General features: G+C 40.7%; 7 protein-coding genes and 1 long non-coding RNA gene across 13 annotated transcripts; 5 read left to right on the top strand and 3 right to left on the bottom strand.

The window, feature by feature from the left end:
* Positions 1–7,818: 7,818 nt before the first annotated feature.
* Positions 7,819–38,732, bottom strand: LOC113167486. Of its 2 annotated transcripts, XR_003299290.1 has the most exons (5): positions 38,483–38,732; positions 37,529–37,606; positions 26,940–27,073; positions 9,949–10,046; positions 7,819–8,205 (listed from the first exon to the last, which is right to left on the bottom strand). It is a non-coding gene; the product is annotated as an uncharacterized LOC113167486 (long non-coding RNA). The 2 variants fall into 2 exon arrangements; XR_003299289.1 differs by lacking the exon at positions 38,483–38,732 and having other exon boundaries at positions 37,529–37,737.
* On the top strand, positions 34,138–46,527 carry calcoco1a (calcium binding and coiled-coil domain 1a). Of its 2 annotated transcripts, none has more exons than XM_026368126.1 (15): positions 34,138–34,301; positions 36,466–36,619; positions 36,717–36,819; positions 38,866–39,068; positions 39,243–39,455; positions 39,731–39,879; positions 39,978–40,047; positions 40,153–40,308; positions 40,821–41,075; positions 41,182–41,307; positions 41,537–41,632; positions 42,395–42,476; positions 42,657–42,904; positions 43,180–43,271; positions 44,476–46,527. In XM_026368126.1, exons 2-15 carry the CDS (start codon positions 36,488–36,490, stop codon positions 44,501–44,503), a joined length of 1,953 nt encoding a protein of 650 aa, XP_026223911.1. In that variant the 5' UTR covers positions 34,138–34,301; positions 36,466–36,487; the 3' UTR covers positions 44,504–46,527. The 2 variants fall into 2 exon arrangements, with proteins under 2 accessions (XP_026223911.1, XP_026223910.1); XM_026368125.1 differs by having other exon boundaries at positions 34,139–34,301; positions 42,654–42,904.
* A 3,772-nt stretch (positions 46,528–50,299) lies between these two features.
* rarga (retinoic acid receptor gamma a) lies at positions 50,300–91,651 on the bottom strand. 3 transcript variants are annotated; one of them, XM_026368103.2, is made up of 11 exons: positions 91,530–91,651; positions 91,300–91,409; positions 85,943–86,009; positions 78,681–79,051; positions 56,114–56,262; positions 55,788–55,929; positions 54,542–54,705; positions 53,824–54,000; positions 53,316–53,520; positions 52,966–53,124; positions 50,300–52,856 (listed from the first exon to the last, which is right to left on the bottom strand). In XM_026368103.2, exons 4-11 carry the CDS (start codon positions 78,847–78,849, stop codon positions 52,489–52,491), a joined length of 1,533 nt encoding a protein of 510 aa, XP_026223888.1. In that variant the 5' UTR covers positions 78,850–79,051; positions 85,943–86,009; positions 91,300–91,409; positions 91,530–91,651; the 3' UTR covers positions 50,300–52,488. The 3 variants fall into 3 exon arrangements, with proteins under 3 accessions (XP_026223888.1, XP_026223889.1, XP_026223890.1); XM_026368104.2 differs by lacking the exon at positions 85,943–86,009 and having other exon boundaries at positions 91,300–91,641; XM_026368105.1 differs by lacking the exons at positions 78,681–79,051; positions 85,943–86,009; positions 91,300–91,409; positions 91,530–91,651 and adding an exon at positions 68,514–69,041.
* Positions 91,652–92,176: 525 nt separating this feature from the next.
* nr1d4a (nuclear receptor subfamily 1, group D, member 4a) lies at positions 92,177–104,984 on the top strand. Its single transcript, XM_026368102.1, has 8 exons — positions 92,177–93,167; positions 99,429–99,737; positions 99,833–99,921; positions 100,029–100,173; positions 102,264–102,844; positions 102,944–103,129; positions 103,239–103,449; positions 103,580–104,984. The coding sequence occupies exons 1-8, from the start codon at positions 93,146–93,148 to the stop codon at positions 103,774–103,776; spliced, it is 1,740 nt and encodes a 579-aa protein (XP_026223887.1). The 5' UTR covers positions 92,177–93,145; the 3' UTR covers positions 103,777–104,984.
* Positions 104,985–105,873: 889 nt separating this feature from the next.
* On the top strand, positions 105,874–108,725 carry mfsd5 (major facilitator superfamily domain containing 5). Its single transcript, XM_026369037.1, has 2 exons — positions 105,874–106,012; positions 106,521–108,725. Exon 2 carries the CDS (start codon positions 106,602–106,604, stop codon positions 108,048–108,050), a length of 1,449 nt encoding a protein of 482 aa, XP_026224822.1. The 5' UTR covers positions 105,874–106,012; positions 106,521–106,601; the 3' UTR covers positions 108,051–108,725.
* Positions 108,726–109,286: 561 nt separating this feature from the next.
* On the top strand, positions 109,287–114,446 carry LOC113167683 (protein lifeguard 2-like). The gene is made up of 12 exons (XM_026368478.1): positions 109,287–109,444; positions 110,976–111,066; positions 111,187–111,275; positions 111,413–111,477; positions 111,570–111,623; positions 111,721–111,771; positions 111,875–111,914; positions 112,129–112,166; positions 112,423–112,510; positions 112,656–112,751; positions 112,966–113,019; positions 113,176–114,446. Exons 1-12 carry the CDS (start codon positions 109,430–109,432, stop codon positions 113,323–113,325), a joined length of 831 nt encoding a protein of 276 aa, XP_026224263.1. The 5' UTR covers positions 109,287–109,429; the 3' UTR covers positions 113,326–114,446.
* An 845-nt stretch (positions 114,447–115,291) lies between these two features.
* Positions 115,292–121,877, top strand: si:dkey-21c19.3 (sentrin-specific protease 1). The gene is made up of 18 exons (XM_026367877.1): positions 115,292–115,889; positions 116,153–116,211; positions 116,333–116,520; positions 116,605–116,680; positions 116,801–116,993; positions 117,121–117,265; positions 117,360–117,478; positions 117,970–118,250; positions 118,362–118,425; positions 118,579–118,617; positions 118,710–118,794; positions 118,907–119,047; positions 119,169–119,300; positions 119,463–119,666; positions 119,745–119,824; positions 119,944–120,028; positions 120,440–120,535; positions 120,612–121,877. The coding sequence occupies exons 1-18, from the start codon at positions 115,756–115,758 to the stop codon at positions 120,672–120,674; spliced, it is 2,184 nt and encodes a 727-aa protein (XP_026223662.1). The 5' UTR covers positions 115,292–115,755; the 3' UTR covers positions 120,675–121,877.
* Positions 121,878–124,526: 2,649 nt separating this feature from the next.
* LOC113167345 (RNA-binding motif, single-stranded-interacting protein 2-like) lies at positions 124,527–142,895 on the bottom strand. 2 transcript variants are annotated; one of them, XM_026367878.1, is made up of 14 exons: positions 142,765–142,895; positions 133,269–133,456; positions 129,991–130,049; positions 129,482–129,573; positions 127,293–127,450; positions 126,943–127,022; positions 126,723–126,832; positions 126,548–126,594; positions 126,363–126,456; positions 126,081–126,131; positions 125,801–125,911; positions 125,096–125,176; positions 124,907–124,997; positions 124,527–124,755 (listed from the first exon to the last, which is right to left on the bottom strand). In XM_026367878.1, the coding sequence occupies exons 1-13, from the start codon at positions 142,834–142,836 to the stop codon at positions 124,920–124,922; spliced, it is 1,221 nt and encodes a 406-aa protein (XP_026223663.1). In that variant the 5' UTR covers positions 142,837–142,895; the 3' UTR covers positions 124,527–124,755; positions 124,907–124,919. The 2 variants fall into 2 exon arrangements, with proteins under 2 accessions (XP_026223663.1, XP_026223664.1); XM_026367879.1 differs by lacking the exon at positions 142,765–142,895 and adding an exon at positions 141,109–141,422.
* Between the last annotated feature and the right edge of the window lie 1,284 nt (positions 142,896–144,179).

Raw genomic sequence — 144,179 nt, 5'->3', positions numbered from 1 at the left:
CCGTGTGTTTGTATTTAAAGTACCTGAAATTTTACAGCTTTTGCGCTGCAGGGAACGAATCACTCCAAAATAGGCTTTTTCCATTTTTCCATTACCCTCAGAGAGAGATGAATGAGAATAATTTGCTTCTTTGCGATTTGTGAGTGAGAATGTTTTTATTAGTGTGGTGCAATTTTTGATCTGTATCTTAGCCCAACTTCGACATGATCTCCAAATATTTGAAGGTTTAGGTAATAGTTTCAGCCTGAGGGATACACGGATGGTTTAGTGTTGTCGAAGTCTCACACACAGACATTTTAAGTATATTACTGTCTCCTACATATTAATGTTTCAGGATAACGCACAATAGCATGGGAATATAAAACCTCTAGAAAGAGAAGAAAACTGAGTTCATATATATCTTTTTTATTTCAGGATCAAACACAATTGTTATGTAGCTCTAGTTACTGTCAGAGCAAATAAGTGATTCACCTGACTTTACTATTCTATATTTTTTAAACGTCCGACACAACCAAACGCGCTCAGTGTGTTCATCTACCTGTTAAGAAACAACGCGTATGTCACACACCCTGCAAAAGAAGTACAATATACAATGACTTTCAAAAGACAGAAACTTTGTAAAAGTATGAGTTAACTTTGGTTTTAACAATGTGCAGATACAGGTGGATTATCAAAGCATGCAAATTCGTTTTAAACTCCGGCATGCACAGGTTTCACACTGCTATTTAATCCTGCTATCCAAACTCCCATAGCAATTAAAAAAAAAAAATGTACCAACTAATGTACACTATTAAAACTGCTAAGTGAGGTAAAATGTAATGCTTTCTAGCCTATAATACACGCTAAGGTTTTGCTTCATGCGCAGAGATGGTTAACTTGGATAATGTCTGTGTATGGCAATTATGGCACAAAGAGCAAACTGCAATTAATGAGCTGGATTCTAGTTCTTATTTACTTATCATGCCTGTACTACAAGTCGAAGCAGAGATAAGTGTCAATATAGGTTGAACTGTAAATCAACCGTCACCCTGTGGCTACCAATCTCATGTAAGTGAATTCTGAAACCAAATTCAATTTCAATAGGGTAAAACTGTAAGAATGGGGAGAAACAAACAAAACACATTTTCAGTATAGACTTAAAAATCAACATTAACTTAAAGTAAGACTTGATGATTTCTTAGTTTTAGTAAATCTGAAGTGTTTTAAACCACGTTCAATCTGTTTATGATAAACCTTTACTTCACTTTTACAAATATGTAAATTTAGAAATTTTAAAAATCCTTCAAAACGCAAAACTTTTGTCCAAGATGAAGAAAAATATTCACTGCGGGCTATCATGTTTCAGGAACTGTTAACAGAAACTATCAATATCTTGACAACCGGCCACGATGTGTTGCTGTAAATAACTTGACAACCAGACCTCATGTCCTCCCAGACAGGCCCTGTCAGACGAAGAGTCCGTCTGATGCGGAGGTTTGTGGGGGAGGGGGAAGCATCCATTCACTTCCCCATTCCCTAAGAAATGCTGCCTACCTGCGACTTCCTCCGACAGCATGCAGGCTACATGGTTGAGCCAATTCATCATGCATAATATGCTCCAACATGCACACACTATGTGCATAGCATATTGTTTTTTAGTCCTGCAGTATCTTATGCTATGCTATAAGGTGACCTATTTCAAAATGGAGGGTTAGAGGCCATCTCTCATTCTATTAATGATCAAATAATCAAAATGCTAATAATTAGCCCAATGACAGTTTTCTTTGCCTTCATTCAATGAAACGCTATTGGTCGCCTCTGCAGTGCAGCTCCACAATCAAAATGACTTTACAGAAATCACCATGTCTATTTTCAATAGCACATGTATACAAGTGAAACGTCCACACAATCCAAACAGATAATAATTATTAGTTCTCAAACATCGTCTCACCTGTCTTGGGAGTGATGCAAATCTGTGCGCATAATGTCTCTGAAGAGACGCTGCAGCGATTCAAGAATATGTTGACAGCTTGCAGGTAGAGTCTGCGCCATGCGTGCTTATATCAGGTTGGCTTTAGCTTTATGAGTTTCCAGCCAGCTTCGAGTTTAGCTTTAAAATCTAACCATTTCATAATCAAAGCTCACCAACTGGCAATTTCACTTAACAATCTACCAAAACAACCAAACGGATCTGCGCTGTTTAACATTATAAAAGCCAGGGCTACTGGTGTATTTTCATTATGAGTAAATGAACATGTCAAACTCAGTGGAATAAACATTTGGCTGTTTGAACTAATTTAACGGACCGAAATCAGACTGCAGAGCATGCATAAATCTCACAATAAATCAAGGATGATGTTCTTTTGCAAGTTGCACTGAGTCACCACGTGTTACGTGTATTTTGCATAAAGACCCGTGTTAACACGTTATGTCCAAAACAAGAACATTTCGCTTCATTTTAGTCATTTACTTTGCTTTATGCTGCTAGTGCGCATATCACTTGAGCTGTGTGCGTGCGCGCGCGCGCGTGCGTGTGTGTGTGTGTGTGTGTGCGCTTGTGCAAGAGAGCAGAGCAGGATCACGAACACATTCCTACGAGACTAAAACAGCATCTCAATCTGGCGTTTTCCCGCTCGAGCTGGCTTTAATTTGCGATCAAAAATGTTCATAATCGTAAAGTCCAACACCACCGAGCTTCTGTGCCAAAAGTCAGGGCTCTTGAGGACATGTGATTTGATTCTGTCAAGAAAAACGCATCAAAAATACAGAACTAGGGCAGTGCACTGTTGTTGCGTGATAAACAACCATATCTTACTTAATATGGGAGAGACTTAAATACAACTGTTAACATGCATAAATAGATTACTATGAGTAGTTAGTTTCCTGCTCCTATTGCATATATGTAAGCATGTTGAAAAAGTTCTGTCGCTAGACAACATTTGTGACTTGTCAAACATAAACTAGGCAGCAGCAGACATCTCATTTCCCCAAATCTACAACAGTGTAAAGTGGCGTTATTAGTGAGGTGTCGTGATTGTCAAGTTAATCGAAATTAGCTGAAGTATTCGTGAAACGACAAACAGTGAACAGAAGACACAAGTGTGGAGTTTAGGCCATACCCCACCTTAGACACTTCACCCACCGACCTCTTCTATACGTGAAATACACATCTGTAAAAGTAGAGCATTAAAGTCAGATTGTTTCTCTCCAACATTTCAGTAGATTTCTGTTCATGCTGTTGGATGGTATTATAATAACCAAGAGGTTTGTCCATCTTTTTATTTACCACTGATACAAACAGTAATATGCTGGAGTAGTTGTGCTTGGGCAATGCAAATGCGACATCAAAATAGAAATACCTACACTGCACTTGAGGACCGTTTCACTTCTTATTTCACTCGTTTAACCTGATCCAGAGCAGGCAGATAGGAGACGGCTGTAGGTTAACCGCAAAATGAAGCAGGTCAGGCGGAGCCGCACCCGAGGACAGAGGGCAGGCTGGCAGACCATCGCTAGTCAGAGCGGATACACAAAATACGTGCTGTACAACTGTTTTATTTTTATTCTAGCCTGCCACTGTTAAATTTGAGAGTAAGATACCTCTAAGCTTCAATTATTTAGGTTAACGCAAAGTAGCACTTTCACTTTTTGAACATTGCTTAAGAATCCAACATTGGTGTAATGACGAGCATTTGACTCTCATACATTTACAGAAAATCCCACTCCTTTAATAACATACTACATTAAATCATAAATAGATCTGAATGACTTTGCCTGCAGATAAGAATATAATAATAATAATAATATCATCTTCATGTAGCCAAAGTACGGGGCTGTTTTTGCATCTTAATATGTACATGCGCGGTGCATCAAGACAACAAGCAGCTTTTACGCACAGTGCCCCAACGGGTGTGCTTACTAGACAATATGCGTTTTGAATGAAAGTAAAAAACATCTATGTAGGTTACTATTATTAGAATACTGACGAGATGTGAATTCTTGTCAATACTATGGACCAAAAGCGGCCTTCATCTTACTATCATTTAACAAACGGGTTAGTTTCCACTGCTCAGAGCGTTTCTGTCTTAAATAAATTATTTGGAAGTTAATTCCTAATTTTCCTGCTGCCGTCCAGAAGAACCTGGTGAAAAAGCACAGCGACTAAATCCACAGTTGGACGCGTCTCGTCAGAAGTCCAAGTTCAAGTTAAGAGAGGCGGTCGCTCCGTCTGTCCAGACAGCAAAACAAAAGACACACACGTTCATCATTAATCATCTCGGTACTCCTTTCAAAGTGCGTCCAACTTTCTGGGCATATTTCAGACAACTTCAATGGATCAGTTATATGTACAAAAGCATTTACAATATATTTATGCTCTGATGTTCTGTCCTCAATAGAAATCATTGTGAAACTACAAATGACTTAATTCTTAAACTTGGTTTCAAAAAGGAAAATGTTCTAAGGAGTTACAACTATAGCCTTTTTAAAATATAATTTCCAGGAGTAAATTCATCAAATCTAGAAAATGTACACAGCGTCTTGGTTTGTAAAAGCACAAGTAACGATTAGGCAAATGTTTTGTCCTGCAATGCCGGAGGAAACTGAAAGCCATGGAAACTGTATTAAAATTGTTTCCTTCAAGTGGAGCTTCTCAAATCTTGACCTATGCGTTATAGGCCAGTATTTCCACAGTACTCGGATTCGTGCTATGCAGCCTGTTCATATTCAGAAAATGTGTCAAAATGCTGACAGAAATCCGACGACACACGCTATGAATGCTTGTAGCTTAACGCGCCACTACAGAAACAACTGAGAAAATGTTTCGCAAGGTGTGTTAAGACTTTATCTGAATGCAAGCAACAGTCCAGTATAATAAGGCAAACTATACTATGTTTAATGTTTGCTGATCGTGCAAATTAAATATTAGTTTATTCCCCAAATCATCTTATACACCCATAGGATGTTTTTTCCATCAGCATTATCAATTCATTCTTAAGGTTACACACCATCTTTAATAGTACAACTTGCAGATTATGTTATTAGTGCAAACACACACACACACACTGTTTGCTATAAGCAAATCGTTTATTTTTAAAACATGGGTTTTGAAGGCCACTTTGCTTTAGGACACCAAATAAAATCCTGAAAATTTAAGGGAAGCGACATCGTCCTCATACAGTAAGTAGAAATCCATCAGTGACTGCATGGGGAGCCTAAAGTAAACATGATTTGTTGCTTTGAGAGCGCTGCGGATTGAGAAATGTTGTCCGCACATGCTTGGTCATCTTAAAGCGATATCAACAAGGTCATAGTAAAGGGCAGCATACTGACCAAATCGTTAAAGGGCAGCTCATTTTGGGTTTAAACTCCATGAAGCGTGAGGCTGCGGGATTCCTCTACTACAATGGCTGAGCCAGCACGACAGAGGATAGTCAGAGGAGTCATTTTATGGAAATGTGAAGTTTTCTTCTAAACTTCTAAATTTTGATATTGATGCTGAACCCGCTGAAAATAAATCTTAAATCAGTCCAATCTGGACAGGTCGACCAAACCAAAAACATACTTATACCGTACCATGTGTTTGTGTGCAACGCGAACTTTCTTGCTGTGCACGTACCTGCAATCACACGCACATACTGTCTGTATGTTGCATTCATGCATCACATTGTTGTCGTCCTCAGTTGATGTTTTCATCAGAGGAGTGTGTGAGTTTATATGGTATGGTACAATAAGATGTTACATATCATGCATTTTTTGAAGTCGCTAATAAAAGGCGAAGACCAAAAACCGTTCTTCACTAGGAGATTTAAAAACGTTAGAAATGTAACAAAAATAACTTTTTTAAAAAATCTGTAAACGTGTACAAACGTTTTTGACTATTTAACAACATTTAAATACAGTTAGCAGTCTTGAAGCCTTTTTGGGGTTAAATGGCCTTGAAATGGTCCAAGGGCAAACATCAGTTCAAAAAGCGTTTTGATTTGCCAAATGTTTCGTTTAAGACTTGCTTCAGGCCACTCTCATTTTCTGTACCAGAAAAAGAAAGTATCAAGAGCAAGGCAAAGTGACCGAAGCTTAAATTAGAGGCAGATTAGAGAACCAAGAGAAATTATGGTGGAGTTATACTGCGGAGTTTGTACTGTCGTGAGCACAAATGTGAATCCCAGTTCATCCTGCTCTTCACTTCTTCTTTCGCACTCGTTCAATGAGATAAAAAGGCTGGTAAATGATTCGACTGGCCAAAATTAGAGCAGGTTCACCTGTGCTACCATACTGCACCAATATGATGATGAGCAACATGAAGTTCAAGTTCAAAGTCACAGTGCTCAGACAGCCTTCACCCTCTCTCGTAAACCAAAACAGTAGCCGCTTGCATTAGCAGACTCCAAATCCGATCCTGCCGAGAAAACAGCCGAGATCTGCATTCAGCGTGTGATGCAAGAAATAAAAAGGTGTGAATTATCTTATCAACCTCTTCAGAGTAAATCCCAGTGACGACATGTTAAAGCAAATGGCTGTAGACATATAACGCTATCAGAATAAAGGAGCATCATCAATTTCAAATCCGATTCTAGTTCATATTCAATGTTTTTCGTTCTTATATCGTTAAAACCAAACATATATATTGTCATGCTTTGTTTACCCTAAGAAAAGGATGTGAAACAGCCTCTGAATTAGCCTATTCAGTCATTATTAATGTGTATTAAACTGAAATTAAGATGTGGATTTTGGAATAAGGGCAAATTGCAGTTCTTTGTAGCATTAATGCGTAAAAGCAAATAATAAAAATAAGAATGTCACAGCTAAACATCACATTTGCCCTGGCCGTTGTACGATGTGTATTTGTTTAGTAGAGATTTAAAACAAAAAGTGGTTCGTGCGCATGCCACGTAACCGTAAACGTCCCCAGTTCGAAACCGGCTGGGGACCTTGGTTGCACATTATTATCACTTCATGCTTGATGTCTGCCTCTCTAACATCAAATCTATCAAACAGAGGCTAAAATGCCCTCTCCTCCGCTCTGAATCATTTCATAAAGAACACTTAAATACAAGAAAACGAAAGAAATTGCATAGCTTTCATTAACATGTGCAGAGCAGACAGGGATTTAATGCCAACAAAACTGTTTCACCAGAAAAATGCATCGGTGCTTCAACGCATTTAATATTCTTTTTATTTAATTGCATAATTAACGATCGAAGACGCTGTAAAATAACGCGCATCTTATTAAATGCACCAGAGGGTTTTACATGAAGATACATGGTAATAATTTATGACTGAGATACAGGGTGCAAATTAATGTGCGACAATAGGGCATCTGACTAATTTTAACCTGTTGGCTAATAATACATAGAGCAATGCAAAACATGAAACTCGTTTCTAATGTAATAATGGGACATACTCTGTCAGTGACAGATATCTCGCATATCTGTCAAAACTTATTTCTCCATAAAAAAAAATAAAAAAAATCAGAAATATTAATTATCATTTAATCTCAGCTTTACACAGACAACAGTGTAATATCAATAAAAGGCATCATTAAGGAATGACACACATGCTCACTGTTTTGAGAACCCCCCCCCCTTACCCCTTTGTTTCAAAATCAGAGCAAAGAAATGTTTCACATGACTTGCAGCCATTTTAACTAAGGAAACTTTACAGACACACAGTGTTGGCTTTGTCAGATCAAACTGTAGATTCATCTGAAGCTGTATTATTTCTATAGCAAAGAAAAATCTAACAAAGCAACTAAACATTCAGGAATTTAAGTTACATTCATTAAAAAAAAAAAAAAAAAACTGATTGAACATGATTACAAAGTCAAGCGAAGAAGCCCGTAATATTCTAAGTTCACAGGATTTGTTAGAAACACTGGTGTTCTGCAAGTATAAAAAAGACATGTCTGCATAAAAGAGATGTGTAAATGGATGTTAAACTTGCTGAGGAATCTTGGAAGTAACCTGAAGTAGAAATATTTGTACACTCGTTGCTTAAGGTGAGAGTAAACTCAAAAAGACCATTTATTTGGGCTGAATTTGTCCAGGAATCTGAGGCAGTCCATGCCAAGAACTGGTAGAGATGTACATTATACTACAAGCAATAGAAACTGCAATTAAATGATGTGCCTAAAACAGCAGATTGAACTGACTGTGAGGCACTGTCCCTTGAAGCTCAGAAAATTATTGGGCAGTCACTTTTAAGCTGGTGCCAGATGTGACCTGCAGGCTGCAAAAAAAGAGCATCACTGTTTACATTGATTACAAATGTTTGCAGGACATTGCAGTCTGTTACACCTCATCCTTAAAAAAAATAAAAAAAATAGAAATACAAACTTTTGGGCAACCTGTAGGATACTTTGTAATGTAAAATATAAATTGTTCTTTCAATTTAAAAACACAACAAAAAGTCCAAGGGCTGCCTTAACATTTTATGTCAACTCAACAACTGCAATTTGTTCCAACACAACTAAATGTGAGCTTAATTAAATATTGCATGCTGTGTAAACATGTGTCTTATGTCACCCAATAAAATCTTCCAAGTTATATTCAAATAAATAACTTAAGTAATAAGTCAAAGGGCCATGGTACTACAGCCAACATAATGAACTAACATCTATTAGAGCCCAAATGTAACAAAATAAGTACAAAACATTAATGTTACACTACTCCCAGTGAGTCTAATAAATTTAATATGTGCTAGGTAAGGACTGAATTCAACACCAACCATTATCATGGTTCACATAGTTGATACTGGTGTGAAAATAAACAACTGATCAAATATTTTGAGAGCATTAACTCAACCAGTGTAAGTATCTTCAGGCTTAGTTGAAGTTAACGAACAAACAATATACAGATATGTGAGGGCATTTTTTTTCCTATTGTTTATGCTGTGGAAATTTTATAATTGAGTGTGAATCATTCAGTTTAAAAACTTAAACAGAACTATTCATGATGAAAATACATAATAATTCTATTTTAATTATATATATTATAAGAAAAAGAGGATATCATAGTTAACCTAATTTGATAAATGATGTTACACAAATAAGACTAACTGCTGATCATAAATAAACAAATAATTACAACAATATGAGATCCACATAAATTCTCGCAGCCAACTTTTTCTACAGAGTCTGATGCATGCACACAAAGTGACTTAAGTCCGAGTAGTTTGAAGGAGGGTAATGGCTACTCTTGGATGGACATACTTTTTGGGTGTTTCCTTATGCACATGCAGTCAACAAAATGAGCAAAATGTTTTCACAACTCGTCCCAATACTGACTGTTGGTATAAAAGACACAATAGAGACATTTTCCCAAGCATGAAGGGAAAACACCTGATGGAAAAGATTACCAAAAAAAACCCCAAAAAAAACAAAAAAAAACAAAACATTTTATGTGCAAGCAGTTCTATTTTGACAAAGTCTGCAACTGTAACATTTAATTGGGTCAGAATTTTAAAATCGACCAATACCTTAGCACTAAGCATAAAGAAATACTGATCACATGTACAGTGTAAAACTGCAAGCCAGCATACTTTGTGTACATATGGTAGTAGTTGACAACCCAAATAAATCAAATTTCTGTCCCATCATATACAATTAACTCAGACATGAAATGCTCTTATTTTGCATGTGATCTTTTTAAGTCCTGCTTTTCCATTGTCTTAAATTGTGCCACAGTAATACATTAAAGTATTATTTCTTTTTCCTAAATGTTTGTGAAATTTGCCGTTATGTTTACATACGTTGTTAGATCTTCTGTTATTTGGAGATGTATAAATGTATTTATAGTTTGTGAAAGTTCGGCTTCACTAAACAACTTACTGTACATCAAACTAAGGTACTCCAACTGAGCCGAGTCAGACTCGCCAACGATAACTTCTAAGTGGCTACGAGAGGTTTTACGTCAATTTTATGGCTTAAAGGCAAATAAATCCTGACTGGTTTGCTCCCCCTCTTCCACTTACCTTTTAATACTTACTCCTGTGCTATGGGTTCAAATTTGCAAGTTTGCGCTCTTCATGGTGTCTTGGACAGTGAGTTGGAGTAAAACTCTTCAAAATAACTGTTGAAAAAAACAAACAAACAAAAACTTTAAGACAATTCTCTAAGTCTCTAAAAAGAATAATCTGAGAATTCTAGGTTTACATTCAGAATCACAGAAATCTGTAACCATACAGTACATCTTAAGCAGGTAAAATGAAAATGTAGTTTAATGCATGAAATAAGTCCAATACATTGAGGGTGTTGAAACAAAGCAGACTATACTCTTCCTACGAGAGAGATGTTAACATCTAGAAAACAATACCAAACACCATTAGATTGTGAAAATAACACCCATTAAAAAGACATAAACAAGAAACCTACTTTGCTAATCATTTCCATTTGTCATGTTTTGTAACTGTAATGTAACTGTATCTAGTTTATCGACTGGAAGCACAAGCACTGAAAAAAATGTAGACGTCTTACCAAATATGAAAATAGGATGTCTACATAAGTGAAAAAATTAGAAGATCTGGTGGCTGTTTAAAAATATGCCAGCCCAGCAGCTACCCATTACCAGCCCGGGCCTTGAGCTATAAACTTTGAGCAGCTACACAACAAAATCAGACAAACCTTGGAGGAGTATGTATTCTACACTGTAGTCTAGATGTACTGTTACAATACAGTTTTTTTAAATCAGTGGTGATGCAGAAGGTAAAACAAGGACATGATGCACAATGTAAAATACTAATTAATAGGTTGGTTAGGTTCCACAGACACCACAAAACAAGCTAGACAACAGGAGCACAATATCTAAATACATCAGTAGATTAGGTGATAATACCAACAAAACCCTGGGACATAATTTTCTAAAAGCACAACATTACAAACAGTAAATGGTTATCAATACAAAAGTCACCTAAATGCCTAAATTAGAAGCATCTTAATTAGCAATAATGAGTCACTATCTTTAAACTCGCTCAGTACAGAGCGTGACATGGCATGCATGTGCATTTCAACTGTTCCCTTCCAGTAAAGGAACAACCATGGTCACGTAATCTTATAAAGTCTGCTAGACAGCATAACTGAAGTCTGGGTTCAAGGTTACAATGAACAAAGTTACGCATGAAACATGGCTCCTCATTAAAAGTAGGAATCTTTGGCATACTGATCTGATTATTGACTATTGGTGTCACAATTGAATTTACAATCAACTTTCATTATAAAGCACTACATTTTCCCCTGAGTGCAGTATCCTGTGTGCTAAGCCACTGAGCTCTGCCCCAAAAGGAAGATAATTAAGATACCTGGTTGGGAGTGACAATGGTCAACAAACAAAAAATAAGTAGAAAAAGGTATGTGTGAGCAGCCATTAAATTTAAGATAATTTTTAGCTATTTAGAAGTTAACTGCACAACTACATTACTTTAATGCATTTTAGAGAAGAAACCGAAAGAATATAGATGTAATTTATGTCATGTCATGTAAACATTTCAGGAGCATATTTGAGGTTTTGTTAAAAACAGAAATTGGCATGCGTTTGATTTGTTTTCATTTTTTAAATTTAAATGTATTTTTTCAATTCATAATCATTTTCACTCAGCCTTGCTCTACATGGTTAGAAAATGCCTAAAAAATAACTATAATGTGAGAGTCCATAAAAATATCAAAGGATACAAGAACATGTTCAATAGCAGACATAAGTCAAAACGTTAGGCAGTATAGAAAGACATGATACCAATACCAGTGCTTATTCACAATTCACGACATACACTATCCACCATTTAGTCAACCTTACACATGCATGTAAATGTTTCTGACTTAGCACAACAATTATCTGTGGAAATTGGTGTTTAAGTGGTCAGAATTATGAATATATACATTGCATAAAGTCAAAGAATGAGAAGAAAACAATTTACAAAAAACGATTACAATTTTTCAAATAACTTGAAAAGAAGCTTGTTACTGCATTAGTTAGATGAAACTAAAACAAATCAGTTTGGTTTAGATGGTGTCCAGAATGTTTGGTGTAAACCTGGTCAGAACTACAACAGTGGCTAAAAAGTGCTGATTATGAAACAAGAAGAAGGGGTTATACTACTATGGGGCTGCATGAAAGCAAAATGTGTAGAGGAGATGACATTTATAGATGTACTATAAATAATAAATAAAGTTTAAAGTTTATATACACAAAAAAAGACTAAAAAGATGGCTTTCAATCTCAAGAAACTCAGCCGAAAAGGTAATGGCCAATATGACAATGATAGTAAACAAATAATCAAACCATCTATTCTGTAAACAAATACAACATTGGTGTCTTCCAGACAGTGATTCCAAGTGGCTTTGGTGATTCCCTGCTGTTGCTGTGCTCTTGTGCCACCATGGGGCTCACAATTATGACAGAGAAATTTAACACAAAATATCCCTGATCCCAGGATAAATTGTAAGAACGTTAGTTAATCCATACATTTTGATATTGTGTCACTGTCTGATAAAAATCTCAGTTTGCCTAGTACTTGCAATTTAATAACATTCCCAAGCCTCAGCATTTCATGTCTGGTGCTACTTGGCACTAAGCGGCAGGGAAGAACTGGGGTGGGATTTTTGTTGTTTTTTGTTTAAAGTTGTGCACACTGTAAGTTGTGGAAAAGTTTCATCTTCACCTAAATATTTAATCGTAGGTGTGACAATGCTGAACTTGCTGTGTTGGGCAGCTCGACCACTGATCTAAAGAGCTTTGCTTGGGGGGCAAGAAAAATTAGTATCCAGTAGATCTGCATAAGTGTATTCAGATAGAAAGGTGCTGTTGAATACTCTACTTGGTAGAGAGGTCATGAGAGCTAAATATTTGCCTCTGTGAGATACCTTAAAGGACTGCCAAATTAGGAAACACCTCAGCCATGAATTGTGCCAGAGATACCCAGCTCAGGGAGTATATGCATTCATATTTGTGTGCTAGTTACACTGTGTGATAGGTTTGCTTAGGTAAACATATCCTTATACTGTGATTACACATTATAGGGACAGCTGTCCTATAACAAACTAAAAATTTAATAAATTCCTTAGGTCAATGTTTGAGCTACCATCCATTAAACAAAGTTTTATGGACTTTTTTAAAATTCTATTAGTGCAAATAAGATATTAAGTACTTTCCATAAAAAGATACTCTACCTAATAGTGTTAAACAAGTAATACAAGTTACAAAAAAGCTGTGTAAAGAACAAAAACTTGGAAAGCCAATTAAATGTTTAAAACAAGAAAATCTAGGGAATCCATTTGAGGAAAAAAAACAGGTAATTTTGAAATTGATGGTAGCAACATGTGTCAAAAAGGTTTTAAAGGGACAAAGACAACAAAAGATAGGAAAAAGAGTGGTCCATTACACCATTGGTCTGACCATTGCCTGTGTGCATTGTTCTTGTGGCACATGCTCATCTCTTTTTACAGCATGTTGCACAGGTGAAAAGATTCCAAGAAATCTCTGTGCAGAAGGAAAAAGGCCAAAAAGCAATACCGTTTGTCCATGGTCTGTAGCAAAGCGTAAAACTGTTCTGTGGTCAGACAAATTGAAATTTGACACTTTTTTGGAAACCATTGGCACCCCATCTACTGGACTAAAGAAGAAAGGGACCGGCTTGTTATCAGTGCTTTCGTCAAAAGCCTGCATCTCTGATGGTATGAAGGTGTGTTAATGTTTTTTTATTGGCTAGCTTGCAGATCTGGAAAGGCACTATCAGTGCTGAAAGATATAACCATCTAGTGAAAGATTTGCATATTTCAGCAGGACAATGCTAAACCAGCACCAATCTATAAAAACAGCAGTGTTTCATAGTAGAACAACGTGGGTGCTGAACTGGTCTGCCTGCAGTTCAGATCCTTCACCAAATTAAAATAATAAAGAAGACAGAGGACTGATGAGCAGTTAGAATCCTGTATCAGAAAAGAATGGGATAACATTCCTCTCACAAAACTTCAGCAACTGGTCTCCAGATGTTTACAGACTGTTAAATGAACAGGTGATGCTACACCATGGTAAACATGTCGTTGTCCCAACGTTGAGATATTTCAAAACAACCTTGTTTTGTTTCCTAAACTACTGTTCTATTGTGACCAAATGTGGATTTAGGAGATTTACAAATCATTGCATATCCACATCTATTTTAAAACAGCATTTCCTTTAAGTGACAGTCAGTTTTTGAAAATATAGTGTATAGGATAAGGGTATATTTAATTTGCAAATATGGTCTACATGGTCATGCAGCTATATTTATAATCTATTAATAATTTCAGTATTTTTTTTTCTGAAAAAAAATTGCCAAATTGATTCCAATTTCACAAATGTGACTACTTTTCTTCCTTAAACGTGGTATTAATTCAGCTGCACTGCCTCATGTTCCCAGCAAACATGCTTTTGTATCCAATTCTACAGGAAAGGCGAGAGCTCCACTGAAGTAATACTTTGTAATGGTATTAGGAGGGCTATAAAAGTGTCAGAGCCCTGTAAACAGGCAATCAGATATTGAGCCATGGTTTGTTTTTTGTTTTTTTGTTTTTTGCTTTTGCAGGCATCAATCAGGTAATATATGTGAAGTCTGAAACCACTGCTAGGCATTTGATATAAAGTGATAGATCTACCCGTTTGGTATTCCAGGCGATTTAAATGCATTTTATCATGAATGAACAGCTCTGTAAAAACCTGTATATTAAAGGAAAAAAACTGAGCAACATCTACAATATCTTTGCATTTTCTTTGCCTACCTTCCTTTCATGAAATGACAGCAGTGGAAAGCATGTCACTGGTTAACATCATATTGCACACAGCCAACAGCCATTGTCAGATTTTTTTTTTCGGGCTGTCCATCTGTTCAATTATGTTAAGTATGATATCACAAGAACACCATGAGGGAATTTCTTAAAATTTCCTCAAATGTCTACTTGAACTAGTTAGATTTTTGCAGTCAGTGACCGATTATCAGTTTATGTGAACACCTTGAAGGAATTTCTTTAAATTTTGCACAACAGTCCATTTGGACTTAAGGATGAACTGATTAGCTTTTGGTGGTCAAAAGTCAAGGTCACTGTGACCTTCTGTTGTTCTGTTCATTCCTTTCTTGCACAATATCACAGGTATGCCATGAGGAAACTTCCAAAATCCAGTCCACATGAACTCAAGCATGAATGAATAAAATCTCAGTAGTCTAAGGTCAAGGTCACTGTGGCCTGATTCATGTTCCATCTAATAAACATTACCTTAGAAACGCTTGGAGGAAATTTCCTCATGTCAATAATTTCAAGACAGCATGCCCATTAGGTCTTTTTTACATCACTAAAGAGTGAGGTAATAGATATTCCCATAAAGTATCCTTCAAACACATTATATAATTTAGCTACCCAACAAACTAACACGGGGTCATAATTTATTTTTTTCCTGTTACTCAGCTGAAAATATATCATGTTAATAACAATATTAGTATATTATAATTTAAATAATATGTTAACACTTTAAATTAAGATGGTAATATTAGCAAGTTAGTATTGTCATTGGGAGCCTGTTAGCATGTTGTTGTGAGCCTATAGCCAAATCACTTGTATATCAAGCAGGCTAGCATTGAAGAGTCTTAGTTAGTGAATAAGGTAAAATATGACCACTTGAGGATATTCCACTATTTTGCGGCAGGAGGTCTACCACCAGTTGTATAAAGGATCTGTGTGCTTCCTGATCCTCTGACTTAATGTTCTTTGCCCCTTCCTCTCTTTGTCTCCCTGAGCTTGCAAGAGCAGGATTATCTGACTTAGTTTCAGAGAGGTATGCCAGACAAACCAGTTATTAAACATTTCAGACCACGTAAAATTTCGGGTAGTAATTGTTTAATTTCTGCACCACATTACAGCTCCACCAGATAATGTCTAGAGAAGTTTAGCTCAACACAACTAATGTTACTAAATATTTCCTCCAAATTCTACATGATTTGCAACTTTAAATTACTACTGCAGTCTCAAAATTATTTAGCCACTTCATGACAGCACCTTTTTGCTGTAAATGTGATGAATAATCAGACACAGGCTTCTGGCAGCATTCACAAGGAATCTTAGCCCATCGTTTATGGGCAGTGACCTTTAGTTCACCAATATTGTGGGGTTTACATGTTGCAACTGCCTTTCTACAAATCCCATCAGACTGGATTCTTAAATGAATCCATCTCACTTGCAGGTTTCCAGTGCCAGAGAGAGCAAAGCAGCCCCAGAGCATCACTGAGCCACCACTATGCTTCACTGTAGAAGGGTGTTCTTTTCAGCTAATACTGAATTCCCCTTCACCTAGATGCTATTACATAGGCCTGAAATGTTACAGTTCTGAATCATCCTTCCACAGAACAGAATCCATATTGGAGCAGTCTTTTTTGTGCTTTTGGGTCAGTAGTACTGTACATTTTGGAGCTCTCAAATAAAAAAACTCAGTATGTACCTTAATGTGCAATCTGAAAGTCCTGTCTTACTACCTTGAGGGTTTTTCCCCACCTGCCCTGTGAAATCTGGTTACAACTCTTTATAGGTTCCTTTCTCTACCAAGTCCATGTAGTGTAGCCACTGTTTACATAACTTTGAACTTATGAACAATGCTTCAAATTGTGTCTCTTGAAACATTCAGTGTCTTCTCCATCTTTTAATATAATTTTCCTTTCCAAGGAGTGAAAGGCAATGATCTCTTTACTCCTTTTAAAGTAGCCATATTTCTAACATACAATCAAAACGACACAAACCACTGTAGCCAATTGAGTTATTTGATGTATTCCGTCTGTTCTTGCACACCTGGTGCAACTAATCAAGCACTTAATTAGTCAAATCAGGTGTTTGTTGATATGGGGAAGGGCTAATTGGGAATTTCATCTATTTCAAATTTTAACTACAGCCAAGTGTGCAAAAAAGTGAAGAGGTCTGAGTACATTCTAAAGCCAATGTTACGGGTGGGTGACACACCTCATCATGTTTAATAATTTTTGTGTGCAGCACATTTGGTTGAATTAGCAGCGCACATAGCATATATAAGTCATGACACATTACCTAAAGTCTAATAGGCTGGTGCTGTGCATTGCAAGCTTCACTAACAACTTTTGGCAACTAAGGGCCATGGCACACCAAGCCAACATCAAAGAATGAGAGGCAACAAGACCGACTGTTGCCTTGCCTCATGACACCTTTGCATGATCTAAAAAGTGGCACTAGAAAATAATGCTTTATTAAACGGGTGTGTGTTTAATTGGCCATTGGTGAGTGTGTCAGGCACTGGTGGCCAACTCACATTGGTGGACAGCCTTAAGAATGGTGTTTCTCCAGTAGCTGAATTCTTAAGTGACATGTAAACAAGAAACCCAGATACTATAATCAGAGTAAGGCTTTAATAAACTATGATTTCCCAGGTAGCTTTCTTTGGAGAGTTCCTCATGTAAAATAAATCTGCCAAATATCAGATGTTTCCACTGTGTATTTGTTAAGTATAAATGTACTGTGAATAGGATTTCTGTTTTGTCTGAAAGTCTGCCTTTATTATTGAGCTGTGAGTCCCTTCTGACACAGAACATAGGATGATATCACAAAGCAGCATCTTTTGTCACTATAAAGTTAAATTGAATGCTTGAAGGAGAAATCTGATTACTGATCTGCAGCAAAAATTAGTAAATGTACATTCACAGTAAACAAATTACAACAGTGCATATAATCTGTTAAACTTGTCGCCTAGAAAAAGTAGAAAGTGAATCAAAGAGTACAGCAACAGTGTTAATGCCTACAACAAAAACAAGAAGGTTGAGAGATGTTACATAAGCTGTTGCCTTCTACATTACAAAATGTCAAAATGTTGAGGTATGATATACTTAAGAAAAAAAAAAAAAGCATATGTATATACATAAAGCATTGATTGTTGTTATTATTGAGATTATATATATTATATATTTATTTATTAACTAAGCTTCCATTTTAAGGATTCCATTTTAGGATCCTCAAGTAGAGCAATGTTTGATACATACATGGAGTATAACAGGGTATGCGTTTTAGTATGTTTCAAGTTAGGTGAATTTAAAACTATTATACAAAGCCTGAAATTCAGGTTCCTGCCTACGTTATGTAGATTTATAGCTTTCATAAGCCATAGCTTTTCAGTTTTTTTCATCACATCGTAACTCAAAAATAAAGTTCTACTAGACTTTTTACAATCAAACAGTTTTTTTTATCTTATTTAACAGTTACTTACTGTCCTTTTTTCTATAAAGGACTCAGGCAATAAATTTAGAAATAACTGCTTGTTTAAACTTTTAGTGGGAGGTTGTCTGTTTATTTATGATTGGAGTTGGCACAGGTCCTTGAAGTTATCCAAAACTGCAAAAGTCATGATTCAGAATCACTTTCTGTGGTGCATCACATTTGACTACTCCTGCTGTACTTCTACAGCGTTAACCACTAACAGTTATTTGACAAAGTCTTTAATTTCCTTCATCTAAGCAGTTCTCCATTGACTTCAGTGGGTTTTCCATGTCTGCCCGAGCACACACCCATGTCTGGAGTATTAATGTGCCCTCGTGAATAATTACAAAAATATATGCATATAAATATATGTATGTACCATTATTGAGAAATTACTGAAAAAGCGAAAGAGTATAATTTTAAACAGATCACTAACCCTTTTGGTTTGTTTCAAGGAAAGGTGGAGTATATCATGGTTCTATGGATGGCCATGTGGCTGGAGTTCAAACTGCAAAACAAAAAGGAATCTCTCTTCTAGTCCTCACCAAATGGAAGAAATATACTACTATGCCACATCCCGACTCCAAGACCTTTCCAGACATTTTTTACAAATGTTCCATATTAATTATTCAGAAATGTTTCCTGACTGTTTTGACACCTGTGAAGAATTTCATTACAGGAAAGCCGGATACTACATAAGTACACTTCATATGTTTCGAGTTGCATATACTGATGTCACTCCTGCCTTCCAAGTCTGCCTCCACCACTACTAACAATTTCAGCGCTACATGGAAGCCATTAGGTAGCATCTATTAAATAGCCAGAAAGCTTTGTCGCTGGCATACAGGTTTCCACAAAAAGTAACAGAACATTTGGAATGAACCATCAGCCTCTGTGGGAGGAGCAGAGCATTTTGTATCCTATCAATGTAAAGCTGAAAAAAAAGGTGACGGTTTAATTCATACGATAAACAATTACTAAGAGATAAATGTTTGGTTATGTGTTATTGAAGATTCGGATTGTGTTAACATTTTTGCTCATGTCAAACTTTGCTTAGGTACTGCCATCTGGGTATTTATAGAGCTGGCAAGTAATGGCTACTGGCTGAGGATTAGCATACTTCAAGCCATACCTTAGACGGCTAGGCAGGAATTTGTTCAAATGGATGAGTATTGCAGCTCTAATTTAAACGAAATCCCAAGACAAAAGTTTTCCAATATGGACGGAGTTGGCTGGAAAAATAACAGTACAGTTATTGTTCATAGATTTGTTTTTACAGATTTTTGAAGTGTAAGAAGACAGTGAATTAGCAGGTATACCTTGTACTTCAATCTGTCCAACCTGTCTGTTTTACTGGCCTGATTAATATTGTAAGGTGTAGTCAACAGATTAAAAATAAAATATGCTAGTAGTTAGCTCTTCTCAAACACAAATAGTAAATGTAAGAGGCTGTGCCAACTCCTCTGTGACACACCAAAAGCTATATTTCTACTAAAGTTACGCAATGGCAGTCATTTTACAACCATTTGCTTTATAGCATACAAGTGTGGCTTTTGTTATGTTCAGTTTTTGTAAGCCATCTGAATGAAGAAATAAAGGCTAAATGTTAAATAAAAGTTAATGTTTGATAATACAGGCAAGACCATAACTGTTGTGCAAGTGTAAAATTGTTCTTAATAGAATGAAAAGTCTTACCCAGTCCATGTCCTCTTTTCTACATAGTGGTGTCAATCCTGAACCATCCCCTCAAGTGTATAATGTAACAATAAACATGTTTATGGCAAGACATAACATTTGACTGTAAATATGTCTTAGCCAACACACAAATAAATGGGTATGCCTGTTGAGCACCATATGCAACTAATTATGAACTCTTTTTGTGTGTTTTAACAAGAAAGTGAGGCAGGCGAGGAGAGACAGACACACTGCAGTTAATCTTCTGGCGTAATTTTAGCAGTACGTACAAGCAGTACTTCTGTATTACTCAGGCATACATTTATAATAGAAATGATTATGCAAAGAGACAGAATCAAGTATGTTTTGTCATACATGTGTTGCATCTATTAAACAGTTTAGCATGCAGCAAACTAAGGACAACATAAATAACTTTCTGAGCAGGTACTGTTTCAGATTTACTCAGTCAACATTCCAAATTTCACTCCACCTCAATGAGAACACTTTGTTCTTGTGTTTAATCACTGGTGTTGGCAGGGAGACTGCTGTGGTTATGAAATGCAGCCAATCATTTCAGGGAATGCACCAATAAGGTATTAAGGTTTAGCACACTAGTACTATTTTTTGTTTGTTTCTATGGGACTGAGATTCCAATGTGCAACAACTATCCAGTCAAACAACGATATTACAAACACCCTTTTGAGACTTCTTTGGTGGCTGATTAAGTTGTCCTTGGTCCTAACAAACAAAAGAGTTAAGGGTGAGTAATAAATCAATGCAGACCTCGTTTCCCCTGGGCTATTCAGCCACTTGGGGTGTAAAACGCTCAAAGGCAATGAGCACTTGAAAGTGTGGAGCTGCAGACAGATTCGGCCCAGCAATTATCCTGTCTGCGTGCCTCCTAAACACTGCATACCAGATATGTTTGGGCCTCTTCAGCAACAGTCCCAGTTATAGAGACACAGATGCTCATGACACCGTGTTTTCAGGGCTGTAGAGACAGAGGGCCCCTGGCCATCTTTTCTAAAACACATGCCACACAGCCTGCACCACCCACACCACACAGACCTGTTATTGATGACCACTGACAGTTCTCTTCACTCAAATCAGGGTGGCCAGCTATAGGCAACAAAGCAGTAAATACAAAGTGTCAAGGTGACAACTTACTCATAACTACTTACCAGTAGCCATACTTATCAGTTACCTACACTTGTCTTGTTAGTGAGGACATATCCTATAAAGATGTGTTCACATATTGGCACATTTTATCATCCCCTGGTAGAGTTGTGCTGTCTAAGACTTTGTGTTTCCTTTTTGGGCTGCTGCCCAGTAAGGAGCAGACTGACAAGCACCCATCACATGGATTGATGTGTCCAGCTGGCAGTGCAAAAGGGGGACTAACAGACAGAGGAGCAAGAGCATCGCACATTAAATCTGATGGCTAAGATAAGAGGAGTGTGGTTGAGACCCAAGTAGAAGGACTGAATGTGATTTAAGGGTGAGGTAAGATGAAGGAGTGGAAGGGAGGGAGGGGTGGATCATTGAGTGAGAAGGTGACAGGAAGTGACTATACCTTGGATACCTTCAAGGTGACTCAGTGTGACAGAACATTCCCAAGGGTTTACTACTGCAAAGAGTGGTAGACAAAGACAGAAAGAGAGAGAGAGAGACGGAGAGAACGAGAGAGAGGGAGAGCAAGAGAGAGAGGATTTCAAGGTGCAAAAGCTCTTTGCAGATGTCCAAATATGCAGTAAATCACTCTGAGGACCTGAGGGTGCTCAAATACTTTTTGACTGAATCCGTCTCTGGGCCCAGAGGCTCCAGAATGGCTAAAACATTACCAGAAGTCTTCAGGGTAGCTGTAGCAGCCCACCCATCCCCCCACTAGTGCCTGCAGTATCCCAGGACTGTGCAAGCATCAGGCCAAACCAAAATGGCCACCATTCAGATGTTGTCCAAGTGCCTGTTTTGTTTGAGAAACCAAGAGAATGTGCAACTAGAAGATAGACTGGTACACAAACTATCTATTTAGCTGTGTGTCCCCATTCCCATGAGTCATAAAGTTGCCCGTGGCATTTGAGTAGAGAGGTCTGTGTGTCGAGTTACAGGTGTTCTTTTTAACACGATTGCTTGGAGAGAAAAAAGGTTTATGACTTCTCTTCTATGGAGGGTTGAAGAAACAGAAGTGACATTGGACTTAAACAAGTTTAAACCTAGGATATAATCACCTTTATAGCACAATAACAAACAAGCCTGCTTGCTATGCAACCATACTTCTGCAATCAAACAAATTTTGCAATCACAAAGTAAGAGCAGCAAACCTTTACACCAACAAAGTGCTGAAAGGGAGGAAACAAATTATGTGTGAATGAAAACAAATAGAACATAATCAAATTGAATATTGCTATTATAAACAAATAAAAAAGCACTGCAACAAATCTAAATAATAAAAAATATAACATGCTTCAAAATCTTCATTAGGAGCCTGGAATCATAACTTTACTTTATTTGGTTTAAAATCAAAGCAAAAACGAAGCCATTTGCCGAATGTTGAGTAAGAGGGTTAGTGCGACGATTATTCAGATGTGTAATAACATTAATGTATCTATTTCTTATTGCTCATAAATGGTACAAGTTGTGAAATGAGTAGTAGTGAAATGAATGAAATTCTTTCAACAGTTTTATGGGTACAGAATTACAACTCCACATTTTGAATTCATTGAACTATAACTGGCAAGCTTACTTTGGAGAGTGAATAAATGTTCTTTTAATGTGTGCCATTTAAACTTTTTGAATGCTTTTACATTAATGTATTATCTGAACATTGCATTTTTTCCAGATATTGTCTTTAGAAAATATCTTACCTTCATCCCTGAATTTGCCTCCTTTGACCTCCAAATGAGAATGACTGACAAGATTTAATGCTAATGAAGAGAATATTAATAGATGATATAACTCAGTGAGCGCTTGTAATTACAGCAGAGCTTCACGGAATTAAATCCACAACTTAAAATGATTTACACATTTAGCAGCCCTAGTCTTAACAATTTTCCATCTAATATCACAGATATGTTTAATATGTAACTTACTTTACCTAAAGTACTGAAAGCACAGTATGGACACAAAGAAAGAAAAGGAGGTGTGCAGAGTTGCGACTGTCTGTTGCTCTCTACAGCCTTGATGTGTGAGCTTGGCTGCCCCCTGGCAGATGCAGCTGTCACTGCATTAACATTTTATCAGAAAGGAAAACCACTCCCTGAAAGGAAAAAAAACGACCCATGTCTTACACAGTCTGTTTGGGGATAATGTAAATAAGATTAATTGAAATTATCTGAGGATCCAGGATAGATGTAACAAAACACATTTTTTTCAAAATATGTCAAAAACAAGATCCCTATATATAAATAGAAAATGCATAATGCTATTCAGGACCTTACTTTTCTGACTATCAAAGTGCATGTTTAGGTGAAACCCAGGTCTCAGTAACCTATATGTTAAGAACATAAAATTCACAGCAACTTTAACAAAATTGCTGGTCTATGCATTACAACATAAAGGAATGACAATGCCATCCAGTTAAAACTGGAGCCTTTCCTTTTATTCATTTTTAGCAACATATTAAAGTAAAAAATTACCAGTTTCTGTTTAGTGTGCAGATACAAAGATTGCATGTGTGTAAAGAACTCTATGTACGTGTGTAGGGGCAGCATAAAACAAAGAATATATGGTAAGGGAGACATGACTGAGTAAACATATAGCAAAGTCTGATATGTATGGGAAGATATCAAATGATCGGACAGTTAATGCATGGTTATTTTTAAACATTAACCACACTTAGAGAGAAAAGCTTAAAAACAGTTGGACAGTATATCTCTGTGACGGTCCATTTTACATAAAACCTGCACCATCACTGCTACACTAGCTGTAATGCAGTAAGGTTAGATGTGTTGTTAAACTACCCTCTGTCACAAACACATGCTGTGTGACTGAACTGCAGAGTAGCCCAACAACACTGATGCTGGGGGAATAGCTGCTGCATTACAGTACCTCAGTTTAACTAAAGGTGGCAGCACAGCCCCTGACACAAGGCAAACTGTGATCACTACAAGAGAGCATCTTTAATGTCTCAACATGAACCACCAGAACCACAGACATCCTCTGGTAGTTAACCAGTAACTTTAGAGACTTTTACCCAGTAAACCCAAACTCACTCTGTATAGTTATTATACAGTCTATCCATATGAACATTTTAAAAAACATACCAATGCCATATTTAACTCTTTGAGGAGTGCTCAGTAACACATTTTCCAAATAAGCCTGCAGGCCCAAAAATACTAGAGGGGAACTGCAGATGAACATGCTTTACTGCATCCATTTTGCAGTGCTTTAGGTCTGCTCACTGCAGAATGACATCACTCAGCCATGGCTGCTAGAGCAGAACCAGATTCTGTAAGGCTGTTCAAATTAATTAACAAATGACCTTAGATTAAAGGCTATGTCACAGATCAGACAATAAAGGCATTTATAATTTCAGTGAGCAAGATTATTCTCACATGATGCCTTTATATCACTTATCTTTTCTGCTACAAGCCCATATAAGACACAGCTTGTATTGTATAGAAGTTAGTGGTCAACAGAATGATTGGTCGACCAATTAATCAGGCAGATCTTTGACATTCCTAATTTCACATCCGCAGATGTCTGTGCTCACACTGCTCATTTTAAAAATGTCTGCAGATACATCTGCACCCTACACTGGAAGCATTTTACCTGCATATATACCAGTGAAAAGTTAAAATATGCATGTGAAAAATTAGTTGGGTGCACAAGGGAGAGTGATTTACTGGGATGCATTTTATTAGCACCTGAAAATAACAGTAAGTTAGATTATGAAATCTCAAATACAATTACAGTGTTTCCTCTGCAGTCTTTCCTCTCTGTGACTGTGGGCGGGGCACAGCTCCACAACACACAGGGGATGACAGGCAGGAGAGCAGAAGAAGCACAGGTGAAGTGATATCATTATACTTGACTTTTTACTGTACACAAAAGCAAGTTAAAAAGCCAATAAAATAGTTTAATAAAACACTTGTTGCACAAACTCTCAGAACAAAAGAATGTCCCAGGAGTCTACTACATTTTAAAAGTAGCTCCCGACTTACTTAAATTCTAAAAAAATCTCATATATATTTTCTCTACTGTGTACATGAGGGCGTCCACAGATGTGCCACATAACACAAATGACCATTCCTCATAGCAACAGCACTGAAGAGGTGTTTAGGGCCAGCATAGAGTGTAGGTCATCCATGGTTCCAAAACATTTTTTAAACACTTAAAATTATTTCAGTATTTTTATAATTCACTAAATTCTAATGAAGGTTCTGCATATTTGTGTTATCTCATTTGGATTGATTAAATTGTGTATTTTATCTGATGCAAAAACAGAAAAACAACAGAGGTAAAGATCAGCATTGGCAACTGAAAAAACAATACTGGTCACCCACTAACATTGGTTATCACATAACTCAACTGAAACTTTGATTAGATGCATTTGGATATAAAACCCTCTGGCTGCGTTTTCATTTTGGGCAAAACATTTCCAGAGTAAAAAAACTGTCTGATAAAGTGCTAAAGTGTGAAGTAACTACAGATAGTATTTCCTTTTATTTCAAGAACAAATATACTGAAGCATCACAGAAAGACAAAGTCAATCTCAGGGTTTGCTAATACAGTCCCATGGACAGGGTATAAATCCTTTGTAGGCAACAAAAAGCAGATCAATAAAGAAAGCATATAAACAAACCACAGTGGAAATGAAGTTGCAATGGATTAAGAGGGAGATGGTGGGGTTGACCAGCAGTGCTTCAAATTAAGCACGTGGCCAGGGAAAAAGAATAAAGGCCAGAAAGCCAGGGGGACTGTCAGGGTGAGAAGCAGGAAGAGTGCAAATGAGGAGAGAAAGATGCATGGCCATGAAGGAGAGAAAGGACCAAAGAAAGAGCGAGCACATGCGTGAGAGAGATGGGGGGAAGCAAGAAATTGAGGAAGAGAGAAAAACGGTAGTGTAGAAGTGATTTATGTCAGTTGTATAATTTTCTACCACACTGCGCCCTCCGCGCCCCCCCTCCCTCCACAGCTCTCCTTTACTCCTCTATATCCCACCCTCCCACCAGGGTGTGCGTCTTGTCACACCAAGAAACAGTCCCTGGCCACACCATCCAGTCATTAAGATTCTGCTGTGATTCGACTGCAGCACTTCGCAAATGGAAGACTGGACATAATTTCCCTAAAATGCTGTTTTTTATCACCTATTTCCCCTTCATCAGCTTGCCGCACACGATTGATAGCTGATGGCACCTCTGACAACTTAACGTTTTTATGGCTAGATTTATGGGCTATCTGCTCCTCTCCTTTTACAGCTGAAACTCTGTAAAAATGCTTATTTCTCAGATAAGGAGAGGGAGTGTGGAATGGTATCACACCCAGCTAAATGTATGTATGTATGGGAGAGAAGGGCCCACCTCACTGCATTGCAGTTCAGATCTGTGCTAGGCTTCCATGGCTTTATGGCTACTCTGAGACTGAAATTACCTCTGCATGGATTAAATAATACTTCTCACTTCTTAGAAAGCATACCACCCAAGTCTCATCGCCTCCTTAACAGTAAAATTATGCTGCATCGTCTTTCTAGGAAATAAACGCATCAAAACATCAATGTAAAAGAGACAACACTGTAAAGGAGCAACAATAAAACACCCTCACTAGATTCCATATGAGAAGTTATTTAAGATATGTCTTTTTCTCATGCCCTCTTAGCAAGTAGATGCAGACTGGTTGATTATTTGAAAAATGTGGTAGACAAACCGCATGATAGCTTTTTGCGGTTTTCAGGTTAAGACAAGTTTGGTTAATTGCAGTTAAGTTAAAATGAGTAAGCTCTGATGGCAGTAAAAACTTGAACCCATGACTGCAAACTAATTGTTGGGTATTTGTGTGCACGTATGTGTCTGCATGTTGATACAAGCAAGATGTTTTCAATGTGCTGGAAGCCTGCTGGACTTACTAGGCTGCAGTAGAAGTGTGGCCACTGCAGGTTCCCCTCCCTTCTCAGATTTACAGCCAGTACAGGCTCCCAGTTAGCCTTCTCCTCTCTTCCAATGATGAGCCTGGCAGATCCTCCACAGACACCCTGGGGGACTGGAGTGTGACAGGGAATGGGGGAAGGGAGCAACGATAAGAGAGAAAGAAAAGGAGAGAGATGTGAGGAGTAGGGAGGAGAGAAATAGAAGGAACCTGTCTGATGAGATCAATGATTCATAGACACCCAGGAGGACACACCCTGGAATGGGGTAATACCATATGTTTTAACTGCACTGCCCCATGATTCATTAGGAGTACCAAGGCTACAAGGAGCACCTTAGAAGAGAGACCTAGAAATCATATCTGCATGTTGTTAGATGCAGCCCATGTAGGGAGGGAATTTAATATTCAAGGCTACAGGATGCTTCCCCTTAGTGGAGAGGGTCAATCTGTTGAGTAGAGAAAGGAGAATAAATGAATGAATGTAGCAACATCGCTGGCCTCCATGCAGGAGACTGGGGTTCAAATCCCGGCTGTGGCCTACCTCCAGTAGGGGTCCTTGGGCAAGACCTTATGCTTACCCCTGGCTTTGTCTGTATCTTGTAAGTCACTTTGGTTAAAGGCGCATGAATTTTCCGCTTTTTTGTCTAGGTACTCTCTCTGCATCTGTGGGTCACTGTAGAAAGTTTATGGCATCAAATATGTAACTGGAAAAAGTGCCGCTCTAATGGCTTAAATATGGTCACATTCCCACTGAAGTAATCTAAGCATAGTGTTAACCCCTTTAAAGATTAAGCAAAAACTTTAATATCGCAAATGCAATAGTGTACTATGCTTATCTTATGCTTCATTACAGCAAATACACAGTAATTATTTTAAGTAGACTAGCAACAAAAGAATTTCACATTATCACTGAACCACTATAACCTCAATTATGTCCACAACACTGACCTTTTACAAAATTAATTTGAAACCTTTTCTCATGGAGCCCAAAGACGTCTTCGCCTCAGTCTAAACTAGAGAGCTTCCCAGTATATCCTGCCTTAATATAGGGGTGCAATGAACAGGTATGGCTCTGGTTTTGGAAAGCTGCCACACCTCATAGTATTCTAGCTTAATTTAGGCAATTTCTGTAGCAAACATTGGTTGACTACATCAGACATTTTCCAACAGCAAGGCTGAATAATGCACACGAGAATAGAGGGCCACGATAGTGACTCAGCACCTGAGAAGTCTTGATTGGCAATATAGCACTGAGGTTTATCATCACCTTATTTCCTAAAATATTTCCACATCACTGACTTGTTGACATCATACTGTGAAATTCTCAACATGTGAAGTATTGCAACAAATAAAGAACAAATAGAAAGCTACCAGGTAACAACATGACTTCACTGTAGTAAAAAAAAAACCATCATCTAAATACATTTTAATAGAATCCTATTAATCACATAATGTGAAATGTGGTCTCTTCTAAAAGGCCACAAACTGGCTTATCCATTGAAAAATGGTCTCTTTCTGATTAAGCAATCACATTGCAACTATAGGCTGCCCACTGTTCATAAATCACTTCAAACATACATGGCATTTGATTAGAAGCCATTAGTAATGAGCAACAGTGTGTGTATGACGTGCATGTGGGGAAGCATGTGCATGTATCTCATCTCACATTTTCCATGGTCTGCTCTTTAGGATGTTCCTCATTAGTGTGAATATTAATGCAACCAGAAAAGGGGGAAGGGGAAAGAAAAATGTAAAAGGAATTTGGAAGAGCATTTTAAAAGGGGCCATTTCATCAGAATCGTTATTTTTTTGCGGTTCTCTGAAGGCTCGTAACCGGCGGTCTATGAAGAGAGACATGCCGCAGTGGGGCTTAATTTAAAACCAGAAAGGTCACTGCACTAAGAAAGGTCCTCTGCTCCGCCAAAAATATAAAATGAGGAGGAGAAAAAGAAAGCAGTGGGGGAGAAGGAGTGGGCCAAGAAAGAGCGCAGATCAGAGGATGCCGATTGACAAGGGGAAACCCAGGCGGTACGAAACACATTCAAGTAATTTGGATAGACAGTGTTATGGAAGGGAGAACAAAAATGAAAAAATACTGAGGAAAGAGAAAAACAGAGGATAATGAACTGAGCTGCAATTGAACTGGAACAAGCCTGGCTTCAAAACAGATGCAGGACTTTTTTGTTTACTTTAATGGTGTTTTTGCAAGTAATTTGTTATAATGGCCTACAATTTCAGCAAAAAAACACAGCATTCATACAAAGTGAAGGATTGCCAATCTGTCCAGCAATCTGTGTTGGCAGAAACACAACCCTCCCCGAGCCTTTACTGAATTAGGCTTCACGTGCTTGATACTGGACCAGAGAACTAATGGTCAGATGGGAAATTACTTTTGCCATATGCAAGTCAGCACAAAATAGGTACAACTTTGAAAACTTAATTTCTCCCCAAAAATCTGCCCATCAGTGATGATCAGCTTTGGGTAAGAAATTGATGTCATGTGCTGGAAAAGGCCATGTTAACAACAGCAAACTTGCCCTCTTCTAATTCTACCTTATATTTTGCAAACTAACCCCATCTTCAATCACCGGTTTATTTATCAGCTCACTTTAATTGTCCACTGTTTTGTTTTGTTTTTTAGACTGAACCACATTACATAAAAGCACACAAGAGCCTCATGGCAGCAGCACGACAGCCGCTGATGTAAAGCCTCACGCTTTGCACAGATAAGACGGGTTCAATTTTAATGTTGCTAGCACACCGAGACGCACCAGGCTCACTTGTAAAACAGAATGCCCCCTTTGCTTGTAAACGCAGCAGCCCAAGAGAAGGAAAAAGAAGGGGGGGATGGGCAGGCTTAGGTGGGACTGAATGAAAAGGAGGAGAGGAATTCCACTTGTCCAACTCCTGCAATCCATCCAGTGGATCAATTTCTTCTCTCAAATTCCCAATCCATTCCCCATCTCTTTTAAAAACTAATACCAAATTCCAATCACAACTGCAGTAAAGCAGATCTTGTAAAAGGTCATAGTGTGACCTCTGAGTTCTCTAAACTGGCTGCTGGTTGGCCCACTTTCCTTTGAAATACTGCCCAGCCTGATATAAAACTCCCCTGTGCACAAACACATCACCAGTGAGACCTGAGACCATCCAGCCTATCAGTAGGTGACACAGTACAGAGTATAACAAAATATTGGTTGTCTGTGTTAACTGAAACAGGAACCAGAACCCTAACAAACAAGTGTATGGGGGACCAGAAATAAATTAAGGATAGGTGTATCTGTGTATACATGTGTGCTTGCCATAGGCAGCATGCTTTCATATAGTGGAGTATTTCTCCTGCAGCCAACCAAGAGAACTGATCAGATGGACGATCAAACACTAATCATTCCCTCACGGCCCATATCGAGTAAAGCTGTCATTAATTTTGCGGAATTACATCAAATCTGAGACATTCTTTATGTGGCCCACGGCCCGCAGACAGTTATACGACAGGGACTGCTGCGCTAAGCAGATGGGGCAGCTTGGCCTTGCATACTAAATACCACCGTCCCCCATTTCTCCATCTCCACCCACCCAACACTCTGCCCTCCTTCCAGGCACTCTGGCTCCTGAGCCCTCCATTCTTTGTTTTCTACCCTTCTAATGTATTCGTTAATATGGGATCACTGATTGTATCACTAATCCCACATTATTGAGCATTATTTACCTCAAAAAATAATCTAATGCAAATATTATAATATATTATTAGTAAAAACTGGCATTGATATGTATTTTTTTAAGTTCTACTCACATTAGTAACCTAAAACATGAATCTAGGATGATGAGGAAATAAATAGTGACTGACATAAACCTTTAGTGTTATTTCTTTGATTGTTGACAACAGTTTCCCTGCCTAAACACAACAGAAGGTCATAATCTCATTTGAGGTTTCCTTGGTAACTGATTACTGCTGAAGGCAAGTTGCAATTTATGACTAGTGACACATACCTGCCATTCTCTTTGAATGAGACATGTGGTACGCTATATTCAGACACCTCAGGCAATAAAACTGCAGTAGCACTCAGGGGCTATACCATTTTCTTATATTGAGAGGAATTCCAAGCCAGGCTGCTAGAAATCAGCAGATGACAGGGATTACATTTGTGTAGAATAGTACTACAACGAATAAACAAACAGCATGCCAACACTTTTGTGCCAGAAGAGTTGATAGCATTTTTTCCACTTAATGCTCAAGTGTTGATTTTAGTCCATTTTACACTTTCCAGAGGAAAAAAGTACCACATCTAATGGTGTGTGTGTGTATGTATGTGTGTGTGTACACGTACACGTGTGTGAATGTGCTAGGGTGGGGGTGTTATGACAGAGGAGCCATAACAGCAGACAGCCAGGTCAAGATCAAGCAGTTTCATGGACAATCCACTTTTAGTCTAGTCTCTATCAGGGTAAAGCCTCACATTCCTACTGTATAGCTATCTTCTAATTTCCCACAACAGCAGCACTTCAAAGTCAAGGCTATCTGAGGACTGTCATAATGCTTTCTAGAGGAAAAAACTGTGCCAAAAAATTAGCAAAACAGGTACAATGCCAGCATATGATGAATTCATAGAGGTATTGTATATTCATCCATCGGGCTTTGATACTGAGTAACTGAAATCATTTATCATTTAAAAAAAAATCAAAATTGAATGTTTGGGAGCTATGATTCAACAAAATTTAGTTAGGAATCTGAACCTGTTTTATATTGTTATTTCCTAATATTCTAGTCGAAAACATGCATGTAAACTATGGCTACTAAATAAGCTAGTCATTGCAGTGCAATTTATTTAATTATCACACTGCATAGAGAGCCACTACTCCCAGCACTACTTTGCTCAGACAGACTCAGCACACTATTAATCCACTTAAACACAATTTATAGGGTCTCAGCATTGACTGTCCATCGGCATAAAATTACATGAAGCGTCCTTATAGTGTCTTCAACAGACTAAATTAGCCTAACTGGACTTACTAATTGAGGAGGAGTAAAGAACTGTGTGACCGGATTGACTCGTCAATTAGCACAGATAAATAAGCAGGCTAGGCAGTATAAGAACATCCATAACTATAATAATAGGATGGACATTATTTAAGCTGTAGTTGCTCAGACATGATGACCTTTATCTTAAATACTAACTTCAGTTTCCACTTCTGTGATCTGGGTTTTTGTGGCTGCCTTTTGCTGAATGTACTGCAATGGAGATTCTCTTATCAATTGTAAACTGTTTCAAACTGAGATTCATAGGACAAATTACTGGCATGCACTTAATCCCATTCAACAGTTGCATCAGTTTTACAGTGATATAGAGAACTGCCATCTATCTAATTACAAAGGACTAATAATGATGTATAGTTGAGGGGTTGTTGGTCTTTTAATTTTTTGGATCTCATGCTGTAGCTTAATCATACTGTATATTGTTTTAATCTGATGTTTCTCCCACATTATGTTAATAGGTCAATAGCCTAAAATTACCTCACAAAGCTGTGGGACAGTGAGCAGTTGCTAGAGAACCTGTACTGTGTATTTTATATGTTTGAGGGATATGGTTTGCATGTGACAACCTCAAAGCAAAGCAATGGGCTTTCAAGATGGTATACTGCCATCTCCTGTCTGGAGTCATAACATCATCATGCAGGTTGGCAGTTTCATTTGTTTCCCTACATATAACAAGATATAGAAGATGTTAGGTATCTCTCAAACCTGTTAGGACTGGGATTACTGGGTTTTCTAAGAGACGTTCTGGAATAAAACCTAAGGTCCCTATTAAAAATATGGAACATGCACTTACCAAGCTCCAGAATGGAAAATGATGTATAATAAAAATGTTGACAACAACAGAGCAGTAACTTGGCAAACATCTGCTTAAAGATTTAGCAGGCTAATGTAAATAAATTGCAGCAATAAACAGAAACTGTCTTTACGGAGGAGAATCTCAAAGGACCACTGGCCAAAGGCTGGCTCAGGCAACTAGACGGGGTCACAGAAGGGAGACACAGAAGCCTTAATAAATTAGTTAATTATTCTCACTTTCACTTAGCTTGTTGAATTATAGCATTAGAGTATAGATCAGCACAGATTTGACTCAGTGTGATGACCCTTTACTAAACTAAAGATAGAAATGTGTCATGGAAATGAAATAATGGAAAACTTCTGCCTGTGCATTTTTAAAGAATGTTTGTGTGGTCTGCCAAAAACATGACACAAAGTGGATGACAAGTATTTACAAATGATATAATTTAAAATGAAAATACATTTATTAAAATGAATTAGAGAAAGTAGGCTAATGTATTTGTATAACATATCTTACTACACCTTTAAAATTGGTATAGGCATATATATGTGGTGTCTTCGTAAAACAGTTGTAATTATAAATACACTGCGTGAAATGTAAAACTCATTATGAAGCTGGATTTTTTTTGTTTTAAATACTTGATCTGTGAGCACATTTTGTTAAAAATACTATCAAGGCTCATTTGCAGTTTTGTTCTCGCATTTTATTGCAACACCAAAGTGAAGTCCAGCTAGTGGGGTTAGATTTAATGAGAATATGAAATAGATATTGAAATCAATTTCTAGTTAGATACTTTACTAATGCCAAAGGAAAATTCTAGTTTTGTAGTAGGCATTAAACAAAAACCTAAGTCTGCAAACACATAGAAGACAGTAGAACACCTGTAACACACAGATGTGAAATCTGGATTTATTTTTAGTGGCTAAATTTAATTAAGACCATTTATCAGACAAATGTCTATGTTTTGACTTAATTCATACCATCTTAGTGCGCAACTAGTTTAAATGAAATAGATTGATGATCACAAATACTTAGATGCGTGTTTGTATCACGTGTTCAACAGCTTTCCTGCACGTCCTAGTGAACCACTCAAGAAATACTTATTTCCATTGGTCCACCTTCACAGCGCTGTCCTACAACCAATGTGCCACTCTGTGATTTGGCATCGCTGAGAAAAACAACACCGGCCGATGACAGGCGTCATATTACGTCCAGTGCGACCTCTGCTTTTCTGCTTTGAGCTTGGGGATTGTAGTTTAAAATGATGCGTTACAGCGTCGTTTCAGCGACATGGTGAACAACAGTTCCCAAAATTCCGCGGCGGAAGTGAAGCTGTCATGCTTATGTTTTGCTTTGGTTTTTTGTTATTGTTTCGGGTTAGTGGAGCAACTGAGTGCGAGAAGGAAACACTTTAACGCTCACGTTTTTGTTTTTCTAGCGGACTGTCACAACAGTATCCGATAAAGAGAATACTAGTTTAACTCTTTACAGTGAAGTGAGGGCGATAAAAGGTAAGAGAGACATCAAAGACTGTCGAGATAATGTGCGCAGATGTCTTTTGTAGTTAACAAAGCCTTTTTACTGTCTCGTCTGACGCGATCACATGAACTACTTCAAGAATCATAATTAGCAGCTGCAGATTCACGTCTATAATGGCTCCGATTACACGATTGTCCTGCTAAGCTTGCATCAACGTGCATGGCACATTGTTTTCTCGACATGTGCTACTGTTGGGCCTCCAGCCTCATGCTGTGTAATGCGAACCCTCTGAATGCTCCTGTGGATTTTCGTTTATACTTTTCGGTGACTTCTGTAAAATATTCATCATTTGAATTGAGTGTGTACATTAGGGAAGCCTCCCAGGAAGCTTTACTCAAACAGCAAACTCTAAACCTATTAAACAGTAGATAAATATAAAGTACATAAAAGTCACAGTTAATCTAAGTTTGTAACACATGTACACTTTAAACTCTAAGAGTTTTCTGTGAGTGTTTTCCCTTCCACTTGTTATCGTATTAGACTGCTGATCAATTCTGCACCATTATGTGCTCTGGGTTGCTGAAATGTGCATTTCTGTTATGACAAAGTACTTTCAACATTTGTTTACATATGTAACACTGAAATCAATAACCCACACAATCCTGAATTAATAAAAAAAATGATTTGTTTAGGTTAATTGTGATATTAAGCGGTGTGTTTAACTGCAGGCAGAAATTCCTTAAAATTCATGGAGAGTATTTTAAGGTGCAACTTGAGCCCCATACATGCCATCTGTATATACACCACATGTACACGTGATGGTGTACAATAGCAATTTTGAAGATGACTGAAATAGCCCCAGGGCCATCATGTCATATGTCATGTTGCTCAAAGGTCGTCCTGTCACTGATGTTTAGCTTTGGGGCCCCTACCACAAAGCGAGATTAGAGGGCTATCTACCAATTCTAGTTCTAGCACTAGTACTTTTGTATTCTTCTACTAATTCTAGCAGATAACTAGTTATAGTAATCAGTAACAATCTGATCACTGGTCATTATATATACAGTACAGGACACACACAGAGAAAAAAGATTTTAATAATTTCATAAATATTAAAATAAATAATTTTTATGGATCAGTCAAATTGTCTTGCTGTTCTGGGCTTTTCTTGTGTGCTATTAAGATAAAGCTTTAACATTGGGATAGTTTACCACACAGAGTTACTTAGTGAATTACACTGATTATAGCTTTCTTTTAATTGTATAAGATTGTTTAATTTCCAACAGGATTAAAGATGTTGTTGATGCTTTTACACTAAATGTGCACATCAGAAAAACAGAAGGAAAAGATAATTGAAAACAAAAACTTTACTCTCTTTGTGGTTCTGATGATGCAACGTCTAATTAACAGTAGGGCTTTCCCAAATACCACCTTTTGGGTTCCAACGTCTCGGTTCTTTTGTTCAGCAAATACGCAGAACTTTGGTCTGGGCCAGAGAGTTAGCGCAGCAACCACCTTTTCATAAATAAGCAATTTCTTGCCACATCTTTAAATTAAGTTAATACCACCTAAATAAAACCATAATCATATAGCTAGCTCACTAAGCCTAAACTCACCCTCTACACTGTTCCTGTAGTGTCCATTAGTCAGTTCATATTATCTGTAAAAAGCCTGTTCATTGTAGCACCCTAAAATGCCCCAATGTATATGTATCTATGTATTTCAGCATTTTAACTGTGTAATTACAGTATAAAGTATTCATTATTCTAAATATCTGAATATCAAAATGAAAACTAAATACCTGTCTAAAAAACAAATATCTGGATATTCGAGTACAGCCCTAAATAACAGCTCCATGTCTTTCATATGAACATGCTTATAGGTACCTTAGTGTTACCAGTTATCCAAGGCACTCAGTGTTAGCTTTAGTGAAGATAGATAACCCTGGACTCTAATGAACTCACTTTGTGGCACAGGCCCCTGGTGTCTCTTCGCCAGGTCTACACTCAGTCAGGATATCTTCTTACAGTGAATAACTACTTGAAGGCTCTTTGTTTTCCAGCCATCACCCCTTCCTAATTCATTAATGGTAATTTTAATCATGCATGTCAGTTTCTAATTCGAGCTTGTAAATAACTAAAAACAATTATCAACTCAAGGTTTAAACATTGTGTTTTTCCTGTTGGTGCAAAACAGCCTGCCTTTGTTTTGCGTTGCCATGGACAAGGCTTGTGGGGTGGAGTTTAGGAACGTGGGCTGCACTTACTTCCCTCAGAGCAGAGTTGATTGCCACTACACATTGAGCTCACAGCACAACTGGGCCAGCAATGACTGGATAGGGCTCTTCAAGGTATTGTTAACTTAACGACTGTTACAAAAATAAAGTGAATAAAGACTTTATTTATGTTGAAGAAAAACTAATAGTGTGTGCATGTTTTCTTCCTCAGGTTGGATGGTCATCAGTGAAAGACTACCATACATTTGTCTGGGCACTGGCTCCAGCAGACTATCAAGAAGGCACAGAAGTCAACTGCTGTGTTCATTTTCAGGGTACTCATGCCATTCTAGTTTTGTTTTATTCCCCATAGTTTGCCAAAATCTATATAACACAGTTCTACAAATGCACATAAAACCTTCAGCAGGGGATTGACATTTGTGTAAACTGAATAGGTCTGTAGTATAAAAAGTACACAACATCCTGTGTATAAGACAAACGCCCCTCTTGGCTTGGTCTAACACAGACACACTTTGTCAAAGGTTGAATTTATTTAGTAAGCACATGGTTGAGTAATGATGAGAAAGACAGTGGCTCAAAGCCTGGTCTGACTTCCACTTCACACTAGCAAATACAGTGTTCATTTTGTCAGTGGTAGCTGATAAGCTTGATTCAGCATGAGGGGCACATGTGCAGCAGGTGTGGCACTGACCCCTGGTAGAGTGAATTATCGCCAACTTAAGCTTGGTGTCAGTGTCATTCTTTATTGGAAGAAGAGCACTGGAAAAACCGTCGACAGAAACTGCTGATGGTTCCTTATCTCTAGCAATGCAGTGATTTAATAAGAAGGTTGTCTGCACTGTGACCTAAGATGGTGCTGTAAGTTACAATACAGCTCATAAACCTTGCTGTATGTGATTCTTCTTGTCTGTTTTCCATTTCACCCCTTTACTGCACGTGTTGTGAAACAGAAATTCAAAGTAAATCATTCTAAACATGAAGCCATGATCTGTGTAAGATACGAATAATACTAGATTCGCTTACTTTATGGGCTTGAAATCATGGGACTGCGGCTGGATGGTCTCTGGTAAGAACAGGAAGCAGCAAGCATAACATCAGTTCCTGGATAGTCGATTAAAGTAGGAAACATAAGTTGGTTACAAGATTGTACAGATAGCAAAACTAGCAAAGAAATCAATTCCTTGGTACCATGATTAGTGCTGCTGAAGTTTCAGTGAGGGACAATTAACAGGATGTTGTTTCCTTTCAATGTTTGTTGTTACAAACATCATTTAGATTAGCTTAACTAACTTTTATCTATGTGGTTTCTAAAGTAGTTAGTTGGCTTTGCAATACTGCATATTACCCAGGTTGTGCACAAACACTAGAAGCAACTGCAGAAATGTTGTCAGGTGTAAAAATACTAAGTGATGAATGTAAAATATTACCAAACCGTGGTTATCTCTAACTCCAGTGCTGAACCTCACGTTAGCTTCTCACTGACCCCAGCTAGGTCCTGTTTGTGCAGACAATTGTCTTCACTGGTGTTGGTGGCTTTACTAACTTTCTGCCCTCTTACCCAAACGTAATTTTTTGCTCATTTTAATTGTACTGGTGACCAACTAGCAATGTAACGTTAAAGCGCAATTTACGAGTTTTGAATAACGTTACATATTTTCACCTAACACGCTAATGATAATGCTAACACTACAACATGCTAATCATTTCCTTAGATAGCTGTTAGCTAATCATTCTACTGAACTGAAGTCAACTATTCTCAACTAACCCCAGTAATCTAAAACAAGCCTATCTTATAAAATGTGCAAATTGATGTTAGCTTCACGGAAGCTCATAAAACTTGTTGTACTTTAAGAAACATCCCCAAAGTGTAGCAACAACAACTTGGCGTTAGCTTGCCTTGATACAGCACCACAGAAGTCTCCCATCTTTTGTGCACATTGACAAATTTAACATAATAATGACGAAACGATGACTCACCTGGTGCAAACTGGGCTAATTGTGACCAAAATCTAATCCAAGATTGCGCATCACTTTAGTCTCTCTCACCTGGACAGAAACATTTGACTGCTGCCGACAGGTGGCCGGAAGCTGACGTCATGGCGGCCACTTTGTTAGGTTCACCTGGACATTTTATCCTTTGCACATGTCTCTTTATGTATCACAATAACAAATCCATATAATATAAACTTTGTGTTTTATAGGCACCTGTTGTATAAATACCACTCATCATAAAAGTTTTATAGTGACCTTAAGTGGTGATTAGTGTCTCAACATTGAAATTAGACTACGAGCTCTAAATTAAGATATGCCAAACTTGAACTAAGGTCATTTTATTCTTTTTTTTTCCCCATCATCTTTAGCCTCCTATCTGCCCAAGCCCAGCTCACAGGAATATGAGTTTGTATATATCGATGCTAAGGGGAAAGTGTGCTCCCACAGCTCCAAATTCACTTTCTGTGCCCCGAAGCCACTTGAGGATCTGGTGACACTTGAGGAAGAGCCCCATGGAGAGGAAGCAGGCACAGACATGCTGCTGGTAGTGCCCAGAGCTGAACTGCTGCAGGTGAGAGCATCAATTACAGGACAGACTCAGAAGATAATGCTGCAAGGAAGAATGTTTTTCAAATGCTGATAAACACATACAAGGGGAAATTAATGCCGTGGCTGGCTATTTCCTACCAAGATTAGAGCACAATAATAATTCAACTGCTGCCTGCTTCCTCCTATCTCTTGTCAGAGTCGACTGCAGGAATGTCTGCAGGAGCGGGCTGAGCTGTTGCAGGTGCAGGAGGCAGTAAACAGACAAAGGGCAAAAGAGAAAGAGGAGTACAAGAGGGCGAGGGAGGCCTGGGACAGACGACGCAAAGAGCTGGAAAGCGATATCACCAGGCTGCAGGATGAGCTCAAGCTGAGTCAAGAGAAGAGCAGGGAGATGGAGGATATGCAGAAGGTGGTTATAGACCTAGACAAATAAACAAAAGCCATTCAGTTAGGCTCAATTTGTTTTTACCATTTCCAGACTGTTCTTTTTATCTGTGCTCATACTCTCTGATGAAAAGCACAAGGCTCTGCTTAAACAACATCCACCCAGGTTTAATGGAACCTTTTAAATAACAGCTATTTAGTCAAGTGTCTCAGTTATTATATTAAATAGCTTATTATTAAAGCTTTATCCATAGCATGATACATTAAGATTCCTCATAAAAATTCCCTCTGGTCCATAAGGAGGAGCAGGCATTGGGAAAATCACTAGCCCAGGAGAAATGGGCTTTATTGGAAGCCAAAGAGGCAAGTGAAGTGCGAATCAGAGAACTGGAGGAGGACATCAAAACCTTAACTCAAAGAACTGTGGAGAGGGAGACCGCATTGGAAAGGTCTGGCATTTTACTTTTTTCTCTTCTACTCTTTCTTTGTGCTGTACAATCATCTAATGCAATTATTTGTTTGTCATTAACAAAATCTGTGTGTGCAGGTTGAAGGACAGAGCAAAGAGGGCAGGAGCTCAGAGGAAAGAGGAGGAGAGTGAGAGAAAGAGCTTGCAGGTCCCACTACTGAGAATGCTGGATATCATAACAAAACATGTCCCTGTTGCTCTTTTTTTTTTTTATCCCTATCTCTTTTCCCATCTGTTCATTTTTGTCTCATAGACCAAGTTGGAACAGACAGAGGGTGAACTCAGAAGTCTGTCAAAGGAGTTCCAGGGCCTGAGGAACTCCTTAGCTCAGAGAGACACCAGTGTCCTGCAGCTCCAAAACACCATCACCACCCTCACTCAGAAACTCACCATCGCCCACAGGAAAGAGGTCAGTTATTTTTTTGGAAATCAGAGGGGGCAAGATTGAAAGAAGCATTGGAAATTGATATATGGATTTTATAGATAAAGCTGGACTAGTCAAATTTGAATGCTGGAGGCTTCAATGATCTAACCATCTGCACACTTGTGTTTACCAAGTGAGTTTTGTAAGTGGAATTTGCACCTGACACCAGAATTAGTTTGGGGCAAACACATGTTATCAGTTACTAGAGATAGAATGTTGTTTTCTATTGCTTAGCTTTAAACAAAAGTTGGAAGCCAGCTTTTGCCCCTCTGGCAGATGTTTCAGAGTTCCACAGCTAAGAAAGAGCAGGCGGAAGAACGCTTTTGTTTATCCATCTGTTCTGTTGCTGAGCTCAATTGTTATGATAATAGTTTTATCTCATTGTCAGAACATCTTACAACTTGACTTTCACATTTCAAATTCAGTCTATGCAGGAAAATCCTCTATAGATACAGATATTTATCCAACATAAGCTTTCTTTGTTTATTTATGGCCAGGCTGAGTGTGAGGCAACGTTAAAGGAGATGCGGAGCCTGCGGGAGCGTCTCAATGCAAGTGAGCGAGCTGCAGAGAGCTTGAAGAGCGATCTAAGTGCCATGATAGCCCAGAGGGATCAAGGACAGGCTGAACTGCATCAGGCTCGCCTGCAGGCCGCCCAACTCACACTTCAACTTGCAGATTCCAGTCTGGCCCTTAGAGAGGGAAGAGCCCAGTGGGTGCAGGAGAGGCAGAATCTGCAGCGCATTTCTGAGGTACTGCACTGCTGCAGAACATGGAACACATAGTGCATAAGTTAGACAATTTTGAGATGGTATTAGAGTTAAAGATACTGTCTGATCATGTGTGCTACTCTAACAGAACGAACATGAGAAGCTAGAGAAACTCAACACAGAGATGCAGAGGATGGAGGAGAGACTGCAGGAGGAGAGGATGGAGAGAGTGAAGCTGGAGGTTGAGCTTGGAAGAGAAAAGGATTGCAACCGGGTGAGAAAGACTAGATTTTACATCCATCTGGCCAGCAGAGACGTTTGTCTGAAGTGATTTGTAAAATAAGAACTCAAATCCAGTAGAAACAACAGTTACATTTCAGATACAGTACAATGCCAAAGTATCTGTACTGGTTCTGACATGCCATACTGATGTTAGATGATTTTGATAGATAGTAGTAGTAGAAACAACTGTACACTGCTACTTCATAATATCTTGCCTGCAGGTTCAGCTGAGTGAAACCCGCAGGGAGCTTCAGGAACTAAAGGCCAGCCTGAGGGTCGCTCAAAAAGAGAAGGAGCAGCTACTTGCAGAGAAGCAGGTCAGAAAAACTGATTAACAGGGGACAACTTGAATCTGTGCTGGCAGAGATTTGTTGAAAAAGGGGGAAGATCTGTGCTAGTATGTGGCCAAAGATACTGACTTTTCTTTAAATTTAGTGTTAAGTATATGTAAAGGTTGTATTACTATATAAAACTGTATTTGTATTACTATCAAGCTCAATTTCACCCATGAATTGTTGTTTTTCTAAAAGCAATGTACTGCTATATATTATGTTGAATAGCAATATATTCATGTCCTAAACATCACAGATGTAATTTGTAGTATACTCAAGTATGGTCCCAATTGTTGTGAGTCTTCTTGCCATTGTTGTCTTCTTAGTTGTTATTGTGCAGTATAAATTGTTTATAGTGCAATATAAATCAGTGGTTTTCAGGAGAGTCAGTGCTTCTGCTGTTGAAGTGCCTGCATATTTTTTGTTGGCTACTCACCCTCACATTTGTTCTTTACTGGCAGAGTAGATGGTCAATGTTTTTAAAATCAGTGTCCAGCTGAATTTTCACATTTTATTTCGGAGAATAGCAGCCAATCCATGGCACATAATAAATCAAACAAATGTTTATAGTACAGTGATAATAATATTTATTTAATAGAATGTTTGTGTATTTACTGTGTAACCATTTTATTTGGGTTTGGCTTGAAGAAGTCAGACATCGTGTGGGTTACGAGGGTGACGGCAGCGGAAACCATGATGAAAATCCTGCCCCGGTGTGTGATACGATGGTTGTATTTTCTTCTACAGGAATTGATAGAGTATATCTGTCAGCTGGAGCAGAAGATGGGAACCAGTGCCAAGTGGAGTGCTGCCCCGATTGCCTCTACAGGTGAATGGAGCCGCACATTAATCTACTGTATGCCCTGCAGATGTGAACAATAAAAAAGTTAACTATCGTTCAACAGCAGCACTAAATATTGTTCCGAATGTCCCGAGTCCGTAGCTGACAGGAGCAGTTTTTTAAGAGAAATGTGACCACTTTTTCTTTGCCAATGTTTCTATCTAGCGGGGCATCCCGACAGCACATTATCTGACTCTGAGGACGAGAACCCAGAAGCCCTGCAGCCTCTCCGTCCACCAAGACCACTCGGACACTACAGTCTGTGTGAGCAGGGCCAGCCTGACTCCTTGCTCCTTGCCACCCCTCCTGCCTCCCCCAGGGAGATGGAGAGGACAACAGTGGTCATCAACCAGCCAGCCCCGCTCTCCTCACCACACCAGGCTGGAACTGACACTCTGCCGCACAGTTCTGATTCGGTGGGGCACATTATCTGAGCCATTCAGTGTCGCCATAGCATACTTATATGTGATACTGAAAATGAGTTATGTCTTCAAGCTGATAGCTGTGCACACCAGTTAAACATGGGCAGTGGATTGTTTGATATAGACACTATCTCCTGAAAGCAATTAGGCTGTTAGTCTGCAAGTTATTAGACTCTAATAGCTGCTGGACAGATATGTGTTAAGTGTGTGTGTGTGTGTGTGTGTGTGTGTGTGTGCGTGTGTGTCTGTGTTTTCTGTCTGGTCTTTAGGAGGAAGATTCAGATCCACTTGAATGTGGAAGGCGCAGCTCTGGTGAGGAAACAGCACTTTTGCTCCCTGAGCACATGGACACTGTTCTCAGGTATAACCCCAATCCTCACACCAATGATAACCACATACCACAAAATGTCATAAATAGTAAAGTTTATCAATGTAAAAGGATGTACTGTAAATATTTAGAGTAAACTGTACTGAAATGTCAGGAACATTTCACACTTCACACTTGAGTATTTCCAGTGTATGCTACTAATGCTGCATTTCAGAAAGAAAATAATATGCTTCTTACTCCCTGAACACGAATACAATACATTACTTAGATACTAAACTTGCTGTTCAGACCTTATTTGGATTGGATTTGCATTTAGATATATTTTTTTATTAGTTCCACCTTGAACTACTGTACACTTTAACTGTAAATGCTACTTATGCATTGTTGCATCAGTATTAACATCTAATATATCAGTCGCATGGACCATTTTTGGAACAAGTACTTTAACTTTTTAAGGGCAGAACTGCAGGTAACATAGCATTTCTACATTTTATATTGGCATGTTTACTTAAGTAAACAGAGTACTTGAAAAGACAGTATTATGAATGAACACAAATTTCTCCCTGTCACACTGGCTGGTTTTAAACTCCAGCAATACTTAATATTTTATGAGCTCCTTGAGTTGTGTACAACCTTACTCTGCAAAGTAATTAGTGAACACAGTTGCCACATGAAATCAGTGGAGTAAGAAGTATCATATTTCTCCCCCAAATGCAGAAAAGTAAAAGCATAAAGTATCGCAAAAGGGAAGTATAATACACTTAGACATTAAATTTAAACTGGGGCACAATACCTCAGCAAATATACTCTGTCGCATTCCCTCCTCTGGTCTCACACAGTCATGGTTTTGTGAATTCAAAGCTTGCTAGTGCACACAGACACATGCACCCTAGTTATTTATGGTGACAGGGTGAGTATGGCTTGAAGATGGAAGTTTTGAATATGTGGTCGTAAAAGAAGTTGAGTTAGGGTGAGGCGGGGGAGACTGTGTGAGACAGAGCCGGGCCGTGGGAGGAGCGAGATGGGAGGACAAGGGGACAGATAAGTTGACAGCAAGCTGTAGCAATGATTTACCTGAGGGGTGTACCACAGCCACGGGCCAATTTTCAGCATCATTAAAGCGTTCGCTCTCGCACTCACCCACTTCTTCAGTCTAACCTGCTCTTTCAACCAGAATGTGTGTTTCTTTCAAGTTTTTTCACACACGCACACTCTGCTTTGTGTCTTCTTCCTCCAGCGATCTGGCTGACACCTCACTATGGTAACCAGTGGGCACCCAGCCACAGCCGCAACAAGTCAGTGTGGTTCCACTTTGCGTCCACTAACAATCATATATTCCAGTACATCTCACTCACTACACAGACAAAATGTTAATATGCAATTTACATCGTATTTGCCGTTAACCTATCCTAGACTGTTGTTTTACCATCTTCACTATTTCACTATTAGCACTGACATAATGCTGGTGGTGATGGGTCAACACCGTGTTTATGACTGACAGAAGACTTGCATAGTTTGAAATGGTGGGATTTTAAGGACGAGCCCAGGCATTTGAGAGTTCACAGGCTGTAGCAGAATGATAACTGTTGAATCATTGCTATGTCAAGAGCTTTACGACGGATGTTATGTCGTGTTTTTATGACATTTGTGATTAGGAGTCACGACAGGCGCTGTAATTATGATGTTTTTGTGCAGGCCCAGGTCTGCTGAAAATCATGGCAAAACTCTCTTCCCACATTAAATTCTCCACAGTAGCTTTGAACACTATTCGCGGCAACATAAAGTAACAATACAGCATCATGCTAGAGTTATACTGCAGTAATGTAGGGCTACGACATGATATTACTCCTCCATTTACTCAGAACTAAGATTTGATATGCACTTTTTTGTACTCATTAGCAGTTCATCGTTGGCATGCAGATACAGCAAAGGAGATTTACTGTAGTGATGAGGAGGCTTTCAGAGATGGACAGTGTTTGAAATGAAGAGCTTTTTGAACAGATTGTGTTTAAAGTCTATTAAGATAGATGACAGATGCAACTTTCTACTTTAGCAGCTTAATATCATCATTATTATGGAATTAATGCTCATAAGCTTTTCACTGGAGATTCAGCTGCAGATTTTACTTGTTAATTATCCTAGATTTTACATTTCATAGTTATCAACATGAAAGGCTAATTTACTATGTGGCCATTTGGCTATTTAGCATCAATCTTTATTACAGTTTATTATAGCTTATATTGCACACAAGTTTACATCACATTCATGCAGTTCTAAATTTGTGCCTAAAATAATCAAAAATATTCAAAGTATCTTTATAGATCCTTCTATCATGACATTGTGTTGTATTTTCCCCTATAGCCCTATGGCAATATACTGCCTAATAAAAATTGCTGCCTACCTTTTAATCAATACTGTTAGCATTTTTTATGATTTTCTATTTATAATTAACTTGAGTTATGCTGCAATTAAACTATATTCAGGTTTAGTCAGAAATAGGTGAGATTTCATACAACTGTTTGTGTAATGTGTGACGATATTTTCCATGCCTGGCTACAAAAATTTGTTAGACACTTTGATGCTTGATTTTATCTGCCGCATTTGCACCCAGTTTTTACTAGAGATTTTTAGATGAAAAGTTGATATGTGGATACTTTGCAATATGTAGGATGTGTCCTTTCATCTATATCTTAATCATTACCATTGTGTGTTGTTTATCCATGCTTAATCTACATTTAGTTTTTATTTTCTGCTTTCAAATGCTCACTTCAAGTCTATTAAGAGTTAATATTTGAGGTGTTTTGTTGAACGATGTTGGTGCTAATGAAAGGAAATGATACCAGCATGTTGAGTGAAGGTGATGAAAATATGTTTAAGAAATTTATTTTAATGTTTAATGTAGCCACAAAAAGGAGTAAATGTCTATCTAGGTATTTTAGCTTTGTAGTCATGTTGATTCACATATAGAGCGTTTTGAGGACTCTGGTATTCTTTGCCAGAAAACAGCACACTACACTATGTATATTCTCCATGGTCTTTGTTTGTGGTTGTAATCTAACTTTATGTCTATATCTTAGGGAAGTTTTTTTGTTATTCCACTGAGAGCTCCAGTACGAGTGCTACTTGTTAGGACACTGTCTCACATTGCAATAAAGCTCCAGTGGTTATGGTTTGATTTGGAGTTTTGTTTGTGAGGGTTTTCCCACATGTACACCACCGCATATTTTTCCGTCATGTAACAGGCTTTTGGGTGGGGCTCTGTATAATAAAATGGTGTGTGTATCCATTATTGGGTCTAATGTGTCTTTTTCTGGCCAAAGATCACAGCAATATTTTGATCCTCACATGACATTTCACTGGTAATTAACTATGCCATTTCTTTTCGTACAGCTATATAGCCTATATTCCCTTTTGGCTCATTGCCTGTTTCAGATGGTTTCTCATCTGGACTTTCTCTCCACTCACCTTTGGCTCTCCCACAGTCCACCCTCAGGGCTGACCTCCTCATCATCTGCCTCCCCATTCTTCCAGCAGTCTCCTGCTTCCTCTTTTAAGCTCCCCGCTGGCCCCCTACCACACTCCCTCCATCTTAAGTCTGGGGTGACGATAGCTAATTATAAAATCAATGATGCCGGGCTGCCTAGTTTACAGCCTCCTCTAAAACCTTAACTGGGAAATCACTGTGGGATTGATGACTCCCTCACTCTTTATCTCTTTTAATTAGAAATGTAAAAGATATGAAGACCCAGAGGCCAGAACACATCTCCTAGTTTTTTTATGGCTCTGACGCCAGCCTTCCCCAGCCCTTGCTCCCTTTCTCCAAATCACTGCTTCCTCTACCTGGTCTTGTTTATTTCCTCTGCCTTGCTCTTGCACGCCTTCCATTGTGACTCTTGTCACAGATACCTTCACTGTTTCATCACTTTCTCCATTACCCTTTCTCTAAGCTCGCCTGCCTGCTTCTCTGCTCATACAGGGGAAGGTGTTAAATTTATGTTCTTTGCACTTAAGGTTTCTCACCTTCTCCTCACCTCTCCTCTCTTCCCTTGACTGATTCCCAACCCTGGAGGGAGTCACTGCACATGTAACAAATGATGAACATGTCCTTTTTGTCTGTTTCAACCCAAGCAGGAAGCAAACTGTAAATGATGTGGTATTTCACATTATGACCCTGATCCCAACACAATGCATTCAGCATATGACATACACACCTTTCTGACCTGTATATAGCTTTATCAAACCCAGATCACATACACCTCCACCCTCTGTCTTTATCACACTCTGAGCCCAGGCTCTTCCTCCCTAACTGCTGCCAGGAGCACTTAGGTTCACTGAGCTTTATCCTCCCGATCACTCTCTGAGGAGCTGCAGCTTCTGCTGCATTATCTTTCCTGTGTGTTTAGGTACCACTGCAGTTTGTTCATGTTCAGAGCAAACTCAGCAGATGTGCAGCATGGTCTCTCTTTGGGTTTTAAAATTCAAATGAATTTCTGTGGTATGCTGCAGTCATGACCTACTTTTATGGATTCTTTACTATTTTCTCTGAATAATTGATGTCCTACGGCTGCAAGAATATTACAAGGATGATTTTTTTCCCTACCTTTTATTGATTCCTTGTACAGTTATACCATTTTTCTAGAGGTCTTTCTTTACACATTTTCATCATCTATCACATCATCTTTTAATTTTCAGTAAAGACTTCCTACTTCAGGTAATTAGATAATCAAATATCACTGATATGGAAGGCTGAGTATATAGAAATCTTGCCTGGCTCCTTTAAATTACCTCAAGCACACCCAAACCCTCCCTTGGGTTACCATGGCAACACGTTCCAGGGGCTCAATATATGAGCCCATTTGATTGTTCCTTGTAAAATAGTGCATAATGTATGGACCTTATTTTAATTCCAGTCTGGCATTATTGATCTGTCTTTAATGATAGTTAATTAAAGTAATCATATAATTGATAGAATCTCATCTCTGTTTATCACCCTCCTCTGATTCTCTGTCTCTGTGTCTATTGATAAAATCAAGTCGAGGCGTTAGTATCCCACACTGGTGCACTAGAAAAAAAAACATCAGCCCTTTATCAGGATATCAACAGAAGGTGATCGCATCGGTGAAAGTGGTGTAGCCAAGGTAGGTGTTAGCCTATGCAATATACAGTGGAAAGAAAAGTTATGTGAACATGTTGGAATTTCATATTTTTATGCATTAATTTTTCAGAATATATGATCTGATCTTATCTAAGTCATGTATTTATTAAGAACAACCATAAAAACCCTTTGAATAATGACCTCAACAAAGTTAATTGGAGTCAGGTGTTAGCATAAGTCAGAAAAATTTGTTTGGAGGTTTGGACTAGAGCTACTTCGACTGACAAAAAACACTCTAGCTTTTTGAGTTTGCTCCGCACAAGAAGAATACGCTTTACAAAGTGATGTCAAAGACTTAAGTCCACAGTTAGGCAAACAATCTACAAATGGAGACACTTGGGACTGTGGCTACTCTATCAAGAAGTCAGTCAAAATTACCCTAGGAGCACAACAACACTCATTAATGAGATAAAGAAGCAACCCAGAGAGACAGATAAAGATTTGAAGGCATCATTGGACCTCGCTAACATTTGTGTTTATGAGTCTACAGTACGTAAAACATTGAACAAGCAGGGTGTATATGACTGGATACCACAGAGGAACCTGCAGCATTATTAAAAAAAACATTGCTGCCTGCCTGAAGTTTTCCAGCACATTGACAGTGGTTTTGGCACTGTGGACTGATGAAACTATGATTTAACTATTTGGAACACACAGCACTACATTTGGCATTAAAAGAGCAGTGCATATCACCATGAAAACATCATCCCAATTGTAAAAAGTATGGTAGAGGAAACGTCATGATTTGGGCCTGCTTTGCTGCATCAGGGCCTGGCCAGCATGCAGTGAAGATGAATTTGTCAGGTTCAACTCTGTAGAAGTTGGGTGGTGCTACAGGAAAATTACCCAAAACACATAATAGAATGGCTTCAGAAAAACAAAATACTTATGGAATGGCCAAGTCAGATCCCAGATCTCAACCTAGAAGAGATGCTATGGAACATCTTGAAGAGAGCCACAAATATGAGATGTTATTTATGGTTGTTCAAAATAAAGACACGAAAAATCAGAATGTTTTTGTGTTATTATTTTAGGGACATTATATTTGTTAATACTCTTGACTTAGAAGAAGATCAGACCCCTTCTAATGACAAATCGACGCAGAAAACCGTTAAAATTCCAAAAGCTTCACATATATTTTCTTGCCACTGTATATATAACGCTTGATTGAAAATGTTCAAAGTCTATACAAGGTTTTCTGCTTGTATTAATTTGATTGTTAGAAATGTGGTTCGCACAACTGTGTTAGTTTGACAAATGTGTGTAAAGCTCTGACATCTGTTATGGTTTCACAAGTCATTACCAGAACAAATTCAATTTTTAATTCAAGATGCCAAGATGCCCCTTTGTATGCAATCAAATATCACATAAATCCAATATCATGTTTGATCATCTACTGACTCTTCACTTTAATTATCTTTTTAATTTTCCCTGGTAGACCTCTAATGTGGTTTCCATTTCATGTCTAATTTGCACTTTTTTCATTTGTTTTTGTTGTGATTTACATGCTTCCCATGTGTACTCTTTTTACTGTTACACATGATCCACCTAAAATTCAGTCATAGCAGATTTACTTTTTAACTTCTAGACCAACCTATCTGTAAAATCTAACTACCAGAAACAACAACTGTGATCAATTTTTATGCTACCAAGTGCACAGAACAGATCTTAAGAACAGACCTTTATCTGATGTCCTTGTTCAGCAGGAGATTGTGATTTATTAGCCTCTGCACCCACAGCTCTCATGACCCAACACACCCTAAATGTAGGGTAAATGCTGCATGCAGCAGTCTGCAGTCATAGTGCAAGAGCTCCCTCTACTGATGCATACAGGTAATCATTTACAGTCATATTTCAGGCAAAACATGTCTGCATAAGAGAGAAAAATGTAACAAAAAAACTCCAGTAATCTCACAAAATTAGTTTATTGTGCCTCTTACTGTTTATATGGCTTTTTGTATGACAAGAGTTGACATAAACAGAGGGGAGACAACACCTTGGCCACATTGAAAAACAAAAACTAAACAACGTATTCTCAATTTTCTGCCTGCATTACTATCATTAACATCATGACAGCCTGGCAGAGAGAGAGCGAGGATGAGGTCATCACACAGATTTTTGTGTGACAGCACCGTAATGAGGACATTCACCCAATGACTGAAAAAGCATTCACATAGTCACGCGCGCACACACACACACACACACACACACACAACTCAAAATGAGACGACCTGCCCGTATTTAAAGGATGGGACGTCTCACAGCTACAGAAAGAACGTTCATATTGCTTCAAAGATAGACAGAAAAAAAACCCTCTGTATTGTAGATCAGCTGTGCTCTCTCAGCTGATCGCCTGCTGAGACATTTTGGCAATAAAGAAATGATACATGAGAGCACTTAATCCTCCACAGTCCCTTAAAAGTGAAGTGAGGATATACACAAGAAGACAAGATGATATAATGGCTTTTGGGATGAGAAGGCATGTTTGCTGCATGTATGCCAGCTTCAGCACAGGCAGGGCAGTAAGGATGATGATGATTCGCCCACCTTATGGGTGAGTCAGACTGGCATCCATGATGTTTTTCAGACTTGTCATCTTCTATGTACACGCAGAGGGGTTGAGCTGATCAAAAAAACTGAGTCAAGAATACACACATAAATATTGCCTGTTTCTAGCATGCCTGAAGGCAGCTAGGGTTTGGTCCTTACTGAAAAGCCCTGAGTCTGATTCCAAAACGTCTTCCATAAGGATTCCTGCTTTTGACTTGCATATGTCTTTGATCGTTGTGTTGATGCATAATGTTGCTACCAATGTGTGGATGTTTCTGTCCATGCTGAGAGTGTGTATTTGTCTACTGACATCATCAGGGAGTGCTCTAAGTTTGATTGTATTCAATATATTGATGTGTTCATCAGTCTGGACATGCTAATGGCGATATATAGACTCAATAATAACTCTCAGCAGAAGAGATGTGTCCTGCTTGAACAGAGGATCACAAAAGTGCTACATATTATGGTCAAGTGTACATCTCTGTTTGGGCACTTTATGCCAAGTCAGCGCATCTACTACAGCTAAGGGTAGAGTGAAAGATGTGGATGTGTTCGATGCGGTTGTGTGTGTGTATACTATGTATGAAAACTGCTGTGAGGATCACAGGGTTGTGGCTGTAGTCAAACACATGCTCCAAAAATGACTTTTCCTAACTTTGGCACAAAAATACTTACTTTCCACAATAACAGCATATGTTGACTGCACTGAGAGCTTAATAGAATAATGCCAATTCCCTGATGACAGAAACCGATGAAGTCCCTGCAACATAACAAAAGTCCTCTGGGTTGATTATCATTGACATCCACAGTGAGCCAAAGTGCCCAAAAAAGCCCCAGCTAAGTAGCTGATAAGGAAGACCTAGCCAGTTCTGATTACCCTTCTTTCCCTCTGAATATCTTCTCAGGAAAGCTCTTCAAAGAGAAAACTCATCTAAATGATTCATATATAAAACCAGAATAACAAATGAAGACAAAAATATAATGGTATATAGATATGTATGACTTATTCATAAATTGGAAAAAAAAAATGAAAACAATATTCAAAAGCAATAACCACAACAACAAAAGATTACGTGATTTGGTTTTGCCCTGTACTCTTGTTTTCTTTTGAGAAATGTGCTTGTTTTAATCCACTGGACTCAACTGCTCAATTCTGGTGTGTGGTTCTGTCATTCCCCCTATTTAGATACAAACAACAATAGTGGAAATAAGAGGCATTTAGCTTTTTCAAAGAGGTTATGTTCTTTTTGTCGCATTAACTTCCCTCTTGGCTATGCCAGGAGTTCATCTCTCCTTTATTTTTCTGTAGTTCACTTGTCATGGACCATGCGGCCTGAGTTAGAAGTGTCTGTACGCATAAGGCTCTGCTGTGCTCCACTGCGGAGGAAACGCTGTGCAGTAAGGAGAGAGAAAGGGGAAGGGGAGGCCAGCATTTTGTTGAGGTGGGTGAGTTAGGTTGCACTGTATGCATTTCTGTCTGTGTGTTTGTGTGTGTTTGAACCAGTATATGCACGAGTGTATGTATGTATGTATGAAATGCTCTGTTCACTGCGCCCGCCCAACAAGGCCTTTCCTCGACCCATCCACGCCATCCAGAACCCCCCAGGGCTCCCCGTCACTGTCCGAGCCCCTGTCTCGCTCTTCATCTCCCACGTCGTCATCGTCATCCTCGTCCTCCTCCTCTGGTGACGGCTCACTGCCGTTCTCCGTTGCCCAGCTGTCGTCCTCATCCTCAGCTTCCTGCTTTAATACTAGGGCTGGTGGTGGAGGCGGCGGTGGTGGTGGTGGAGGCGGTGGGCTGTCGTTGCTCTCGGTTTGATCGTCAAACGCCTCTGGATTCTCCAGCATCTCCCTGATCAAAGGAGGCATTGGCCCTGGGATCTCCATCTTCAGAGTAATGGCCCTCTCTGCACCTGAATTTAAAAACCACAGTGATGGTAGAAAATTAGCATCTCATATATATCGTGTTTAAAAAAAAACCTTGCTTCCCTGTCTCATAGAGAACACAAACGGTGTCTATACCCTTGGTGCTGATGCCCCTGAGGTCAGTGATCTTCATCAGCATGCGGGGGAACATGTGCGGCTTGTTGGGGCGCCGGCGGCGGGCGTAGATTTTCAGAGCCTCAAGAAGAGGCTCTTGTAGCTTATCCACTTTCTGGGGCTCCTCCAGATCCATGCGGTCTGAGGAGGAAAGCAACATGATTTATTGTATTATTTGCCAAATTGTGTTGTGTGTGAATTCATTTTACATAGTAAAACAAAGGGCAGTTTTTCTTTGCCATTTCTTATCTTATCAAAACACCATCAGTATTGCTGACACAGATTTAGTAAAGACATTTTTTCTTTACAATGGGTAGTGTATGTTGCAGTACCTCCACAGATGAGGCAGATGGCACTGAGGAGGCCTGTTTCTGTGTCGTCCATCTCCAGGGGTAGAAGCTGACCAGCAAAGGCAAACACCAGATCTGTGAGCGGTCCGAAGCCAGCATTGTGCATCTGAGTGCGGTTCAGAGTGAGGCCATCCGAGAAAGTCATAGTATCCTGTTCTGGGGTGTAACGTGTGCAGATCCTCAGCATCTGTGAGCAGAGGAAGGTGAAAACCTTAACGTAAAAGTGACATAAACTTTTTACAGCACCAAAATATCTGCAGTAACTATAAAAAGAGGCATTAGCTTGGAGTTTTGTGATGTTTAACTTATGTGCAACTACTGTCACACTATTTCAGCAAAACTTCTGTTACTACCCTACTTCACCACCAGATGCCAGTATTTCCTTATCTCAGACCGTACTGTTTGTCCTGCCATTTATTATATTAATCAAAGTAAATAAGTGAAAAGAAAAAATAAACAATAATAAATAAAAATAATAATTAATTCTCACCAGAATGTCCAGGCAGGCTGACTTAAGTAAAGTGATCTGGTCAGCGATGGTGAGGGTGGTAAAACCTGGGAGCCGCTTGGCGAATTCCACAATCTTGATGATGCATTTGGTCGAGAGCTCACTGAACTTGTCCCACAGCCCCAGATCCAATTGCACACGGTGGTCAGAGCTGGAATTCTGAACACAACCACGCAAGCACACACACACACACACACACGCACAGTTCAGCATGATGTAACAGAGGTGGTGTGCAACGCTGTTTGCATCAAGGGCAAGTGTGTCTGAGAACATTTACATTTTACATCAATCAAGCGGGGGAAAAAAATCCATTTACATGTTACATCAATCATTCAGAGGCCACACAGATGGCTTAATGGGGAACTGAATAGGTTAAGCCACCACTATGTTGGGAAAGCTACGGTGAATTTACGTCTTTGCATGCAATTTAGGAGCCCTCTATGACAGCATCGCTTGAACAATGTTGCCACACAAAGTATGAGTGTGTGTTTGGACAATTCCTGTTTATATACCATTGTTGTGGGGACATATTTTGGTCTTGTGAGGAAATTTTTGCTGGTCCTCACAACTTCAAAAAGTGTTTTGGGGGCTAAGACCTGGTTTTAAGGTTAGGTTGTGGTTAGAATTAGGTTTTGGTGTAGGGTTAGGATAAAGTTTAGGGTGAGTTAGGGTGAGTGTCTTCACAAGTATAGCGACTTACGGTGGTGTATTTGCCTAACTGGCAAAGTGATGGGAAGGTTTCTTGGTGAGCTTTGCTGACTTTATTGACCAACTCTTCTAATTCTCCACTTAGCTCATAGCTTTCTGGAAGCACCACCTCCTCCTTCACATCCTTCTTCTTCTTGTTTCTGTCATTACGCACCGCTGTGTGAAGAAAAAAAATAACATCGCAAAAGAGTTAGAAGAGAGATGTGCTACTATTGCATTCAAAGTTTTGACCTTGTGCAATTTTAAAGATCATCTACAAAGTGTTTCTCTTCTCTATCCTCTCTATGCCTCTGTTACATGTGAAAACATCCACAGCACTCGGCTCAGTGTCTTTCACTACTGCCAAGGACATTTTGTACCAGTGTAAATCCGATCTCAGCAGCAACTAAGGTTGCGCTTAACAGTACTGACATATTTCCTTTAGCACAGAACGGACACTGGCTATCTCTTTCTTATCATCTGCTCTCTTCCTTGTCCATCTATCTATCTACTTGACCGGTGCACATGAGCCAGTCCTGCACTCTCCCTCTCTGCCTGCTCTCCCTCCTCCTCCTCCCATACTTTCCTTCCTCTCAGGATATCCAGTAATAGCAGAGGCACAATGTGATCCCGGTCTTAACACACATCCCACACAAACATTACACCCACATACATGTCCCACGGGCTCTGTAGCGGGCAAGAAACTGCCACTTCAACATAGTCGTCCACACGCAAGGTCAAATTGAACAGAGCGACCAAAACTCAAAATATAGTTTTATGCTCTTCTGCCTTTATGAAAGAGAACAGTGTTCGATAGCCAGAGGGGTATGGTTTTGTGGTGAAACAGGAAGTCAGAATCATTTCATGAAATGATTAGTCATATGATTGGTACTGTGCCGAGCCTCGCCCTGATCACCACCTCTAGCAGGCTCATCATCTGCTTCAGTCTATGAGAGCAATCAAAGATCAATCTAGATCACAAGTCACATTGTGTAAATCAGGTCATTTGATAGTAAAACAAAAATCAGATCTGAGCCAAGAATTAAAATGTTAACTGCTGGCTAATGTCTCCAGGGTAGTAAGGTATAATAGTCTTGATCTATGTCTAAAATATGTGAAGGCCCAATCTTAAGTCCTGTGTTTATCTCTATATTCACTCACTTACACATGCAAAACGATCTTGTTTAAGTTAGAGTTAAAATGCCTGTTTGGGAAGTGGGTCTCAACATCTCTTGGGACTCTGGCCCTGGAGGGCTCACCTTCCTTGGACATGCCGACCTCAAAGCACTTCTGCAGCCTGCAGTACTGGCAGCGGTTGCGTGTGACCTTGTTAATCTGACAGTTCTTGTCTCGGTGGCAGGTGTACACCATGTTCTTCTGGATACTGCGGCGGAAGAAACCCTGAAGCATCAGGAAGCAAGAGACAAAAGGGGAGAGGGTGAGAGAGAGAGAGAGAGATTGCATATTTTAGTCAAGTCATCAAATCAAGGATGTGACACTTAACCGTTTCTGTTTCATACTGGCCATATCATCCAATAAATTCAGACAGAGCAGAGCTCATAAGGCTCTGGCTGGTGCGTCTCACCTTGCAGCCCTCACATGAGCTAACCCCGTAGTGGTACCCTGAGGACTTGTCCTGGCACACAAAGCAGGGCTTGTAGACACGAGGTGGGGGAGGTGGAGACGGAGAACTGGGTACCATCTCCTCTGAGCTGGTGCTCTGGGTTTCAACCGCTGTTAAAAAAAAAAAAAAGGACAGCAGAGCACATGAGCACAATCATAAATGTTTGTGCTACAGCTACTTTACCCTGCAACTGTCGCATTTGCACTTATCAAATGCACATTGCAGATGTGTACAGTCAAGTGTGAATAACTTAATTTGAAGATAGGACAGCTGACAACATTTTATTTTCCATTTGATTTGAGAAGTCAGTTAGAGATGCTGAGTAGCAGGTTGCTAATCATACATATCACATTTTTAGATGGCCTTTCCATGGAAGAAGATAAGAGTGAGAAAATAAAATAGAGAACGAACTACAGACAACAGTTTTTATTTAAAGGCACCAATTACCACCCTCAAGTCCATATATAGGGAGATTATTGGTTTGTGTGAACACAGGGAATCAGGGAGTGTCTGAGACAAAACAGTGTTTTAACATTAATAAACTCTAATGATTGACAGATTCTCTGATAACACCAGGTAACTGAGTGAGCAGCCAGAAGACAAAACTGGCTCTTCTTCATTCCACAGACTGACAACAGCTCATGACGACACTTTGCTTGCATAAATTAGACACGTCAAACATGCGGACAAAGCTTGTGTAAAGTTCTCCCTCTACTTCTCAAACTGGGGCACAACTGTGACATCAGAACTACCTTGAGTCACATACTTGCTATGGTCCATTAAGCTTCACTATATTGTAAAGTGGAACCAATACAGGATCTTTTGGAAGTTCAAGAGTGCAGCAAATGGATTTAAGCTGCTGCACACACATAGGAGCAGACCCTCGTCACACATGCTAGTCTGTACAAACTCATAGACACACATGTGCCACCCCCCACCCCAGCTCACCAGCACTTCTTTCAACTTTCACCCTTAGTCACCCTCAAACTTCAACCCCCCAACTCTGTATCCCACCACCCCATGACACACAGACCCTATTTTTCTCTTGTTTCCTGGCCCTAAATTCCTCAGTGCAGCCCTGCCAGGTTTTAATAGAGGCATAGGCTCGTAAGGCGGCCTATAAAGGCAGTCCCATGGCTGGACTGGAGGCCCCAGCCCGGCTGGCCTACACTTTATTGGGACTCGGTCACCTTGGGCAGCTATTCACACCACCAGCTGTAGCTCCCAGCCTGTAAAAAGAGCCAATCATAAAATAAAAAAACAGGGAGGCTCTAAAATTCTAACTTTTACTACCCCCACCTCCCCCCAACACCTTCAATGGAAAGCACAGAGGGCTAGCCTAAACTTAACCTACAACCCTCCCACCCCCACCCTCCAAACACCCAAGGATGAAGCAAAACCACCAGCTTGGCTTTTTTTACAAGAGAGGGGAGACTTCAAAAAGAAGAAAAAGGGGCATAAAAAGAGGAATTTGATAAAAAACAGAAAGGAACAGAGGGGGAGGAGAGGACACAGTTACCCCTGAGGGGAAGTCTTGTTCAAGACCAAACTGACCATTAATACCACTTCTTCTCCAGCTGCTGTGACTGGCCAGCTACTACCTCATTAATGATAGTAACAGAAATATGTCAGACATTTTTCATTTGTTGCCTGCTGCTTAAACATCTGTTTTTCATATGTATTTTTATATTTGACTATTCAGAATCCACATTCAAATTCCTCCTTTGAAAGGCGTACTTTGCTGGAGGCAAATATGTTTTCCATTAGTTTTAAGAGCAATCCCAAAGCCAAATGTGCAAATCAATCTAAAACCTGAAGTTTACACCCTCTGAATGTTTCTGCAGCAGTTCTCATATCTCTATGGCCAGAATGTAACAAAGCAGCAGGGTCAGTGGAAGAGCAGAAACCCTCTGAACGTGCCATGAACCTCTGTGTTTATGCAACAATAACAGCAGCAAATGAGGCTCCAGACCAAGCGCTGACAACCCCGTAGAAAAGGACAAACCATATGTGGCGTCAAGTAACGAACACTGACTGACACTGCCTAAATGGAGAAAGAAAGCGAGCCAAAGAGCAAAGAGCCATCCTGGAGAAAACTCGGACAGCAGTGAGAGAGAAAATACATCAGGCTCCGTCAACACATTGAACCTGGTTCCTGCCAGAGAACATGACTCCTGTTCCCGCCTCCCAGACTTCGCCTCATTCAGCCCGCTCCATCCAAATCCCCCGCACCACTTACCCCAGGGCGCCACAGTGAGAGGGCCCATTCAGACAGCCCCTTTCCCCAGTCTCCTCAACTCAGCTCATCACTGTTTAGAAAACAAAGCCCTGTGAAATGAGAGGCCCTCCTTATCAGCGCTCCGATGCCTGGGGCACCATTTGCATGACAATCCACCGGCTGAGGCCTGTGAGCCGATGATGGACGGATGAGATGAGAGGAGCGGGATAGGTGGGTGGCTGCTGTTGTTGGGGGTGGAGAAGAGGATAAAAGTGGCAAGACAGAAGGATAGTTGAGTTATCACTAGCCACTGTTCATTTCCTGCTAAGCATTAGTTTACTCCCTAATCCCTTCTCTCATTGCTCATTGCAAGTGTCCCAGGTGCAATGACCAGTACTGATCCCCTGGGCACATACACACACTGATAGTGTTCAATACACTACACACTACACAGAAGGACTACATTCACACCCCCACCCATACTAAAGTGCTCCAGCCAGAGTGGGATATGCAGTGCATCACTCTCCATAACCTCATTACATGTGAAATGTAACTGCAAATGACAGAAATAGCTGTTTAGCTGAAGGTGACTTCAACTGGGTCAATTATGTTAAATTCTAGGTCAGGTCAACGGGGCCAATCAATGTCCCTTTAGGTTTGACAAATAGAATATGAGAAAAACTGAGAAAAGGAAGGGATATTATGGAAAAATAAGGGACTTTTCTGGTATCACTGAGGCTGCCTGTTGTTCACTCGAGTGGAACGAGGAGTGTTTCTAATGTATGTGAGCAAAGGCATGACTCCGCAGCTCGTGTTTTGTGTTGCAACACACTCCTTTTAACTGAGCAGCATATGACATTCTGGCAGCGTAACAAGTTTTCTTTCACAATAGGCCTGCAGAATTTGTCTACGTGACTTGTTGGTGTGATTGAATCTTCAGTGGGACCTTGTTCCAGAAGTCTAGTCTTGGCATGTGAAAGCAAATGCACAGGCTGTTTCTGTGCATACAGTGTAGTACACACGTAAATGGCACAGAGATATTTCTAAGTCCTCATTTCTGTGTTTATGTAATTTGCGTGTGTGAGAGTCCAACCAGCGGCGCTGCCCACTCTCTGGAGCCTCAATTTGATTTGCAAATGCAGGACTGTTGGTAACAGTGCAGCAGTGAGCTCCAGTGTTCTCCATTAAAATATCCTCCTCTGTCTGTGCAGCTCATTGTGTTTTTTCTTTTTGTCTACATTTAACTACAAGCATGGACATGTGGGGCCTTTTTCCCCGTCTCTACCTTCACTAAACAGCTTGCAAAGCTTGCGTGTTCTTGTCAAATGCACTGAGCAGTAAAAGCGTGTGTGAGACTTGGAGGCAGTGTGTGAGAAAGGGGCACACAGTAGGGCTCACTGTGAAAAGAGGGTTAGGTACTGGGCAGTGGGTAGTGGCAGAAGGGGAGCAGATTGAGAGAGGATGGTGAACAGTGGGCTGGAAAACGTGCTGGCACACTAGGTGGGGCCTTTGAGGGTGCCTTTGGCCCTCTACCCCATAGCAGAGGCTACAGCACCACAGGGAGCTGACTGAGTGACCATCAGTGCACTGAAAGGTTTCCATGAAGAACTGACTTCATGAAAGAGGAAAAGAAAGTACCCCACCCTTGTCACTGGTGCCAGCCAGCATGTTTCACTCTCCTTCTTTCTGCTTCTCTGCCCACGTCTTCCTGCCATCCCTCTGAGGCTTCTGCTACAAGGTCCCACACAACAAGCTCATTTCCTTCCTCTTTTCAGAACCAATCTTTCCGGAGGATCTCCGTCACTGCTTTTGTACCCACTTCTATGTGTCCCTTGCTGCTGTACCTTCATGTGTGCTCTCATTTCCCACAGGTGGAACAATGCTGCTGCTCTGTTCAGGCTCTGTTGCACACAGTTGAGTCACCTGCAAGCTTTCAAGTGGAACATCTATTAAGTCTCTATTGTGTGAGTTACACAACCACTCACAATGTAACCTGCCTGCAATTGAGAAAGAATTAGTTTTGTGGAGTATTGTGTAGAAGTGAAAAACAGTGAGGGGGGAGGGATTAATGTGTGTGTTGAAAGGAAGGTGATGCCTTTATTAAAGTGGCTGAGCAGTAGCGATGCCTTTCAACAGCTGTAAGAAAGGGAATTACCTGGTCTCATACAGACACACACTCACACATGATTAAAGAGGCCTTGCTATGCTGTATTTGAATCAAGGCCTATGATAAAACTGGGCTGCTGACCAGGAAATGGTTTGGTTTTGAGCAGTGAAAACACACCACGCTGGCCAGGAAGAGTGAGAAACCAGACATTAACAAACACACACCCCTTTAGGAATTTACACCCTTATGTCAGAACCAGCAGAAAGTCATGAAACACAGAGACCAATGAACATGTGTGAGTGCACGATGCACAGACATTTGAGCCCATATTTATATGTGGTGTCGAAGGTTTCAGCATGTGTTCATAGCTGCTATGGGCTCAAATGACAAAGCACTGGACTGGCGAGTGACACAATGTGACATGGCACACACTTCCCACTTCTTCATCTACAGCTCCCCAAATGAAAGCGTACAAGACGACAGAGCAGGAAAGGCAGCAGGTGGGATAAGCCTGTATCCTTAGGGCACATTTTGGAAAGTGGAATTACCCTTGCAGTCTGGCGGTACTCTCAAAACACCCTTTCTTCTTTACAGCACCTCATAAAGGGCCTTTTGATATTTTCTTGATGGAGTCAGCCAAGCCAACATTTGGCAGCAGACACCCCCCTTTTCCTGCACCACACAACCCTGTCAAGAAACACACAAGTTGGCTTCAAACAGACAAACCTGCCCACCAAGTTCCCTGTCCCCTATGAACCCAGCAAAAAAAAAAAAGTTTCCTTCAAATGTCCTTGTATAAAACCTGAGGAAGGAGGTATTAAAAAGATATGGAGATTAAGGGAAACATTGTTTGAATGGAAGGATTTTAGTCAGTGGCCTTTCGTGGCTAGCACAGGAAAAAGCAGACAGTCCAGTGCAGATCAGTGGAAAAAACACTGCTCCTCATCCCTGTGGTGAGCTCCAGCTGACTCTTCATCTGCCTACCAGCAGACAGAGAGGAGCACAGCTCTCCTCCGGTGACTGGAGAGTGAACCCAAACCTGGCAATGCGGTGCAGGCCTGGGCCATTGATCATGTCAAGAAGACAGGACAACTCTCAGACAGGCGAGGAAGCAGCCAGACACTGGAGGCAGGCAGACTGAAGAGGTGAAGAGAGGGAAACCCTGGTTCTTTGATCCGTGGGTTGTTTCTTGTCCTTCCAGACTTCCCCTCACCATCTGTAGCCATGCCTCTCACCTGTCTGTCTCTGGCAAGGCCACTACTTGTTCAATTGCTATTGCTTCCTCCCCACAACAATAGAAACCTACAAAAGTAGAAGTAGCCCAGTCGTGGCTGCAGCCTCGCTCTGTCAGAGGAAGTGAGGGAAAAGGAGGATAACGTAAACAACAACAGTAGTATTCACTCCAGCTCATTGGGGAAGCACCGCAGGCCAAAGTGTGCAAGAGCAAACCTCTTATTGGAGGGAATAAGCACACCCACACAGATCATACGCACTCTACATATAAACGTCTGTGCCCAAGTATCAGCACACGTTGTTACTTCTTTCCTAGACCTTGTAAATCATGTCAGGTCAGAGCAATACATCTAATATGTACGCAGATTCTAGTCCAAATTTGCATTTCCACCTAAAATTTACCCCCCACCTTTACTTGGAAGGACTTTGAAAGCACCACTTTCAGCGAGACAAAGGCAAACAAGAAGAAACTGAGAGTGTAATAGACAGAGGGTAGCCTGGAAATGACTGTGCCTGAGTAATTTGCAATCAATAGCTATAAGGTGATTTCTGAAACACAACTACACTGGCACAAGTCCCGCTAAAGTGCCATATACACTCAGTCATATCTCACATTGAAGTCACTCTGGGAAACTTCTGCTTTGAGTATTACAGTGGAGAAATGATGCATATCAGAGTTTTTCATTTTTGCTTGGCAACCAACTGACAACAGGTTGCCCAATTCTGTATTTGGGCGGAGGCTGACAGAGCAGCAAGATATACAGATTGGGGCCTTAAAGTGATTCATTTCCTTTTCTGTCTGCCTCTCAACGTGTTGGAAGTTCCATGTGAGATTAATATGGGGCAAAAACATCACATTTTTACAATTTGACTGTCACCATTCAGAGAATAACATATATATTACTGAGCAAGCAAGCAATGCCCATTCAGTCAGTTCCCACAGAGGCAGTGTACCCTGAACTCATTCAGCATTCCTGAACAAGGCATAAATCATCCCATGCAGCACCTAACTTCTTTGCTGGATCGCTTCCTGTCTAACTGGCTGTCTGTCTGGTTGGCTGGGTTTCTCTCAGTGTTTTCTGGCAAATGCGAGGTGCTCAAACAGTGGTGCTGATCAATCTAAAGCTACTGACAGGATGACTACAGCCAGCACTCATTCAATCACAGGTCATGCTACACTGAAGACATGCCCATATCCTCTGCTAGTTTGTGGTCACTCAAGAGGATGTACCGTTTTTTTGTTTGTTGTTTTCTTTTGTGCCCATGCGTGCTTGCTCATGTAGCTCGTGTGTCATGTGTGGTAGAGAATGCACTTCTTGTGTCAGATGTTGAGCAGGATGTTCACTGCAGCAGCTCACTGAAAAACTATACACATAAACTGGGTGTGTTTATTTCAGTATGTTGGTTACTGTTTTTTTCCACCTATTAACTCACTGAGACAAATAAATTTCAAAGAAAAGGATGTGATTTAATAGCCGTGTTCTGTTTGACCAGGCTTGCTGTATTGTGTACAGCTGAACAGAAGGCTGTAGGTAAAATATAGACACATCCATCCATCTATCCATCCATATATTGTACAGTAAAATTAAAACCTCTGAGGCATGAGAGATTTAAAAATATGACAGGCGGTTGCAGAGAAATCTGATTGCTGACTGGCTGTATGTAAAGCTTTCAATATGTCAACACACTTGTGTTTCCTGCCTTATTTCCTGATTTCTGTCAGTCTGTGAACATTAAAATACACCCAAAACACGCACACATGTACACACCCGGAGGCATCTGTAAAGTTCTCCTTTATTATTCATGCTTTCCCAGTGAAGAAATCTCTAACTGGTGTCTAGATGCACATTAACTGGCACACCAAGCTTACACACACCTGTTCCCCCTCACTAGTCACACAGGCAAAATATACACAAAGACACACACACGCATACTGAAATGCATGTGTATACACACAAACAAATGAACTAATGCAAGTATAGACAAATGAACCATTTGCAGAAAAAGTGTCCATTGCAGTTGCACTTATGCACACTGGCAGAATTTGACTAATGTACAAGTGAAAACAACGCCAGCAGGCCTCCCTCCCTCAACAAATCTCTTCTATCACTCTCCACTGCTGAGCCCAGATAATAGCTGTACTACACCAGCCTCCCACCACTCCTTGCCAAACACTGTCACTGCGTAAACACAACCCATTCACACATACACAGAAGGAGGACAGTTGGACTCGTCTGGGTCTCTGGTCCCAGCTTGGCGAGCCCCTTGCTTCTCATAACAGTGAGCCCTTAGCAACGCTTGAGCCAAGCCGTCAGTCAATAACACTGTGGTAACAGAACTGCTCTCCTCACACATACATGCTCCACGCTGCCATATACATATGTATATGCTCTGCATGTGTATATTACACGTGTCAACAGTGCATCACATACTCCCCAGTGAAATAAACTCTGACAGGTGCACACAAGTATAGCATGCACACACAAATGCCAAGGTACACAATCATAGCTTGCCAATTGCCCACACTTTTGTACAAGGGAAAATGTGCCTGGCAGGCAAAGAGTTGTTCTCAGTAAACAGCTACAACAGCAGCAGCCAGACATGAGTGTTAGGGTGCGTAGCCACAATACCTCTGCGGCCAGCAAACTATTGTGAAAAAACTTGTGAAAGTTCACATTTTAAACCCAGCTAGAGCTGATACACAGTGGGCAAGCTTTTAGCTTTGTTGCCCCACAGCAGCCTGTTCTGTCGCGCTGAATCCCTGAACGGGATTCCTCGTAATTTTTTTAAAGAGTAAGCACTCTTGTGAAATACTGCTGCAAAATTAACTAAGATGGACTGCAAATGATAAACAGGCAGACCGAGGTGACAAATTCAGCCTCTACATGGTGGCTGATGAGTTTTATTTACAGTGGTGTGACTGACGCTGCTGAGGGGCTATAAATTGCTATTAGAGCAGAGCTGAATTCCAACACAGGCCTGAGGAATTCAGCCTGGCACATTGTCTGTCTCTGTATTTGACACAGCATGGATGCCCAACACCAGCCGAACGGGCACGTCAACATTTCATACACTACACTGACATATAGGAGTTCACATACAGACTCTACACACGCATGTTGACACTCTCATATCTATGCAAAACCAAACATGGAAGGGGGCTTGTGGAAAAATGCAGAGATTGAATGTGTTTATTTATAGGCAGCACTGACTATTAATGGGCTCAGCTATTACTGTAGAGCTGAGACAGCTCTGTTAGAAAGGTGCAGTGCTAAAGCAACACAAGTAGTTCTTATACTGAAAATGGCGTCATGCTACATAAATGTTTTCCATGTTGTAATGTGGTATAATTAAATGAATTTTAAACCACTGCAGTGTTTTTAATAATAGGATTCGTCAACAACGATAACGTCTCCAGTGAAGATATATTTTATACTATGAAACAGGGGATCTACAAACTGCTCTCTAAAATTACAGCGTTTTCTTGATTATAGTTTAGACTTACAGACCAAAATGATTAATTTTGGCTTCACTGTTTCGGACATTTCACTTTGTGCTGATTTCCTACTTCAAACAGCTAATTTAGTTGTGCTGGTTTAATTGTTTTCAGAGACAAGTGAAGGTTTTTCCCTCGGCCATATCAATTACGACTCAGTGACCTTGGACCAGCTGACTACTTAAGCCTTTTAACTTCAGCACATTCTTCTGACATTATATTGAAAGGATCAACAAGGCTTATGTATATATAACAGCACTGGGAAATCCTCATTAGAACTGCAACCATGGTACTGTTAGACACTCTCTCTTCCCCACACACACACACACACACACACAGCACCGCTAACCAATATACCACTATCTATTCCCAGTCCTGCCCCCTCAGGCATTCTAATCTTTTAATTGAATCTTTTGTAATTATAATGAAATAACTGCGGACTTCCATCAGGGAGAAAATGATCGGGGCCAGAATGTGCCAGGGGTCACAGGAAGCTCTTATTTCTCTGCCATTTCTGCCGAGATATACCCCCATTTCAATTAGCTGTTCAATTCACATTTGAACAGCACATTAAGGGAAACAAAGAGCGGTGTCGGTCTGCGCATTGTGTGTACGTGGGATTGCACACACAGTGATGGATTACTCAAGCGATCTCTTACTACCTTGTCAGTCTCTTGTTTGTATCACTTGCAAGCATCACAATTAATATTCAAGCAGTGTTCGAGAAGATCGAGCTACACGTGTGCTCTGGTGAGAAAAGCACACTTCCCCTTCTTCTGACCCTGGAGAACTGCTAAGCGTAATTGTCTCATTCTTCTAAGCAAATGAACATTGACAGAGAGAGGTTTGGTCTGCATAGGCTCTCTCAAATGGCTTCCCTGGCAGTTGACTAATTCAGTTCTCATTGACGTATGACTAAATCAGTGTCCATTATCCTTACGTGCAGAGCAGCTCAGATGTAGTACCAGCTCCGTGGCATAAGGCACTTAGGGGCATTACACAAGCCAAGCTGGTTGAAAGGGTCTCCTTTTCAACATGATGACAAGGCCGCCACACATGGTGTAGATCTGACATTGGCTAGGCTGTAACCCCCTGACTAACCTCTGACACTGAGGTCTCACAACAGTGAACAAAAAACAGGAAAAATGACCAAACACTTTTTAAGTCTTATCATTGTTTCTGGCTAACAGCCAACAAGAGTGGCACTTATCACCACAGGCAATTTATTGCCAAGACAATGAGATACCCATTTGGTGAAAGGTTTAGAAGCACAAACATTTTTTTACTGCATTTCCACTGGTTATGAGAGACATTCGGACAGATTTTATTACATTATTACATTTTGTAAAATGCACCTTGAAGCCTATACGTAACATTCGGGAAACACTGCTAAAGTCTTTTTACAAAAAGCCCTGACCACAGTATTTCATTGTTAAGTATGAGGGCCAGGTGACACTCCAACCTTGGGGTTTTTAGGTGTGCAGCGTAGAGTGTGTGCTTGTGTGAGTGTGGCATTATCCAGGCAGGTCCTTCTGTTGTGCAGCTGGCCTGATTTAATGAGATATCAGACTCAAACATCAATTCATCAGCCTCACTGATGAAGACAATGAGGCACAACTGTTTCAGTAGAGAAAAGCATTATGGCTCCTCGTGCGGGGACAGGGCAACCTTGTTTACAAAGGTTATTGGGCACAGAGGGCTTGAAACAGTACACCACACCAGCCTCCACTTTGCTCTGCTCTGCTAGACTCTGCTCTGTTACCCTCAGGGCGGCTTCTCGAGACTTTTTATCTCTTTGATTTTCAGGAACAAAGGCCCAAAAAAAAATTACTTCTGGTATCTGGAGGCCTAATTGTTAAATGTGAGCATGTGTGTGAATGGGTTAAAAGGAGAGGCCATAGAGGCCTGATTGATTAAATAAACAAATCTCATCTTGTTATCATCAGGGCTCCCCTAGCTAAGCAGCCCAGGCTGGGCTGGCTGGAGTCCCCCTTGGCCTCGGCCTCCAATGACAGGGCATCTGTCTTCATTAAAGCCCAGCCAGTGTGCATGACAGCCACTGAAACGCTGGTGTCTTCACGATTAATGAAGACAGATGACTCCCCCAGAGAGGCAGTGAAAAGGAACAAAAAGCAGAAGGATGAACAAACAGAAAAACACAAAACAAGAATTCAAACAAAAAAGCTCCCAAAAAAAACAGGAACACTGGTCAGTTGTTATCTCAGGGCTCCATCTCGTCTTGTATTCTTGATTGTTTTTCCACTGTCATATCTGGTTTGGCTCCTTCCACATTTCTCCCACCATACCATGCATGCACACCCCCACTCCTTTTCCACTTTTTCACTCACACGCTCTCTCACAGCAGTAGTGGCCCCCTGGAAGTGTATGGAAAAGGACCCCAGTTTTGTCTGTCCAGAGACAGGCCTGTTGTTAGAGTCAGAGCCTCAGAGGTGGAAGGGGGGTGAAGAAAAGTGAGAAACTGAAAGCTGGCTTACTTAAGACTGTGTGCGCATTCCACATTTCTAATTTATTCATCCATTTATCCATTAAATAATTCATCCACTTATTAATTCATGGCTGTTTGGCTTCAGAGGAATATCATTATCCATCTAGTATCCAGAAGTGTAAACAATCCTCCGACCTATGAGCACTGCAGCAGGCTATACAAAACTTTGAACATCTGTAGTATTAAACAGGCTACATTCATCAGCAACAAATACATCAGAAACCAAACGTCAAACTAGAACAATGATTGAAATCACGAATGACTAATCAGAGTGTATATATAGCATCAGTGTTTTCTCTTCCTCTCGCTCACTTCACATTTTCCTCTTTCTTTCAACCTTGAATACTCTTGTATTTAGAATAGAGCACCTGGTAAGGTCAAACCTTGCTCACAATGTCACTGAAACCTGACTCCATGGACTCAAACTCAAAAGTCAAACATGACTCCTTGCAGAGGGACACATAAATACACAATGGCACAGACACACAGTGTATATCATATCATAGCAGAGTTTCTTTCAGATGGCTGAGCAGCTCAGACAGACTGTGGGCTGTGAGGGGGGGGGGGGGGGGGGGGGGTGAGCAGAGTGGAGTACAGGAAAGTAGAGGAGAAGAGAGGAGAGGATAGAAGAGGAGACAACAGGAGAGGAGACTGTCTCAGTCTTTTCCTGTGCTGCTCTGTAACCCCTGACAGCAGCCCTCTTGGCTGAGCCCTGAGGGGTAAACAAGCCAGCGACGAGAAAGAGAGACAGAGAGAGACATGGTTGTGTCATACAAGGAATCCAAACAGGATGCCACTTACACTGAACGCTGGCACTGCCCGTCCACGCGAAGGGGTCCAACCTTGTAAAGAAGGGGCTCGCCTTCCGCAGCATGCATGCACCACGGCTGGTGACATCATAGAGCTGATGGGGGCCCATTCCCAGAGCCTCCATACAGTCAAACATGGCACCCCCCCTCCCTTGGCAAAAATCACTACGAGCTCTCAGTCCTGCCTGTGTCCTGCCCTGTTTCCACCGCTCACGTCACTCGCAGTAGCAGCGACAACAACAAACAGCAGCAACAGCTAGCTGGATCTGCCGCCTTCCCTGCCCTCTGTTCACTTATCTCTCACTGTCACTCTCACTCTTTCCTGCCGATGCTGGAGTTTCCCCTCTTTCCCTCTCAGCTGGAATGCAGATCTGGTTCCTGACTGGATATGCTGTGCTGTGCTGGGCTGTGCTGAGCTGTGCAGAGCGTGACTCTGAATCTCCGCTCCCCCCAGCCCTTGTGCGAGCTGCTCCCTGTCTGCTGTAACAGACCTAAATAACAGCCTCTCACAGCTCTTGCTGAGCCCCAGACACGGCGGAGCAAACCAACTGCCTCGGCGTGACGCTCTGAGAGGGGGTGGAGCGAGAGAGAGAGAGAGAGAGAGAGAGAATGCCAGAGAGGGAGGGATACAGAGGGACCCAGGAGGAAGGGGGGGGGGGGGTGGGGGGTTAGCAGAGGGGGCCGGCCAGCAGAGCCTGCACTGGAGGAAGAACTGATCTGGTTAGAGAACAAAACTTTATTCCCATTCTTCTCTTGCGTTTTTGTCCGTGCTGCTTTTGTGTTTCATATTTCAGGCCCAAACGCAGTCCCCCTCCCATCGTGTCCTATTCAGATCTGGTCCCTGTCTCTGTCTGTCTTTATATTGCACCTCCCCCAATTCCCTTGCAGTAAATATGAGCCCCCTCCCCTCCCTCCTCTGAGCCTCCGTCTCTAATCATAACCATATTAAAGTCCTGCCACTGGCTGGGTGTGTATGTGTGTGTGGGAAAGAGAGCCAGAGACCGAGAGAGAAAGAACATTGTGCTGTGGTTGAACCCAGAAACCAGATGCCAGGGTAAATCCCTCCCTCCTCTCTGTCTGTTTGAGGGAACAGAGGATGGGTAGTTCTTTCTGTCTCTCCCTCTGGACATGCTTTAATAGCGATGAATGATGGTTGCCTTGCACAATCCCCGCAGTGCATTTACAAAAACACACTCAAAATACAAACACACCACGCGCTGAACACACTTCTCACAGGTTCACTTGACCTTGTTTGTGATTTATTTCTGAGCACCTTTTGCGAAGACATATACAGAAATGCAAGGATGCAGATGTGATGTTGCGCAAGCGATGAATTACGCTTTGTGTCAAACAGTCATTGGTCCCCTGAACGATCACTAGACTGTCCCACTGAAATCATGGCATACAAATGCACCGTCTACGTACAGACTACTTCGACACGGGCTGTTCTGTGTATCGCTAAACACAATTCACAGTTCTTGTACAGTGACACAGTAAATCAAACTAAATCAATAGGCGGTGTGCAGTCAATGAAAATGCCTGTCACTGGTCCTAACTGTTGCTCAGCAGACAGATAGTCTCTGGTCGGGCTAAACTGTGTCTGGCCTGCACTTCATTGGGATCCAGTCACCCTGGGCAGCTATTCACACCACCAGCTTTAGCGCCCGGCCTGTAAACAGAGCCAATCATAAAATAAAAATAATATAAACGAAACATCCAGGCTCTAAAAACAATCGGATGAAATGGGAGATAAGTGATACTAGAATAGCATCAGCGTGTGTGCCCTACACATTCATTTCCCCCTGTCAGACCAGTACAAGTGGTACAGCCCAGCAGGCAAAAAAGACACCATTTCCTGTCAATCTGTGCTGCTGGCTACACTCTTCATAAACACACAGTGCCCCCTCCTCCTACTTTTCTTCTGTCTAACACTTCACTCTTTTTCCTGCCTCATGAAAAAAAACTATAGTTTCACTTTATGGGATATTATGAATGATTTCAATTAAAATGTTTATTGTCCTGATCTATTCCTCTTGTTTATGTTCTTAAGCTGGCACACTCACACAGGTTGATAATCTCTGGTCATGCAGACACACACACACACACACGCGGTAGCAACAAACAGAAACAGCATCAGTAGTTTCTTTACGTCTCTCCATACAGCTATCAGGTCATAAAGAGGAAGCAGAGTGACATCAAGAATAGAACTGTAAGGCTAGATAACAAACTGTTATCTGTCAAAGATGCCCCTGCTAACCCCGTCTGTTGTTTTTTTCCACCTCTCCACCCACTTACACAATAAATAATAAAAAAAAAAGCCCTGATCTGGATGTATTTCTGATTAAATCATCACTGTCCCGAGTCACATTTTTATGATCCACATGCATTCTTCTCACACTCGTCTTTCGTCTCCTTCCTGTCTTTTTTTTTTTTTTTTTTTCTCACTGCTAGATTCATACAGCATCCTGGAAACTAGAAACTGGCTAATCCCCTGGTGTTCACATGTTCTTTGTAACACTGGCCTTGTTTGCCAGGGCTGCTCTGGTCTATGCTTGGTGAGCAGCAGCCCAATCGATTTATAATTTTCTGATCAATTCTTTTGTTTTTGGAGGTTTTCTGGACGTTATCTGACTCTCTCCTGGTTTTGACATTTCTCTTTTACTGTTTCTGAGTCTATAACTCAGAGCACTAACCCCAGGTTCTCCTCTTATTGGCACATTGTGCTGTGAGTTGTGAGTCTTCCAGCGCTTCAGAGGGTTTGCTGAGTGAGTTTAGACATCTAATCTACACATACTCCATACTGCTGTTGACCCAGGCCGGTCCCTGCCTCCCCTCCCTCCTCCCCTTCCTTCCCCAGCTAGAGAGGTTGAACTCTAGAAGAAACCCCCACTGGGCCACTAACTTCCCCCCCCCCCCCAACTTATCCTGCTCTCCCTCCTTCTCTCCCTCACTCTCTGGCTCACAAGTTGCTCCATCACTCTCTTTAATTCTTTTCCCCCCTCCTCTGTTTCTGCAAATACTCTTTCTCCCCATTTCATCAAGTTCACCATGGCCATTTTTTCCTGCCTGCATGATTTGTTTTAGTTGACAAAGTTCTCTGCCTTTGTTTCAGGCTTTGGAAATCGTTCATTTTCATTGGCTGCCAGCTCGCTGGGCATTTTGTGCGACTGCTGCTTTCAATCATGTTCAACTGCACTAATTAGAACAGCTTTCCCACATATTTAAAATGTTCTTCTTCTAATTATAAATCTATTAAATAATTCTTCTTCTATGATTTTTTTTTCTCACCCCCTTATCTAGGACACTACTGTAGGTCAGCTGGACCACACTGGTTATAGCACATTGTGGGCCAGAGCCCAGGAAAAATCAGGCTTTACTACTGTCTCACACTGTGATGCCAATTACAGATAAGACGTATACAACACATTGTTGCCACTTCCTCTGTATACAGCCATTGAGGTTCCAGCCAAGCAGTCAACAACACAGTGGTGTGTAAGGCAATAAAGGCAGCTTCTTTTTTTAATGCCTATGTGCTAAATGCAGCATGGTGATTTTGAAAGGAATGCAGAGCTTTTCCATGGCCGATGTGAGCATGTGTGCAGTGTGTGGACATGCTGAAACAGATTGCCAGTGATGATAGAGACACTGAACACCAGACCAGAGCGCCCTCCCACTACAGCCAGATTCAGGTTACTCAGAACACACACACACACACACACACACAGAAAAAACACACTCAACTCTAAACTGATTGTCTTTAAAAATAAAGTAGCACAATGAAGGAGCTAACAATCAGGAGCTGTGCATTTCCATTACATGATCACACGCTGTCATTTAGGTTGTTTCTTTTTTTATTCCCTTCTATGATTGTGTGTTGTTGTGTTTGTCAGTGAAAGCAGAGCACAATCCTAGCGTTCTTTCTCACCACATCCATCAACTGCTCCACCAGCAGCAGGTTTTACACATGTTCAGCTCTGACAGGACATGCAATCTTATCCACTCATTCACCTCACTCTCTCATAATATATCTCTGGGAGATACCTAATGGGTCACTGAGGGGAGACGTGGGGAAAGTAAGGCGTAACTTGACTTACAGAGCCCATTTCACACTGGTGGCCATGTTCGCCAGTGTTCACATGCTGGTCCCGTAAAGGCCTAACAGGGTTACTTTTCAGAACACTATCAGATTTGGCCATCATTCAGCAAAGTCCCTTTCACTCTGTCTTTTTCTCTCTCTCTTACTTCACTATCATGACATTTTGCTACCCATTTTGTTTTGTGGGGGAAAAATAAAGACAGATCTTTTAGTTGTAGCCAAAAATACGAACCACCCCCCTCATCTTGTTCACATAGTCTGGCCCTGCGCCTGTGTGCCCTCCCACGCCTTTCAGAAGGACCGTCCTTCCCTTCTCGCCATCGTACGCTTTTCGTCTCGCACGTGCCCGCCAAGGCCCATCCGAAAACAGACGCCACCCATATTTAATAGTAGCTTCTTTATCTTCATCTGTCATCATGTCAGAATTGTAGTACACTCTTGGCCTCTCCCTTACCCGTAAGCTTTGCTGACTTTCAACACATGAAATCGCTCTCTCACATACAGACACACAGATGCACACATAAATACACACACACACACACAAAAAAAAAACACACAGTTTCAAAAAGTTTCCAGCACTTAGGGCAAATTGGCTCCAACTTGCAGAGAAGGATAACGAGAAAAAATCCAAGGTGAGAGCTGAGGGAGAGAGAGAAAAGAGCTGGGGAACGCAGGAGTGCATAAGCCGACAGGGTTTAGGTGGATTTCATCAGAGGAGCAGATATTCCACTCCGTTTCTGAAACACATCTTCACTGTGTGCTTAAATTGTCTGGAAAAACAAAGCGGGCCTTTCTGTTCATTTCCCTCCTCATCGGTTGAAACATGGCCAGTGCTGGTTGAAAAGCAAAAGGAGCCATGTGAGGGGAATCGATTTCCAAATAGGAGTGGAACGCCTCAGAGAGCTGTCATCTCGAAGCTAGTGGTCGCCTAGGGAGATGAAAGCAGCGATGTCAGACGATGCGGAGCTGTTTATTAAAGCAGAGGAGGCTCCAGTCCCACTGATAGATCAAGGGCACAGCCAAACAGCGCTACACATGCTGTCATCACACACAAGTACACACAAATGGTCCAGTCCCAGCATTGCTAATTTGCTATGTGCTCATGGTCACAGGAGCAGAGATGCCAGCAAGCAGATGGCTCTAGATAAGTGCTTTTTTTCTCATGAAGTTTTGAAATTGAGAATATTGGATGCTAGGGTCAAAACTAAACATTGCTTACACTGATATAGTTTAATAACTGGTTTATAAACTTATGAAAACTTACAAAAACTCCATTTAGTGTTTAGAAAATATAAACTTTTATTTGTCCCTCAGTGGGGAAATTTGCAGAAAGGGCAGAAATAACAGCAGAGATGACATTACTCATAAATAGAACAATACAAAAAAACTTTATTTTTTCTATACAGGTTTGTGGATTAAACTACACAAAGTTTCTAAACCATAACCTACTGTCAGAAATGATCCTGATTTGATTTTATGGTTTTATGATAAAGGCTCACACAACTTGATGACACAATGTGGGTATGTGATCATATCCTTGAGATCAGGGATTATAGTACTGATATGCATTCAAATACATCATCTTCATCAACACCAATTTAATTCTCTTCCCTCCATTGAAACTTCTTTGAAGTGCTAATCATCCCTTTGTGATGACTGCATTTGTAATGAAGTTAATAATAAAGTATTAATATAATGTAAATAATGTATGTGTATTGAAGATACTGCCAGTTTCCATTAATCTCATGTTTGTTTTTATTTCTGATATCTTCATTTATAACTTTTATTCCCTACTCAGCCCGCATCTTCTGCGACTTCAATACATCAAAAAGAGCTCAGTAAATGCCACTAAGATTGACAGAGGTCGGAGTCGGATTGACTTTGTTCTCAAGAGCAAACAGAAACGTGACCTCTCAGGTATCTCTGAGGGTAAATTACAGTTTCAAAAGGGAGGTGACTTCACAGCTTGTTAAGGAGCACAAACAGAAGAGAAAAAAGTTTTGTCTTTTTGTGTCTGTAGGGATGTTTGCGACTGCAAGGAATTAAGGGGCGGCAGAGCTGACCTTCTGATTTTCATATCTATACATAGCTCCCTTTATCTTTTATCTTCTTCTGTCCCTTCACTCAAATATACAGTATACCCATACAAGCACACACACACACACGCACCCAGACAAAGCCTAAGCTTCACCGTCAGCCACATACATAATCATGGCTGGGCTGAAATCCAGCTCTTCAACTTTTGTGAAAATAAATAAAGTGCTACAATGTGCTGTTTGTGCTTCGCTTCGCCTCCATTGGAGAAGGCTTCACTCTGCTAGTCGACATCCTTCCCAGTTGTCCTTCTCCTCCATTTAAAGGTTGGCTTTTACATTCCCTCTCATACAACATTTCCCACCAAAATGGCTCCTTTACGCAACTCCCCCAGCTCCCTAAGCCAACATGACCTCCTTAAGTGTGCGTGTATGTGTGTTTAAGAACGCAATGAGTGTTTTTAATTATGTCACTGCATGAGGATATTTTTTTTCTGTTGGAACATTTGGGTCCTTTTCACAGCCTGCCTAACTTGACGGTTTGTGTGTATGCGTGTGGAGACGTGTGTTCGAGTTCGAACACACAATGTTGCGTGCATATATGCTTGGCAGCGAGTGTGCTAATGTTTGTGCATGTGTGCTGGAGTGTGTTGTATAAATTCGTGCACAACGCGCATTTTACATAAACAACTGTTCAGCTTGTCTCCACCAGAGGCACAACTGAGCAGACTCGGCTTTTACACAAGTTTCAACAGGCCATTCATTCCGTTCTATTAATACGGTGCTTTTTATTTCATCCCTCTGTAATCCAGCTCAGACTCTCACAGCTGAGCATCTCACCAGTTCTCTCACTCAACACGAAGCTAGAAATTATAGTCTTGAGTGGAAAGTCCGAGCCCTGTGAAGGACTTCAGATTTTGGTCCGAGCCATGTGGGCTGAAGGAAATGGCCTACTAGCTTTTCAAAACATCCCTGTGGCTGTGCTCTGAGGCCAGGGCTCCTGTGCTGATTGGTGAAAGCTTAGAGAGGTGTTTCAGGGCTCAATGGCGATGTTATCACATAGTAAGTGGCCTTAATGGGCTTCCAGCTGTTTGTTTGAAGGACTCCCATTATGACAGGGATCAACTGATAAGGGCTTCTGCTCCACACTGCCCAAAGAGTCGTTAGACCCTTTCATGGCTGAGCAAATGCCTTTGCACATTTACACAGATTTGTTTGTAAAGGATGAGAGTCTTGCAGCACACCCACATGGTCAGTGAACCTGACATGACTTGTGCTGAGGATTTCTCGGTCCACATTTGTTGCTCAGCATTAAGAATGAAGAAAAGCCTACTATCTCTACATGTGCAAACACAGTACACCAGTCCCATCCCTCCCCTCTCCTGTCTCTTCCCACTTCTGTGCAAAACAAATATTTCCAAAGACAGTCTGGTGCCAAAACAGAGCGCCGCCATGGGAGGTACTCTGAACCTGTTGGCACAGCATTCACACCCAACAAAGGCAGGTGTCACCCGGGCTACCTTTCTAAAAGCAATAACGCATGGAGCTCTGAAGCTGTTAAAAACTGGACAGGACTGCAAGGCTATTTATACAAACATAATAAATAAAAAACACACACACAGAAACATCCACAGTGATACTCCCTTTATGTGGAAGGTATTTTCACAGTCTGGACTGCAGACGGACCTGACAACAATGAGCAGGTCTGTTAAGCCAACTCCTGGAGAAGAAGTAGAACGAGAAGAGAAACAGAGCCTGGGGAATGTCCAAACCAAGACCTTTTGTCTTCCCCGCTAACTTTTAAGAGAGCAGCGAATGAGACTGTTGTCAGTAAAAGGACTTGTAACATTCCTTGTCAATGGATACAGCAATAGGATGTTTTAAAAGGCAATACCAACAGCTGAGTTTTCCATTGTGACTAAAACTTAAAGCGATACAGAGATTCATCTTAATGATGGCATTTCTTCTATCTTCAGATTAATTGATAATTAATTAATCATTGATAATTTGCTAATTATACATTCATGAATGCCTGGACATGTCTCTTTTAAAGGTAATTAAGTAGCTTCAGAAGAATAATATTTTTATTTGTTGATCATTGAGTCTCCTGGAGACAACTTCATAACAAGGTTTATGCTAATGCTTAGAGTTAAGAATATAACAGCAGTACTGACACTGATTTGGATTTGCTCATGTAAACTGAGATACCAACAAAAAAAGCTAATCTCTACACATTAACAGGAGCTGATGATAACCGTCACCGTGATCCTGACTTAATCTTTGACTTAAACCTTGGTAAGCTCAACTCAAACTGAATATCAGCAGTGCTTAACCCTTGTGCACGATACTACTGCCAGCGTGGATGTGTCAGTACAAGCAGTCATGTATAAAACCCCAGTGCATGTGGTTGCCTGTGTCTGTGTGTGCTTTGATACTTGTTTTTGTTTTAACTCATGCCAGTGTAAAAACCAAAAAGAATCCATCTGTCAGTGCAGAGGGATTTCAGTCTGCGTCAGGGGTATGTTTCTAGTTTTTAGATGAAAGAACTGCTGTGTGTGTGTGTGTGTGTGTGTGTGTGTGTGTGTGTGTGTGTGTGAGCGAGAGAGTGGGAAGAGTGTCTCTGGTGGCGTGTTTGCATGTGTGTGTCTGTGTGTTTTCTTAGCAGGGAGTGTTCTTGGATTCCACCACACTAGGACATTACCCCAGGTGTTCTCTCTCGCTCTCTTTCTCTCTCTTGCGCTGTGAAAATACCTTGAAGATTAGGTGGGCAGGGGCGGCGACGGAGAAGTGAGGGGGGGGTGCTGCGAGGTAGTGATTGACAGCTGAAAGGCTAGAGAGGTGCTCAGGCATGCTGTGGTGAGGGAGTATGGGGGGGGGGGCTCCACACACAGGCAGGGGGGCTCCCAGGCTCAGCACTGCTCAGCTGTTGCCACCCACACCCATTATAGCCCCTCCACCACCTACCACCCACCACCACCTGCCTCCCCTTTAGCACTGCACCCAGATAAGATTTCAAACTCTTGCTTACCTTTACCTCACGTCCTAACCTCAATGAAGTTCTTCCTTATTTTCTCTCTCTATCATCCGTTCTGCTACATGCTAAGAGAGAATTATACAGCATTGTGTCATAATACTATTTATTATGACACTTCCTCCCTGAGCTGAAATCTTAATGCTCAAACAAGCAGGTGTTTTAAACAATGACCAATGTATGTCAGCACTGTGTGTGTAATCTGGATAGTTTTTACATAACAGAAAAAAACATTCTGGACAATCTCCTCTTTGTACTCTGTGCTCCATACATCATCCCATCACCAAACGCTTCAGAATACAACAGTGCCCCCTGTGGTCAAGTGGAAAACTACATGTATAAGGCTCCAGGAGGGGGCTCTGCCTCCAGCTCACCTTTCGTTTTACAAAAAGGCGTGTATTATGCTCATTCTGAAAAAAAAAAAAAAAGCCAGATACGTCTGTGAACTGCATATGTGCCCTTTTTCAAATATCTGTTGATGTTGAAAGCGTTCATCACCTCACACTGAAAGAATGCTGTTTTGTCTCTAATTGCAGACTTGTGGGTTGCCTGCCTCATAAATGCTCAGTGAGAGGTCCAGATACACACACACACGCACGCACACACACACACATACACACACACACATATATACACACATACACATGTGTGCAGCTAGAGTTTGTGGTCACAACCACACCAACTACAAGCATCTATAAGGAAACCACAGGAGTAGTCATTGTATTGATGAAAGTGGACTTTTTCCTCATGGCTTCTTTGGGGGATTTCTTTCTACCACTCGTCCTATATCACAAACAGACCTTAAACTTTTCCATTTCCACAAAATTACACATAATCAAGTGCAATTTAAATAGCCATATTTTCCTCTTTCCAGTGCACGTCCAAATTGTTTAATCTGACTTGACTAAAATGAAGGTATATGCTGTATGTCGTTACAGTTGAAATGGAAAATGATACACAAGAGGGTGGAAAAGTTAAACAGTAATCAAAATGACTTACAGAGAGCAGCCATTTCTTTGGGAAGGTCAGCACCAAATCTCCCAAACAGGCTGCTGTTGGCCAGCAGGTCAAAGGGTGAGTGGCTTCTCATGGAGTTGAAGGCAAAGGGGTAGACAGCAGGTGGGAAACGGGTCATGTGACCCACCTGCTGTTCCCTGTTGGTAGCCATGGTGGTATAGCACCCAGAGGTCCACAGCAGGCCGCTGGGTGAAAGTAAAGTTCTGGAAACACCTGGAAACACCTGGTAAAGTTGAAATCTGTGTCCCTCTGAAAACAGGCAGGATGTGGGGAATGAATGAGCGACGACAGGGCCTCTGGTCTACTGAGGGAGTGACGGGCTCCACATTAGAGGAGTCATCCAGTTCACTTTTCTGGGGAAGAAAAAGCAGAGACATTTGTTATTTTTTTACTAATAAATTCACCACATTAAACATGAGGGTAATGGTTTCTGGATGGCACGAACATGATACAATCAGTGGTTTGAGTTGAGATCCTTCGTGAATTCTACACACGCAGTTCACCTCACATAAACTCTGAGTCCATCCGTGCTCTGGGACAGAGAATAGTTCATTCCCAGTTCTAATGTAAGAAGGATGCGCAAGCTTCATACCAACAGGTATGAGAGAATGGGATACAGGGAGGAAGTAAGAAAAGGATGGGACGGCAGGAACCAAAACAGAGAAAGACGTGAGACAAAAAGAATGAGAGAGCTGTGAAAAACTGGGACTGGGTGAAGGGAAAAGAAAATAAGAAAGAAGTTTGGAAAAAGTTATAACAGGGAAGAGCAGGAGCAAGGGAGGGAGGGGAAAAAGAGAGAGAGAAAGAGAGAGAGAGCTCTTGTTCTTGCAGTTTTGAAGAGCTTCCAGACTTCTACAGTGATTCCAGGCTATGCCATATGATTTAAATCACCAGAACTCTACTATAAAGAGCTCCTCTGTTCCTGCTGCCAGCCTAGCACAGCAGCCTGCCTCTCTGCCTCTTTCCCCCAGGACCAGAGGCCCAGACACAGGGTCCGGAGTATGAAGAGAGGGAGGGGGGTTGACGGGGGTAGGGAAAATGAGATCCACTGATTGCTAACTGCTGCTGTCACTTCCAACTATCTTCTCTTGAGGTCTGCCTCCCATCCCACAGAGTCATTTTGGCTCTAACCTCCTGCGGCCTGCTCGTCACTTTGGCTGCACACAGTAGGCACAGACAAGTCAGACTCAAGTGTGGACAAGGCTGCAGTTATGCCCCAGTGTTGACTGTTGATACAAGAGGGGGAAAATCCTGGTAAAGCCTCCCATTTTCTTTTTTCATGTTTTCTTTTTGCCTTCTGCTTCCCTAGCGTGATTTCATGAGTGGGTGGTGTGATCAGCTTGTTTTTTAAATGTGGCTTTGAAAAAGAGCAGAGCCAAGGAATTTGGAACTGCTGTGGCTTGTGAATCTGGGAGAAAAGACAGGGAAAAAATCCTGGTAATGAATTCGGTATAAACAAAGAAATGAGTAGGGGGGGTCTAAAGCTGAACTGGTGAACTGCTGAACTGAGCAGAAAGACACAGAGGAACAGTGACACGGTCTGGGCACTGGGGGGCACTAAGAGGTGGAGCCGTGCCCAAGAAAAAGAGGGAGAGCTTTCCAAGGCGCACACATATGCGCCACAGTCTGAATCACATACACATGCAATCAAGCACTTTAAAAAAAAAAAAAGAGGCTCCACACATGTGTGAGAGCACCCACCAACACACCTCTCGCCCCTTGCCTTTTGCTCTGGCTCCCTCCCTGCCTCTCTTTCTGGCTCTTTCTCTTTCAACAGAGCCAGTTAATTACACCCTACTGCTGCAGGCAGCTTCAAACCACCACTAATTTAGAGTTCCATTACAGTAAACTGTTCCACATGTGCATCCAGGGCCCAGGCAGGCTCGGGTGGCCACGTTTCAGGAAGGAACAGCCGCCGATAGGCACCCACCCCCATCCTGCCAACACAGCCACACTGCCATCTTTCTTTCTCTTTCCTACTTTCCGCGAGAGTTTCTTCTTTTCTTCTTAACATATTCCTCATCCACACCATCTTTGTTTTCTTCCCTTCTCTGACCCATCCTACATTTCCTCTCTATAGAGCACTATGAAGTATGTCATTATCATTATTATTATTACAGTAATGTTCTTATACCTAATCCCCTCCTGCGTCTCTCCCACCCGCAACCCATCTCCATCCATCGTCTGCTTATACAACTCGTACCACGACCCCGTGCAGCAGTTCAACTGTGTGGCTAACTCACAAAAACATCACTAAAGATTTCACAGTGAGCCTAATGGGAGAAGAGGTACAGACTGGAAAAACACAAACTGCCAGCAACGCACAGCCTCATTATGTGTGTGTGTGTGTGTGTATTATGAGTATGTACTTGGCCCGAGTTTGGCCCGTTTGGGTATCTGCCTCGTGAACTCGAACCAGGCCCCATAAAGGCAGCACAATCTGTCTGTGAGTGCTGGGAGAAGAAAGAAGGAAAAAAAGGACGATTCATGGCAAAGAGTAGGACTGTACACATGTGACTTTTGTATTCCCACAGGAAGAAACAATAGTACACTAATCCAAAAATCAACTTAAAATGAGGTTCACTATATCCTTCTACAATAAGTGCAGTAAAGTACTGTACTCAAATATATATGAGACAAAGAAAGAAACTAGGAAAAAAAGAATTCAAGAAGAGACACAGCCTTTTAAATAGGAGCCAATAACGTTACTCTCCCCAAACACAATAATGAATTAATAAAAGAGAGTTGGCGCCAGTGTTTTTTAATGAGTCACATCAGCCCAGCAGCTTTTTACAGAGCCATTTATGTTTTATGTTGGGTCCTGTGGTAGGCTTACTTTGCCAGCCAGTCTGGGGCTATAAGGGGATAAGGGGAATTTGAAGTGACCTCATCCCCTGTTAGCCAGGGCCAAATGGGCATGCAGGGCCTCCCCACTTCCCCCGAGCCTGGGGGGCACACAGGAGGCAGCAGGCGGCGAGGCAGCCGAGGAGCACCAGGGCCAGCTATGGGTGGGTTCACGGCTGCTGCTGCTGGGACTTTCCATCGTTGCCTAAGAGGTGCAGTTTAAATTTACTTTGGTTGTTTCTGCAAACAGTGAAGCGTCAGACCTCACAGGAGTTCATTATGTTAAAGCAGAGTCATTGGTTACACTTGAGATAATCCATTGATTTTAATCAGAACAAAATGCCTTGTAGCGAATAAAATGAAATCAATCAAGCCGACCATATGGAGACAGAACTACAAGACGAGGCACGCTTAGAGAGAACGCGATTCCCTTGTTTGCTGGAGAATCTGGATTTGAACAAAAAGGCAAAACATAATGGAGAGAAAAAGACAGAGCGATGAGAGAGAGAGCAGTTCCCACAGATTGAATATCTGTCAAACAAAGGGTATCAAATCCTCTGTGAGCAAAACAACAATTGTGCCTTAACCGTTGTGACAGAGCGAGGCCCCTTAGGCAATAAGAACTGCAGTCAAACATAACAAATAAATCACAGCATCTCAGGAAGCTCCGCACCACACAACCAAGAAAGGCAGTGGGGTTTTTTTTTTAGTCAGCACAAGAAACCACAGGTGATTACTTGGCGTATCTGAGCAGGATTCTGGGTGCCATGGCGGCCCCGGTTTGTTTACTGGAGCACGTTTCTTATTCCAGTCAACAAAGACGAGAAAAATTTACAGTAACTGCGTGTGATGTTACGCTGAGTTATAATTGTATGTTTTTCTTTGTGGATATTTGCCTTTGAAGACAAACGTTCACTAGTCCTCTCTTTACACACCGACTCTGTTGACAGGTTTTTGTCGGGTTTCCTGAACTCCCCAGCAGGCCGCAAAATTCAATTTTCAAATATTCTCTGCGAGGTTAAATAAAAATATGTGTCAATCAGCCTGAGCAAGTCAAAACCTTTACTGGAAGGACGGAATTGTAAATTCACTGCCTCAAGATAAATGAACTGTACCATGTATCCTGGCAGGAAAAGCTTGGCACAATCACAGAGTCCTCTCACTCTTTTTCCACCTCTGACTTGCCCACTCCTGTTCATTTTTTGACAGAAAACTGTGCATGTCTTCCAGGCACTGTCTTCCAATTGTCAACATCATAAAGTGATTTATGCTCTGCAACTTTGTAAGGGAAATGACTTGAAACAGACAGAGTTATGTTTAAATTTTGGGTTGTGAGTGAAGTCATACTACTGCAGCAGTTAAACAATGATTTTACAGTCTATGTGTCCTAACTAAGCTGACAGACTGGCTTGTCCAGCTGCTTTAAGCAAATGATATACTTAGTGTCATCATCGCTGGACAGCATGCCCACAAAGAGCCATCAGAAATTGTCGACAAACTCATAACTGCCACTGAAAAACGAATAAGTTACTATTGAAACAGGATGATTTGTGTGTTATCTGATCATGTTGCTGTTGTTGCCAGTATACCAACTTCTAAAAACATGTCCTCAGTGTCATTATCTGATGTAAAACTGACAGCTCCCAGTCTTTCAACAAGTGGCTGCCTAATGGCTCTGAAAGAGACACCTAGTGACAGACGGCCCACTGTCTCCAAACAAACCTGCATTCCCTCAGCTCAAACTTGTTTGACATCTGCACGTATTTGCTTACAGCAACAATGCAGAGCGGGAGCTATGTGTAATCATTTGTCACTTAAAGACGTATTGTTTTTCACCAATGCCACTGGCAAGTGTCTTTATGCAATCGTTGTTTTCTATCTATCCATAAATCAGCGAACATTAATTCCTTAATCTCTCCCTCTTTTCTTTGTTTTTAAACATTATGTCACGTAACAAGCTGTGTTGACTTGCAGCGGTGGAGCAAAGTATGGAAAGAGTGAGAACTCACAATGAGGCATAAAACACTTTGTGACACGATGAAGTCATCCTAACAGCTTGCTGTTTTCCAGTGGTAGTGCTCTTAGGAGTCCTCAACACAGAGACTGAAGCACTTAGTCCAGAAAGACATGAAAACACACCACAACAGGAAAAGGCAGAGACAGATGATCGTAAGTCTGTTTGCAAAGTAAAGACTCTGGAAGACAGTTAATAAAGGCCAGAAAGTTAAAAGATTTCAAAGTGAAGCCGTGCCGCTAATACATCTTGTGCAGTAATTACTGAAAGAGGAACTATTGATGATTCACACAGGCAGCTATGAAGGTGTTTCCTTTCCTCAACACTGACTGAAAACAATCCAGCCTCTGTATAAAGAGACACTTAATGGACACATTTCACTAAAACCACTTTTTGCCTCGGGAGTCAAAGCAACACCACACACACACACACACACACACACACACACACACACACACACACACACACACACACACGTAGAAGCACAACATGCAAAACAGCCAACAAGTTTCACTCTGTGCCAAAAGCTCTTTTAATGAGGGCTTGGTGGCAGACTAAAAAAATGTACATCCTCATAATCAGAGTGGCACACCTGCAAAAATAGACATAGGAAATGGTGTGCAGATAGTTTCCTGGTTAATTATAGTGTGGTGGCAGGGAGCTCCTTGATTCCCCTAAAACCACCTGTCTAACCCCTCCCTACCACTTAATTGCTATAGAAATTCCAGAAACAGACAGGTATCAACAACTCCCAGATTTGCTGCTCAAAGCCATGACACAAAAGACGACTCACAGACCGGGTTTTGCAATTTTGTTTTAAAAAAATCAATCTAAATAAGAGGGTTAGAGTTTGACATTATGAAACTTACATTTCATTAGTACTTTTTTATTGTTTTTGAGTGTGACAACATTTAAACACGTATTCTATGTCTACATTTAAGACTGTATGACTGAAACACTACAACTAATCACAGTAGTTCACTAGAAATTTTTTTTTTTTTTTGCTGATCCGTTCTGATTTGAGCACTGACTCAAGAATCTCATGACTGGTCTGTGAAAAATGAGAGACTACTGCTGAGGCACACTCTTGTTCTCAAGCACAGAGGTCATGAGGAGTGATACCTACCTGTCTGGAGCATAACAAAAAGCACAAATAATATTTGGTTTCCAACTGTCACTAAAAGCAAACTAAACACCGTGACTACACATAACGAAGGTAAATCTGATGTGTATGGACAACCTGTCCTTGACAAAGACCTTTGGGTGGAGCTCTGGACGAGGTTTTTGTGCCTCAGAGATGAGCTCAATTTCTTCCACTCCAGATGTCCTCAGCTCTGTGACAAACTGAGACACCAGATGACAAAGGAGGGCTACGCAGATATCACTAGGCTTCACTCAGCCGTGTGGATGTTTTTTCAATACACTTCTATCAAACTGTGTCTAACACTTACGTCAGGTCCGCCAGGGGAAGTGAGCAGCAGGTGCAAAGCTAAGGGAGTCCAGCTGCAGTATTTTACCTACTGACCAAAAAAAAAAAAAAACCCACTGCAGACAGCTACACTGTGATATCAGGACATCAGGCACCTGATATCCAAATCACAAAGCACTGAACGCACAGTGTTACACATGGCCAAAACAAGTGGAACCTGTTAACCTAGCACAAATGCCAGCATCAATAAATAACCTTCACTGGCGTGGTGCTAATGATGGGAACACAGCGAATACACTCTCATGTAAACTCTGACCAGAGCTGCAGACACACCTCCACAGGAATTAGCCTGTGCTGTTTAGGAGCTAGAAAACAATGCTTCTCTTTTCCAAGTGTTCATATGTTTATTATAAAAGCACAGGTCAAGGACTGGCGAGTCCTCTCTGGTAAACGCACATTCACACACATCAAACACAAGCAAGCGTGTGCACACTGACACACACACACACATATGCTAACAATAAAGAGCTCCATGGGCACCGGGTAACACTTGAAACACTCACTAACAAGCACATATGTGCGCACAGGCACATGCAGGCACAGACACACATGCGCGAGTGTATTTTTATATAAACCCGTTGTCATGCTCACATTTATAAGGGCAGAGAGAAACAAACAAACTAAAACACTGCATGCAAACAAATGTGTGTTAGGACATTTTAGTGTTTCCACATGAAAATCTGGTAGGACTTTGGGAAAACAATGATTAATTGTCTCAAAGCCTCTCAAGTGTCTTGCACACTCAGTCTCTGTCTTCAATTAAAACTGTCGAGCCATTCCCAAGAAATGCAGCCTCTCTCTTTCTTTCTCTTTGTTACCGGAGAGTGAATGAGAAAAAGGAAGACAAACAATGACTAAAGTTAGTTATTCGCAACCTTTTAAGTGTCAATTACTCACCGGTTTGTGTGCTGATGAGGCCGACGGACAGATGAAGTGCTTGACTCAACAGTCCCGATGAGCAGGGCTAGCCAAAGAAAAGAAGAAAAGATGTGTGTGTACGTTCATCAGAGTCTTTCTGACAGCGAAGACAGAGTAGCAGTAAGTCTCTCTCTCTCTCCCTCGCTCCCTCTCCTGCGCTCTCCTCCTCCTCCTCCTCCTCCTCCTCCTCTCAGTCTCTACCTCTCAAAATCACTCTTTCACTCCCCACAGACAGGCGCACACTCACTCTCTCACTCACTAAGAAATAATTATACTCTCTGATTCATAAAGCCTCCCCCCTGTCACGTGGCCCAACGCTTCAAATATACGGCACATTTTTTCACAAGCCACAAAATGCCTGGAGGGAAAATAAAATGCCCAGAGAGTTGAAGTTTCTGCTTTTAATTCCCTCTCCCTTCTTTGTCTCTTGGGTGATTTTCTATCCCTCTCCTTCATCTACTTGGCTAAATAGCTGGTTTACCTACCAACTGTTGTTGGGGCCATGTCGTGCTCTTAGGTTGTTGTTGCCTAAGCTACGAAATCACAGTTTAATAGGAGAGGATGTTTGAGCATCCTGAACAACACAGATCATTATGTTTTGATTTAACACAGACACTGTTTTAATGGCACTGCAACAGGTTTACTCTTCCGAGAACATTTAAGTGGTTTCACATAGTCTTTTATTTCTGGTGTGATCAATTTATGGAATGATCATGATGGATTTTTTTTCCCCACTCTGCACAGACATGTACTCTAGGTGCTGGTTGTGTGTAACTCATGGTTTGTGTTTGGCTCTGTGTTTTATTGCTTGCAATGTTTCTGTCACAGTATTTCCAGAGCAGCGCTAGTAAATTGCAACTATTATACGCTACTACTAGTGACTTAGTAATAAAGACAGCAAGTATATGGACCATTTAAAAACTAATTAAGGGAGTTTTGGACTGAAGACAACTGATAAAATATCTAAAACATTCTTCTTATTTAGGATAAATCAAAACCAGAATTTGGCAAAGCTAACATTTTTGGGATAGATAACACATGTCAAAATCCTGCAAAACACTCTGCAGTTAGAAATATTTTTAAGATTATCAAAAACAAAATGCAGCTTTCTGAACCTCAACCATTTCAGTTCCTAAAATGAAACTAGCGGTGGCACATCAGCTGCAGGGAAGTCCGGTGTGAGATGGCAGAGTTTTGCAGCAACAGCAGCAACAGATCTGGGTGTGCCCCTGAACGTGCCCCGCTCTCCATATGAGATCATATGTTTCAGATCTGTGTTTATGTGTTTGTGGTTCTGGGCGTGTGCCCTGTTTTTTTGAATGTAATGCTTCTCAAGTTGTTTTGGTTATGAGGAGAACATCAAACCTCAGACCGGGGAGGAGAAGGCACACCTCAACTGGCACCTCAACTGGCACTTTTACGGTACCTCTTCAGCAGAGCATAGATCAACTCAAAAACAGGGGAAAAAACATGCAAGTTCCTTTTCCACTAAAACACGTAACATCTAGTCTAAACCCAACAAGGGGAGCAAGACTTTTCAAAATAAACATGTAACCCCCGCACTACTACTTTACTATATACTAAAAGAGAATCAACAACAAAGCCCTTTATGTATATTCACTTCTTTTATTTAATACCAATGTGAAATGCTGAGCAGATACCTGGACATTTAAGACCTGCTTTAGGTGTCACTTATTTTGGTTGTATACCTCAGTAACAGGGCAGATGCCCATGGCAGAGATCTCAAGTAAAAAACTGACCGCAATATGTTTCTAGGATGAAGTCAAGCCATCACAGCCACTCAGGCTCTCTCTCATTATTGCTATGTGCTTCTGATCTTTACAGCCACATATGCTGTAAAGTAGCTAACTGAGGCCTTCTTTCATACATTTTTTAATGTGGGGCTTGCGCTGCATAATCAGGGTGAATGACTGGATAAGCAGAGAGAGGCAGTGTTGCTTAGTGCAGAAACCTGGCATTGGTACTGTGCATATGCAGGAACCACGGATCCAACCAACCCATAGTGGAAAAAAGCACTTCTGATCCTTATCTTGTTTACATTTGATTTATGTGCTGCTTATGGGGCCACTTTAGCTAATAGAAATCCCTTAACTGTTTACATAGCAGCACTATATCAGCAAGTGTCTAAAATGAAACAAGAAGGTAAATACAGTTGTAGGATGCTGGAAACACTACCTCTGTAGGCTATTAGAGAGACCACAATTGCGAAGTGTGAATTTCAAGTCAGCATGATGCCATCAGGCTGAGTGATGTCAGAATGTGCAGTCAAGTGCATGGATGTGGCCGTGTGTGTGAGTACACAGGCCATGCTGTGCTCCATATTAAATTATGACAGTGAGCTTGAGCTGGCGGTGTGTTAAGTATTTGCTTGTGTGTGTCTGTGTGTGCACGCTCTTGCAGCATACATGTCTGCATTCGTGAGTGTGTGTGTGTGTGTGTGCTTGTGCCTGCATGCATGGATGAGTGTGTGTAGGCAGTAGCAGCGAGAAGGTCAGAGGTTACTAGTGTTTGTGTTTCAGTGTCAGTGAAGTGTGCTCCAGGCAGAGATTTATGATCATTGTGTCTGGGAGGCTGCAGAGTGGGGGATAATGAAGATAGATCAGGGTGCTATCTCTCTCTTCGGGCACCACTGGAAACATGGCCTATGGCCCCCACCGTTCTCGTATCATTAACTTCAGCCTGTGACATCATAACACACTGCCCTGACATCAATCCTAACACAGTGTGTCCTGACAAAAAGTCGAAAGCAGACCAGGCCATTGCTCACAGGAAGTCATCCGCAAACACAGGCATTGTTCAGCGTGTAGCTTTGCAGCTTCTCTGGGTGTGTTTATGAAGATATGAAATATTCATGGAAACATCATACTCAGTCGTGTGTTTCCACTTTAGATTCAACCATATTTGCATGGAGCAGAGGCCCGAGGCTCACTGGCAGAGGGAAAGCAGCAATGGCAGAAAAGAACGAGCGAGGGGGGAGATGATGTAGGGAGAAAGAGAGGGAGGAAGTGAGGTTAGAGGGGTTAAAGAGAGATGGAGCGGAGGAAGGGAGGGGTTTGGAAAGCAAGATGGCCACTGGTACAGGAAATGTGGGAGAAAGGGGTGTGAAAAGAAAACTGGAGGTTTGTTGGGTTGGGGGGGGGTTGATGGGATTTGTGGTGAGGAGGTGAGATGGTCCGCACAGAGCCGGTGCCTGTGGCGGCAGGTTTTAATCAGTAACAAGATGCCTGGAATGAGATCACTATTTCCCCACATTCAGATTGATGTCATGTGAAGCTCGGTGCCGCACTGAGACAGGCAAGGGGACGCAGGGCGAGCGCGCACGCCCGCCGCTAAAGAGTCATTTGCACACACATAAGCAGAAACACATTCATGTACACACACAAATATACACGGCTTGCACTTTCTTGGTTACAGAATTAAACACACATCCTGTGAAAAGAAGGAGCTCATTCATCCCGCCTGGCAAACGGCGCTCATTTAGTGAGTCCAACCGCACTGAAGTAAAAACATACACTGAGGGATACTACACACGGGAGAACGGCCTACTCGTGGCAAAGGAGAAATGTATGTGTTAGGGACCATAGGGCATTTACCACTATGTACTCCAGTAACAAAAACAAATGAGCACAAACCTCGGAGCAGAGTATGAAAGCCAAAAGTTGTTGTTTTTTTTTTTTCTTTTCCTGCAGAAGAAATGAAGGGAAAAAGAAAAGGGGAGGACAAGAAAGAAAGAGAAAACAAAAAAGAGAGTGTGCGTTAGCATAGTTTGGGGTGCACTCAGAGGTTGTCGACACAGCTACCAGCGCGTGTGCCAGGACATGAGCACTCGGGCTATTCCAAAACATGTGTGTCCAATGAAAGGTGAACAGCTCTCCTGTCTATACTTTCCTCAAAAATCAGCCATGATGTCACCATGAACCCATCTTGAACCCACCTCTGTCAAAAAGCATTACTCCAGCCCTCCCTCTCTCTGCCTCATTTTCTGTTCCACCTCTCCCTCCTTCACGCTCCGTTCCTGCCTCTCAAATTCTTCACTGAGCTCCCATTCTTTTTCTTTCCTCTTTTTTATATTTCCGTATTCTTCAACATTTCCTCTCTCCCGTCCATGTCTCATTTCTCTCACTGAATCGCACACGCTCTTTTTTTCCCCTCTCTCTCTCTCTGCTTGGCAAGCACAGCCTAATTGAATCACCAAAAAAGCCCGGTTGTTTGCCCAAAATGCCAGGATGTTCTGATTATCATAAACTTTGTTTAAGTTGTGGTTTTGCAAAAAAAAAAAGAGAAAAAGCAAGAAAGAAAAAGTTCAGAGTGCATGAGGGGAAACCAAAAAAATAAAAAATAAAAGCTGAAAAATGAGGAATAGGGGAGAATGCAAATGAAAGAGGGGAGAGGGAAAGAGAGAGAACACTGGGGAAGAGAGGGGTGGTGGGGGCAGCGAGAAGGCAGCCAGAGAGCCACATATGGAAGTGATTCTGTAATTACTGCAAATCTCTGAGCTCAAAAGGAAAGGTCTTCTTTTCCATGCCTCCTTCCCTGCACATAAAACCACCCTTGTGAGAAAAGCTGGGCACTAAATACTGCACAGGAAACATGGGGAAAAAAAACGACGTTTTCATTTGCTTTTTGGCACATGAAGTGGATAAGATGTGTGTATAGCTTACGTTTGCTGAGTGTAATTGGGGGATCTGCTTTTGCTATTTTTCTGCACAGATGAAAAGGAAACTTTAAAAAAAAAAAAAAAAAAAACCCTCTGCTGATCATGAGACTAATTCCACACAATCTTCTACTGGAAATTTTCTGCATTCTTGTCTCATTTGCTTTGCTTTCCGGATCTTAATCAAGCATTGTGGGAGCCAATCTGAAACGAAGTGGTGGTTCAGCTTGGAATAGAATTAAGTATCTCATAATATATAAATATATATATATATATATACACACACATTTAGGTCACACCCCTGCATGGCATCAGTCACATAAAGCACACATTCAACAAGGTGTGTGCAGGAGGGGCGCTGAGGGGCTGGGTGACATCCACACAGACAGTGATGAAGATTGTTCAAAGCCTCGGGCGAAACCGCGCTTTGCAGGTGTGTATGTTGGCAGCGACCTCTGTTCTACTCAGTGCCCCCCCCCCAACAGTTTTGAGCAGGCTGTAATTATCTCATGCCCTGCCGTAACGTGTTCTCACGATCAGTGTGCGCGTCTACGCGGACAGCCAACACACCCGCACTGACGCAGCCTGAGCCGCGTTTATTCTCGGGCACATCCAGTTAATCACGGCAGGAGATGATTTATGTAAAGTACACAGCTCCTACCTTCTTCTCTGCCTAGAGTGGTGTATGCCTCGGCTTCAGCAGCGAGCACATCCTCCCAGAAGTTTGAAATAATAAATAGTGGGTGACAGACGCAGGCACGCCGAAGTTTTCTGTGAAAAAAAAACCAAATCACGGGCAGTCCTGAGAGAAATCCTCCATCACAGCATCGCGGCTCGTAAACCACTCGCCGTTTGGTCTTCAGAGATCACTTCGGTCATTTGTCAGATTACCTTTCGTTTGTTGCCAATCCGTCACTGTGTCCCGGCAGCTCAGGGGCGTCGATGGGAGCTACCGTGCGTGGAGATTTCTGGCCCTGTGGCGCCCCCTAGTGGCGGGAAACACGACCGCAGCACACATCCTGTCCACACGAGACGCCACGAGATGAAAAGGAAACCGGGACAAAGAATGTGATGAGAAGTAATTGATAAATAAGATGATTTAAAAATCTAAATTCGAATGAATTATTATTATTGTTGTTGTTGCTGTTGTAATAATATAGTTGTCTACTAATCTACTTTTTGTGTTAATTATTTCACACATGCAAATTTAAGGACTATTGGTTAGTTAGTGATTAAAAAAAATTGATAGATAGATAGATAGATGTGTGTCAATACCATGAATCGCCACTGGGGGGCGCATTTCACAAGGTGTCTATGTGCGCACAGGGAAGGGGAACTACAGTCGACTACAGAGTTGGTTGCTGACTGAACGTCACAACCTCTTGTTGCGCAAACACTTTAGAAACTTGGGAGTAAAATATTTCCGCATAAATTGGCCTCGCTCTCAACCGCACAACTGTAAGAATCCGAAATAATCACACATGCAGAAATAATAAATATATATATATATATATAGTATATAATAATTACATTTTTAGAAAGTGAAATGTGAACCGAAGCATACGGTTTTACTCCAACAGCATGTTGCTGAGGTGTCATGGATCCAGCTGCACGTATAGTTTCCTTTGGCACATGGGCTTTAAACTTGGCACTCGCTCGGAATGTCTCACTGTTTACCATCCGTTTGCAGCGCTGCTCGTCAGAGAACAAGCAGTCACGGTGAGCCACGCCTATTGTCCATGTGCTTCATCCTCCAATCTCGCCATCCCTCCGCGCCGCACGCTCCGTATTTTGCATAAAATGTGTATCAGTAGGGCAGCGCTCTCCCCCTGCACATGCAGAGCGCACATGTGGCGTGGCTTTGCTGAACACATACCACGGTCGAATAAGCGCATCAAACTCCCCTCAGCTCCAGATCCCCGCCAATGAAAATGCACAGAAGCATGAAGGAGAGAGAGGGAGAGAAAGGACTCCGCGAGATACAAAGAGTGAGCCAAATCCCCACACAAACAGACACAACACAAGTTGGAGCGAGCGGAAAGGCGGTCACATTTCCTACTCACCTGGAAACGTGATTGATGTGGGTGTTTGTATCAGTGGGTGTGTATGTCATGCCTGATACTCCCGGATATGCTGAGTCTACTTTCTTGGAATTCATGAGAATCGTTTAATCTTCGCTTGTGCAACATCACATGCGCTCGAGCCGAGGCGCAGTATCCAGAGCTCAGAAGGCATCCAGGTATCTTCTGGGAGACCAGCCTATCTAACTCATCTCTTGTCAGAGCTGCAGCTGAGCACTGAGTGAGAGGGGACGCCTGCTTCCACTTCACCAGGAAAAACCCAACGCGCGCTGGACACATTTCCATCACTACTTCCAGGTTTGCGCTCAATGGAGCAGGTGTTTTTTCACTTTCTCGCCTGCCTTCAAAAGACTTTTGCGCCTGTCTAGTGGCATTCACTGACGTCTACTCACCGTTTATTTAAAGTCTTCAGCCTCAACCAGAGAGATGGATAACAGCCCCGGTGGTGGTAAGGTTCATTTTTAAGTTGTTAAAGTTAGATGCAGGAAACGCGCCATTGTGACAGGAATTCTGATTAACTCTACTATTGATATTCATTTAACAGTTCATTCACTTTTGTTTCTAACAATCAATAGGCTCAAGTGCATTAACGGAGTCACCTGAATTTAAACTCTATGCTTTATGAGAGTATATAAAACTAAAATACAGTAGACTGAATCTATTAAAGCTTTAAAGAGCTTTTAAGATATTTTATTTATTATTTGTTCTAGTATTTGAATGAATGTCTTCCGAGGCTCAAAACGTATTTAGTCTATTATGTGCATACTTGTCATTTATGTTTGCAAAATGTGCACCAATAAGTGAAATGAACACTACTCTTACCTGTGTTATATTGTATTAATGAGTGAGTTGACTGATTTTATATGTTCACCGAAGTTAGAGAAAATATTAGACACATGCACGGGTTGCCTCTTTGTCATTTAACAACCCAAGTTTGTTTCTAAAGGTAGCCTAACACGAGTGCGATGTAATGTAATGTGTAGTCTGGCTGAACGCAAAGTGACAAAGCTGCTGCGCTGCGTTCAAGTGTCAAACTGCAGCGTCTGGACTGCAGGGAACTGTCAGGGAGCCGCGCCGTATGGTTGTAGTGAGGCTGCCCACTTCCTGTTTCTCTCCATGTAAACAAACTCACGTGGAGCTACAGTGCACTGGTTGTCACTGTAAATCTGTAATCTGTTAGTGCCAGAACCTGAACTGCACCCTGTCACCTCCCGGCGGGGGGGGGGGGACAACAAAACACCAGCATAATAAAAGGGTGTGTGTTTGTTTCTGTTGTCAAGGCCATCGCTGTATAACAGTTGATAACTGCGGGACTTCCATCCGTTAAGTGGCATTAGGCAGCGCCTTCTCGAGGTCAGCCAAAGGTGCACATGCTTTCTGCTTCCCTCTCCTAATTGACGGTGAATAATTTACAACAGCCACGGTCACGTTCCCGCACAGGTGATGGGCGCACCCTGCCACCCGTCAACATGTTACTCTAATCTAAAGGCAACACTTAACCCACGCATCAGGTTACGACTTTCTATTTATGTTGATAAAACGGGCCAGTGTTTTTCATGGAATGAGCAAGACAGTAAAACGTGCGAGCATAGATAATAGTAGTCAAGCATTAGTCATTAGTCAATAAAGACCTGTGCTGGGCTGGGCTGCTCTGTTTTATTGATGTTTGGAGGCTGTTTGTGTGCCAGTGAGGGCTGTTTATCTACATATTTAACAGTTTATGTCATTTCTATGTTTTAACCAACAGGAAATCTCCATAAGCTGGTTCTCTTTCATCTATTTAAATGCAAGTGACCACCCTGAACTGGGTTCACTGACCTTTTAATATTTTGTTAAGGACATTGGAATGCACATGACTTAATTTTGCTCATGAGTTCAGTGTGAGTTAAACAGAGCTTATAAACATCATAATAATCTGGAAGAAATGGCTGTGGTGGGCTGTACGGCTCATAAAGTCCAGCAGATATAAAAAAGATACTGTGTGTGTGTGTCTGTGTGTGTGTGTGTGTGTGTGTGTGTGTGTGTGTGTGTGTGTGTGTGCATGTTGGTCTATGTGAGGGCATTTTGACATTGAGAGGACATTTTGAACGGGCCTCAACTTCAAAGACTTGGCTTAAGTGTTCAGGTTAGAATTAGGTTTAGGTTCAGGTTAGGGTAAAGGTTGTGGTTAGGTATTTAGTTGTGATCAAGGGGGTAGGGTAAGGGGCCAGAGAATGAATCATGTCAATGACTCGTAGCACAGTGTGTGTTCACCTGCAGAGATGACTGGGTTATGGGGTTATGAGTGGGCAGGTTGAGCCAGTTGGATTCAGTTAATAAAGTTAAATCTGAGTCAGCTGTAACATTGTTTAAATCCCTTTAAATTTTAGAAAAACCCAAATAGGTATTTGAAAAATTATGTGCAAACATTTAAATAGGGGATATTTGCCAGAAGAAATATTGATCTCAACTTTACAGCCTTGACCCGATATTACAGATCTAATGTGAGGCAGTGTGCTAAACAGCTCTATCACTGCAAACACGTTGACGTCAATGATAAATAATTTTGCTTTGCAGGATAATAACATTATTACAGTAACTCATATTTAGCTGTCAAATGATGAAGAGTCAACTTTCCTATTTAATGCTCACTAAAACCCTCTACACTCCCCTGGTGGGGGCTTCCTGCATTTTTCTCTGCATGTTCCAGATAAAGCCCTATCTGTCACCATCAGTGAGTGAAACAAAAAGTATGTTTAACTTCCCATGGTTGACAGATGGTGCAGACAAAACTCAGTAGTGTTCGGTTTTTAATCAACATTAAACTCACTCTGTAATGTCAGCCATAATAAAACATGACCATGTTAGATTGAAGGGCTGCAGAAGAAGACTGTGCATGAAAGAGACTGAGTGACAAAACGGAATGAGAACCTCCCCTTCCATTGTTTCACCTAACGAGCCTATTCGGGTCAGGGGTGAAGCGAAACCAACCTGGGGGATAAATCTGTGATCTCTAACTAACTATCTTCAGATTGAAGAAGGTACTTCGATGAGTAGTGAAACAATTTGATCTAACAAGAAGGAAGTCCAGTTGTCATGACTCAACTTCACTGACATACTGACAATACAGATGAACCTGTTTCCCTCTATTCTATTACTTTTGATGGTGTAAGTGAATATACAATATAGACTACTAGGCCAGTTCCCTAGAAGTTAAGTGGCTTTTGCACAGTTATCATCTGATGCATTTCTGCACAATGTGAACTTGGGTCTTAGCTACTGTCGCGCATCACCCTGCTGTGGATGCAGGACCTAGTTCTCATCCCACATCCTGACTTTAAAGGGTTAAACGGGGGAAACACCACGGTTTGAGTGACTTTTTGCGCAAACACAACTGGGTTAGGGTTATGCACAAAGAAATCCGGGTTAGATGAACTTAACAGATAAAACAGGTAGGCCTACATGCTGGCACGGTCCTGTTCCAACACACAGTGTCTCACACACGCAATCAGTTGTCCTGGCTGACTGTGCGAGCGGAGCTGCGGGTGGTGGTGGTGGTGGTGCACGGCTCGGACCACCCCGGCGCAGAACATGCTGCTCTGTTTCATTCGGCGCTTTAATTATAAGCCCCTGGCAGCCTGCAGAGGCTGCGGCTGCTGGCTGGAGCGCAGCTTCGTGTCTTCCCAGTGAAAAGCTCCGTCAAAAAGCCTCCTCACGTGGCTTCCCTTGCAAAGCCGCGTGCGACGCGTGAGATCCCCGGGCCCTCCTCCCTCCTCCCGCAGCTTCCAAGCTCTCACGGACGCTGCTGTGTCGGTGCCGCCTGCGGTGATGGGGAGAGCGAGCTTGGTCAGTGGGTCAGCGATTCCATGCATCCACTTTCTCCCCCTCTCTCTCTCTCTCTCGTCACGTTTTCCCGCCTCATGCGTCTTACTGAAATCTTTTTTTTTTTTTTTTCTAAATCTGAGACCCCGCAATGTGGTTGCAGCTGACTCGTTTTGTTTGGTTTTTTTTTTTTAACTGTGCAACATCTGTCCCCAGCTCATCAGCTCAGGGCACAACACATCCGCTTAGGGTGCGTTTCAGCTCGAACGTGACTCCGACAATATTTCGCATCTTAATCGCTGCACTCTCCAAAAGATGCTGAAATGGATATCGGATTAAAAGCATTTTAAAGGCTGAAACTATCATAACTGGATGTTTTACAGGTCATGTGTCATGTTGGATAGACCATATGTGCCAGCCAAGCATATATATATATATATATATATATATATATATATATATATATATATATATATATTAGACTACTCAACTCAAATTCTGGTATAAAGTAAAACTCTGAACCAATTCAGTTCCTCTTGATAATTGCATGAGCCAGAACCTAGAATGATGCAGCATCGGTTTAGAGAGATGCTAGAGGCACATAGACACAATTCTATCAAGTTCCTGTGATATTGACCTACTTACACAAGCCAGAATTAATGAAGTCTATACTGCAAACACTCGAGAAGTGCTCACAGATTGGCCCTGCTCAGGTGCACAAAATAGCAATTCTCATTAGCCACAGTCTATAGCCTACATCATTTTCTGTTGAAGCATAAGAAACCGAATTAGCAAACCAATACGCCAAGTTTAAAGCTCAGAGGGCAGCCAAACACTGTGGTCAGCTTAACTACAGGCTGTGTGCAGCTGCACATTCATGCCCTGCATTATAAGGTGAACTCGTGAAAATAAGAGATAAAGTACAAGAGAGTAGAACAAAGTAGAGTAAAGTGCTCACTGCTCACATTTCTCTGCTTGCCTCCAGTTCCAGGCAGATTAGTTCTTGCACTGGTAAGCTAAACTTAAGATGAACATTGAGGAGTGATTGACTTCTCAATTAATACTGTCTGAAGTGACCCAAATTGTACTGGACTTGTTCACACTTTGATAATGTGCGTGACGGTCCTGTTTGCCTGTCTGGGAAATCCCATAAGAACGACAAAAAAAGAAATAAGTAAAACATCAGAGAACCTCCTGTGAGGTCGGGTGTAGCTGCAGTAGCCTGCATCCTGAACGTCAGGATCTTCAGCGTGTTCATAAAGTCACCTGTACCTAGACAGATGTCATGTGAATGTTCTTAAATGAGATGAATCACCAAGTTGATTGATGTTACAGACTGCCCACACCACAAACAAAAACCATAATGCTGCTGTTAACCTGTCTGCTGTGACGCTTGATAGTGGCAGGTTTGGTTTTTCCATCTTTACTCGAAAGCAGGCTGTAAAATAGGTTGTTAAGTGAGAGTGTTTACAGCACACTGGTTCTAGGGGTCATTCATAAGCACATGCATGTGAGTCTTCAGGTGGACATGCAATGTGTTGGTGGGTGGAGTGGGGGGCCGGGCCACGACTGTCTGCACAGAAGCTCAGGAAGAGGTGAGGCTCAGGCCTGCATCTGCTGGGTCTGTCTATGGCTCTGGCATGAGTCAACAAATCCACCAACACGTGCTGGTTGAGGGATTATCAAAACATTGGAGCTAAACAAATACCTTGCAGCAAAGGGCAACACTGAAGCACAGGGACAGGCCTACTGCACTTATGCATGATTTCCATGATCCAGGCTAAGTTAATTAGAGCACTGCATGGAATTTATATGATTGATGATTTAATTATGTCTGATTAGGAACATTTTCATTTGCATGTGCAAAGCTAGAAATACACGTTTTCAGCTGGATCTATATGTGTTTAGTCATTTTTGACTACCTTTATTTATTCCTACCTTTATCATTCAGGGAGTCCATCAGTTGTGCTCCACTGTACACGGATCATAGTGCATTATAAGAGCAGTCGAGTTCATACAGTGGAGACTTTTGCTTCGCAAAAACGTGACTCACATTCTCCGACTGTTGGTGGCGCATGAACAACAGTTGCTGGGACTTGGTGCCACCTCACGCCTGGGGAGCTTCCTCGTCCCAGCATGTTTATAAACACAGATCTGACTCAAGATTGTTGTATATTTCAACACGAGACTGCGGGATTTGGTTCGGGCAGTAACCGTGTCAGGAGTCCACGCATGTGAGACGGCGGTCAGGTGTCGTGCTGTTAGCTGGCGCTGGGCACGGTGCCAGGGGAGCGAGGCTATTATTGGCGCAGAGGCGGCAGCAGACCCCGCAGACACGTGAGGCCGTGTCTCAGCTCATCCACAACGCATGACTGGAAATGCGAGGGTGAGAGAAGGGGAGGGAGAGGATGTGAGGGAAGCGAAAGTGAAGCGCCACAGCTGAACGACCGAAAAACGTTCCACATGTTCAGGGTGACATAACTTTCCATATAGACTAAATACTGCACTGGCATGACGCAGGCAATGTTTACAATAATAATTTAAAAAAAAAAAAAAAAAGAGTAGCGCTTCGCTGGTGCTTTAGAGTAACACTTCTTTGTTGCTGTGCTATCTGCAGTATTTTTAGCCCCCACTTTATGCGCTTGAGCGCACCAGTGCGCCTGTTGCACTCGGGATGAGGCAACGACGCTGTAAATTCTCAGAGCTGTGCGGAGGTTGTGCAACATTACATCACATCGCACCCTCGTTGTGGAGTAACTGAACGATTTCTTAGGAAGTTACAGTTGGCATATAACAATTTAAGACACTTCTTACCCGTATCCATATCTGAGTGACACTGTAATAATGCGCTTGCACCTCAACTTTCAATTACCTGACCTGGTGTAATGAATCTTTCCCTTGTTTTCAGGAGGTGGAGGAGTCATCCTGTATGCAGGGTCTTCTGGCAGTGCCAGCCCCAGCCCTGGCAGCCCCTCCAGTGGTTACCAGACACAGTCACCTTCTTCACACTCGCAGCCTTCATCTCCAGAAGAGGTTACCTTTACAGAGATTGGAGCATTGAAACAGAGGGCAGCTGCATGCACCACCCCATCCTCCAAACTGGTATTCCAGTTCCCAGAGATCTACAATGGCCCCTCAGTAGCAGCCACTCCACAGCATACATATGCACACCCCATTGCAGGAAAGAGGCCATGCGGATTTCCGGGAACCTTCACCAGTTAGTATTTCCTCACTGTTGATGCGCAAGATAAACATTCAAAGCTTGATCTAAGTTTTTGCAGATTATCTAACTGCCTGTTTACCCTTTTTCAGAGACAGGTGGAATGGTCCTGCTTTGCAAAGTCTGTGGGGACATTGCATCTGGTTTCCACTACGGAGTGCATGCCTGTGAAGGTTGCAAGGTAAACCCCGATCAAATCAAATCTGGCTGAATGAACAATGTGGTCACCAGTTTCATTCATTTTCTATAAACACATATATATATACTGTTTTGTTTTTGTTTTTTTAGGGATTTTTCCGCCGCAGCATCCAGCAGAACATCAACTACAAGATGTGTGTGAAGAACGAGAACTGTCTGATCATGCGCATGAACCGCAATCGGTGCCAGCACTGTCGTTTCAAGAAATGCCTCTCTGTTGGCATGTCCAGAGACGGTGAGACATAGAACATGTTTAACGAGACAGACTCTTGTGCAGTATTGTCAGAACACCACAGTGCCTCAAGTAAAGAGGCAAAGAGTCACAGCACTGTTATTTAGGTCTGGGTGAAAAATGTAATGTGGAAAGTCTTTTGAGGTCATCGCGCCAGTAGCTCAGTCACTCACTCTGTCAGCAGGCCTGCACCTGCCTTGTCCTCTATTGTGTCACTGCCTGCCAAAGATAACCATCTGGCCTTGTATCACTCTTTTAAGTTTCTAAGTGTCTTTCTCCTGCCCTTTGCAGCATCCTCTCACAATACCGTTACCTCTCTGCTCTTGTTCGCCTCAGCCCCTCCCCCTCAATGTATCCACTGTGTTCCCTCAGCTCTCTTAACTCTCCCCCTCAGACTATGATTTATGAGAAGAGGAGCCTTGAAATCCCCAAAGCTATCTATCTTCTGGAAAACTGCAGCAAACACAAGAATTATTTTAGGAAATTGGAACAGGGTCAACTTGATTACCTTGTGTATGCCCGTAGAACATCTTACTGCAATTAATGAGGGATAGGGCAAGAATTAAGCAAGGGATGCAGAAAACAGCAAGTCGATGTGACAGAATTTATCAGGCGTGACACTCACATCTCCTAGTTTAGCTCAGATAGCTGTACATTGATTGATCACCTATCATCACAGATTAAGAAAATAGCTGGACTGACCTAGAAAAACAATACAGAATTGGGTCTATAGTGTACTCATAACATGACCTACTTGGTTTCATGTCTTCTTCCTCTCTGTATGGTTTCTGCTTATCTCCACCCTCCAGTACCTTGCATTGCCAAATGTAGTAAAGAGGTTAGTGTTATTTCTGCATGTGCTTGACACTTCTGGTGCACAGAGAAAATAGGGTGGCAAAATGCAGCTCAGTAAGCGAACAAACAGTTAGTCCGACCCTCTTAGAGGAGATTCGAAAGCGTTAGGGACCACAACCTAGAAACCCCTTTTTACTTTGTTTCAACCATTATGAAAACAGGAAAACCGCATGCAACTGCCTGCAGCCCACAATAAATAGTACACCCTGATTTTACACCAGGCATTACTGTGACATTTGGCTCTGTAATGTAGTCAAATATTTAAGTCTACTGGCATGATGGCACACTTTTCTTACTCTAACCAGAGCATAATTTTAGTCGGCATTTGCCTCTTTTTAACCTCGATGGGAGAAATGAATCTCATGCTACATTATTGGCCCCATCCTCATCAAAGAACCGTGCCTGCTGTGCATACTAGGCAAACATAGCACTATTTAGTATGCATGTAACTGGGTCAAGGAAATCACCTCACTTGACCCTAAATTATACGTTTTTATCTTAATTGCCTATGTCTAACACATGGGTTTTTCAGTACAGATATTATTGTCGCTTTACCAATATCGTGCTACACCTGAAAAATCAAGTATGCTGTACTGCACTTGCAGAAGTCTCTGAAGTTGTACCAGTTCAACTTCTCTGCTTTATCTCCATCTTGCACACACACACACACACACACACACACACACACACTATGTATCTCAGGCTCTCGTGTCAGTCCTCTTTCAGCACTCATTACTGTCTTCTGAACTCATTTATGTGCTTCAAGCCCACCTCTCTCATCCTTCTCCTTCTCACGATCTGAGAGCCACTGAAATCACGCTCACGTTGCCCCACTGCCCTACTTACAAATGGAGGCAGGGAGAGGGAGAGGAAGGAGACAGGGGTGAATAGAGGAGAGGATGAGGCAGATGGTAGCAGGGGGTCTATAAATAGCATCTCCAGCTGATGGTTACTGTGGGAAAGGATGGGGATGTGGGTGAGGAGGGGGAGGTATTCATCTAACAACTAGCATGTTTCTCCTCAAAACGATTCACCACTTTTTTCATTCCTCTGAAGATTGCGTGCATACAGAGTAATGTGTAACTGTTTTACCATTCTTAGCTTTAATTTATAGCCAATACAGTCTAACTTACATTAGCAGTCATGTGTTTCCTGCATAGCATCACTGTATAGGTAGGATGCACCTGCACTTTCATTTTAGAGAAATTAATTAGTCTTGGTTGTCATTGTGTCCCTAGCTGTGCGCTTTGGCCGCATCCCCAAGCGAGAGAAGCAGCGACTTCTCGATGAGATGCAGAGCTACATGAACAGCCTAAACGAGTCGGCTGCCATGGACATGGACTCATCATCAGTGAGGGACACTGCCCCCAGCCCAGAAGATGGCAATTCAAAAGAAGCCATCGGGGCCATCTCCAGAGCCTACCGTGACATCTTCACCACCAGCAACAGCAGCAGTCAGGAGAGAGCAGCCAAGAGGGCTAACATTGCCCCTACCAACAACAACAATAACACATCTCCCTTTTCTCAGGATTCCAGTTATCCCCAGGTCTCATCTCACCCCACGTCCACTCAGAGTTACAAGTCTTGCTCTGTTGCTTCTCTATGCCCAGCTGCCCCAAATGACAACCAACCTAAATTCCACAATGTGGACAATAATCGCTACACCTACGTAGTCTCAACAAATCAGAATCATAACCAGAGTAATAGTACAACACCTCAGAGGAGCAGCTCCACCAATCATAACAGTTTTCATAATGCAGGAACTGCTACAAATCAGCCCTCCTGCCCATGGAAATTAGCTCCAGGAGCTAAAGTGCTGGTAAGTGCAGGAACCCTATTACAGTACATTTGACTCCAGTGTTTAGATATCGTTTACCCAAAAGCTTATCATTCTTTCTTTGTTTCCTGTTTCTCCAAGGCCTGTCCTCTCAATGCGTGCCCTGTATCAGGGGCAGAGCGTACAAGTCAGGAGATATGGGAATCCTTCTCTCAATGTTTCACTCCAGCTGTCAAGGAGGTGGTAGAGTTTGCCAAGGGCATCCCAGGATTTCAAGAGCTTAGCCAACAAGACCAGGTCATGCTACTCAAGTCAGGGACCTTCCAGGTAATTACATACATTTAGAAATGATATATGATGCACATAAATACGTCTAAGTCTATGCTTATGTCTGCAAATGCATTCATGGTGTTTCCTCTGTTACATTTGTGTTTAGGTTCTGATGGTGAGGTTCTGCACCTTGTTCAATGCTGAGGAACGCACAGTGACCTTCTTAAATGGCCAAACTTACCCCCTGTCCACCCTACGGGTTTTGGGCATGGGGTCTTTGCTGGATGCAATGTTTGAGTTCAGTGAGAAGTTGGGTTCCCTGGGCCTAGAGCCGGATGAAATGGCCCTCTTCATGGCTGTGGTGCTGGTCTCTGCAGGTGAGAGAGGAATGCTGTTTACTTCATGCTAAAAGCACTGATATAAGCCGCAGAACACTGACACTTGATGAAGCAATAATGTACTAAATGTTTCTGTCAACCACTCACTGGTATCCTCTGTTCTCCTTAGACCGTTCTGACATCTTGGACATACGAGCTGTAGAGCAGCTCCAGGAGGGTCTAATTCGTGCCCTACGGTCACTCATCACTCGGCGTCGCCCAGATGACACCGCCCTCTTCCCCAAACTCCTCCTGCGTCTACCAGACCTGCGCACCCTCAACAACCTGCACTCTGACAAACTGCTGGCCTTTCGCATTGACCCTTGAGCAAGCCACTGGTTCACAGAGAACTGTTTTCCACAGAAAAACACAGCACATCACACATGCAGACACATTATCTTCCAAGGAATTATGCAATTAAAACTGTTTTTCAAAAGGATAAATGAGGGCAGTAGCGAACATGTTTGTGATTCACTATTGATTGTCATGGAATGTTTTGGGACAAATATACATACACATACAAACTCAGTTATAAACACACACCTAAACACCTCTTGAGAGACATTATAAAAATGATCATTGTGTAGAATTACTATTACCCTTTGGGACAAATCATTATATCCATTGTAATTAAGAATAAAAGCCAGTTCACTTCTGTTTATTCCATAAGTCAATAAGTATCAACAGGCCATCACTAAGCAGTGGCTGAAAGATGGATATTGTAGATCCAAACAGATATTACGTAGGGACCATTACTGATGATTGACTGTGTCTCCGTTTGTGTTTAAGAGAAAGGGAACCTGTATATAATGCATAATGAAATCTGAAATATTAAGGCAATTGTACATCAGTGTTTCACAAACATACCATGTGCATTTAGTACTGTATTGAGAGCACTATTTTAATGTGTCACTTGTACACAATGAATTCTGTCTCTTACTGTTTTTGACAAATCTTCCAGAAAACATTTGGCACAAATCTTGAACATGCCAACTTCATAGTCAATGGCATTTTTTTACAATTTCACAAAAACGTGTCTGTGTATATCACATGTTGAGTTTTGTAGTTCCTTTGTTTGCTTTTGTTGCTGTAAATATGATGTTACCCTAATGTCTATGTATAAATGACTGAACTGGTATAATGGATTGGACAGATGTGTTCGGTATAAAGGAGAATATACTGACATGTCTGTACTAGCTGGGGTTTGCCCATGTGATGGGGGCTTTGCAATGGAGAATATGCAGTAGGGATTCTCAGACAGCTTAGACACACTTCCTGCTATCAGATGACGTAACCAACCAGCATAATCCCTGAAATCACCAGCACTCACTCTACACGCACCCATTCTTTGCCCCCCCCCCCAATGTTTGTCATACAAACACAAGAGATATTTTTGGGTGAGCGATCTTATTTGATTGGTCCTCTCACTGTTTGCTTGTTTGATTATGGATGATTGAGCACATCTTGTACATTTTGTAAATCTTTATTCCTAAATAGAAATGATATAATGATATAAAGTTCAGATTATGTATTAATCTGCTTGTGTGTCATTGTTTTGTCTCCATGAGTCCAGATGATAAGATAATTCATGTATTTCATTTTAAATGAGTAATGCAACTGAAAGTTACATTATCACTATGTTGATTAAAGCTGATTATATTTAAACAGTGGTGGAAGTACAGAAAGTCTACGCTCAAGCAAAAGTGCAAGTACTAGAATAATAAATTACTCTACTACAAGTAGAAGTAGCAAGATGATTAGGATTCTTTTTAATACTATAAGACAGAGATGTACTGTTACCTAAATATACTTGGAAGTACCAAAAGTAAAAGTACAAGTTATGCAGAGTGACATACAGTAATGGAGTTGCACCGGAGTGTACTTAAGAGTTAAATATGCCAAAACATTAGAAACACCCCATGGTACAACGCACTTCAGTATGACTACCCCACCCACTTTGACCTCAATAATAAACATATAGTAAGTAGATGTATCTTCTTACTGACAGTTTCAACTAAAAATGAGAAACTGTAAAACTAGAATTTATGGCAGAGCCGCTGTGTTGGATTAATTTAGATTGTACAGGTGTAAGAAATAAAGCGAAATGTACTACTTAATGTAGTAAAAGTTTAATCTGTGGAGTGAAGGTAGAATAGAACAGATTTTAATTAGTAATTAAATACTATACTTGGTTTATTTACTTACAACCTACAAATAATGCCTACATAGTACGTTGTAATTACAAGTGTATAAAACGCGGAAAACCACAAATTTGAAGTCGCTACTTCTTTCAGGAAATCAAATAACAAACCAGTAGTAAATAAATATTCCGCTCTGCAGACGGGACTGTCCCCAAGAGAAAGCTGCTGCAAGAGGCGAAGAACAGAGCAGCGCCGCCCCCTGGTGGTAGAATAACACATCCCGGATCCCGGAAGTGAATAGTTTGCTAGTAAAAGCGCACTTGTCTCCATCTATTTATCTTCTACTATCACTTGTTCGTTATGTTTCCTGTTATCACTTTTGACGTCGTGTCGCCATTATGAGGCTCCCTTTAAAATACACGGTAAGACACACTATACAGTATGAAACATTATAGTTGTAAGAAGTAGAACAAGTGCTAACTACCTTCCTCGTAGGCTGTTGTTAGCTAAACAACATTAGCATCTAGGTAACGTTGCATCTGAGCGCTAGAAATGAGCTACGTGCTTAAATAAAATAAACTAATCACTAATCCAACTGTTAGTCATGACTGTGGCTAAAACTAATAATATACTATCGTTAGTATCTAATGCGTTTTCGGCCGATTAAGAGACTCTCACAAAGTGAAACCTGTTAGCCATGTTAGCCACGTATTAATATGTTAAGTCACGTTAACTTTATCCAGTTAATGAATGAATTTACGAAATTAGCTACCGAATCGGCAGTGACGATAAAGGTTTTCACCGGTCCTAATATACTTAAGGCTTTAATTTTGATGTCAAGCGGTGCAAACAACTCTGTCCATGTTTTACCACTTCAGCCCCGGTCTGCAGCCTGTTTCAAACCACGTATTCGCTTCTGTGTCTCCACAGGTGCCGAGAAACGGAAAGAAAAGATTTGAAAACGCCCCAAGACCTCTGGTTTGACCTCAGCTGGGTGCAGTTTATCACACCATGTTGGTGACAGCGTATTTCACCATCATTTTCCTGCTTGCCCTGTGTGTTGGCTTGGAGCTCACAGCACGCCGCCTCACCCCTCCTCAGTCTGCTCCTACAGCTGTAGCCAACCCAGCTTTCCGTGGCTTCCAGACTATATTCCTCCGAGCATACCTTTTAGCTTTGTGGGCAGACTGGCTCCAGGGTCCTTACCTCTATAAACTTTACCGGCACTACAGCTTCCTGGAATCACAAATAGCCATCTTATATGTGTGCGGCCTGGCGTCCTGTGTTCTGTTTGCTCCTTTTTCAGCCTGGCTCCCTCAAGCCTTGGGCCGCAGACAGACATGTCTTCTCTTCTGCCTGTCCTACTCTGCTTGTTGTCTTACCAAGCTGTCCAGAGACTACTTTGTTTTGATTGTGGGCCGTATTTTGGGAGGCCTGTCCACATCTCTTCTAACCACCACATTTGAAGCCTGGTACGTGCATAGACATGTAGACGTCCACGATTTTCCTAAGGAGTGGATTCCCACAACCTTCACCAAAGTGGCCACCTGGAACCACGGACTCGCTGTGGGAGCAGGGCTGGTAGCTAACTTGCTGGCTGAGTGGCTCCACCTTGGGCCGGTGGCTCCCTTTCTTCTGGCTGTTCCCTGTCTGATGTGCTGTGCGTGGGTGGTGCTAACAGACTGGGGCAAGGAAGAGGCTGAGGGAGGTCCTGAAGGGGACAAGCAGACACTACTTCTTGGTACACCAAATGGAGGAGTGACCCGTTTGTCAGCAAAAGCCCAGTTCTCACGCAGCTGCCATGAGGGCCTGCGGTGCCTGCTCTCAGACAGGAGAGTCCTGCTCTTGGGTGGAGTGCAGGCTCTGTTTGAAAGTGTCCTCTTCATTTTTGTTTTCTTGTGGACCCCAGTACTGGACCCTCATGGGCCTCCCTTAGGAATAGTGTTCTCCTGCTTGATGGCTGCCAGTATGGCTGGCTCCTTGCTGTATCGCCTAGCCACCTCCACTCGCTACCATCTACAACCTGGCCATGTGCTCTGCCTGGCTGTGCTGATGGCCTTCTTCTCTTTCTTCATGCTGACCTTTTCCACTGCCGCAGGCCAGCCTAGACCTCATGAATCTTTTCTGGCCTTCTTGCTGCTGGAGCTGGCCTGTGGCCTGTACTTCCCTGCAGTCAGTTTTCTCCAGGGTAGGGTGATCCCAGAGGAGAAGCGGGCCGGTGTGCTGGGCTGGTTTAGGCTACCTCTGCACCTACTGGCCTGCCTAGGGCTGCTGGCCCTTCACGGGGAGGTATCGGGTACAGGTGGAGGGGAGAGTGGCAGCGGAACCAGGCACATGTTTGGAGGCTGCGCAGTCATGATGTTGGCAGCTTTGATGGCGGTCGTCAGTCTGTTCACCCTGGGCAGAAACGACACAGACCTGAAACTGGAGGGAAACAGAGGGGAGACGGATATGTACTGAGGATCTGGGCCACACATCCATTTATGCTTGATCGGTTTCTTTTGTATTGTGGAAGAATATCTTGTTTGAAACTTAATGTTTGACCAGAATAGTCAAAAGTCAAACACATTAATGAAGGAAATCAAAGACCAAAACAGGTGTTTTTTTTCTAATTTTAATATATTTACCTAGTTCTTTCTTTTTGAGAAAACACTTTTATTAATCTTCTTTGTTTAGGGATGCTTTGGGAACGTGACCTTATCTCTGTTATTAGTTAAATAAATTGTTGGAAACATAGTCAGGCTTGTATGAATCTCATCATTCTATTCAAGAAAAAACATGTAATTCCTGCAGTTGTTCCAGCTTTAGGGAGATGGGAATATGTGTTTTTATAAGATTAGCTCTGTGGGGATCTATAATATGGAAGTGCCATCAAAAGTATTAGAAGAGACATGAAATAACAGCAAGAATAAATATCCATAGAAATAGGTCATGACTAGCATGTAGACCAGTATCTGTCACCTCTTAATTGTACTTCTTGGACTTTGTGCTCTTTCTCCATGTGTCTGAAAAACAGTCTACTGTAGGTCAATTTTGCTTTGAATGCTGTTTTTGCACCATGTGCAAGGTTTTTCTGTACTGTCTTAACATGTTTCCAGCCTTTGCACTTGGAATAAAAAGTGTACATATTGTAAATGATGTTTTTGTTTTTTATTGCATATTGATGTTTTTTTTTTAAACTGAGAAATCAACTTAAAATCATTTATTCAAGCTAAATCAATGTTAATGAATTTGTTTTGCATAAAAGTGTCATACTGCTTCATCAATCTTTTTAAATTATAATATGGACGAATTCATTTGTTAGTAATTTATAGCGTGAATAACGTTCACCTTAGTTAAAAATAAAAACTTTTTATCAGGGTATTTAATTTCGACATTTCAATTCACAGTGAACACACATTTACATAACTCTGTAAATCTGTAAATTTCTAGCCCCTGCAAACCCCTCTCCTATCTTTTTGCTGCAGTCCAAACTTCCAGATGTATCTCGATTTCTCCCCCCATAACGCACCACGCAGGCCTCCATCCTCCCCATTTTCCCTAGTGATGTGGTACAGTCCCACCTTGTGTGTATGCCGCAGCTTCACCTGGATGCTGCTAGAACATCCCTCTGTGGGTGAGGGAGGGGTATCTGCACGACTCTTAACTGCGTTGTGTTGGGATTACATCACTAGATCGTCAGGTTGTTCAGTCCGAGCAGGCAGCAAGAGCAGCTTAAGTTCTCACAGCCGCCAGTCTTCATCCAGAATCTGCAAAAAATAACAGCAACAAGAAAAAGAAAACTCTAGATCAGACATATTGACTGGTTGGCAGACAGAGCCGGACGACAGACAGCCATCATGACACAGGGCAAGGTAAGAGCTTGCTTTCATTGAGTTATTTAGTGCATCTTTCTTTCCTCATGTGCTGTTATTTACCACAATAAAAGCACTTCTGTATTTTGAATTTCTGCATCGGGTTTAGATAATTATATAACAGTTTGTATGCATGTGCGCCATCCATTTGTCTCACTATGGTCACATGCAAGCTGGAAAAGCAGGCTGATTAGTTGTGATTACGGCCACATTTAGCAAATTTAGTGATTTCAATGAAATATGGGAAATAAAATAGCCGGTTCAGCCTACTAGTGTGTGGTTTGTGCACGAACGACGTTGCGTCTTTGCATTTCTAGACCAAACTCCCACAGGATGACACAGTTATAACACGTGATGCTTCGTTGTAATTGTTCATTTACGGTAATAGGATGTTTTAATATAATATAATAAAGTGGTCCAGTGTTACCTGAGTTTACCTGAGTGAGATGCGTCACCGTGGCAACCCCGTGTCTCTCTGGACCTTTTCATTGGCTCCAGTCTGTTCTGCTCAAATCCATCCACACAGTTAGAGCAGTCTTCGAAGATAATACAAATACAGTAAGAAAAGCTGTTTGTGCTTTTTAAACCAGCGTCTGAGTATTTTCCACACATTGCAGGTTAATTATTATTATTAATTTTGATAATTAATTTTATTAATTTTAAGAAAAATGAAAAAAAAAAAACGGAATCAGCTTATTAAATGTGAGTATTTTATTGTTTCCCCAATTTTCTATGATAGTTTGTGGTATCTTAAATAATTATACTATTATCCACCATTTAGTTTTGTTTTTTTTTATTTCTTGGTCAGTCAACAAAAGAAGTCTGATGTATTAGTGATAAAACTAGTGCTTGGTTGCATTACATCTTTCTTACACATAATAGAAAATAAATACACATACCCTGTCTTACACTTGTGTCAATTACTAGACAGAATGAAAATAATTTGTAAATCTGCAGTAAATAAGAACTAAAGTTATTGAGATATTGACAAAGACATTGAACGCTAATGTGTTGTATGGAATATATGAGTCACAAGTGATGATGAAGCAGTTGGTGAGTTTGTTTCAGAGTTAATTATTAAAGGCAGTTCAAGTGTCTGTTAAAGGTTAGGATGTCTCAGTAATGAGCTGGAAATGGTTAGGGTTACGGTAGGGTAAGTGTGTGAGCAAACTAAAAAACCTAATCAGCATCTAAACACTGAAAACTGTTTGAATGTAGTCGCTTTGGATAAAAGCGTCTGCTAAATGACAGAATGGACAAACTAAACATAGGCCAATTGATGGGAACAGAAACAAAGAAGCTGTACCAGTGGTTGTTGCTGAAAGTGCTAAGAATAGTAGGGATTGTGATTATGACATGCATGTGTTTATATGTCACACTGGTTACATGATTAATGTACTGACACACTGCACTGTAGAGAGCAGTATACATCAGTACAAGCACAAGTACGATGTGGAACATTTCCCCATCACTGCCAAACTGCCAGACTGTAAACTAAAAGATAACAACTGATCATCTGTTATGCTTTCAGCTGTTAGTTGCAAATAAGACCACCAATGGCTCCTCCAGTGGACAGACCTTGGTGTCACCGGCTCCGCCCAGCTATGAAGAAGCCACAGCAGGTTGGACAACGCCTCTACACCCACCTTCTGTTATCTCATTATCTTGAACATGTGCTTGTCAGTTGAACTTTGTGAATTTTGAAAAAAAAAGAAAAAACTTTAATCAAACGTGTTCTCTAGGTATCAGTGCTCCTTGTTACAATGATGTAGAGATGCTCACTGAGTTCACATGGGATGATCGCAACATCAGGAGGATCTTCATCCGTAAGGTATCCAAAGCTTTTTCAGGGTCAGATCACAGATCACAATATTAGCTGTGCTGTGAATGCTGTGCATCACTGAATTTACCAGCAGGACATATATTTACAGTTAGATCATCTTTTCACTTTGACTTGTATTTTTTTAGGTGTACTCCATCTTGATGATCCAGCTCTTGGTCACTCTTGCTATTGTGGCTCTTTTCACATTCTGGTGAGACCAGTGTTTTCTAAAATATTCTCATGTTTAACAATACTGAACAAATCACTGAGTACTTTACTGACCTCAGACTGTCTTACCTGTAGTGACCCTGTGAAGGACTACATTCAGAGCAAACCTGGGTGGTACTGGGCCTCTTAGTAAGTAACTAGTTTGATCAGGACCAGCTCAGTAAACTATTACATTTTTAGCCTGTATCACTTCCACATATCTAATTAAATATCCGTTCTTTAACAGCGCTGTGTTTTTTGTCACATATCTGACTCTATCTTGTTGTTCAGCACCAAGGTAAAAATACTAATTAAACAAATAAATACATTTTATCATAACTTTATCATAAAATAAAGTTACATTAAATATGTATAGATAAAAAAAAATCTCACTCCTACAGGAGACAGTTTCCGTGGAATCTAATTCTGCTTGCCATCTTTGTAAGTACAATGCTAATTTACTTTTTTTTTTGGTTTAATGTTTAAACTGATTTTTCTGTTCTTTTTTTCATGAGCAGTGTTTTCAAACCAAAATGTCAAAGTGTAGTTTAGAACTGTTAAATCAAATCAATCAGTATATTGTGTTAAAATCAATGCCTTCCAGAGAGAGATTTGAACTAAATTCTGCATTTTCACATAACTCGTCCCGTTACAGACCCTCTCCCTCTCCTACATGACAGGGATGTTGTCCAGGTATGCTTTTTGTTTGCTCACTCTTTTAGTCTCTGTCTAGTTATGATTTGTATTTTGCATACATTCTTCAGACTCTCTCCGTGGACATGAATGAATGATGAATTTTGCATGTATGTAATTAGGAAGTAATATATTTAGGGTTAGTGAGGTGTTGTGTGTAGTCAGTGATGTCTACCTATAAAAAACTTTTTTTTTGTTTTGAATAGCTTAAAATATTTTTTGGTAAGTTTAGCCTATTTCTTTTTTTTTTTAATAGTTTCTATAACACCAAGTCCGTGGTGATGTGCCTGGGCATCACGGTAGCAGTTTGTCTTTTGGTCACAGTTTTCAGCTTTCAAACCAAGGTAAGAAAAAAAAAATTCTGTACTCAATATTTTATATGGTACCGTATGAGCAGGATTGAGGATGTATGACATAAATGTATGTCAGTGTTTTACAGCTGTTGGATTAACACAAGGAGGTTTGATTTCATGTGCTTTCTCCATACAGTTTGATGTGACATCATACCATGGCGTGCTCTTTATCTTCTGCATGGTCTTGTTCATTTCTGGACTGGTACTGGCAATCGTCCTTCCCTTTCAATATGTAAGTACAACTCTCCAAATCAAACAGTTATGGGAACAGTTAATGGAACATGAAGGATTTTGAGATAACCATGATATAGTTACATGAAATACAAATGTATATTTAGTAGTTCCATCACCAAACCCATGCATGGAGTAAGTCAGACTTTACATGGTGGACCTTTCACAAGCTGAGCTAAATACTGCAATCACATTTAATCACTTTTGCCATGTAGGTACCCTGGTTAGATGCCATCTATGCCACCTTGGGAGCCATACTGTTTACCATGGTAAGAGTTTTAAACACTTAAGACATTAGAAAAGGCCAGACTGTACATACATATATGTGTTATGTAAATACATGTGTTTTATATCTAGATTATAATAGTAAGCAGACAGAAGCTAACAAAAATGTGTCTTACTTACTATTTTCCTTTCTGTTATAGTTTTTGGCATTCGACACCCAGCTCCTCATGGGGAACAAGCGGTACACCATAAGTCCAGAGGAGTATGTCTTCGCCACTCTCAATATCTACCTAGATATCATCTACATCTTCTCCTTCTTCCTCCAAATCTTTGGACGAAAACAAGACTAGCCCGTCACCTTACTGTACCTTTTCGACCTAGAGACGTAGGATGCACCAGTATGGAAATTTAGATGAATATTATAAGAGTCTTTTTATTTTTTGGTTTTTGTGGTAACAGTGCTTCCAAGTGCTTCTCTAACATGCCAGAGCATGTTAGCTTACTAGCTTTACCAGCCAGAAACATTCAGTGATCTGTGAATTTTCTCCTTTTAGTGTAGATTAAAGTGTCTATATGAAGCTGTATGGGGGTCTTTGGTATTTATTGTTGCAAATTTCTTGCAAACAATAGATACCAGTGTTCTTTAAGAGAGCTCCAGTAAATAATGCATGGCTCTTAAAAAAGCCCCAGCTATGCAAAGTACAGTCATCAAATCATTGGACTATTGCTTTCGGTGGTTGATTTAGCAACGGAAAGCATACATGCAAATGTAACTTTGAAAAAAAAATAAAGACTTCCCTGCACTTTCAATCATATGCAATGTCTCAGTATCTCAGAACTGTGACATACAACATACAGTACAAGTGTTTCACTGTTTTTAACAGCTGTAAGATGGATGACATGTTCTACTGGCTTTTGAATGACAATGTAAAGATGTTATTTACTGGATTTGGGATGTTGCTCCTTATGCTGCCTTGGTTTGGTACTCATATTCACTGCATACTGTGTGGTCAGCACGTGAATTTGTGGTCCAATAATCAATGAAACTGTCATTTATTATGTTAACATTATTGCAGTGTTATTTGAATTAAATATTACTTGAAATCATTTGAATTAATTTAAACTTTCTCAGTTTGACGTGGTTACTTGTGTATTAAACACATGACAGTGCCATAAATGTATGTATTCACTGTACATTTTGATAGGGATTTGTTAAGGAGCTTTAATGTTGTATTTCATGACATTTGAAATCTATTTTTTATGACAGAATGATATATTTTAGAAAGGGTGTAAAATAAAACGGGGAGATTGAAGCTTAACATTAAGCCTTCTGAAGTGACCTTGGATTACTTTAATTTTGATAATATTGATATGTTGATATTGAGTTGATAATGTTGTTTTAAGAGCACCCTGCATTTCACCGTAGTGTTGGTGTTAATGTATTATTTAAATAAAAGGGTGGATATGTATGAATGCAGTAACTGGCTCTTTTTGATTGATTTACACTGACACATGTATAGTATGTTTCGCAAATACTACTTGTGACAGACTGCAGGTTATGAAATGAATTATAGCTAATAGGAATTATTATCCATAATTTATTATGGCTAATAATGAACAGTGCCCTGTTCGCAATGTTCAACAGGGTAAAATGCAGATGAATTTCAGTTTCACTGTGTATTTTCAGCTACATGCATGTGAAGGTAACTTGTTTCTACGTAGCGTCTCAAAATATTCTCAATTATTATAATATCAACTGCAAACAAACATGTTTTCTAATAATACATTTTTTGTCTAGATTGTTTTATGTGACTGTGTTCATTTTTTCCACTGACTGTTGAATCATGGTAGCTTATGAGCCCCTTAAGGCCCCTCACTCATTGCTCAGCATGCTGTCCATGACACTGTCAGTGACTACATGGTGAATTTACCATCTGTTTTGTGTTTTCTAGCTTCCGATTGACACATTGCATTGGAATATAACGTGTTCTCTGTACCCTGTGCAGCATATAGCATTTGTCACAGATTTGGATCTGTCTGCAATGACTATTCAATCGAAAGTGTCGATCTAAAATCACACTCGGCCTTTTATGTGCTATGTTTGTGCATGAATGAAACAGACAACACCGCCAGCAGCAGCGTGCATGTGATGCCTCTAAATGACAGAAATACAACCGGCCCCAACTTAAATGCCGGCGGGTGTGACGACAAATTAAATGTTCCCCTACTGTCTGCAACGAGCCAGTAAGTTTCGAGCATACTCGGATTTACGGCACGCAGTCGTCCAATCACAGCGTGCGATGGTAGAGCGTCAGGTTCAGCCATGTTGTGGTTTTGAATGAGGAAGAAGCGGGAGATGTTATTCTTCAACGAGTTTATACGCAATTTAAAGTCACGCTAATGGTATATAAATGAGTTAGGGAGTGACTCAAAATGATAACCATTTTTCCGAACTTAATGGTTGCGACTCATCGCATTCCTGTTGGAAATTAAACATACTTCCATAAATTAGCCGCGCAGCTAGCAACGTTAGCTAGCAAGGTAGTTCGCACGGCGTGCTAGCTAAGCAACTAGCGAATTCTAGGCTAACTAGCTAACGGATAGCTCGCTTCGTGGGAAAGTAAAATGATATTTGTGAGGACTGTTAGCCTCTGAAGTAGCCCCAGCTAGCCCGCCTCCGTCAATTGTAGTGTAATTGAACTGTATTGACAAGTAGAGTGAAAGCAGCCATAGCCATTCTATCTTTGAATCAGCGGCGCTATTTCTAAAACTTTCGAGCCATGTTGAATAAAATCTACGAATGGATAGAAACAAGCTTCGCCAGTCTTCGCAATGGTGTACCAGCTGCAGAGCACTCAGATGCACACAGGGAACCGGGAGATGGACAGATAAGAAGGAAAAGACCAATTGAATGGTATGAGCTTTAATAGCCTTTTCCCTTGTGTAACTAAATGTCAGTATATTTAGAAAGACAGAGTTAAAATCAAGACCAAGTTGCTCTGAAGTTATTAAATGAATCACTGTTATAACTGTTTCTGCAGAATCACCATTCATCTCCTAACTGTACATTTAGCGTTTCAATCATTTGTTATAATGTGGTGAAGCTGGCAGAATGACTGTTACTATAACATCAGTATCTGTTTGTTGTAATATTTATATGTGTTTTTGTCTGTTAAGTTTGGAAGATGGACATAACCTCGAACAAGATGGGTTAATGATAAAGAAATCACGAATGGGTAATTGCAACATCGCACATAACACTGTATGTCATGATGCAAATATCTGTGACGACCTAGCGTTAGTCAAATCAGTGTTACCCATCTTACCGTCTTGTTTGTCTGATTTAAAATGATCTAGGGGATCTTATTGACACAGTCAAGATTGCAGCTGAGGGGGTTAAGACTCATAGCTCCAGTGTGGCTACATGGATGAAGAACAACGTAAGCCCTACCTTGAGAAATATACTGCCTGCCTCCCCTGGTCCTCCACTACCAGAATCTCAACCACAGCCATCAACATCAGCAGCAGGCTGGGCAGGCAGGCCGGTAAGGAATTCATTATTGGCACCTGACATTTTAGAACTATCCTTTTCTTTTATTTAAAAATGTCATGAATGTGTTTGGTTTAAGGTTCTTGAAAGAAACTCTCTGCCTGAAACATTTGTGGCTCCCTCGACAACTTTGGAGTGGAAATCATCCAAATCGGGTAAAGCTATTATTTGAATCATTATAGGAGGCTTTGCTTTGCATTGAAATGTCAGAGTTTGTGCAGTCTTTCAGGTCTTGGAGAGAAGTTAATTACCTTATTGTTTTGTTCCAACTTTAGAATGGTTACGTAATGAGAAGTCCATCATGGGATCAAAAGTCTGCAGGAGACAAGTGTGTATGAGTCCTACACATCGCGAGGTGCCCAAAACAAATGGACACTCGGTTAACTTGGTACCTTATGTCACTCCTAAACTGCAACCCTCACCACGACTAGGCAGGCCCCTAAACCTCCGATCGTTTGGAACACCAAGGTACCACTTTCTTTTAAACTCAAGGGGGAAACTGTTTGAATAGTTGCTTATTATATAATTAACTATTATGTGGTTTGAATCACTGTCAGTTGATGATGTTTATCAATCTATCATCTTGTGTTTGTAGTTTGTGTAGTGGCATGAGCACAACAAGCCGCCCCTGCACCAGCATGTATGAGAAGACCTTTCCCATCAAAGTGATGCAGAGCCCAACACACAGCACTTCATCAGGCCACATACACCGGGCAAGATCCCAGTGTACAGCACAGGAGGTCAGGCATCAAAATAATAAGGTTCCATGTGATTGCTTCAAATTTAGTTGTTGAATTTCTTTGTAGATTTTATAGTTCTCCTCTGTTTATCCAGGCTGTTTGTGCAGAAGAGAAGGAGGTCTACAGGCAGCTTCTAACCATGGTCTCTGATGGCCAGTCTTCTTGTCTTCACAACGGCAGCTCACATGCCATTGTGAGGTCACATAGAGATTTGTACGTATCTATATAACTATGGACTTTAAAAATGCTGGAGTCTGGCTGCAGAGAAGGGGAGTCACCGAAGGGAGAATATTATCAGAATTTAATAACAGGCCAACTTGTAGGCTTGAATTACATCTTAAACTAATTTCTGTTTTTCTGTTTTACAACTTTATGATCAACAGAGGTTCAAAAGTGGTAGCAATTTCTCATACATTGAAGTTTAAGTGATTCTTTTGAACAGCAAAGCCATATTAATATTAGCATCTGTACCAGGTTTTGTGATATTGTGGTAGTTGCATGTATGTCTTATAGGGTTAGAGTTAAGGAACACTATGACTATTTTTACTACATTTGCAAAGTCTTTATTCATGTCTATCCATAGTAAATATTTAACTAATTTGATTTATTTATTCTTCTCTATTTGTAACCCTTTGATTATATTTGGTCTGGGTTTAGATGGTGTCTGTTGTCTCATCTGCTTTCCCCTGTCAAATTTCTATCAGCACCAGCTTTTTGACCACCAGCCACAGATTGCTGCAGTTCTCTTCCCCTGCTGGGTCAGCAGTAGCAGGAACTTCAGAAGGACCCAGCAATCCCCCCAGCCCAAGAGGCATGTCGAGCCAGAGCTCCAGCAACCTCCCCAGCCCAGTGGGGGCCTCCAGCAAGTCAGGGATCCAGACGTGGTCCCTGGACATGGACCTCAGTTCCAGCAGAGCAGCTACTCTCACAGTTCCCTCTCCATCTGCTCTGCAGGATAACTCTTCTCAGGACACACAATCTTCAGGTAGACTACTTGCTACGCTCTATGTAGGCACTGATATAAAAAGTAAAATGAATGTTTGATTTGTTCTCTATTTTTGCTGGGTTGTAATTTTCTTCTTTTCTTTTTTTTTAGCATATGATGGTGACTCTGTAATTATTGTAAGTGAGCAGAAGGGCAAAAAGCAAGATGGCTCAAGGTAATTAATTGTTGACATAATCAGAATAAAGTTGCACGACTTAGACATCCAATAATTTCACAATGATGCCATCAATTTAATTTATATTTTAATTTGAATATATATCACCACGCTTTGCGTGTATACGCAGCATAATACTATCTATCATTACAGTGTGCCATGTTTCCAAGCTGAATTATGGATCAAAGAATTGTAAGTACATGCTGGTGCATTACAGTATGTAATTGCTTAAGTTATATTCCTGAATAGAGCCAAAAAGGAAACTTTGTTTTTCCTCACTATAGGACAAGTATGTATGACTCTCGGGCACGAGAAAGAAGGCGACAGATTGAAGAACAGGAGGCTCTGGCTGCTAAGCTGCTTCGACAGGTGACTGTGGACCACTAAAACCCTCTTTCTGACTCAGTTTTACCATGTGCATTGTTTCTCAACCTCAAGCTTCTAACACACTAACTTCTGTCATGTTATTACTGGTTCCCAGCGCCTGTCTGAAGAGGGGCAACGCAGCCCAGATGTGGAGGTCCATGTTCGAGTTCCTTTGGAGAAGGAGGTTCCTTTGACACCTGTGATAGAAGAACCGAAATCACTGGTAGAGAAACCAGAATTCCCTCAACTTACAGAGGTATGTTTGTTGCATCTTTACCTTTTTATATGCGTGCTGTGTTTATCATTAAGTATTTGAAGTTAGTGTAATCTTAAAGCTAATACTTTCAGATTTTCACATTTTTCCTGTTTCTATAAAGGAAATGGAAGCTGAGATCAACAGGGCGCTGAGAGGAGGTAGTCCTCATGAGGTACTAAGTGAAGGCTTTGGTCTCAGCCTTACACGTAAAGACCTGCAGACGCTCAGCAACCTCAACTGGCTAAATGACGAGGTGAGTACACATTATCCTAAAGGTATGATTTGTGTGTAAATTAGCAGCAGGCATTAATTTTGCATCAATTAGCCACACACAAAAAACGTAATTGTATTGTCCACTTAAAAAATGTCATACAACAGAACCATGTTGTAGTTCTTTTCCTTCTTAATCTCTCAGGTGATTAACTTTTACATGAACCTGCTGGTTGAGCGCAGTAAGGACTCCAGCCTGCCATCAGTCAATACGTTCAACACATTTTTCTACCCTAAGCTGCGCAGCAGCGGCTACTCTGCTGTTCGCCGCTGGACTAAAAAGATGGACATTTTTTCTAAGGATATCCTCTTGGTTCCTGTCCACTTGGGGGTGCACTGGTGCCTCTCTGTGAGTATGAATGACCAGAATTGTGAACTTGGAGCAATATAGATTTAGATTGTAATTTCTTTTTTCTCTTTTTCTCAGGTGGTGGATTTCCGGAAAAAGGCTATTATGTACTTTGATTCAATGGGAGGAAACAATGATGAAGCATGCAAAATACTGTTGTAAGTTTCTCTGTCAGATTTGTATTTGTTTTTTGAAATAAAAAATATATGGAGAGATAAATGTTACTGCTGCAAAATGAGACATTGAGATGTAAAGTTATTCATTTTTGTTTCGCCAGTGAATATCTGCAGCAAGAAAGTAAGGACAAGAAGGGCAAAGAACTGGATACCTCAGGCTGGACTCTGCACAGCAAAAAGCGCACTGTAAGTCCTATATGCATGATGGCTGAGAGCGTCATGTAGCTTTTTTTCAGTGTTTGCAATTATATCAAATTATATTAAGGAATTCTACATGGATTTCCATTATTAGCAGGCAACAAGTTCCAGGTTACAGTAGAGCTTTGCTACTAAGTTACTATTTTATTGGTACCTAACTTGCAATTTAAGTAGTTCTGAAGGAAAAGTGGCGGTCATTTCTTGACAGAATTTAGAAAAGAAAATGATTAGCGGTGTAAGAAAATATCAATACTCTCAAATATTGTTTTGTTATTGAAAATATTATGTTTTGTAATGATGTTCTAATCAATCTGCTGGAGATCAAAATGGACCAGTTTTAAGCTTAACGGCAATCTGTAAAACCAATGCTCATTATTTTTATTTGTTCGTTGTTCTCAGGAAATTCCACAACAGATGAATGGTAGCGACTGTGGAATGTTCACATGCAAATATGCAGATTACATTACCAAAGACAAGCCAATCACATTCACACAGGTAATCAAAGACAATGTGGGAAATCATCATGATTGCGAATTAAGGGCACATGTGACCTCTGCTTTCTCATTCACAGATACACATGCCCTACTTCAGAAAACGAATGGTTTGGGAGATTTTAAACCGCAAGCTGTTGTGATATCAGGATGAGGATTGTGAACTTGTACAGTCGGTAACGCTGTGATACAAATAATGACGTTCATCAACAGCGGGTTCCACTGACAGTAGTCGTGTGCTGGGAAAGACTTGTACACCAGCTCATCAGATCAGGAACCAGGCCTGTAACTCCATCCTCTTAAGTCAGTCAAGCCGTCAGTCGATCTTGCCTGACAGGATGTTGCTGGAGATCCCAAACACTGCCTCCCACTTATGTTCTCCAGTTCATTTGACTTTGATGCGACCATGGAGCATCGGTATAGCAGCTGAAACACTGCATGTTTGCATTTCACAGCCAGAACTGGTAGCGAAATCACATTTGTACTGACTTACAGACCATACTCTGAGCAGCAATGTTCAGTCTGATGCAGACACACAGTTTACATGTTTTGTCTTACAGGGAGATGAGTCTGTTATGCTGCATATTTATAACAGTAATACTATATTTTGGTTTAAATGTCAGTATTTGATACTCTTGGTATGTGCAAAGGTGCAAAATTTGAGTTTACCGTGAAACAATGAATGCCCACAGACAGAATTTTGAATGGCAACTCGTCTGACAATTTGAGATTTATTCTTTTTGTTTTTGTTTGTTTGCAATATGAACATTACACATAACATGATTATTTTTGTAATTTTCTGATTAAATGCACAAAAGCCTTTAATTTCATTAGAGTATAATTTTTAAAGAAAACTCGTTGTCTTACCTTGCCACGTAATTGTGACAAAACAGTCTTAATTCTACCCTAAAGCAGCGGGCTATAAAGGTTTGGCTGTTACCCTCTTATTTCGTAACCTAGATAAAAGATTGTAAATTAATCTATTTTATCTATTTCAAAGTCTCTTAGTTCAACAGCAAATTTTGGGCATATTCAGTATATTTTGGACTTTGTACATACTTCAAACATATACAGCTTCTTGAACAGTGTAATATACTTTTTTTTTTTTTTTTTTTTACATATTTCCTATATATTTTTATCTAGATCAAAGTCTGTTTTAGAAACAAATTCGTTGTGACTTTTTGTGTATTACCTCAAAATTATTTGGGCTTGATATAAAACTGCCACAGTTGATGAACATGAGAAGATGTGGATGTGTTGGCTTCTTTAGAGAGCATTATCTCTTTTACAAGATACAATGTGCAAATGGTTCCTTGTTTAATAAAATAAAAAATACAGAAACCACAGTGGAAAAAAATTTTATTAAAAAAAATGACAAGTTCGAAATCAAACCAAGTTCAATGTTTAATAGCTGTAGTTTTTTTTTTTTTTTTTTTTTTTTCTTTCTATGGAGAAGACAAAAGACCTACAGAAAGACAAACATTTACTGAGGAGAGGTTGTTTGATGCACAAAACTAAAGACTGCATGGACATCACTGAACACGATTTACAAACAGACTCCAAATGTGACTTGATAAATTGAACGACCTTCAGCAAAAACTTTTCTAAATACTTAGCAATCCAAAATTAGCAGCAACAGTTCTTTAGACTGAAAAAGCCACCACTTTGTTGTCAATGTTTCAGATAAAAACAATGGAATGATGATGGAACGCAATAGCAAAGTTGCAAATAATTCCTTGCTTCACATATCTATGTTCAGAGTAGTTTGATAGAATAAAAATCTTTTCAACATTAGCAGTGCATGGAAAAAAAAATTCCAGTCAGAGGTTAAGCTCACCTAGTCTTTATAGCCCTTCACTATTCCCTTCCAGTGAAATCTAAGGCATTTCTGTGAAGTTAAATTTTCTTCTCGAAATGAACTTTTTTCATGGTTCATGACAAAACATGAGAATAAATAACTCGGCATGGAGGCCAGTTAACAAGTACGACCGTATAGAACACAGAAAATTTAACCATCACATAAAATCACAAATGGATGGAATGGTGAATTAGCGCTAGGACAAACATATGGTGTGAAATCAAAGCTGGATAGAGAGGTGAACAACACCTGCCTGCATACACATAAAGCTCACTTGCCGTATATATTTTTTAAAGATCCTAAATTACCTACAGTTGAAGTGACAACCACATTTTGGTACGAAACCATTCCCTTTTAATGCAGAAATCTTTGCTAACAATTAGTGTCAGAAAAGAAAATAATCTCAATGTATATAATGAAAGACTCATATTGTGAGGTGTCTCTGTTATCTGTAGTATTGCATTTGTAAGGATAATAAATTAATTGCATAGATCATCAGACCTTGGGGATGCTTTCCGAAATTTGGACGGAAGAGTTAAAGGAAGTGGACACAGTACCAGCTGTGAACAGCCATGAGACCTACTGTAGTTGTTTATTGCCTGTGAACCTTGTACACAAACTGAATCTACATTGCTCAGGCAGGATGAGGTATGTCAAGGTTTGAACATATATTTCTGTTACGTTGTTCCCAGCTGCTTGGGGTATAACTCTGCAATAATGTATCTGAACCTAGCATATATGATTCATCCATGATCAGGAGTCACGTTCATAAAGTGCCAAGACTGGTGACAGAGACGGAACTGAAATGTTTACATTAAACATTAAAGCCTCTTCGACAACAGCACTTAAAACCAGAACGACAGAAGTCTGCAAACATACAATCTCTATTTTTTTCTAAGTTGAAAACATCTACTCTCTATTAAGCACACAACACACTATCAAAAATAAAATCAAAGCTTCTTTGCAAAATAAGATCAATTTTAAAAGTATTAAAACAGAAAATAAAACAATTAAAAACTTTAAATAAAAAAATGTTTTTAAAAAAATCATTGAGGTGAAAAAGAAATGCAGAAACTGATGCAAACATGCATCAATGGCCAGTCTTAAAGAATCTCTATGAGATAATGATCCACCTTGTTAGTGTTCTCTGAAGATATAACAGGACAGAGCCATGCTTCACCAGTTGATCTGTATAAAAAGAACTTCATAGTCTATTAACATCCAATTCATGCTTCAGAAAATACGTTTTTTTGGATTTAGTGGATAGTTGCCTTCCCCTTTTATAAAAAAACACAGCAATACAGTAATTGCTATGTTCAGACAATTTGATATGATGTTATATTCTAAACAACCGAAGCGTCACTGCATTGATAAAATGTAATCCAAAGTAAGCCAAAACAACGTAAATCTCTTATATACAGGCAGCTCTGTGTGTGCGATGTGATCCCTGTTAAGCTTTGGATTTCATCAAGTGGAGCAGCTCAAAGTGAACTAATATTTAGATCTTTCTGATATAATCTCTGGAATGCTTTAACTCTATTTAGCTCTTTCAAAGACGAAATCAGCCATTAATAACCATCATGTCTAAGTGTTCTTTGTAATCTGATTGTCTGAAGCTTTGTTGAGATTGATGCAACTATAAATTATTTGAGAGCCAAGTGCCAAAAAGAAGTGAGACCACTTCAGGTATGGTTTCATACTCGATAAACTTGCTGCTACTTCACGAGAAGCTAATCCAAGTCAGCACCATATTTGGCTAAAATGTGAGCCATCAGCTTTTTGATTGACTTCAGTTTGTTTCATTTTTTTGAATCATCTGTAGTCAAATATTTGCACCAATTAACTAAATGTGGAGAGATGAAACTAGAAACACACCAAAACAAAGAATTATGTACAAAAAAGGCAAGTTCAAAGCCTGAAATTATCAGACAACAAAAAGTCAAATTAGCACATCTTACAAAAGATCAAATAAAACATGGTGTTGTAATGTTCCTTTCCTGGTTTCATTCTAGCTCCATGAAGTAGTAATAGAAAATAAAATGACTGATGTTCAAAAAACCTTTTAAACATGTAGTGCGAGTGTGTGTGTGTGTGTGTGTGTGTGTGTGTGTGTGTTTGCGTGTGACTTATTGTCTTGAGTGTTATCAAAATAGATGCTCCTTCCTTTTTCCATTGCCTGCCATCCTCCAGCCTCGCTTGTTTGGAGTAGAAGAGTTTGTTTTAAAATATGAGCTTGTAGAAAATATCTTTTGTTTGTCCTTTCTGTGTAACAGTCCATGTTCCTCCCGAGTGTCTGAGTACAGAGTCACTGTGCTGGGTTTCAGCACTTGGGCCCCTTGAGAATCACTCTAGCTCCAGAGGAAGATCTGACACAGGGCGACAACACAAGCCGGTTAGTAACAAGAAGTGCTGCTGCATCATCTCGTTTTTGCACTCACATTCCTCGCAAGAAGAAAATGTTTTTGGATGAAGATGCACACACGGCTAGAGATACAAACACTAGCAAAGATAACCCACCTCAGTCAGTTCTTCACTTGTTATGCTGGTAAGAGTAGGTTGTGTGTTCTGTGGGTGTCTCTATGGCAACAGGTTGTTGGACGGCACTTTCCTGAGGGAGGCAGCGCAGAGGTTATAAGAATAAAGAATAAATAAAGAATAGCATTTTGCTATTAAACTGTTCTAGCGAGAAAGAGCACGGGTCATTACCTCAACTGAGATGTTGGCGGCAGGCACTTGGGTGTACTGGGGGATGTAGGTCCCCTGCATAGATGTGTTTGCAGGCATATACTGGAAGATAGTGGAATCGATAAGTTCATTAGACACTGCAGCTTTACTGGTAATAACACTGTGAAACAAAGCTGTGCTAGAGAAGATTTAAATGTTAAATTACAAGCAAATTCATACTAAATAAAATTCTAGTTATCGCCACAAAAGTTATTTACTATATCCTAATAAATTTGTGAATTAACACTAGGGAAGATTTGAGATATAGTGCAGTTTACTGATATCAGCTAATGATCTTTGTGTTGCTCTCGTGTGTTATGTGAAGCTCTTAGTAGCCGTATTTACACAGACACACTGCTACTACTAGACGCCTTTCCTTATTCACTTTTTTACTTTTATTTACTTCAAAATGTTGCTGTATTAGTGGCGAGAGGTTTAATATGAGGTCCATGCATACCGAATGTACATCACTTTCATTACTGAAGGCTGAACTGTGATGTGCTCTTGTTAGTTTTGCAGATTTTAGACACTATCTGGACTACAACACAGTCGATCCGCGTCAGTGCAGTAATCATTAACATACTGAACACAGTGTATAACAACTATATCATGTCATAAATGCTGTTTCTCCTCCAGTGATACAACTGGCATGGTTCATATAATATAAACAATGGCTGTGCTACTTACTGTCCCACTGCTGCCCATGGAGAGGTGACTGAGTTGCTGAGTCAGAGGCCCTATCATTGAGGTCGGCTGGATGGACATGGTGTGGTCCATTCCTGGTGTCAGGACTGCTCCCTATGGGAACATACACAGTGATGTAAGCCCTTTGCATTAAGACATAGTGCCTGTCTGATAAAGCATTGAGCATTGGCAGTCTTAGATTTAAGACAGCATTGTTAAAAGGTTTTTAGCTGAAACAAAAGCATGACTGACAGTAAAGAGCTTTAAGATTCAAGACACTCACTGCTGGTGGCATGATGTATGACTGATGGTGTATCCAGGATGGGTTGTGTACCTACACGAACAAGAAAGACACCAGGATAAGACTGCATTATACAAACCACATGAACCAATTCAAATGTACAAAAACAACCTCACATATATGCTGCTTTATTGTTTTAGTACAAGGAGGGATATGAGTAAAAGGCGGGATTGTGGAGCATGTAACAAAAGAACTGGGTTACAGCGTGTTGCAATCTAGCTCACTAACAGGGCAGGTTAGATGGTCTGAAACAACCCCAAGTACCTGGTAGGTGGACACAGGGGAATGCATGTATGGGGAGAGGGAGGTTGGACCAATCATCCGGTTTGGGGCAATGCTGTAGGGAGAGGAATAGAACCTGTAGGAGGAGACACAAACCCATTAGTCACCACTACACGATCCCACTCTCTGTGGAAAAACGAGGAAGCTGTCAGACTACTAGTACTGACCCGTTTTGTAAGGCTGTGGTGGGGTCATAGGTAAGGGTCATTCCTCCCTGGGGCAAAAAGACAAAGAAGTATGTCATTATGAAAGTGATCAGTGTCACAAGCTCCAAGCAATACTGCAAATTAGGAAAAGCAATCATAGTGGGAATCTAGGCATGAAGAAAAATCCTAAACTCACAGTCTCTCCATCCCTCGTCCAGGGCCGGCCATTCTGCAGATATTTTCCTTGGCTCTGACGTTTCTTCTGTCCTCCATCAGCAAATTTACACAACAAGGGCTCTGGCGGCACTGAACCAAGGAATAGGAAAATATATGGAATATTCTGTTACATTAATATAGACATTTTTCAAACAACATGTCAGCTCATCGATATCCAACAAAAAGACAGAAAAATTCACCTGGAACACCAGGGGGGGTTTTGATATATTTCCCATTGAAGTGTTGAATGATGGCCTCACATTTCTCTGTTGATTCCATCCTGTAAAAAAAGTAATGCCATGTGTTTAACAGCAGCCAGTATCATGTTGTGTGTTTATAATTCCATCTGGAGAGTTTGCCTGTGCTGGCCACCAGAGGGCTCACTCACCATAATTAACACTAAAGAAACTTGATCTCTAACTCTAGTCCTATCTTAAAATTTTCATGCATGTATACCTGGGTATTTTCTTCAAAGCACAAGGATACACTATCACTTATCCACTGAAACCAGCAGTGCTATTACATATGGCTAAATCACCAAAGCTTCTACCTGGCAAAGCCTACACCTCGGCTGGTTCCATTGGCATCACGGAGGATGCGTGTGGAAATGGCCTGGCTGAATGGCTTCAGCATGTTCTCCAGTTCCTGCTCGTCCATGGACAGCGGCAGATTGGAGATGTATAAGTTGGTGGGGTCCTGCTCCTGTTGCTAAATACAGAGAACCCAAAAGATGATTAAGCATTGAGAATGTAGAGGAGACAGCGCTATAAAAAGACTGCTCCCAATAACATGAGATAATCTATATAGCCCGTTGACAGAAACTTTATGAGACATAAAAATAACAAAATAAAACAACAATGACAAAAATAAAACAATCTTTTTCAGAGAAATGATGGAGGGGTTTAAAATTTGAGACATTTTATTGTGTGAGAAAGTGAGCTGAATGGATGAGGTCTTAAGAGTAAAGAGATATTCAGAGATGACAGAGGTAGTATTCTGGCTGGACTTCAGTTGAACTTCTTTTCACTTCAGTTCTCTCCATGTCTGTATCTTCAACTTTTGTTCATCCAACTAACTTTTTTTCTTCTTTACACTCTTCTCTGGCACTCAGTCACTCATAGGTTATTACCAAAAGGGTAGAAGACAGGGCCATTGTGCGAGACTGGCCTCTTAAGAGGATGAATGTGCAGGATCCAGGTAATGTGATATCAAAGCATAATTACATTTCAAAAGGCTCTCCATCCATGGATGATCTAAAATGATTATGTGCTTTCGCTTGGTAGAGAATTACAGCAAAGACATTTTGGACAAAGACCTTTGGAAATGATCTCAAGAACATCTAAAGCATTGCGCTATCATCTCCCCACAAGGCAAACATTATCATCGTGTTTCCTATATCGTGATAATAATGTGTGGCTTGCATTCAAGCAGTTACATTCATGTGCTAATCCTGACCTTGAATGCATGCAGAGGCCAGCTATGTCTGTTTGCATGACTCAGACAAATTATGCAGCATTTCCAAATCTGAATTTGAAATCATTAGAAAACAACCTAAAAAAAATCTTGTGTGCTACAGTTTCATATTATGCTTCTGTACTTCTCTGTTGACTTTTTTTGCTTCCTTCTCAAACAAATTTAATTTGACCAACAGTATCTTACAAGATAACCAATCTGTATCACCCTCTAACCATTATACATATTCATCATCTTAGAGTGCAGATGTGATTAAAAAGCTGTAAATGCAGTGTGAATTAATTTCCATCCTATGAATAATGCATGTGAAATTGCTGCGACCTGTGGTGAAGGTGATTTCTTTTTCACCTCCCTCCTCCTCTTCCTCACTCGCAGCAGTACGTAACTCCATCACTACTTCGTACTGCTGTGAGCAGAGAAGACCTGCTGTGGATTTGAACCACAAATGAGTCAGACTGAGTCAGAGAGAAATCTGACGCAATTATAAGCCTTGGTGTAAACCCAGATTGAAGGGGTGAGTGAAATCAAGTTATTTGGAGAGCAAGAAGCCGTATGAATGTCAGTGATCCAGCTTAACAAGAGATCAGCTTTCCCAGGGTGTTGGTGGTGTGCGTGCTTGTTCGTGCTTGTGAGTGTGTGTCATAATCCGGTTGAGGGAAGGCTGGTGAGGTGCATGTGTGATTGTCAAGTGTGCTCTGAGTCTGTGTCTGTGTGTGTTGACAGGGCGGGAGGCTGGGCACAGGGCCCTGCTGACTGGGGAGCTGCTCAGACACTGAGTCAGATGCCACTAGGGAGAACAGACAGGTCCTTTGTGCAGGCAGCTTGGAGAGTAGGCCCTGGGACACACTCCCCCAACACCGTCACCACTATGAAGCACGACACACACATGCACATCATTTACACATGTACGCACACCCTATACCTATGTGCAGCCATGCACACATATTCTACAGTGTATTAATACCCTTAAATACACTGATTTAAGCATACACCCACATGTACATGCAGTGCACCACCAAGCACAAACACACACACAAAACCGCAGCTTATAATTGGCTTATATTTGCAAACCATGAATAAAAAACACCAGGAGAAAAAAAAGACTGCTTGAAAAAAAAAATTTTACAAGTAGCTGACAGAGTGAAAGACTCTTCTGCTGCAAGGTTGATGACTGTTTCATTTGTACTTGACACAATCTGAATTAAGATGACACAAAGTTGACCTACCAAACCTACCAAATATTGACATCTTAAGTGGCGTTCTTACCTTAGCCATCTGAGCTTGTACTCCACCCGCCTTCAGTGCTGTCACTGCCTTCTGAGCTGAGGCTGGACTGTCAAAGTCAACAAAGCCATAGCCTGTAGGGGCCAAGACATACAGCAAGACATACAAGTTATGGCAATGAGATATGCATACCACAGGAATCTATAGACACGGATATGTAATTTAAACTTCTGAAAGTGTTTGAAGGCATAGCCAGCTTGGTTTGGACTACGCTTCCTCATGAAGGGCAGATGTAGAGATATACAGCACTGCTCATACTATGTCACATGATACATGTCTGTGAACTAGGAATAGTGTGAAGCTTAACACGAGTAGACAACGAAAACACTGGACAGTATTCAGTGTTTTATCCTGTTTATAATCTGATATAAAAATTGGTAAAAAACATGCAAAAATGCTAACATATTTAAAGTTTACTTTACCATCTCTGTATTAACTTTCAGCTTCTGCTCAACAGTTAATTTCAACCTGCTAATGTCATTAAACCTCACCTTTGCACTTATTTGTTGTCTTGTCCAATATGGCCTTGGTGGATACAATTTTCCCGTACCTGAAAAACAGCAAGATTTACACTCAAGGATCATACCTGTAATATGTACTGAAAATATTGACTTGTGCATATTTAATATTATTGTTGCAACAATGCTGAAGCATCATGGTTTCTCCCTAAACTTAGCACTCCCAAAAGATACAAACAGCAGCCTTCTATGCTTTATACAGTGGCAAAAAAAGTTACTCCACCCTGCACTGTGAATGTTTACATGTTATGTTCAATAAAAACATGAAAACATATAATGTTTTTTGTACTATTATTTTCAGCAGACTGTGTTTTTGTATTGTTGTGAGTTAGATGAAGATCGGAGCACATTTTATGACCAATTAATGCAAAACTCCACATAATCCCAAAGGGTTCACATACTTTTTCCACTGTAAATCACAATACATGTGTCTTTCGTGGAAAATCCACAGCGTATGCTATTTGTTTCATTTCAAAGATGCAGTCCTCAGTGTGGTCCTTAGTAGAATAACCTGTGTTATTAAGTTTGCATGTGATTTATTACATACAAACCTTTAGTAAATCAGGTCCTGTGTAAAGGAAAATCTATAGAGAGGGGTGGCAGATATATAAAATACAACAGAAGTAATGTGACATGGGTTTGTAAAAATAATTATGTTGCCAATAATTATTTTTTAATTCTTTATATAGCAGATATAGAAGATTTCATAAATTGTGAAAGTGTTCTTCAGATTACATAGACCATTCACTGCCACTGACCTTTGAGCTACAAGGCTTATAACTCTTCCTTTCTCCTTATACTTTTTTTCCTTTGAAACAAAACAAAGAAGGAACTATAGATTTGATAAGTATAATAATTCAAGGAATATCCAACGTGATGTGACAATATGGTACAATATATTAAAAATGCTTCTACTGCATTTTTGGATTGCTTCACATTGAACTAACCAGTGAGCTAGCTATAGATACTGCAGATACATAAGACAGAGTCTGACTTGGATAAATGCTTCTGTTCCGCAGAGTGTCTATCGGTTCCCATCTCTCCAGGCATGTGCATGCTGTGTAATCTGATATGCCTCTCCTTGGTTGCCCTGTCCAATACTGGCTCCCAGCCATACTCTCATTCTACTAACCAGCTTCTCTCTAAGCAGTGTTAAACCCACCGCTGGGTCTTAGTGCCCCTCATAGGCAATCCAGTTCTTATTAAGTAACACTGTGTCAGTGCCACATTTCATCTGGACTAGAAGAGTCACTTTCAAAATACATTTTATTAAAATGGATTAAGAAATGACCTGCTAAAATGGTAATCTCACAGTTAATCTGTTGGATTACTCTGAATTGGAAATTAAATAGTTATTTTAAGTTGCTCTAGGATTACTTTGCTTTAGGAAAGAAATAATTATAATCTTTTACTAAGATGGCTTAAGGTCACATGAAAATTATTTCACCAACAATTATAAATTATTGATACTACAACAGAAGGCTATACTACTATATAGTGGTAATATAAATATTTAAACACTGTAGTACTGAAAGCACATTATGTTCACATCTTACTTAATCCATTCATAGATCTCTCTAGAGTTTGTCTTAAGTCTTATTTGCGTTTATATTATAGAAAGTATATAATATGTGTTCTTTAAATCCTTTATAAATGCTTTTTTACTTGACATTCAAGACATCCCGTACAGACACTTTAATATGTTATAGTGAGTTGTCCCAGTTGGCTGCAAACCTAACCCATTCAGTGTTAACTGAAGGCCTTTTGTATTATTCAGTTAAACCCCTATTTATAATTACTATTTCAGGGTGAATTTCTGATTGATACCACCAACTGAACTCGCAAAATATGCCAACATTGTCTTCCCAGCATAGTCCAGTGCAGCATAACAGTGGACACACTGCAATCCAACCAGTCCACTGCTTCAAAATTATGACTAGTACTTCTTGTGACCTCTGCTTACTGCTCTTCCCTGCTTACATAGTTGAGATACCCATTTACTGAATTGTGCTTAGGGGTCTTAGACTACAGTGCATGATGCAAAGCGAAAAGAGGGGCTAGATATTCAACCATGTGTGAGAGAGCACATCATGCAGAGACCATCAAATGTCCATCTATGTTACACCAGCAGGGACGAACCAGGGAAAGAACCAGAGCAGAAGCAAGTCACTCAAAGAAACAACTGCAGCGGCTGCAGATGGAGAACCCCACAAAACACCACCTGACACTCCCCCCACCCCCCCACCCCCTCCAATTCTCTCTATTCACCCCCTTCACCTCCCCCACTTCATGCCATTGCCCTTGTTTGTCTTTCCCTTTCCCCTGGGTTCGCCATTTCCTGTAGGGTTGGGCAGCTTCATGTGAGCCATATCTTCCAGACAGCTGTAAAACCCAGCCTCTCCCTCGCTACATTATCCAATCTCTTCAGCCCCCATTCCCTCCTTTTCTCTCAATCCCCCCCTCTCCTCTTCTGGTTCTCATCAAGAGGCTCCAGAATTCAATTAAGTGAACCCAGATCATTCATCTCAGCTATACTTGTTTTGATGTCCTCCACAGCAGACCTAACAAACATATCAGATAGACTGGATGATGCTGTTGTTTGGTGTCTGACTAAACGCAGCCCACAACAAGTTTTCAAAGACTCACGCTCACATACTGTGGTTTTTATAGTAAGACTGTCATCATATAGCAACGTTATCATCTTGCAGTGTGATAATAGTCTACTAAAAGACTAAAGCACAGATGAGCCATAATTCATTTAGGTTTAAAGTAAAAAAGGGAGCAGAAGGAGACTTACAGAAATAATTAGCATGAGTGTAGGAGACTAAACATTCTGTACCTAGTTGTTGGAAAGTCTGTGCTTAGCTGTGCCAAACTGAAAAGGTCTTAGTTTGCAGCCCAAATGATTGTTGGTTTTTCCATAAGGCCAGTAAATGATGGGCCTTAAAACATGTTGCTGAAAATGTTTTTCTTTTCTCTGTTCCGGAATTACCTGCTAAGGTGTGCCTAACATTCATGTGCATTTCAAGTTTTAGGAACACCCATTAACAATCATTTGTTCGTGTATTCATACAATCCATCCAGGCTTTGAGCCGGCCAGCCGGCACCCATCTATCCATTCACCAATCATCCTGTTCTATCTTAATCTACTTTGCTCCTCTAACCTGGTTCATGTTCACAGTGGGTAGCCAGAGAAAGATTTATTGGGTGTGCAAGTGGATGCTGAAGCAATTGGGTTTCGGGTGACTTACGGCTGACAGAGTTTGACCAAATCTTGGTCTGTGGTTCCTGGATGGAGGCCACGGATATACAGGTTTGTCTTGCTCAGCTGCTCTCCCCCGTTGCTGCTACCATTGCTGATGGTGGTGGTGTTGCTGTTGTTGTTAGTATTGGGGCTTGGAGGAGCCATCTGATGGTTGGAGGGGGACACATACGTCTGCTGCAGAAAAAAACAGTACATGTTCAGATTTTCAGATTTTACTGTATACAAAGAAATGTGTACATGAAGCTATACAAGGGATGTAGTAGCTAAGTGGATATGGAACAGCTGCTTCATGGTCCACTAACTGATTTGATCACACTACCAGTTAATGAGAACAATTAAAAACAAATCCTACATGTTATTAGATTATGTGCAATGTACCCTGAATATCCAGTCATTTCTTTTAAAAAATAAAGACAAGCCGAGATATCCAACTAGCAGGTTACTCAAACAGTTCACTATTTGTTTGTGCACAAATAAATGAAGACTGGCAGTGTTTTCTCAACAGTGATGATTCAGCCGTTTGTCGTGTAAGACAGCACAGCTGTAGGACATCAGGCCAAACAATAATCCTGCTTTCCATCAGTATAAGACTGATTATCAACTACTACTGATATTTATATTGATATATTTCTATTCCATTTAAATATTAAAACAACTGAATAAATATGTTAATAGACTAGTTGTTAATTCACTAAGACAATACAATCTGTATTTCTGTTTTCATAACTGGAATTCAGAGATTTCAGATAATACATTTATTTGCAAGACACTGAAAATAGGCTAGTAAATCTTGTCTGCAAATGTATTTTGTATGCACTAGTAAAGGTTAGAAAGCAGGACCATTGTTTGACCACTGGCTCATTGAGGTAATCAAAGAGATGTATTACAAGTTATACACAGTATTTGGCTATAAATGCTGACACCCTACCCTTCTCATTTAACAATACTTATTGCCATAATTTAAACTGTAAAAAGAACTCAGTCATTTACCAACGTAAACACAAAGTGTGTAATATCAAATCTGGGTGGAATCAATGTGGCTGAGTCCCATTATGCTGCAAGAAAAGTTTTCTGCTGTGGGTTGAAGCTGAAATGATTTCTACAAACTGTTTTCATTGGGGGTTTGAAACTGTTCCAATCAAAATTGTTCACAGGGAGATCTGAGGATTATCAACAGTAACTAGGACATTGTTTCTGGAAAGAAACATTTATATTGTTTTTTTTAAATAGAATTTTCAGCGCATTAAGCAGCAAAAACAAATTCCATTCACCACTATTGTCTTGGCGTGTTTGGCAGAAATCCCAAAATCTAAACTATCTGCATGACTAGCTACAACTGTTTTATTCCCACAATCTCTCAGATGACTTTACTGTATATATACAGTATATGTACAAAATTATCTATGTTCTGGGTTACAATCATGTATATAAATGTAACATCTGCTGACTTTATGATTGGCTGCTCAATACACATATGTTCACTGCTCAGTTATCTGGTCCTACAAAAGGAGCACTATGCAGAAAATTCACTCACAGTGATGCAATAAACATAGTATGTTGTTGTACTGTGATATTTTGATCAGTCTAAAATGTCCCCATACCTAGGGTAGCATTAAGGAATCTTATAAATGTTTTGGGCTCTCTAATTTCTTTTGTAACAAAACCATCACACTATCTGATCTGATTTGTTCACATTTTACTGACAATGACACCAAGCTTACAACCAGAGTCATAATAAACTGTATTCAGCGACAAGAAGAACAAAGAGTCCTGCCTCTCCTCAGTCCTGCAGCAGAGAAGAAATTCAAAGTTCTCTAACAGGAACAACCTATAAGTACGTACAAAAACTATGCAGAACTGTAGCTAGGAGAACTGATGTTGTTTTGTAAACTAAGGTCACACCAGATATTTTTTCAGTTTAATGCAATTTGCAGAACCTCAAAAAAAAAATAAAATATATAAAGCATTATTTTGTATCCATATACAGAGATTTGTGAATCTAATGGATGCATTTCATACATTTAAGTGAGGGTTGTTTTCAGTATTTGCCTTTCTTTATTGTAAACCACGGTTTAAATGAACTAAGCTAAATTTTCAAGGAAGTAAAGTGTCAGCTAAGTTTGTTTTTTGTGTTGTCTGCCTCTCCATGCTGGAGGAGGAGGAAGTGTTTGATTAGTTAGGGTCAGCAGGGGCAGCCCCAGGGAACAATAGGACAGCTTGTTGAACACCACAAGGTCACCACTGGTCCAACAGCTTATTAACAGAGAGGGAGTTGTCAGAAGACTGCTGGTATCAAGCTAATTATGACCTCTCTGTTTCTCTCTGCTGCAGATCTGTTCAAGCTTAATCAGGGGTATCATAGATTCAGTTTCGTTCGGGCACTTCTCACAATTTCACGGTACTAATAAATCATACATTCTTGCAAATAAAATAAAATAAATAATAATAATATATTGCTTATTAAATTGGTCTCTCCATGTTAAACTACCTAATGGAAAGCCATACAGTAGCACCTTTTGAACAAAATTTGTAGTTAAGCAGTGGGTTTAAATATACTTGATATAACAATAGATATAACACTAAATCTTTACATGACAAGAAAAAAAATACTAAAACGTAAATTATTGTTTTTTTATAGTAAATTTTGAGAAATTTCTTGCAAAACTGATTACTATTTAGCTAGCACTGCTAACCATCTGAATTTTTACATAAAGCAGTTGTGAAAAAAGTTTTCACAATTTACAATTTTCACTTTTTTTAAAAGTTCTTACGTCCAGCAGTGTTTTGTAATGCTGTAGTATTAATTTTTTGGCAGTAACAACTTAGCTTAACTTTAGCTTAGCTGCTAGTAATAGCAAAACACAACATGCTAGTAAACAAAAATGTTAATTGTTAATTGATTTGGCTTAAATGCTACATTATAGTAGTACAAAGTGCTGAATGCTAAACGTTATTTAATTAGAGAAATACTGAATCTCTTTGTCATTTACTAACCTACTACTGTCACACAGTTTTCATGTACTTAAACTACCTATTCATACCTCATGCTGCCTTTAACTACAATCCTGCTTGTTGCTAATGGAGCTGCTGCTCCAGCTGGAAGAAACCAAATAGCCTAAACAGAGAGGGGGCTGTGTGTGTATCAGCTACACTTAGACACCAATATACAGATACAGAAGAGCGCTTTGGGTTTTAAAGTACGTCTTTTTAAATGATTAAAATATGCTAAATACCCTAAAATCATTATAAAATATTTAATGTAAACATAAAGCTGTAAAAATAGCAATCTAATATGAAAAATTTGAGGTGGTACGTGCCCTCTGAGCACAGCTTGTTATACCAAATAAACCAATTTTGGACACATAAAGTTTGCACAGAAGCCTAAAACCTCCAGCCTTAATATGTAAAAGGTCAAATATCTGTTTATACTGTATTTTAATGTTTATTATGTCATCTATAACGTTTTGTGATACTGAGCTATCCTGTCATGGCAGATACAGTCCCCTCCAGAAGTATTTCAGCTAATTTATTTTAGGTTTACAATCAATGATAGATAGGAGGTGGATGTTCAGAATTGAATCTTTTATCTGATGGTATATACAACGTAACATGTTGAACAGCATAAAACATAGAAACCTTTTATATCAGATAGCCCAAAATGTAAGTGAGGTACAGGAACAGACAGACAGGTGTTTCTCATTACCAAGGGGTTACGCAGTAATAAAAATTACACAGACATCATAGTCAATACAACAATATGGAATGTCCTGAAAAAGAAAGAAATCACTGTTGAGCTGAGCAACATACACACAATGTGTTTGCCAAGGTAAACAGCAACAACGGCTTATGACAGAAGCATTGTGAGAAAAAAAACAACAGTCAGAATCATCACTGAAACCTCCACAGAGCTGTGTTGAAGGGATCACTACCCACCATTTGAGTAAGCCTTCATTAGCCTAAATCTAACTACAGAGGCCATACTACCAGACTCAAACATCACATCACTAATAAGACTCAGAAAGCCAAGTACAGGAAGTACTGGAAGTACAGAGATGCCACAAAAGGTCAGAAACAAGGTTATATGGGTTAATGATACAAAGATTACGTCTCCCAAGATGATGTATTGTAAATAGGATGAATTGTAAAGTTGGGAGAAATTTTGTATGCTAATTTGCAGAGAAATGTGTCCTACTGGCAAAGTAATTGTGAGGAGCTTTATCATGCAGCAAGACAATGACCCTAAAAACACGGCCAAATCAAAGGACCTCATCAGAAGGAAAAAAGTTTTGGACTGGCCAGTCGGTCACTAGATCTTGCCCTAGTTGAACATGCATTTAGCCTGCTGAAGAGGAGACTGAAGGAAGAGACCACCCAAAACAAATGACAACTAAAGGAAGTTGCAGAAACAGCCTAGAAAAAAATGTCAATAGCATGAAAATATTTTGTAATGTCAGTGAGGTAGACTTATTACATATAAGGAATTTACAACCAAATACTAAGTTTTAGTACTTTAATTATTTAAAGAACTACATGTTTTGTGTGTTTTGCACACTTTTGGGTTATCCTATGTAAAAGATACTATGTCCTATATTGTTATCATGGTGTAAATACCATCTAATAATAGCTGAAATTCTTAACTTTCATATCCATATCCATCTTCAACAAAATAAATGTAACAAAAGGATTTAATTTTGACAAATTATTTACAATATGTCTCTATAGAGCCTATATAGCCTACTTATCAAGTCAAATTGAGAGTACTAAAACATTTTAGAACTGCATAACAATGTATGAGTGAAACATAAATGCATTGTACCTTATGACTAAACCATGAAAACAAAAAGACTGTACTCTCAACTCATGTTTCACTGATAAGTTGTGCAAAAGCTTTAGGCACTTCAGATGTTTAGACTCTTCATCGCACAATACCAATAGGGAGGCTTTTAAGCATGTACAAATAGAAAATGCAACACCATTGTTTCCATTCTCAGGAGTGACTGACCAACAAAGATCACACAAAGAGCAAGGCGTGTTATAGTCCAGAAAGTCACATGGGAACCCAGGGTAATACATAGGAAAGTAAAGGCCTTTTTGCAGTGACTAATATCAATGTTCATGGGTCCACATCAAGAGTACTTTGAAAAGCAATAATGTGCTTGGCAAGGAGGAAGCCACTGCTATCGACAAGAAATTTGCTGTTCACTTACAGTGTGCTCAGGGCCATGTGGATGACCTAGAAGCCTGTTGTTGTGAAAAATGTCTGCATAAATAAGACAAAAGTAGAACTATTTGGCCTGAATAGTAAGCACACACTGTATTCTAGCACTAGAACATTAAACCATCAGTGAAACATAGTGGTAGCGATATCATCATATGGGCCTGTCTTGCTGCCTCTAGACCAGAATGTCTTGCCATCACTGATGGAGCCAAGAATTCTGAGTTTAACATATCAAATTGTCATGGTATCCATCTGTGAAATGAAGTTCAACAGAAAGGGGATCATGCAGCAAGACAACAAAATGTTCAACAATTTCAAAACAAAGAAGAACAAATGAAACGTATCGAAAGGTGGAGACAAAGTCCTGACCTTAATTTTATAAAAATGCTGGGGAAGGACCTAAAGCAGGCAAGAGAGCCTGAGTTGAAGCTGTTCTGTGAAGAAATGGGCTAAATTACCGCAAGCGGACTTGGTAGGCTGATAAACAGTTACTGGAAATCTTTAGTTAAAGGTGTAGGTACTTATTTTAGTTATTGCTGGGTATGCTGATGAAATCTGATGTTTTGGTTCATATGTGTAAGTATAAACATAGGTATGTATAAACCTTCAGGTTTCCACTGCAAAACTGAAAAACTATAGAAGAGTTAATAAAATAGAATTATTTTTCATAGCAACATCTGTTTACTTTTAATATCTAAACTTTTGCACAGCACTGTGTGACACAACAGCAAACCTTTCACTACCCAGCAACCATATGTTTTACAAAATGTTTTGGAATCAGTCTTCAAAGCTTACTCCCTGTCTTTATAGTCAAGCTGAGAAAATCACAGTGACTCAGAGCCCATTCATCTTGGTCGTCTTCTCTAATCTCCCTCTCTTCTTTAGCATCAATAGGACACTGTTTGTTTTTCCACAATCGCAGCCTCTTCCTGTGCTTTCACTTGCCTTGCCTTCACTGCAGGTGGCCTGCGTAGACTATCAGGAGGGATGCACCTGCAGAGGCCTAGGGAGATAGGATCTGATGGGATACCAAGTCGGGCCCAAGCCTGGCTAGTGAGGCCTGTCTAATTGGGATCTGAGCTTGTTAGTGGAAAGTGCTAATCCCTCTCATGTGATCTCTAGTCAGAAGGTAGTGTCTCATTAAGACCACTCTGCTGGGTTCCTTCTGAGAAAAAGACAGCAATGACTCAGCACCATACCTACTTCCCATCTGACAGCATCAGCTCCAGATGTTCTCCTACCCATTTAAAGTTACCTTATGCCTTTTACTTTTAATATCTGGCACAAACACACGAAATCAATGCAGAAGAACAGGAAGGAAGGTCAGAGAGTTCACTATAAGTCTCACATGTGCAGGATTATGAATTACAAATATGATTTTATAGCCATTAAGACTGCATATACTCTCAATTAGTCAGTACCCAAAACCTGACCTCTTGGCATGTTACTGAGTCGATTCCTACTTGTTATTCTTCAGTCCACAGCCACCCACATATCTGTTTACACTGCTCATTTCATGCAACACAATGTCTTCCCTGAGCATTCTTTACATTCCTCTGCAATACACAAATGTTTGTGTTTCTCTCCTTGAAGTGGACAGGGGTTGTGCATGTGTGTGGGTGTGTGTGCGCGGGAGTGGGAGTGGGGAAGTGGGGGTGGGGTTGTGTTGGATTTTAGATTAGAGTTCAACTGTGCTCAACTACATTCCTGGAGGCATCATAGTCCAGTGGGAACCACGCTTCTACAAGACAAATCAGTGCTCAGTAGCCTAATATGGGAAATCCTTCTGTGTGCACCTATTACATTCAATAAATTACAATTAACATTTGATTAAAACATTATTTTTACAGTATGTAGTAATTTAATAGTCCTATCTGCATGTGGGCAATCCATGTTCAATTGCTTCCAGTCATTATGTACAGATTTGCTGGAAAAGTACGTCAATGTCCAGTCTTCAAACACCCATTGCTATTAGAGTATGCAGTAATGGTTGCAGAAAGATAAATTAGCACATTGTACTACTATTATTGTGAAAAAGCATAACTACAGTAAATGGCCTACAGCATGGTGGAGAGAGACGCAGTGTGCTGCAGGCAGCAGCTGAAGACTGATGAGGTGATTACAGTTTGACGGAGCAGAGATGATGCCTGTAGGGAGCGCAGGTGACTCAAGGACTTTTTCATCTGAGAGAGGACAATGAGGGCTAAGCGAGGCAGGAAGTATGCTTAAAACACTGTACTAACACAAAAGTTATAAGCGTGAATGTCCAATGCTGTAACTCTACAGCTCTGTGACAACACAAGCCTTTTGTGCAAAAGAACAATCATTATTTATTTCTTACTGATTTTATCCCAAGTTAAACATATAGCCCCACAAAAAAATCCTCATGAAATATGTTAAAGTGTTAAACATCAAACAAATCACATAAATTAGTGTTTGTTAATATCAACAGAATTTTACTTTCATTACTATACAATAGCCTTTCAGTAAAGGTAATTCATTTCTGTTTTGCAGAAACAGTACAGTTTATATTGTGTAACAACTCTGTTACTTGACATATGGTGTTTTAAATGAAAGAAAGATTAATATCTTGAATCTAAAGGCCTACCTGCTTGGTTAAAGAAACCTTAAAAGGCACAGTGGAAAAAATCATGGTGTTAGCGACACTATCTCTTTATATTATTTGTGCAGCTGCAGGCAGCTGAAGGAAAGAACGCAAGAAAACAGTGCAACGAGGGAAGAACAAAACAGGGAAAAATAGTGAAAATCCTTGATGTTCTGTGCTCTCCCTCTGACTTAATCCAGTTTCTTAAAAAAAAGCCCAGAAAAATCTTTTAAAATGCTTTAAGAAGTCTGCTTTGAACAGGTATGAAGCAGTCTTAGGAGAAGAGATTCATCAGTTAGGAGGAATGTTCAGCCTCTCTTATCCATGTGAACTGAACCACTGACAAGAAATCAAGGTATGTGAAACAGGGAGAAAGAAAAAAAGAGGGGGAGTTAATCGAAAGCAGAGGAGAGGGGGGGGGGCTCTTAATCCTCTTCTTTTCTCCACCCTTTTTCTCGTAGTAAAAGGCACAGACCACTTGACGCTGGATTTACAAGTATTGCCTCTGTGACTTTGGCATCCCGACAATGGGAAACGTGTTGTTTTTTTTTTAAGTGAGTGCATGTCTTCTTTCAAGGAAAAGGTTGGAGTTTGCAGGCCCCCATCTGAAATGATCACATTGTCTGAATCCAGAATTCCAGGAATTCCAGGTCATTAATCTGAGCAATCTGAATACTTGCCAGCCATGAGGCAGGGAGGGGAATAACACCGGGAAGAAGGGGATGTGTTTGATTTTTTTTTTTTTTTTTTTTGGAAGCTCTGTTAAGATGTTATTCAACAAACGCCAGACATAGTCAGACATCAGCATAGCTTGCAAACAATCATGTCTGATCATATGATTCCTGTATGTCCCAGAATTTAAAACAGGAGAAAAATCTATACAGACTGCACAGGAAAAGTGGTTGATTATGGCTAACAACCCACCCCATGAATTATTCATAGGAGAAGACTCAGGCCAATCAATACTAGACCTCATATATTATTTCCCCTATCTGCACATTTAATGTGTCCACGCATCTTGGATCTATATTAGACCCAAAGACTGAGCTGTGTCATTTTTTTCTCTTTTTCAAAGTAGGACCCCTCTCATCTCTCATGTGTTGAAGTGAAGGGACTGGAGGGGTGGGGCATATCTGTACGCGTAAAAGAGAAAAAAAAAAACTTTGGTAACTTGTGGTTAAATCAATGAAAAAATAACCAAAGCGAAGACGCGGTTGATCCTGTCTCAGTGAATTCATCTAATCTAAAAGTTGACCACACGTACGTTTCATCAGCTTTTCCCCAACGTTACGAGCATCTACAGTGACTGTGGAAGCTGTGTGTGTGTGTGTGTGTGTGTGTGTGTGTGTGTGCAGGCTGTGTGGGTATAGGAAGAGCACAGTGACCGTGTAGGAACAAACGAAAGCAAACTGTGGTAGTAATCTGCAGGCAACAATGTAACGGGCCCCGCGATAGTTTGTAACAGGGTAACAACCCCCTCCAAAAGCCGACAGCGAAGGCTGCAACAGCGCGGAAGAGAGTTTCAGCGTCGCCTCGGATCCACTTTCAAGGACACTGCAGCTTAAACAGCCGAGCAGCTTTTAAGCAGAGCTCGAACAAACCGCATCGACAATGTGCCCAAAGAGTTTCAGCAGGAGGAGGACAGAAGCCGTTACTTACCTTCTTGGTGTTTTTGCCGGTGTAGCCGTTGTACGGGTTGATTCCTGTCCTTGGCGGCACCGAGAGCAGCATTTTTACGCGGCGCTGTGTCCGGAGAAGCGGAGCGGAGAGCCGAGCAGTCAGCTGACGTCAGCCAGGGAGATTCAGCCAGGAGCAGCGGTGGTGATGGGAGTCGCTCTTCCCAGCACTGTGATGTGCTCCACACGCCACACTGGCTATATGTCGATGTACTATAGCTCAATTTGATCGTGCCCCCAGGACCTCACAGTGCTGTTCTCCAACTTTAAAGTCAAGTCAAGTTTTATAGTCACAAATCACAAATTTGTCTTGGGCTCTTTACAATAATCAAAGAATCATCAATCTGCTGTTCTGACCTTATGGCAATAGACATTCCACAATAGGTTTACTGTTTTTACTTATATGACTAAATCACACACTACAATGGTCAAGGAAATAATCTAGTACCTGTGGGTTTTAGCATTTGTTGAAGAAACGCAGAACTGCCTACACCCCTTATTTTAAGACAAATGCAAGTCTGTTGCCCCTGTGTCAGGAAAACCAACTTCAGTAAGAAGCAATTACTGGCCAGAAGGGAAGAGATGCCCATTATTACTATAGTCTAAGGAGGTAGACACCACTGTGAACTGGAATAACTCCTACAGTAACAAATATAGGTTTAGACAAAATATAACCCAAAATGTTTCTGATATTTTTAGTTATCTACTGAGTCATAAGATTTGCCCTTAACTGCAGCTGGCTTCAGGTCAAAACTAATTTTAAATGTTCTGACAATGATAATTTAGGGTATTTTCAACCTAGTGTTCCAAGTGTTCACATTTTTCACCACCATTACTATTTATAGCGTTGCTGTTTTGTTGGTTGAAGAGTGTGCACAGGTCCAATAAAAAAAAATGTATATGTGCAGTATATTGTATAATATCCCTCCAGTTTGAGACATTGTCTTTTGGGTGACACGTCAGTTTTATTCAAGTCAAGAATAGCAGGACATCATCGAAAGGCTGCCCCTGTGAACTGATACTCACATGAAAAAGAAGCCTAATCATCAAAGTATATTATTTTATAAATACAAATAATCCAGTGCAGATATTACATATACAGTTGCAAGTTAATTTAAAAATTTGAGCATATTGTCAAAGAAAGTACATATATCTCCTAAGGATGGAAAAACATTGAAATGGCTTCTAAACCAAGATGGCTTTTACCCATAGTTAGCAGCTGTTTACATCTGGCTAACAATTATTGAGTACAAGGGAACTCTGTGATATGGACTACTGCCTTTAAAGAGGAAATTACAGAATATACAGAAATAGAAAAAGGCAACAACAGAGGCAAAGAGGTTTAATTTGCACCCTTTATGTGTAGCCATCATTACAGAGAAATCCCTTATGTTCATC

Source organism: Anabas testudineus, chromosome 7, assembly GCF_900324465.2.
Source record: "Anabas testudineus chromosome 7, fAnaTes1.2, whole genome shotgun sequence".
Taxonomy (NCBI): domain Eukaryota; kingdom Metazoa; phylum Chordata; class Actinopteri; order Anabantiformes; family Anabantidae; genus Anabas; species Anabas testudineus.
This window is presented reverse-complemented; position numbering and strand designations above follow the sequence as displayed.

Coding starts and splice junctions, on each gene's coding strand:
- si:dkey-21c19.3 (XM_026367877.1), top strand. CDS start 115,756: ATGTTGAATAAAATCTACGAATGGATAGAAACAAGCTTCGCCAGTCTT. Junction 119,301..119,462: donor TCAACTGGCTAAATGACGAG/GTGAGTACACAT, acceptor TTAATCTCTCAG/GTGATTAACTTTTACATGAA. Junction 119,667..119,744: donor GGGTGCACTGGTGCCTCTCT/GTGAGTATGAAT, acceptor TCTTTTTCTCAG/GTGGTGGATTTCCGGAAAAA.
- mfsd5 (XM_026369037.1), top strand. CDS start 106,602: ATGTTGGTGACAGCGTATTTCACCATCATTTTCCTGCTTGCCCTGTGT.
- nr1d4a (XM_026368102.1), top strand. CDS start 93,146: ATGGATAACAGCCCCGGTGGTG. Junction 99,738..99,832: donor ATTTCCGGGAACCTTCACCA/GTTAGTATTTCC, acceptor ACCCTTTTTCAG/AGACAGGTGGAATGGTCCTG. Junction 100,174..102,263: donor TGTTGGCATGTCCAGAGACG/GTGAGACATAGA, acceptor TTGTGTCCCTAG/CTGTGCGCTTTGGCCGCATC.
- LOC113167345 (XM_026367878.1), bottom strand. CDS start 142,836: ATGCTGCTCTCGGTGCCGCCAAGGACAGGAATCAACCCGTACAACGGC. Junction 126,132..126,362: donor CCCCTGTGTCCACCTACCAG/GTACTTGGGGTT, acceptor TTGTTCGTGTAG/GTACACAACCCATCCTGGAT. Junction 125,177..125,800: donor CCATGGGCAGCAGTGGGACA/GTAAGTAGCACA, acceptor ACTATCTTCCAG/TATATGCCTGCAAACACATC.
- LOC113167683 (XM_026368478.1), top strand. Junction 111,478..111,569: donor GTGGCTCTTTTCACATTCTG/GTGAGACCAGTG, acceptor TCTTACCTGTAG/TGACCCTGTGAAGGACTACA. Junction 113,020..113,175: donor GAGCCATACTGTTTACCATG/GTAAGAGTTTTA, acceptor TTTCTGTTATAG/TTTTTGGCATTCGACACCCA.
- rarga (XM_026368103.2), bottom strand. CDS start 78,849: ATGGCTACCAACAGGGAACAGCAGGTGGGTCACATGACCCGTTTCCCA. Junction 55,930..56,113: donor GCTCATGTGAGGGCTGCAAG/GTGAGACGCACC, acceptor CTGATGCTTCAG/GGTTTCTTCCGCCGCAGTAT. Junction 54,001..54,541: donor AGTTAGGCAAATACACCACC/GTAAGTCGCTAT, acceptor GGTTGTGTTCAG/AATTCCAGCTCTGACCACCG.
- calcoco1a (XM_026368125.1), top strand. CDS start 36,488: ATGGACAAGGCTTGTGGGGTGGAGTTTAGGAACGTGGGCTGCACTTAC. Junction 36,620..36,716: donor ACTGGATAGGGCTCTTCAAG/GTATTGTTAACT, acceptor TTTCTTCCTCAG/GTTGGATGGTCATCAGTGAA. Junction 39,069..39,242: donor CCAGAGCTGAACTGCTGCAG/GTGAGAGCATCA, acceptor ATCTCTTGTCAG/AGTCGACTGCAGGAATGTCT.